This window comes from Panicum virgatum, chromosome 8K, assembly GCF_016808335.1.
Source record: "Panicum virgatum strain AP13 chromosome 8K, P.virgatum_v5, whole genome shotgun sequence".
NCBI lineage: Eukaryota > Viridiplantae > Streptophyta > Magnoliopsida > Poales > Poaceae > Panicum > Panicum virgatum.
Genome location: NC_053143.1, coordinates 47,544,954 through 47,686,594, shown reverse-complemented (window position 1 = coordinate 47,686,594; position 141,641 = coordinate 47,544,954). Strand labels below are relative to the sequence as shown.

General features: G+C 44.8%; 15 protein-coding genes, 1 long non-coding RNA gene and 8 pseudogenes across 17 annotated transcripts; 16 read left to right on the top strand and 8 right to left on the bottom strand.

Moving 5' to 3' along the window:
• Positions 1 to 864: 864 nt before the first annotated feature.
• Positions 865 to 2,040, top strand: LOC120645847 (probable F-box protein At1g65740). Its single transcript, XM_039922574.1, has one exon. The coding sequence runs from the start codon at positions 865 to 867 to the stop codon at positions 2,038 to 2,040; it is 1,176 nt and encodes a 391-aa protein (XP_039778508.1).
• A 2,114-nt stretch (positions 2,041 to 4,154) lies between these two features.
• LOC120646373 (kafirin PSKR2-like) lies at positions 4,155 to 4,976 on the bottom strand. Its single transcript, XM_039922964.1, has one exon. The coding sequence runs from the start codon at positions 4,913 to 4,915 to the stop codon at positions 4,247 to 4,249; it is 669 nt and encodes a 222-aa protein (XP_039778898.1). The 5' UTR covers positions 4,916 to 4,976; the 3' UTR covers positions 4,155 to 4,246.
• A 22,200-nt stretch (positions 4,977 to 27,176) lies between these two features.
• Positions 27,177 to 30,187, bottom strand: LOC120644936. Its single transcript, XM_039921680.1, has 2 exons — positions 29,050 to 30,187; positions 27,177 to 28,938 (listed from the first exon to the last, which is right to left on the bottom strand). The coding sequence occupies exons 1-2, from the start codon at positions 30,144 to 30,146 to the stop codon at positions 27,336 to 27,338; spliced, it is 2,700 nt and encodes an 899-aa protein (XP_039777614.1). The 5' UTR covers positions 30,147 to 30,187; the 3' UTR covers positions 27,177 to 27,335.
• Positions 30,188 to 35,375: 5,188 nt separating this feature from the next.
• LOC120644947 lies at positions 35,376 to 35,975 on the bottom strand (annotated as a pseudogene).
• A 918-nt stretch (positions 35,976 to 36,893) lies between these two features.
• Positions 36,894 to 37,517, top strand: LOC120645846. Its single transcript, XM_039922573.1, has one exon. The coding sequence runs from the start codon at positions 36,894 to 36,896 to the stop codon at positions 37,515 to 37,517; it is 624 nt and encodes a 207-aa protein (XP_039778507.1).
• A 753-nt stretch (positions 37,518 to 38,270) lies between these two features.
• LOC120645844 (prostatic spermine-binding protein-like) lies at positions 38,271 to 39,427 on the bottom strand. Its single transcript, XM_039922572.1, has 3 exons — positions 39,314 to 39,427; positions 38,919 to 39,254; positions 38,271 to 38,297 (listed from the first exon to the last, which is right to left on the bottom strand). The coding sequence occupies exons 1-3, from the start codon at positions 39,425 to 39,427 to the stop codon at positions 38,271 to 38,273; spliced, it is 477 nt and encodes a 158-aa protein (XP_039778506.1).
• Positions 39,428 to 42,626: 3,199 nt separating this feature from the next.
• On the top strand, positions 42,627 to 43,215 carry LOC120645843 (annotated as a pseudogene).
• A 5,153-nt stretch (positions 43,216 to 48,368) lies between these two features.
• On the top strand, positions 48,369 to 48,970 carry LOC120644941 (annotated as a pseudogene).
• Positions 48,971 to 53,077: 4,107 nt separating this feature from the next.
• Positions 53,078 to 53,425, top strand: LOC120645842 (kafirin PSKR2-like). Its single transcript, XM_039922571.1, has one exon. The coding sequence runs from the start codon at positions 53,078 to 53,080 to the stop codon at positions 53,423 to 53,425; it is 348 nt and encodes a 115-aa protein (XP_039778505.1).
• Positions 53,426 to 55,834: 2,409 nt separating this feature from the next.
• LOC120644939 (kafirin PSKR2-like) lies at positions 55,835 to 56,681 on the bottom strand. The gene has a single exon (XM_039921684.1). The coding sequence runs from the start codon at positions 56,620 to 56,622 to the stop codon at positions 55,942 to 55,944; it is 681 nt and encodes a 226-aa protein (XP_039777618.1). The 5' UTR covers positions 56,623 to 56,681; the 3' UTR covers positions 55,835 to 55,941.
• A 6,857-nt stretch (positions 56,682 to 63,538) lies between these two features.
• Positions 63,539 to 64,141, top strand: LOC120645841 (annotated as a pseudogene).
• A 1,719-nt stretch (positions 64,142 to 65,860) lies between these two features.
• On the top strand, positions 65,861 to 68,774 carry LOC120644938 (annotated as a pseudogene).
• A 7,988-nt stretch (positions 68,775 to 76,762) lies between these two features.
• On the bottom strand, positions 76,763 to 77,580 carry LOC120644940 (22 kDa alpha-zein 8-like). The gene has a single exon (XM_039921685.1). The coding sequence runs from the start codon at positions 77,527 to 77,529 to the stop codon at positions 76,870 to 76,872; it is 660 nt and encodes a 219-aa protein (XP_039777619.1). The 5' UTR covers positions 77,530 to 77,580; the 3' UTR covers positions 76,763 to 76,869.
• Positions 77,581 to 84,683: 7,103 nt separating this feature from the next.
• On the top strand, positions 84,684 to 85,433 carry LOC120644942 (zein-alpha PMS1-like). The gene has a single exon (XM_039921686.1). It carries the CDS (start codon positions 84,722 to 84,724, stop codon positions 85,322 to 85,324), a length of 603 nt encoding a protein of 200 aa, XP_039777620.1. The 5' UTR covers positions 84,684 to 84,721; the 3' UTR covers positions 85,325 to 85,433.
• Positions 85,434 to 87,010: 1,577 nt separating this feature from the next.
• On the top strand, positions 87,011 to 87,739 carry LOC120644944 (zein-alpha PMS1-like). Its single transcript, XM_039921689.1, has one exon. It carries the CDS (start codon positions 87,046 to 87,048, stop codon positions 87,646 to 87,648), a length of 603 nt encoding a protein of 200 aa, XP_039777623.1. The 5' UTR covers positions 87,011 to 87,045; the 3' UTR covers positions 87,649 to 87,739.
• A 1,653-nt stretch (positions 87,740 to 89,392) lies between these two features.
• LOC120644945 lies at positions 89,393 to 90,032 on the top strand (annotated as a pseudogene).
• Positions 90,033 to 91,750: 1,718 nt separating this feature from the next.
• On the top strand, positions 91,751 to 94,775 carry LOC120645840 (annotated as a pseudogene).
• Positions 94,776 to 96,391: 1,616 nt separating this feature from the next.
• LOC120644946 (zein-alpha PMS1-like) lies at positions 96,392 to 97,082 on the top strand. The gene has a single exon (XM_039921690.1). The coding sequence runs from the start codon at positions 96,392 to 96,394 to the stop codon at positions 96,992 to 96,994; it is 603 nt and encodes a 200-aa protein (XP_039777624.1). The 3' UTR covers positions 96,995 to 97,082.
• Positions 97,083 to 97,464: 382 nt separating this feature from the next.
• Positions 97,465 to 99,041, top strand: LOC120644948. The gene is made up of 2 exons (XR_005663995.1): positions 97,465 to 98,680; positions 98,763 to 99,041. It is a non-coding gene; the product is annotated as an uncharacterized LOC120644948 (long non-coding RNA).
• A 2,281-nt stretch (positions 99,042 to 101,322) lies between these two features.
• Positions 101,323 to 102,068, top strand: LOC120644943 (zein-alpha PMS1-like). The gene has a single exon (XM_039921688.1). The coding sequence runs from the start codon at positions 101,371 to 101,373 to the stop codon at positions 101,971 to 101,973; it is 603 nt and encodes a 200-aa protein (XP_039777622.1). The 5' UTR covers positions 101,323 to 101,370; the 3' UTR covers positions 101,974 to 102,068.
• Positions 102,069 to 103,675: 1,607 nt separating this feature from the next.
• On the top strand, positions 103,676 to 104,327 carry LOC120645839 (annotated as a pseudogene).
• Positions 104,328 to 106,036: 1,709 nt separating this feature from the next.
• Positions 106,037 to 109,962, bottom strand: LOC120644937 (serine--tRNA ligase, chloroplastic/mitochondrial-like). Of its 2 annotated transcripts, XM_039921681.1 has the most exons (10): positions 109,702 to 109,962; positions 109,447 to 109,631; positions 108,584 to 108,677; positions 108,354 to 108,502; positions 108,182 to 108,274; positions 107,779 to 107,958; positions 107,208 to 107,374; positions 106,846 to 106,980; positions 106,647 to 106,740; positions 106,037 to 106,545 (listed from the first exon to the last, which is right to left on the bottom strand). In XM_039921681.1, the coding sequence occupies exons 1-10, from the start codon at positions 109,862 to 109,864 to the stop codon at positions 106,264 to 106,266; spliced, it is 1,542 nt and encodes a 513-aa protein (XP_039777615.1). In that variant the 5' UTR covers positions 109,865 to 109,962; the 3' UTR covers positions 106,037 to 106,263. The 2 variants fall into 2 exon arrangements, with proteins under 2 accessions (XP_039777615.1, XP_039777616.1); XM_039921682.1 differs by lacking the exon at positions 109,702 to 109,962 and having other exon boundaries at positions 108,584 to 108,684; positions 109,447 to 109,576.
• A 1,017-nt stretch (positions 109,963 to 110,979) lies between these two features.
• LOC120644935 (SEC12-like protein 2) lies at positions 110,980 to 114,913 on the top strand. Its single transcript, XM_039921679.1, has 10 exons — positions 110,980 to 111,243; positions 111,344 to 111,438; positions 112,162 to 112,312; positions 113,270 to 113,361; positions 113,451 to 113,550; positions 113,656 to 113,731; positions 113,822 to 113,942; positions 114,052 to 114,168; positions 114,254 to 114,321; positions 114,418 to 114,913. Exons 1-10 carry the CDS (start codon positions 110,995 to 110,997, stop codon positions 114,516 to 114,518), a joined length of 1,170 nt encoding a protein of 389 aa, XP_039777613.1. The 5' UTR covers positions 110,980 to 110,994; the 3' UTR covers positions 114,519 to 114,913.
• A 1,793-nt stretch (positions 114,914 to 116,706) lies between these two features.
• On the bottom strand, positions 116,707 to 118,360 carry LOC120644934 (E3 ubiquitin-protein ligase RING1-like). Its single transcript, XM_039921678.1, has one exon. The coding sequence runs from the start codon at positions 118,187 to 118,189 to the stop codon at positions 117,029 to 117,031; it is 1,161 nt and encodes a 386-aa protein (XP_039777612.1). The 5' UTR covers positions 118,190 to 118,360; the 3' UTR covers positions 116,707 to 117,028.
• Positions 118,361 to 141,641: the final 23,281 nt, after the last annotated feature.

Here is a 141,641-nt window from a genome sequence, read left to right as displayed (position 1 = left end):
AGGCTGCGGCGAGCTGGGCCGAGTGGCGGCGAGCACGGAGGTCTATGGCGCGCGCGGCAGTCTGCCATGCACGCGGCGGGCGACGGCGCGCACGGACACAGATGCGGGCCGCGCACGCGAGCGGCAGGCACGGCAGGCACACAGATCTACGGCGGGCGACGCCGAGCACGACGGGCACGGAGTTCTACGGCGCGCAGGCGGTGGCGCGCGCAGATGCGGACACAGGCTGCAGCGCGCGCGGTAGGCACGACGGTCACGGAGGTCTACGGCGTGCGCGGCGGTCTGCAGCGCGCGGCGGCGGGCACGCGGTCAGCGACGAACACTGAGGGGTGGCGTTGCGCGCGGACACGGGTGTGGTGCGAGTGGCGGTGCGCGGCGGGCGGCGTGCAGTCATACCCCTCCATGCATGTATACTGCACGTGGAGCCAACTTTTTTTCTGTTCGAACTATCACTGCCGGTTCTAAATCCGCCAGTGATACCCCTCCATCACCATCGAGTTAAATCGAATATCATAAAACCGGTAGTGATAGCCGTTTTAAACTAGCGGTGATGGGACGCAGGAGCAGTGACTGCTGGTTCAAACCGACAGACTAGCACGATAATATTTGGCATCTTATTAGTATTCTCTCTGGTGTTGCCTCATGCATGTATACTGAATTTCTTATACTTCCCGTGGAGCATACGAAAAAGAAACAAACACGGTCTGCAATGATCGAACGCAAAAGCAGTTACACGATCCGAGTTCTTTTTACCTACAATAGACCTAGCATACCCGTGGAAATTAGCTAGAGATATCGCGTGGTGCATACTAGCTAATTGCACGTGTGCAGCTGCAGGATCGATCGAAGTCGGATCGGAGCACCATGGGCGCCTGGCTTTGCAAGGCTTCGCCGGCAAGCTCGCCGCTGGGATGGTCGTCCCTACCGCCGGAGCTCGCCGATCTCGTGCTGCGCCGCCTGCCCTCCCTCGCCGACCGCGTGCGCTTCGCCTCTGCGTGCCGCCACTGGCGCCACGCCATGAAGCAATACTCTCTGCCCAGCCTGCCTCGGCCGCTCCCGTGGCTCAACTTCAGCGACGGCCGCTTCCGGAGCCTCCCCGACGGCGAGCTGCACTCCTTCCAATTCAGGAAGCCCACGGACACGCTCTGTGTCGGCTGCTTCGACAACTGGCTGCTGTTCGACGAATTAAGCTGCATTAGACCCAGCCTCCGTCACTACCTGAAGAACCCGCTCCGCCGAGCCACCAGGCGGCTCCCAGGCTACTGCAGGGAGCCTGTTCATCTCAACCCAGATGGCTCACACGGCAGGCGTTCCAGCTCAAGGTCCACCGACTTCCGCATCCGCAAGGTCATCATCTGCTCGAGGGACCTCGTCGTCGCCAAGGTGAACTACCAACACGGCCCGTGCGCGGTCGTGTGCTGCCGGCCGGGCACGTCGTCGTCGTGGTCGACGGGACTGTGCAACGGCCTTTGGTACCAAGACATGGCCTTCTACGGGGGGAAGATCTACACCGTCACCATTGAAGGCGACCTGTTTGCGCACGAGGTTTCCAACGGCACGGCGGACACTGAAGAAGGACCCGCGGTTTCTCGGGTGGAACGAGTGATTCAGGTGGCGGCGGCGACGACGACGACTCCTGCGAACTGCGCAACAAGATGCTACCTTGTTATCTCATGCACCGGCAAGCTGCTGATGGTATGGTGGATCGTCGTCCCTGAAAAATCCACGACGACATTCAAGGTGTTCGAGGCAGATTTCAGGATGTCTCGGTGGCTAGAGGTGGAAAGTTTGGGGGATGAGGTGCTATTCGTCAGTTCAAGCTGCTCCAGGGCTGTTGCCGCATCAAGCCATGGCGACTACCTGCAAGGAAACCGGATTTACTTCCTCGACGACAGTATTGCATCCTGGTTCTTTGGGACACCTAGCAATCAACCTGCATGTGGCGTTTACGATGTGAGTAGCAGCACCATCCATCCTATTCCACTGGGTCAACAATGGCACCTTAGTAGCCAATCGAAGGCATCATGGTTCTTTCCATGATCTGTGGCTGTGCATAGCTATAGACAATGTGTACTGATGAAGCTAGCTACAAATTACTGTTGGACTTATAGCTAACAGCGCTCTATTATTTGGATAGAATTGCATCTCTGTGCTACTGGTATATGATGCTCACTCCATTTTTAAATCTATAACGTGTTTAGGACTGGGCGAACAAATTGGTTTATTTTTTAAATTAACTCTAGCTTATCCATTAGTAGTACATTAAATGTAAGTGTTTCATAATAGAGCAAGAGAACGAAATTTGAACTCTAAGAACTGAATCCCTTCTTGTTAATGAAATATAAACATGTAGCTCATGTGTATAACTGTATCACTAAAAAAGACGACCACAGTTGCTTGTATTTTGGCTACACTTAGAGCATCTTCAGCAGTATTCCAAATAAGGTGGTTTCGTTTGGTTCGTGAACTGGCCGTAATGTAAACGCAAAGGGAATTAGATCACTGCGTATCTAATTACGCATATTGTTTGGTTGTCATATACACTACTACATAAAAAGTTTTTAAAGGCGGATAAAAATATTTTTTTAGGGGCGGGTGCGGTATCCGCCCTTAGTTCTCGCAGCTAAAAATATTATTTTTAGGGATGGGTAACATGCCCGTCTCTAAAAATAGGGGCGGGTCATGGCGTGACCCGCCGCTAGAAATCGAGGGCAAAAAAAAAGAAAAAAAATATTCCAGCACACCAGCCACCACCACTAGCCCTATAGTGTCCACCTATAACTTTTTTTTATGAAATATGCACACTCATCTAGGATTCGAACCGCCTACCTCAAGCCTCATATGTATCTTTCTTACCACCACACTACACAATCACTTGTGACTTAATAGGGCATGCTATTCTTTTATATTAACTCTGAAATTGATTTGTAGGGGCGGGTAATGCTCGTTTCTAGGAGTGGGTGTACCACCAGCCCCTAGAAATATTTTTCTATTTTATCCGAAAATTTATTTAAATCTTTACATATAGCAAAACAAATTAAAAAAAAGTGAAACTTCTACACTATGGTTATTGTGAACTATAGAAACAAAAAATATGCCAAGTATATTTCAGTGTATATAAAGGTTAAGATTATGGAAACCTCAAAGTATGACTTGAGTTATATGAGATACTATATAGTTATAGCTATCAAAGAACTTATAATAAGTTCTTGGACCACTAAATAAAAAAGTTATCAACTACAAAATTTTAGATCTCGTCATTCTATAATTTTGATACAAAGTTTGACTTCATCCGAGATTATATGAAAAGTTACGATTTTTTTGCATAGGACCATTTGTAGGGGCGGGTCATATAATCACCCGTTTCTAAAAATATATTTTTAGAGGCGGGAGACCATTTTTTGCCCTCTACCGTGCCGCCGGCAGTGCAAGCAAATTCCTTTTTCTAAAGAAAATTCAGATTGGAAAAGTATACAAATCCTGATAGGACAAGTCTCATATGGTTTTCATTCGATTATATCTCCTCGTTCCTGTTTTAAGAGGTGGTTACGTGCACAAGTATAGGTAAGTGTCCCCAATTATTGATGGTGGTGACAGTCTTCAAGTCCTCGCATTACAATTCAGATGTAGATGTAGAGCCATATAAGCTCAATGCTTAGAATTTATCGTAACAGTTCTCCATTTTTTTTTCAACTTTTCATGTTTTGTTCTATTAAACGACCAAATCAGTCTAAACTTATTGAATATGCTAGATCCATTAAAACCATGTTTAATATTCTTTCAATATAGCATTTTCTTGAAATTGAAAACAAAGTGGTGACTTCTTTTAAACAGAAATTACCTTAATGAAAATCAGCACCATTCCACAATATTTAATATGATTCATTTTCTTACAATGTTTTTAGTATAATAATTAATAATTTCTATGGCAATGCTTAAAACATATATACTTCCATGTATACTCACTATTAAAATTAGTGTTGTTAACCTATTTCTCTATCTTACTATACATTATGCACCTACGGCCTGGATGCAAGGTCTAGTCAAGTATAAACGTTCGGAGCTACCTCATGATGTATGTATGTGTGGTCATAATTTTGGTATTAGAGTCTTATGGCGCAAACAATATCAAACTCAATTGGATGCATATATGACATGATAATCTCAGTTAATACTTATATTATTTTCGAAAAGTTACACATGTCAGCATGTAAACTTTATTGTTGAAGTACAATTCATAGGTAATCTAGAATAGGGAACCGGCAACGATAGGCTGCTGCCAGTATGCGGCGGGGTTTGTCGCAGCCAGTTGGTTCAATTGCAGCAGTTGTTGTTGCTGCTGTTGCAAGAAGGCGGTGGGATTTACCGCAACCAGTGGGTTCAATGTTAGCAGTTGCTGCTGCAAGATGGCAGCAGGGTTTGCAATAGCCAGTTGGTTGAATGATGACATATGTTGCTGCGAGTAGGCAACAATGTTAGCTACAGCCAGTTGGTTGAGTGCTTGGAAAAGCTGCTGTTGTTGCAAGTAGGCAGCAGTGTTAGCTACAGCCAGTTGGTTGAGTGCTTGGAAAAGCTGCTGTTGTTGCAAGTAGGCAGCGGGGTTTGCGATGGCTAGTTGATTGAATGCCGGTGAAAGCTGGTGCAGTTGTTGTTGTGCCACAATGCTTTGTACTGTCAAATGGGCTGAGGATTGCTGCTGCCATAAGGCTGATGCTATGATGCTTGACGTGAGCGCCTGTTGTAGCCTGTAAGATTGAAAAATTGGATTTTCAAATCCCACGGCCGTTACTTGTGGGATGTACTGTGGAATAGTTGCAGCGGTAGAAGCTAGTGAGCATTGTGGGACAAAGACCGCTGTGGCCGCGCTCACTGAGACAGCAAGGAGCGCAAGGAGGGCAAGTATCTTGGTTGCCATTGCTCCTATGAGGTTGCTAGTGTGTTTCACTTCTACGTTGCTAAGTGGTCTTGAATATGTAGGTGATGGATTAACTTCTGATTTGAGGCCTATTTATAAGCAATGATCTCTCATGTAGGTCTAGCAATATTTTACCTTTTGCTGGATAAGCTAGAGATGACAAGGTATTATGTCAATTTCGACATTTAGCGGTCAGTTTTCTTGGCTTGTATGACATGTGATTGTGCTGGCAAAACAATTTGTACTAATTAGCAGCAAAAGGTGACACTTTTCTTGTTTGCTTTCTTAATACATATGTGACAATGGTGTTTGGTTCACCTCATATATGTTGCTCTATATTAAAGTGTGTGTAAAGTGGCAATTTGAGATAAGCTAGAGATGACATGGTATCTAGTCAATTTTGACATTTAGTGACCAACCTTCTTCGATAATACGGTATGCGTTGGCAAAATAATGTGCACTCAATATATAGCAATAAAAAGCTAGGTGATTTTTTTCTCCCATTTGGATTTTCTTGACACATGAGTGACATTGACATGATTGGTTCACCCATACACATGTAGAAGCCCTAGCCAAATTATTCATGTTTATTTTTATTAAATTAAATGTGTAAATTTGTTTGGATCTACATATTTTTTTAATTGAATTTGTGTAGACAACTTGAAATAAAAGATTGCGTCCTTTTGAGATTGTGTCAACATCCAGAACTCATCTAACAAGTGACTAGAGTGAGATGTCATAAGGATGATAAAAACTAAAACTCTTACCTTAGGCATAACTATTTTACTCTGCATAATATTGGAGATTTCGTAGTATAAATTTACAAACATTCTATGTTTACCTTAACTAGCATAGACACACGTGCGACAAGCATGTAATTCAAGAAACCTAATTAGATTTTAATTCAAAGTATATTGAATTAAGTATTAATTAAATTAATATCCAAAATAAATTTCAAAACCATGTATCATAATAAACGTCACTACTATCTCGTAGCTTAGGTTGACACAAATCTAATGCAACAGAAATGAACTACAACGGATAATTGAGAACAAAAGTATATGCAACAAAACTATATGCATTCTTTCTCCCCACAGAATCATATTATCCAAACATAAAAAAAAGAAATGATCTCACCTCCATTCTCCATCTTAGAAAAGAGAAAAAAGGGATCAAGATCAAACTTAAGTCTGTGCGTAGACACATGTAGTGCTGAATAAAACTTAGTAACCTATCTCAAAACATTTTGAAGCTATCTAGTGGTAATAAATTAAACATGAAGCATACTCATGTACTTGAAAGAAATCATTATGGTAAATAATAGGAGGATTAACCACATTTCCCAAGAGAAAATAATTCGCAATCATCTAGTATATATAGAAACATCTACAGCCATCTTAAGCACACCTAGTGTTGATTCGGACCTTAGCCTTTGTCTAAGGAGAGTTCATCGATGGCAGTCATCGCCATTCGCCGGCCGGGGCATTCGTCGCTGCAAGAGTCTGTGTGTTCGTGTGTGTGTGTGTGTGTCCACTTCCAGAGCTAGCTTCTCTCTCGCGTGTGTGCGTCCGCGTGAGTTCTTGCCGGAGTCCGTGTGCTTGTGCTAGCTGTTGGTCTTGGGCAGCTCCAACATTTGGTATCAGAGCCGGTGCATGCACTATGGCGGTTCTATCAGTCCACCACGAGAGCCGACGATGAAGAAGCACGTGATCCCACGCAGAGCACCGGCGGCGATGGCGATGCCCGGTGGTGGTGAGAAGGGTGATGCCAGCAGCTCGCCATGCACGGTCGTGGTGGAGCGCAGCACCGCCGTCACAGGAGAAATCCTGAAGTTGACGAAGGCGAACTACCACGAGTGGGCGCTCGAGGTACAAGTCAACTTGGAGGGCATGGAGCTCTAGGATGCCATGGAGAGCGGCACCACCAAGCGTAGCAAGGATCGACAAGCGCTAGCTGTTATCCTGCATGGTGTGCCGCCGGAGATGAAGTCCGGGCTCGCCGCGAAGAAGACGGTCAAGGAGGCTTGGGCGGCGATCAAGTCACTGCGGATGGGAGACGTGCGTGTGCAAGAAGCCAAGGCACAACATCTCCTCAAGCAATTCGAGAACATGGCGTTCAAGGACGGTGAGTCGATGGAAGACTTTGCTGTGAGGATTGGCTCCTTCGCTGCAGAGTTGCGCGAGTTGGGGGAGGCAATGCAGGATGAGCGCGTCGTGAAGAAGATGTTGCGGGTTGTGCCGGCAAGGCTCAACCAGATCGCGTGCTCGGAACATGTTCGCCAATTCAATGTATTTATTTGTTTATATTAGATGTTGCCTATTGTCAGGTGCTCAAAAAAGAAAAAAAAAAGAAAACAAGAACATCAGCTCGTAGAATAGTAGAGGGGTTCTCTCCACAAGTTTTTTCCAGCTTCAAGTAGTGCTGAAGCCAGGCAAGATCAGGGCCAGAAATATGTTGTAGAAGTCGACACCAATGAAGGTGCTACAGTAGAACAAAATTTAGATGTTGAAGTTGATGCCAATGATCATACTAAGGCTCCAGGAGGTGACACTTTACATCCTTCAGATGATACTGAAACTGCAAATATTGAGGAACAAGACAATTCAACTTTGACAATAGCAGAACAGATACCTTAATTGAGAAAGGACCTGTTAGAGAAATGGATCTGCAATTCCCTAGTATCCCAGTGGCAGACATTTTTCTTATGCTTACTACTCCAGGAAATTATCTAATGGTGAGTTTGTTGATAGAAAGTGGTTGATTTATTCTAAACTTGTCGATAAGGTTTATTGTTTTTGCTGCAAGTTGTTCAAATCAAATCAGGACAAAGTCATTGTTAGTGTCGGAGGGAGTAAGGGATAGGAAGCATCTCAGTGAGAAACTCAAAACACATGAGAACAGTGTGGAGCATTTGACAAACATGAATACATGGAATGAGCTTCAGCTTAGATTAAGCAAAAATCAAACAATTGATTATGAAATGAAACAGGAAATTGCAAAGGAAAAGGAGTGCCGGAGACAGGTCTTGGTAAGAATAGTTTCTGCTATTAAGTTTCTTGCTAAACAAAATCTAGCGTTCCGAGGATCAAATGAGAAACTTCATCATCGTAACAATGGTAATTTTCTAGCCATAGTTGAAATGATTACTGAATTTGATCCTGCGATGCAAGAACATATTAGGCGTATTCAAAGTAATGAAATCCATCATCATTATCTTGGCCATTATATTTAGAATGAGTTAATTGCTATTCTTGCTGATGCTCACTACTGGAAATCACTTTTTTCCTGTGTGTCAGGCATCTTTTCTGACGGTACCACAAATCCTCACAGGGAAATTGCAATTAACCTGTGGGTTCATGGCACTCACAGGGAAATATTAATAACTCTGTCGGTTTTCATAGAACACACAGTAATATTAGGATTTATCTGCAGATTTAAGTGCAGCACACAGGAAAATGAGCCTACTGTGTGGCAGCGCGCCAACATTTTGCTAGTGCTGCCACCTTTTCCGTGCAACAATTCGGTACAACAACAACATAGTCTTTTGTCCCAAGCGAGTTGGGGTAGGCTAGAGATGAAACCCAAAAAACCCCAAAAGATCACGTTCAAGCACGTTGATAGCTAGTCTCCAAGCCCTCCTATCCAAAACTACATCTCTAGAGATATTCCAATCCTTAAGATCTCTATTAACCGACTCGTCCCAAGTCAGTTTAGGTCTACCTCTACCCCTCTTTATCTTATCGACACACTTTAGAACCCCACTACGTACCGGCGCCTCAGGAGGCCTCCATTGGACATGTCCAAACCATCTCAACCGATGTTGGGTAAGTTTCTTCTCAATTGGTGCCACCCCTACTCTTTCCCAAATAACTTCGTTTCGGACTCTATCCCTTCTTGTGCACCCGCAAGACCACCGCAACAACCGCATCTCTGCTACATTCAGTTGCTGAACATGTCGCCTTTTGTAGGCCAACATTCAGCACTGTATAACATCGCTGGACGAATCACTTTCCTATAGAACTTACATTTTAGTTTTTGTGGCACCCTCCTGTCACAGAGGACGCCAGAAGCTTGACGCCACTTCAACCAGCCAACTGAGATTCTATGTCTAACATCTTTATCAATGTCGCCATCCGTTTGTAGCATCGATCCTAAATACCAAAAAGTATCCTTCTGGACCACCACTTGCCCATCGAGACTAACGTCACCACCCTCATGCCTAGTCGCGCTGAAATCGCACATCATGTACTCGGTCTTGGTCCTACTAAGTCTGAACCCTTTCGACTCTAACGTGCGTCTCCACAACTCTAACTTTCTATTAACCCCTGCCCTACTCTCGTCAACTAGTACCACATCATCAGTAAAGAGTATACACCAAGTGATATCATATTGTATGTCCCTTGTGACCTCATCCAAATAAATAAGGGATCAATGCTGCCCCTGATGTAGGCCTATATTAATAGGAAAGTCAGTAGTGTCGCCATCACATGTCCGGACAGACGTCATCGCATCCTTGTACATATCCTTGATGAGGGTAATGTACTTAGTTGGGACTTTGTGCTTCTCCAAGGCCCACCACATGATATTTCTTGGTACTTTGTCTTACGCTTTCTCTAGGTCAATAAAGGCCATATGCAAATCCTTACTTACCCGTTAGGGGCCCTACGTTCCAGCTAACTATACGAATCCTAGTTGGCTCAGCTAGCTTCCTTACCCTTCGCACCCATCGAATACGAATCCTAGTTGGCTCAGTTAGCTTCCTTACCCTTCGCACCCGTCGACGGAAGTGCGAAGACCCTTACTCATTTTTCACTACACCCAGGCGTAGATGTAGCACGGCACTCAGGCTGTGACAACCCGACCCTTGCTCATTTATCATCGTACCCAAGTCGCGATACGACGCGCCCTTGGGGTGACGACCCGGCCCTTGCCCATTTAACACCACACCCGGATTCTAATGTAGCGCGTCGCTTAGAGGCTTACGCTCCAACAAGTTTCTTATGGGTTTCATATCTATTAGAGTGGCTTTTTTTTCCGCTGGTTTGTCAAAAACTACCGCAACTCTCCTCTTTTATTCGGACTTGGGACCGGCTATGTTGAAACGATTAAAAAAAACTTCCAGTCAACACAGGCGGTAGCAGTGTAAATTAAAAAAACAGAGAAATACCACACCAAGTTTGGCGCCATGGCAGGCCAAAACACTCCCCAGACTTCAACGCTAAAACAAAAAGGTCAACTGACCCTCTCTCTTCTCCTCATCCCAACTGACCCTCTCTCTCTTCTCCCCATCCCAAACCCCTCCGTCCTTCCCTGGCTTCCTCCATCCTCTCTTCTGCGTCCGCACCAAAGCCGCCGCGTGCACCCCCACCCCCCCTCCCTCTGCATTTTGCTAGCAACACCCGACGCACCCATCTAGGGTTTTGTGGGCCCACACCGCCGGGCGCCACTCCGCAGCGAGGGTCAGCCAAACCCCGACGCCCCCAGGTACGGCGCTACTCCCAGGTGCCGGCGCTGCCTCCAGGTCTATCCAGCGCTCCTAATCTGAGGATTTTTATTATGGTCTTGATCTATTTTGTCTCACGTTACCACTATATACCATGATTTTGCAAGTGCAGTTAAGGCCTCTGGAACCCAACCTGTAAAGGCAATTTGTTGGATCTGCACATCACCAGACCAAAGATTCCAGATTTGCAATCCTTTAGGTATTGATGTTGATTTTGCAATCCTTAAGGTGCTTCATAATTGTGTCCTCAATGTTGATGAAATCTGAATTAATATTTTTTTGGATAATATGTCTGCTGCACTTAAAGTATTGTTAGGATAGTCACCGCTTGTCATTGCTTTTTTGTCGGCTTTTTACATGAATGAGAATGCAGGTAGACAAGTAGTTCCTAATGGTGTTTCGCGTTGGACCTTTATTAAGATGCCATGCCTCAATTCCTAATGCCTTAATTTCTTTGTTACCATGGTATTTTCTGTTGAATCTATTGATAGATGAAGCTCCTTTGATTATTGTTTGTGCTTTGTTAGTTGGCCACTTGGCCATTTACCAGTTGCAGAATAAATAACCATGATTCTTTGATATGTCTTTAAATGAGAACCATATAGTTTATTTAGGTGTATGTGAGGGTGCCAGTTTACTATTTTGCACACTGACTTGTGTTGCACTACTGTAACACATGAAATTGCTAAGCTTCTTAAAGCAACTCAGATTTAGGCAATAAAGAAAATACTATCAGGTTCTGGTTTTGTATAGCTGAGCATCATTGCAACTGATAGTGAATTATTTGTGTGGTACATGTTTAATTGCTCATGTACTGAGGATTTGTGTTGCAGTCAATTAGCTGATTACACACAAGGAAGAGGCTTGAATTATCCTTGTGGTTGAAGGTAAAATTTCTTTGTGGTATATTTCTGAATGTGTTGTACCTACTAAATATTCATATATTTTTATTATTGTTCTCATTTTGTTTTGCTGTAGTAATGGGTTGTCTGCATATAGCTTTTTTGAATCCCTATATATGTTCATCTTTGCATTGATTATAAACCATCTGTTCAGATTTGTTATCTTGGTATGCATATGTGTCTTCTGTTCTGGAATGATAGGACAAGCTTTGGCTTTATGTTTGAAAGATGTGTTGAGATAGCTTAATAAGATGCATTTTTCTGATTTCGAACACAGAGATACTCGAAATGCCACGAACATGATACCATCTAACGAATGGATTTATCAAACAACTGAATTCTTGAATTTTGCATTCTCTTTACCGGGTGTGGCTGAAAATGATACCATTAAGTGTCCTTGTGCCCTGTGTCGGAACTACTTTAGACCCAAAAGGCAAACTATAGAGATTCACTTGTGTAAATATGGTTTTAGAGAAGGTTATGAAATATGGACAGAGCATGGTGAGAATGTCTTTAGTCATGATGAATGTAGCCCTGTAGCTAATGATGAGGGTCTGAATGAAGTTGATCATATGGACCATATGCTATCTGATCTGGTTGGAGAATGTCCACCAGCACTAGATGAAGAGCCATCATCCTCTACCCAAGCCTTTTATAGAATGGTTGCTAGTGCGGATGAAAAGGTGCATGAGAAAACAGATCATTCATCTCTTTCTGCAGTAGCTCGCTTGCTTGCGGTGAAGTCAATGTACAATATGTCAATTGCCCATTATGATGATGTCTTAGACATAATCCATGAACTCCTTCCTTCAGATTCTAAGTTGCCACGAAATTTCTACCGGTCAAAGAAAATGTTAGACATCTTCATATGCCATATGTCAAAATCGATGTGTGCTACAACAACTGCATGCTTTTCTACAAAGATAATGAGAACAAAGAAATATGTGACTTTTGTCATGCTAATCGCTATAAGGAAGGTCAGAAGAAAGTTGCACGCAAAATTTTGCGGTACCTCCCTATTACAGATAGACTCCAAAGGTTGTATGGACATGTGGAAACTTCCAAGCTAATGCAGTCGCACAATAGATTCACATCTGGTATAATGAAGCACCCTTGTGATGGAGAGGCTTGGCAGCAATTTGATATTGACTTTCCAGACTTCGGAAATGATTTAAGAAATGTGAGGCTTGCTGTTGCCACTGATGGTTTCACACCATTCAGTTTGACTGCTGCCACATACTCTTGTTGGCCGGTATTTGTAACTCCATTAAATCTTCCCCCAGGTGTGCTCCTAAGACCTGAGTATATTTTCCTTGCCCTTGTTGTCCCTGGTCCTAAGCATCCTGGTACAAAACTTAATATTCTAATGCAGCCATTAGTTGATGAACTTCATCAACTGTGGAGAGGGCTCAATACATGGGATGCTTTAGTGAAGCATAACTTTCCAATGAGGGCAATTTTTCTTTGGTCAGTGCATGATTTCCTTGCTTATGGGGACTTTGCTGGATGGAGCACCCATGGAAGATTGGCATGTCCATGTGGATATGGTTGCATAGGATTTACACTCCGTCATGGTCGTAAGGCTTGCTGGTTTGATTGTCATAGACGCTTCCTTCCTAAAAATCACCCATTTAGAAAACAAGCAAATGCATTTCGTAAGAACACACGGGTGCTTGAGGAACAGCCTAGGCGCTTAACAGGGGAGGAAATGCATGCTCAAGTGCACAATCTTGTAGCTGATACAAATAGTTTTGGTAAACTGCACAATTGGACTTTTGTGAGCTGCTTTCGAACACTTCCATACTTTCCAAAGTTAATGCTCTCACACAACATTGACTTGATGCACAGTGAAAAAAAATTTGGGTGAAGCTGTATGGAACACATGCTTTGGCATACCAAACAAGACCAAAGATAATGTAAAAGCTAGGCTAGATCAAGCTGAGATTTGTAGCCGGCCTTCTTTGAAATTGGTAAGAAAGAGCAATGGGAAGTGGGATAAGCCAAGAGCTCCATTCTGCATTGAGGACAAAAGTGACAAGATTACCATCCTTCAATGGTTTCAAGATTTGAAGTTCCCTGATGCATATGCGGCAAACATCAGACGTGGTGTTAACCTATTGCAAAGGAAGATTCTAGGCCTAAAAAGTCATGACTATCACATCTTTACAACAACAACAACAACAACAACAACAACATAGCCTTTTTCCCAAGCAAGTTGGGGTAGGCTAGAGATGAAACCCGAAAGAAATAAGTTCAAGGTTCAGGCACATTGATAGCTAGTCTTCAAGCGCTCCTATCTAAAACTATCTATTTAGAGATATTCCAATCCTTAAGGTCTCTCTTAACCGACTCATCCCACGTCAGTTTAGGTCTACCTCTACCCCTCTTTACATTATCGACCCGCTCAAGAACCCCATTACGCACTGGCGCCTCAGGAGGCATTCGTTGGATATGTCCAAACCATCTCAGCCGATGCTGGGTAAGTTTCTCCTCAATTGGTGCCACCCCGACCCTATCCCGAATAACTTCGTTCCGGACTCTATCCCTCCTTGTGTGCCCGCAAAACCACCGCAACATTCGCATCTCTGCTACACTCAGTTGCTGGACATGTCGCCTTTTTGTAGGCCAACATTCAACACCGTATAACATCGCCGGACGAATTGCTGTCCTATAGAATTTGTCTTTTAGCTTTTGTGGCACCCTCTTGTCACAAAGGATGCCAGAAGCTTGCCGCCATTTCAACCAGCCAGCTGAAATTCTATGCCTAACATCTTCATCAATGTCGCCATCTTTTTGTAGCACTGATCCTAAATACCGAAAAGTATTCTTCTGGACCACCACTTGCCCATCTAGACTAACGTCTCCCCCCTCATGCCTAGTCGCGCTGAAATCGCACATCATATACTCGGTCTTGGTCCTACTAAGTCTGAACCCTTTCGACTCTAACTTGTGTCTCCACAGCTCTAACTTCCTATTAACCCCTGCCTTGCTCTCGTCAACTAACACCACATCATCAGCAAAGAGCATACACCAAATGATCTCACCTTGTATATCCATTGTGACCTCATCCATCACTAAAGCAAATAAATAAGGGCTCAATGCTGACCCCTGGTGTAGGCCTATGTTAATAGGAAAGTCAGTGGTGTTGCCATCACATGTCCGGACAAACGTCGTCGCATCCTTGTATATATCCTTAATGAGGGTAATGTACTTAGTTGGGACTTTGTGCCCCTATTTTAAAAAACATTTTAAAAATACGTTTAATCTTGATTAAACTCTAATCTTTGGCCTAGCGTTGCGTTTAATCACAGTGTCGTTTAATCACAAAAGACGTTTAATCTATGTTTAATCACAAAAAACTCTAAACCATAGGCTAGCGTTCACCTAGCGTCTAGCGTTTTTTAAAACCTTGCTTTGTGCTTCTCCAAAGCCCACCACATGACATTTCTCGGTACTTTGTCATATGCCTTCTCAAGGTCAATGGAGACCATGTGCAAGTCCTTCTTCTGCTCCCTATATCTCTTCATCAATTGTCGTATTAAGAAAATCGCCTCCATGGTTGACCTTCCAAGCATGAACCCAAATTGGTTTTGGGTCACACTTGTCACTCTTCTTAGGCGATGCTCGATAACCCTCTCCCAAAGCTTCATCGTATGGCTCATTAGCTTAATCCCACGGTAGTTAGTACAACTTTGAACATCGCCCTTGTTTTTGAAGATAGGTACTAATATACTTCTCCTCCATTCTTCCGGCATCTTGTTTGACCGAAAAATGTGATTAAAAAGCTTAGTTAACCATACTATTGCTCTATCTCCTAGGCATCTCTACACCTCAATGGGGATACCATCAGGGCTCATCGCTTTACCTCCCTTCATCCTCTTCAAAGCCTCCCCGATCTCTACCTCATGAATTCTCTTCACAAAACGTCTGTTGGTATCGTCAAAAGAGTCATCTAACTCAAGGGTAGGGCCCTCACTCTCCCCATTAAACAACTTGTCGAAGTACTCTCTCCATCTATCCATGATCTCCTCATCCTCCACTAGCAGTCGATCTGTCCCATCCTTAATGCATTTGATTTGGTTGATGTCTCTTGTCTTCCGCTCGCGGATCCTAGCCATCCTATAAATGCCCTTCTCCCCTTTTTTCGTGCCTAGCCGCTGATACAGGTCATCATATGCCTTACCCTTTGCTACACTCACAGCTCGCTTTGCAACCCCCTTCGCTAATTTATAGCCCTCGATGTTGGCTGCACTCTTGTCAAGCTGTAGGCACTTGAAACACTCCTTCTCCTTAATAGCCCTTTGCACCTCGTCATTCCACCACCAGGTGTCTTTCCCCTCATGTTTGCCTCCCCTACTCACGCCAAACACCTCTGAGGCCACCTTCCGAACACATGTTGCCATCTTTAGCCACATGTTATCTGCGTCTTCTCCTTCCCAAGGCTCCTCACCTAGCATCCTTTCCTTAAGGTATCACCTTACAATCTAAGCAATCACGTCTATCCTCCCTCCTAGCAAGGATAAAGTCGATCTGGCTCGAGTGTTGTCCACTACGAAACGCCACAAGATGGGATTCCCTCTTCTCAAACACGATATTCGCTATCAACAAGTCGTAGGCTAACGCGAAGTTCAACGCATCCTCCTCCTCTTGACTCCTGCTACCATACCCAAAACCCCCGTGCACTCGCTCGAACCCTATATTAGACGCACCCACATGGCCGTTGAGATCTCCTATGAAGAGTTTCTCGCTGGTAGGCACAGTACTAACCATGCTATCTAGATCTTCCCAGAACTGCATCTTGGTGCTCTCACTAAGGCCTACCTGAGGGGCATAGGCACTGATCACATTCAAAACCGAATCTCAACTACCAACCGGATTAGGATAATCCGGTCGCCTTGCCTTCTAACCTCTACGACTCCATCCTTAAGGCTCCTATCAATCAAGATGCCTACACCATTCCTACCCGGAGTTGCTCCTGTGTACCCAAGCTTGAAGCCAGTATCCTCAACCTCCTTCGCCTTCTGGCCCTTCCATTTAGTCTCCTGAACGCATAGAATATTTACACGCCTCCTAATTGCTGCATCAACTAGTTCTCGCAACTTACCCGTTAGGGACCCTACGTTCTAGCTACCTATACGAATCTTAGTTGGCTCGGCTAGCTTCCTTACCCTTCGCACCCGTCGAGGGAAGTGCGAAGACTCTTGCTCATTTTTCACTACACCCGGGCGTAAATGTAGCGCGCTATTCAGGTGACGACCCGACCCTTGCTCACTTATCATCGTACCCAGGTCACGATCCGACGCGCCCTTGGGGGGATGGCGACCCGGCCCTTGCCCATTTATCACCACACCCGGGTTCCGATGTAGCGCGTCGCTAAGAGGGTTACGCCCCAACGAGTTTTTTGTGGGTTTCAAATCCATTAGAGTGGCTATTTTTTATGCTGGTTTGCCAAAACCTAACACAACCCTCCTCCTTTACCCGGGCTTGGGACCGGCTATGCTGAGACGACTCAGGAGAGAGAGAGAGTCTTCCAGTCAGCATAGGCGGAGTTATGACTATCACATCTTTGTTGAACATTTACTCCCTGTTGCATTCCGTGGATTTCTCTCGGAGCATATATGGCATTCTTTGGCTGAGCTCAGTTTTTTCTATCGGCAATTGTGTTCTAAAGAGCTTAGTAAAGATGTTGTTCGCTCCCTAGAATGTAATGTTCCGGTGCTTCTTTGCAAACTAGAGAAGATCTTTCCTCCTGGTTTTTTCAATCCTATGCAACATTTAATCATCCATTTACCCTATGAGGCACGATTAGGAGGTCCCTTCCAAGCCCGTTGGATGTATCCATATGAGAGGTAAATCTGAAAATCAGTACTATAGCAGTAAAAATTCTGTGTACATAATCCAGTTATGTGTGATATATTTTTCTCAATGCGTAGGTTTATCTACAAACTTAAGAAGAAAGTAAGAAATAAGGCACGTGTTGAGGGTTGCATTGTTGAGGCTTCTCTAGTTGAAGAGGCTACAAATCATCTATCCTTATGTTTTAAAGCTAGCGCTCGGTCAATTAAAAACAAGATGCCTCGTTATGATGATGGTGCCTCCGCATTTGAAACTGTATGTGACCTTGAAGTTTTTCAGTACCCGGGTCGATGTATTAGCCCAAGAGGTACCCGTGAGCTCTCAAGCGAAGAGTACAAGGCTGCTCTCTTGTACATATTCACTAACATATCTGAGATGGATGATTTTTTTGAGTATGTTCTTCTAATATTGTGTTATAGGCAGCAAACATGGGATAACTTAATACATTGATATTTTAACACTTTAATTCCCTAGTGCAGATGGTGAGTAGCTTTCGACACAGCAATGTTCAGTCAAAAAGGAACACTTCCCATACGAACTCATGTGATGGTGCCTCCCAAAGGACAACAGCTGCTGGTAATCCCTCCCAAAGGATTAAAGATTCAGGACCTATGAGTTCTATACATGGAGATAAGCAAAGAGGGAGGAAGCAGGGGTGCCTAACAAAGTTAAAAATGCCAGTCCGTGGCCGAAAGGTGCTCCTCGAACCACTTGGTGACATGTGAGTACAAAATTGTGTTAACAATAATGCAGCATATTTATTTACATGTGAGTCATTTAATAATAACTACTGACCTATATTATGCACTGCTGTATAGGCAATTTGAATATCTCGATCGTCGTGGGTCGAGCTACAAGTACACTTCTCAACTTGTGGTCATTATCAAGAGAGAATACCCGGGCTTGGTGCAGGACAAGAATGAGCATGGTGTAGTCCTTAGGACCCGTCCGGCACTAGAGTGGGCTGATTACTTCCTATCGAGAAAGGATGATTTGGGACAAACAGCAGGCGACCGTGTGCTTTCTGAATTTTGGGTAAGTAACATGTATTTTGGCAGGCTACTCGAAAAGTGTTGCTGTCATTGTTCACTAAGATACCTTGATTTAATTTATATATTTTATACTCTTGGCACATGATAATCATTCTCAATAAAAATCTGTAACAGCTAATTAGTTAGGATTATTTGATACATAAGACCTCAAATTTTATAATTGTAGTACATATCTGTTTAATTCAAGTTTGTTTGCACTTGACATTTGACATGTTTTTCCACATGTAGCGTTTATTTGAGGTCAATATAGGAAAAGAGGAAGAAGCTGACCGTGTTCTTGACACCTATCTAAAGAAAAGGGTGAAGGACATGATGTACCAGGCTCGAGTTGATGCTGTCAAGGTGTACTACATGAAGAAGTTGAACCAGAAAATAGATGACAAGCTGGCACGGCCAATAGAGCTTAATTATGAAGAATATTTGGATGGCAAACAGAAATGGTGTAGTAATGCTGTATGGCCTAAGCTTTGTCGTTATTGGTGCTCAGAAAATTTCCTCAAAAAACGAAAGAGAGGCCAGGAATCTCGCTTTTCTTCAGATGATATTGCTCAAAATCAATCATGGAGGATCCAGACCATTTGGGGAGACAAGGCAAATTCTGGTATGTGGTCTTTTTTTTTCTTTTGTCTATGGGATTTTGAAGAAAATTGATACTTCCAATGCTCACTCAATTACTTATGTTGTAGGGTGAAAAATTTGGCCCTGAGTTTACATTAAAAATATGGATCAAATGGCCGAACTGCTCCAATGGTTAGCCGCAAAGCACAAAAGATTGTGGTATGGTACAACTTCAATTGTTGCTATTGTTCCAAACTGTTCAGTACCAATTATTTGAATGTGTTTCCAGTTCTCAAGCATGTTACAACTTCAATTGTTGCTACTATTCCAAACTTGTTCAGATGCATGCAACTTTTCATTAAGGATATCTTTTGCTTTATATATAGGATGACTATGCTGCAAAGTCTACAGAAAATTCTGGACAGCAAGAGTTGGATGGAAAAGTATTGTATAAAATTTCTGGTGGAATGCGCCATGGACGCGTAGCCATTGCAAATGGTGCTGTTAAAAAGGCTGATGTTCTGTCTGCTGCTAAGGAAAAATCTGTTGCATCATCAAATTCAGCATCTTATCGAAGCATGGCTGAAGAAAATCGACAATTGCAGCAAGCAAATAGGGGCTTACATGAGCGTGTTGACCAGTTAGGCGAACTAACCAATGACTTGATATTGGTACAAATCTAATTTCAATTTTGACCTCCAATGCATTAGGACAGGAAGCTCCTAATTAGTCTTCTTAACAATGATATTTTCTTTCCTGCAGAATCTTTACAGTGATTTAGGAAAGGAAGTTCCAGCAGGCCTAAAGAGTCGCCTTGCAGCATTAACAGCAAATGCAAGTATGATAGTGACTTGATACTTGTACATATTAATCCACAGTGAATTATTGTGAAGGAGGTCCAGCTGTTTTCTTACAGGTAATTGAACTCGACAACTGATACGTTTTGATGTAAGAATGAGAACACGAAGTGCAGCAGTGAGGAACAGCTATAGAAGTTTGAAAAAATATTTGGTTTCTTATTTATCTCGGTAAATCTGAAGTCCTTGGATGATAATAATCTACGAAAGTGTTGCACTAGTTTTGTGTAGTCTTTTTCTCAAGATAACATGGCTGATGTTGATTTGGATGATTTTTTTCTCTGAATTAAAAGTATTGCAAGCATCTTTGCTAGAAGAATTGATGTCATCAACTGAGATTCTTCAGTTTGTTAAAATTGCAGATTGCTATCCAAATGTCTCCATGGCTTATCGGATTCTCTTAACTATTCCAGTGACAGTAGCATAAGCCGGAAGAAGTTTATCCAAATTGAAACTGTTGAGAAATTGTTTAAGATCAACTATGTTACAAGAAAGATTGAATGGCTTGGCTATGTGTAGCATTGAAAAGGATATTTTGGATGACACTTAATCTGGATACAGTTCTTGTAGATTTTGCATCAAGAAATGTCCGAAGTCAGTTTTTTACAAGGAACTGAAGTATTATATTTTTATTTGAGGTAATCATAATAGTTATTATTAGTTTTTTGTTACACTATTGTTATATTTTATGAGCTATACATAATTGCAAAGTAATTTTTATTATTCATACTACATATTGTAATTTTGACACTAAAAATTAGTTTAACGGATCCTTATCTTTTTGCTTGCCCGGAGACCCTTAAAATTATAGACCCAGCCCTGCTCGAACGCCCAACTGACCCATGCCCATCCTTACTAACTTGGGCGATTGAGGTGGGCGCTAGGATTACGTGTCGAAATCCGAAATTTTCCAATCATATACCGAGCATGGGCATCCCTGCTTTAATTTGCTCCCTGTTCTGAACGATTACTGGGCTACCACCATATCCTGATCCAGAAAGCACCTTGCGGGGTGTTGTTGATTATTGGAAACCGACGATCACAATCACATGGTGGGCAAGTATAGTTTATCAGTGTTCACATGTACAGTTCCGGATTGACATGCAATGCCTCGTCAGGGCCTACATTAAATAGAGTGTCTCGAGGTGAAGCCCAATAACGCCTTGCGCCGCCGGTTGGTGGCCGCGCGGGGTCAAGTCGTCGTGCAAAAACCATCCCAAACTAGCGTCACGTTAGCACTCCCTCAGTTTCAAATAAAGTCTCGTTTAACTTTTTTGACACCAAATTTGACCACTCGTTTTATTTAGAAAATTTGTTCAAATATTGTTAAACTAGCAAGGTGGCCCGCGCTAATAGCGCGAGTAGCTAGTTTTTTATAATTTTTCTTGACGGAATGATATTGAATTTTCATTTTTTTTCTATATCCCTTTGGCATATTCTCATATACCTTTTAATGTCTCAATTTGGAGATTGATTTTAATATTGGATCGCCTTGAACATTGGTGCATTTTTTAGCATGTAAGTCCGATGGTTAATTGTAAGATGTGGTCACCTTGAATACATTTTCTTCTTTTACAAAGTTTTTTATATGTAGTTATTAAATATATATTTATATAAATGTGGTAGTGATGTTGCAGAAGGCTACAACTTTTAACTTGCTTTAATTTATGCCTTATAATATTTTGAATCTTTATTTAGCCTTTCTTTGCAAAATCTTTTATATATATGGTATATTAATATATAAATGTTTCTTTAAGAAGTTTAGATGGATAAAGTTTTTTATTTGGGCCAGCCCTGGTTTTTTTTCACTTTGATTTTTGTTTTATTTTTCTTGGCTCATCTCATCACATAAATTAGCCCACTTTAGAGTTGTGTCATATCAGCAATGGATATTTCCAGGTGTGTTTTGCAGGTGTCTCTAATATTTTTCTTGGACTTCTAATTTCTCCAGCTATTTCTGCTGATTTTTCCCTCTCACATTTTCTTTATCCATACATTTGAAATCGGTTAGCATTTTCCGCATCAGATGCCCTTCATGGAGAAATTCACTGTGTAGCTCGACTGCCCGAGTCCTCCCAGGGTTATCCTGTCGGCTGCAGGCTCATGTTTTTTGTTGGCGTGTGATTGGAGCAGCTGCTCCGGTCATGTCGTGCGGCGTTTGCCCACAAGGCTGCGGCAACAGCACGGCGGCTCCGGCTAGGACACGCCACGGCTCCGGCTGGGATGCGCAGCGAGCGACTTGAATTCTTGGGAAGTGGAGTATCGGCCGAGAAAGAAATCAAAACAACCTGGCGCAGGAACGCAAGCGATCAAGATGTGCAAAATGCCTCATAGGTTATGTTGTTGTTTGAAATATGCTAGTTGGTCATCTATTTATTTACTTGGCTGGAATCTTTTTCTTATCCGAGTCCTATAATTTTATTTATTGATCGGTACCTTTTCAAGTACACATATATATATATATATATATGCTATAGAATATGAAATATTTTAATAATTGTGTTAAGCCAAGCCAGGTTATGTTGTCATGGGTGAACTCCATATACCTTTATTTTATTTATTGACTGGTCTCTTTCCAAGTACACATAGGTAAATAATATGTTATGGTATATGAAATATTTTAATAATTGTAGTTATTTTTCATCACGTAAGTGTGTTAGTTATCCTTTTACTGGTTTATAAGTAAACTTAACCGTCCTCTATCACATAAGCGTGGTAGTTATCCCCTATCAAACGATCGATCTAGGCCAAACCCGAGGAATCCGATTTGACAGGGTAGCTAAACCGGTCTGCGCAGCCTCACGGTGATTCGGTCTGTTCGCGACCCGCACGATCTAGCGCATTCGATGTGTTGACCGGATTTCACGTCAACCATAAGAAAAAATGGAGAGATTGAGGAGGGAGGAGCTTAGGCCCCTCCATTGTTTTGCTGCATCCGCCATACTGGGACTGCCTACTGCTGTGCTGCGGCTGCATGAACTCTTGTTGCCCGTGTGTGCGGCCCGTCCGTGTGTGTCTCGGGCTCTCGGCAATCAATCCAATCCCGCTCACTGCCGCAGCTGGGCTTGTTCTTCAGGGCGGCAAGCGTGCAGATGCACACATGAATGCATGATGCACACATGCCGCGTGCATCCTCCCGTTCCCGTCTGCCTTATTAGCTCGCCGCTGCAACACCGTTGTCCTCTCGTGTGGTTTTGTGGCACCAGTATGAAACAGTGTGATTGTAATATCCCGGATTTTTCCGGAATGTTATAAAGTCGAAAAATGTGGATTTCAATTTTTTTTGTGTTGGTGCTGTAAATAATTCATCTAAGTAGGAATTATACCTCTCTAAATTCCTAGTAAATTAAAACTTTGATTTGAATTAAGGAATTATTTTTGCTAGTGTGAAAATATTTGGAGTTACTTGAATTTTATTGGCTCTACCTTGTTTACTCGAATTCGATTTGGGTTTGTTTTTCTTGCTTGAAAATTGCGTGGAATTTAAATTGAGGTGTGCCCCTCAATTTAAATTCAAATGCTAATCATGTTGTGTGGGATTTAATTTGAAATGATCCATTCAAATTAAATCCGTGACCCAGACCGCGAGACCAAACCCGACCCAGTTCGGTCTAGCCCAACCCACCTAGACCTAGCGTCGACCCAAAACCCGGTTCAGCCCAAAGGCCATAAGAGGCCTGCACACAACTTGACCCAGTTGCCCTTTTGGCCTGCCTCGCAGCCCACTCTGCACGGCCCAAGAACCTACCCCGCGGCCCAACACAACCAGCCCAACAGACCCCCACGCCACCTCTCCTCCTTGTATCGCTTACAGGCGGACCCCACCTGGCAGCCGCCCTCCTCTGTTCCTCTTCCTCCTCTGTCTCGCCTTTTCCCCGACTCCGCCAGCGCGGCACCGCGCGCGCGCCCTCCCCACTCCACGCCAAATCGGTGGAGGCGCCACCCAGCTAGCACCTGCCCGCCTGAATCGCCTCTTTTTGCTTTTCCCCTGCTCCCTTGACCGCCTGCTCGCCCAGCGCCAAGCCCAATCCCCCGCGCCGCAGCTAGATGCGAGCCACGCGTCCCGGGTGTCCGCGCCGAGCTGCCCCAGCCGTCCATCGGCGTCCGTGCCCTAGCCAGTCGCCTAAAAGACCCGCTGCAGCCGCCCTCGGAACCCTAGGCCCCGAGTTCCTCTTCCCCCAAGCCGCTGCCGCTTCTTGGAACAGAGAGGAAAAGAGGGTCGTGAGGGGGAAAAGAAGAAGCAGGGGAGAAGGAGGAGGACGCGCTGGACCACATCGCCGCCATCGTCGTCAAGCCAAGGAGGAGGAGCCGCCGCCCGGCGACGCCGACACCCAGGGACGCCGCTGCTGCGCCCAGGGCCGGGCGTGACGAGGACGTCGCCACCGGAGCCCCTTCACCATGCCTGCGCCCCGCACGCCGTCGTCAACGCAGCAGCTCGGCACGGCACGGCTGCGACCTCGCCCGGCCTCACCTCGTCACTGCGTCGTTCTCGTCGTCCCCAACCCGAATCGGTAGGTCGCCTTTCCTAGCCTCCGTTCCAGTCCCTGTGTGTTGCCGGCGACATGCCGATGAACCGTCTGTAGAAAGCCATAGCACCCTGTCCTATCTTTTCCACTTGCAGGGACCCAACGCGCCACGTTCCACCCTGCAGACCGCCGTCGTTTGTCCTCGTGGCGTTGCACCACCGCCGTGGCCACGCCATGGCCTTGCCATGGCCATGCCCGACGCGCAAGCTCATGGAAACCGCCCAAGGTCGCCCTTTTTCCAACACCACAACACGCACACGCACAGCCATAGAGAAACTGAGCCTTGCCACGACCTCCTGGACATGAACACAGCCGCATCGTCGCAAGGCCAGCTCTTTTGGGCATTTCATCGAACACCTTGCAGGCAGCCACCAGTCCAAGCCCACGCACACCTAGCGCGACGCATATGGCGTGCTTGCTGCACCACCATCGCGTTCCAACTCCGCCTCGACAACCCAGCCCTGCTATGGTCCTCACCGCGTCGCGGTGGACCGGGAACGCCCGCGATAGCAGCTGAGGTGCAGGGAGAGGGAGTTTCCGCACCGACCTAGGGTTGAGACAGTTGTAGTGGAAGATAGGAGACCGGGAGTCTGGGTTGCCGGGGCTGCCCGTGTTGAAAGGTGATTTGGATGACTTATACATATATTGCTTGCATAAGAAACCACAGCCTATCCTTGGCATTACTCTTATACCGTTTGCATCCACATAAAGTTTGCATACGGATGGTGACGTGAACCTATCCCGTCATTGGGGATAGCCTGATAGATGCAGGATCCGAGTGAAGGAGTCGACAGGACGATGAAGAAAAAAAGATGTGAAGGATGGCCCAAGCTACACTCCGAGCTGCCTGTGGAGAGAATTCGTGAAGATGAAGTTGCCCAGAAGACTAGACACCGTTTCCGCTTTCTGTTTGTTTTCTTTTAGCCCAAGGGGCTTGTACTCTGAAAATCGTAGTACAATCCTTTGGATTATGTAATAATTAAATCCATGTGATGTTGTAAACGTGAGTTATATCTGTAATATTCGATTGAAATGAGTTCTGTATGTGATAGCTACCGATCCAGGGACTATCACGACGATACAGAGAGTCGGGTTCTCCTCTCGGGAACTCGGTCTGTTTCAGTGATGCACACATGCCTCCCACCAGATCAAGCGAGCCGTCCTGCGAAGCACTGAAGCAACCTCCCGGCCACCTGGAAACACATCCCCGCACGTAGAAGACAGCTCTCGCTGCATCTTTATTGAATTAACATGGATTTTTATGATTACTTTGAACCGTTAGATCTTCATAAAATCCGACGGTGCAAATCCTTCTCTTTTTAGTTTAACGTGTGAATTTCTAGACCCCTAAATTTAATATGGACTCTTCTAATTAATTTAGACCGTTAGATTTTAATAGAATCCGATGGTGCAAATCCTTCTCTTTTTTAGATTAACATGGGAATTTCTACACCTCTAAATTTAATATGGACTCTTTTAATTAATTTAGACCATTAGATCTTCATAAAATCCGACGGTGCAAATTCTTCTCTTTTTCAGATTAACGTGGGAATTTCTAGACCCTCTCGGCGAACGTGGTGGCTTTTTTTAACACTCCTTTATTAATATAATAGATTAATTTGGATCGTTAGATCTTCATAAAATCCGACGGTGCAAATTCTTCTCTTTTTCAGATTACATTGGGAATTTCTAGACCCTCTCGGCGAACGTGGTGGCTTCTTTTAACACTCCCTTATTAATATAATAGATTTATATTATTTTTGAAGAACTTGTATCGATAAGGAGTTACAACAAAAAATGATATTTTGCATAAATTTTTAAATAAAATAAATGATCAAATTTGTAGTAGAAAAAAATAAATAACTTATAATTTGGAACGGAGTACGTCTGAACGCACGTTCCGCGGTCCCATTGCCAATTCAGTATTTATTATTAAGGGTGGAAACGGATCGGATACGTATAGAAATGAATTCGGATATCTCGGATATCCGTTTTCCTGTTCCCTTCCGGTTCCCATCCCTTAGGATGGAAACGGATCGGATACGTATGGAAACGGATCCGGATATCTCGGATATCCATTTTTCAATTTTCTTACCGTTTCCATCCCTATTTATTATTTAAGAACTGCTGCAGGCAGCCGCATCCGAGGCGAGGTAGGCCGGCAAGTGCCATTCATTGTCTGACGTCAGGGTAGCCAGTCATGCAGCTGACGCCTGAAGTTGGAATGTGGCGTGCGTTCAGGTGGCTGCTGGTGTAGCTATTCTTGGTGAAGGTTGGCACTGGGATTACAATAATAGGAAAAGAAAAGGATAACTATGGGCTGGTAGGATGGTGTTTGTTGCATCCTATTGTCGTACTATATATCCAACATGACGTTGCTTGAGCGTGATGTTGCTCGGGATTCAAAGAAAATGACAACTTGGAATATAGGGAGGCTCAAGTTTTTCCTAAAGTGGGATTTAACAAGTGATAATGCTGTGAGGGGAGAAAGTAGCAGAGAACAAAGGCAAAAACAGACTAGGAATCTTGCAAAGATCTGCGAGTTCCATTCTTGTGCTGCAGTTTGATTTTTATTATCCACTCCGTCTCTCAGAATTGGAAGTGGTTGGTGCTTTATGGTTGATATACTGTGTTTTATGCTAGTAGCATATGCAATGAATCTCTGCTGTCGCAGGTCGAAAAAAAACCCTTATATACTTCTTTTTTCGTTTTGTTTTAAACAACGACAGGGACAGTCTATCACTAGAGATATATAGACGATCGAGAGCATACAGCGATTTCTTTTAAAAAATACGAGAGATCATTTTCTCAAAGTTAGGAACCCTGGTCTGGCCAGTTGAGTTGAGATTAGTCAAATGTTTTAAAAAAAATACTGTACTGGAGTACTTGTGCAGATTAGTGTTGATATATAATAATGACATTTGTTATCTCGCATCCGCTGGAATCAGATTCAGGTTTGTTTAGAGGGTAAAATGCAGCTGCTGCAGCAGGGAAAAAGAGATCAATGTGCTCATGACGATACTCATCACAATTCACCACTACATCTCATAGAACTACAAACCTGACAAGAGGGAGAAAAAGGATAATACTAGAAAACAAGACACAAACAACACGCAAACCTACAAAAATGGCACCGAAAGAAAACTGTGCAAACACCCAGCTTGCTTCAGTTAGTTCGAGCGGGCTGAACGGCCTGTCCATTCTTCTGCTGCTGCTGCTGCTGGTGCTGGGTGGAGTCGCCGCCGTCGCCGGAGCTGTCTCGTTGTTTACCTCTCCCCCTCCTGACGAAGCGCGACACCGCCACGTGGACCACGAAATAGGCCAGCACGGCGATGACGAGGGCCGACACGTATCCGGCGGTCTTCCACGACCGGCTGGAGCCGGCGGCGTAGGCGATGAGGAGGCCGAGCAGGTCCAACACGATCGTCGTGTTCATCACCCCGAGCCACCACGCCGCCCACTTGTCGTCCTTGTGCAGGGACTGCGGCAGCAGCAGGACGATGACGACGATGGACGCCACGAACGAAGTGGAGTTGCTGTAGTAGAAGGCCAGGTAGCGGTGCCTCCGGTTGTCGTGCATCACCGGGTCGCCGGCGGCGTGCCCGCCGCCGTCGGACTGCCAAGACCCTCCCGGCGGCGCCAGGCCGGCCTGGTAGGTCACGCTCGCCACCAGGATTCCCAGCAGCATCAGGTACTTGCGCTTTGCATGCCGCCTCTTCTCCTTCTCATCCTCCTCTGCTTTCTTCCCCGCGTCGTCGTTCTTGCCCTTCTCCAAGTCCTCATTGGTACTGGATTTCTCTGCTCTGCCTTGGGAGGAGGAGGAGGACGATCCATCTGCTGGCTTGCCTTTGTCATCATCACGGAAAACCCAGAACACAACAGCCACTATGACCACGAAGAGGACGAACCCCGCCAGCGCGAAGATGTAGATGGATGTCTTGAGGTGCTGCGTGCAGCCGGCGGCGTAGGCGCCCATGATGCCGCTCATGCCCGCCGCCGTGCAGACGGACAGCGCGTTGCTCCGGATGGCCGGCCGGTACAGGTTGGGGTTGACGAGGAGGATGATGAGCGCGATGGACAGCATGAAGCTCACCGAGTTGCAATAGAAGAAGGCCGTGTACCGGCGCGGGTAGTTGTTGAGCAGGACGGGGTCGCCGGCGCGGCGCCCGGTCGCCGGATCGTCGCCGGCCAGGAAGCCGCTCGGCGGCGTCAGCCCGGCCTGGTAGGTGATGGTGGCCGCCAGGATCGCGAAGAGGAGCAGCCGCTTGCGCCTCTTCTCCACCGGGTCCTCTTTCTCCTTGCCGCTGACCACCGGAGCAGCAGCTTCGTTGTGGTCCAGCGTGAAGAGGACGACATGGATCACCACATAGACCAAGACGGCGCCGGCCAGGGCCATGGCGTAGATGGAGGTGGTCACGTCCCGGCAGCTCCCGGCGGCGTAGGCGCCGATGAGCCCCAGCAGGTCCAGTATCATGGCGGCCTCCAGGGCGTTGTGGTGGTGCAGGGTCTTCATCCGGACCAGGACGATGGCGAGCAGGGACGCCACGAAGGCGGTCGAGTTGCTGTAGTAGAAGGCCTTGTACCTCCTGGGGTTGGTGGTCAGCAGCACCGGGTCGCCGGCCTTGTAGCCGCCGCCGGCGTCGTCGCCCTGCCAGAGGCCGCCCGGCGGGTTCAGGCCTGCTTGGTAGGTGATGGCCGCCGCCAGAGTGGCCAGCAGCAGAACCAGGGAGCGAGCCCTCTCCAGCACTTGTCTTTGCTGCTTCTCAACGCTGGATGATGAATCAAATGAATCAAAATTCAAAATTAAATTACTGAGAAATTTGAATTGAATCCCAAATTTGACTGCAATTAAGGACGAAGAGAGCTCTGTCAATACTAACCTGGCATCCCCATTGCCACTCAGACATCCGGACACCTTCCCAGGGATGCCTTCTAGCAGCTTCCACAAGCAGCTCTCCTTGATGGTTTCTTTGCAGAACTTGACGATGGCGGCTTGAGCGAGAATGAAGACGATCACAGCACCGACCAGAGAATTGACATAGACGGTGGTGTCGACCTGGCGGCAGCTGCCGGCGGAGTAGGCCCCGACGAGGCCGACGATCGCGACGGTGATGAACCCGTAGAGCTCGAACGAGCGCAGGTTTGGGCTGAAGGAGAGCTTCTTGTCCAGGAGGATGATGATGATGAGCAGGGACGCGACGAAGGCGGTGGTGTTGAGGACGAAGAAGGCCTTGAGGCGCGCGTCGTGCGGCCCGCCCCTGAGGATCGCGACGCCCGGCTTGTGGCCGCCGGCGTCGTCGGCCCAGAAGCCACCCGGCGCGCTGAGCCCGGACACGTAGGTGACGCTCATCGCGAACGTGGCCAGCAGCATCAGCACCTTGCGGAGCTTGGCCATCTTCTTCTCGGCCTCCTCCTTCTCGGCCGCGCTGCTGCCGTTGCCGTCCTTCTCCTCCTCGTCCGGCGGTGCCGGTGCAGCCGGGCAGGAGGCCAGCACCGTGTGGACCAGGAGGTAGATGACGACGCCGGCGAGCAGGACCGAGGAGTAGGTCGCCGTGAGCCTGTCCCGGAACGTGCCAGCGGCGTAGGCCCCCATGAGGCTGAGGAGATCGAGCACCATGACGACGCGGAGGATGCGCAGCGGCGCCAGGCTGCGCGGCCTGTCCGTGCCCGCCGCCTGCTCGTGAGCCTCGTGCAGCACGGAGAGGATGAGGACGAGGACGATGACGACGAGCGAGGAGGCGAAGGCCGTGGCGTTGCTGTAGAAGAAGGCCAGGTAGCGGCGGTAGCTGGTCTCCCGGATGATGGGGTCGCCGGCGAGGCGCTCGATGGCGGGGTCGGCGCCCTGCCACACGCCCCCCGGCGGGTTGAACGCCGCGCCGTACGTCACGGTGGCCACCAGCGTGGCCAGCAGCAGCAGGTACTTGCGCAGCTTGTACTCCCACGGGTCGCCGCCGCCGCCGCCGCCGGAATCCGCCATTGCGCGCGCTCCTAGTCAAATGCGGCCGCCACGAGCTCGCTCGCCACTCTGAGCAGAAGGCGCCTGCCTTGAGCTTACTACTTAAATGCGGCGGCGTGCAGAGGCGCGAGAGTCTTAGTATTTGTTTTTGACGAGGACTTGACCTCGCCGCGCGCGTCGCTCGCTCGAAGTGAAGCTGCCTCGGCTCTGCCACGAAGCTTCACGCTCCGGCCGCAGGCGCCGCGCAACCGTGTTGGTGTTGGGGGCGTTGACTTGACCATGAGGCCAGGTCAGCCATGTCTGATGTCTCCCCCCGTCAAGCGGCATCTGGTGGCTCAGCAGTGGGCTCCGCGGGCGCCTATGGGAGGGAATCAGTTCCTCTGCAGTCGACTACAAAGTGCCACTGTCACTGCATGTGGGTCCGGGCGTCCATCAGGCCTACTCGTCGGTCACTGCAGTCGACTGCAGAGGATCTCAATCCCTATGGGAGAGGGGTTTTTTTTTGGTGACTGGCGCCTATGGGAGTTGGGACCGCGTTTGCTAACACAAATTTATAAATTTATAATCGTATCGTATATGAATCCAAGTGGGAGCTGATGAGGATATATGTATACATTCTATTCTATTTCACCAAATTGTTGGGATATACTACCAACAAAACTATAATAAAATATGGTAATGACTTCATACCGGCCGGCTGTTTTTTCGTCTGCTCGTACGGCCGGTTCAATCCACCGTCCAGTCGCCATCCAACGATCACGCGTCGTGCGTGCCGCACGCGCCCTGACAGGCTGGCCCCACCTTATACAACCCGGCGAGGAATTTTATTCAAAACATTGGGTCTCGCGCCGGTCATTTCGTCTTCTCATTCTCTCTCTAGGGTTCCTCTCTATTTCCTCTATCCTCTCGAACAACCCGCTCGATTCACCCATCCACCGCAGAGCAAGTTCGGATCCCCAACGGGGAATCAACAGGATTCTCAAGTGAAGACTAATTTCAGGTCAATTCATCCACCGCAGAGCAAGTTCGGATCCCCAACGGGGAATCAACAGGATTCTCAAGTGAAGACTAATTTCAGGTCAATTCCATCCTGTTACTCAGCTATCGTCGCATCATTTTCGATTTACGACGAGGCGAGGGATTGCGTGGTTGTTTTTGGTGGAGATTATCAAGCCAAGCAAATGGGAGTCCGCAGGGGGAGGGAGACTGATTAGAATAGGGGGGGGGGAGCATCTCTCCTTAGCGACTTTTCGCATCTCTGATCTGTAGCATTTTTACCACATTTTTCTTCATTTTTTTTGCCCTTTGTTCTTCGAAGCTATCGAGCCTGAGCCGGCGGGGGATCTGGGGGATCCAGGGGGACACGCCATCGATTTTCGAATCGGCAAGGAGGAGGCAACGCATGTGAGTATCCCATCCATTGTCTCCCAGCCCCGCGTTCTCATTTTTCTCTCCACTGCTGCTGCTGCAAATCCCCATCCACCACCCAGCATCTCACCATGACCAAAATCGACCTCCATCAGCACACCACACCACCCAGACCTTCGCCAAATCCTCATTCAGCCCCTAGTATAGGTTATAGATTTCACCAAAACTGTTGCGCGATATACTACCAACAAAACTATAATAAAATATTCTTCTCTTTCCATACATTCCTTTTTCATTCTTTCTTTTTTCTCTCCCCGTCCCCATCCCTTATCTTTCTAATACAGCAGTCCCCCACGGCACGCATATTCAACGGTAAAGTGTAGCACGCATATATTTTTAAAACACTAACATCATTATCTATCCACCATAACATAATATTGTATTGGATTCTGACACAGTCTAAATAGAATAGATGCGTGCCACGCGTACTTTTGAAAAAACAAGTAAAAAGTATTTTATATTCATATGAAAAATTTTAAACGAAAATATCATATTTATGGCAAAAGATGTATTTTTAGAAAAAATAATAATGTAGAGTCAATATATTACTAATTGAAAAGAAAATCTATAATCATTTGACTCCCTCCGCCACCGCCGCCCGAGTCCTCCGAATCCCCGATTCCCCATCTCCCCGAGATACCGAGACGATGAGAGTCGCGAGACCCCAACTCGACCCTCGCCGTCAACCCGTTACCGCATCGCCTGTCAGCCGTCCCTGGCCACCACCGCGCCGCCGCCTACCCGCATGCGGCCTCCGCCCCTCCAGCCAGGCAAACGGGCGGCGCAGCCTGCGCTGCGGCCCTCGCTCAGGCGTCCGGTCTTGCAGCCGTGCCGGTCGCCCCTGCGCGCCGTGTGGCCGTGCGGCCCCTCATCCCTCCCCAAGATCTGATCGGCTCTGTGCGCATGTAGTCCTGCTGCATGCGGACCTTCTCCCTCGCGAGGTAGAGCTCAAAGACCTGGCCCAGCCGCTGCGGTGGATGGAGTCGGGGTCCCTCAGCGCCGGGTGCTCCGGCCCAGCGCCTCCATCAGCAAGCTCTCCTCTACGCTCACGATATAGTCTAGGTACCTCAACCCCATGTTCGCCGCAGGCATCGCAACTCTGCCCGCGCCATGGATGGTGGCTGCTAGCATTTTTTTGAGCTGGCTCACGACCTAAACGAGCCAGCTCTAGCTAGGAAACGAGCTAAACGTGTTGTGATGATGTTGATGGAGGGCGCATGGTGTCATCACGAAGCTAGCGTCGAGGTGAAGTAAAGTCGTGAAGATGTCGTGTTCGTCCAATGCTTCGAGAAATATTTGGACAGTTTTACCTCTAAGGGGTATTTGGATTGTGTATTTCATGTAAGTGCCGTTTAATTTTTTTGACCAGCGTTTATATATGTTGAGGGCTGTTGTGGGCAGCCACCTCTTGCATATCTCTTTTGAGAGAGATTTCTACGGTTTGAGAGAGTAATAGAGTAGTGGATCTTTGATTTGTTTTTTTACCACCTTAGTTTTGTATGTGCTCAAGAGTGCATTGTAACCGGACATCGTGAAGTAATCCAAACATCAAAATTGTGTGCTTTTGTTTCATCACGAGCGTTTTTCTTTTTCGTGATTTTTCGGGTGCTTTTTTCGAGTGATTTTCGACTAGCAAGATTTACTCGATTTTTTTTGTAAATTTCTTTATGAATATGTTAGATCTCACAGCCATAAATCTACGGTTCAAATTTTATATGAAATTTTGAGAGAGTAATTTGAAATTGAAGCATCGGTTTTGTTGCTGCTCTCCCCTCTTTTCTTGCTTCTGTTCGCGAGCAGGTTCATTCGAGCGGAGGCGCGGAGACACGCCGCAGCTGCAGCAGCGCAAGCGGCGGCACGTCGGGGGCTCGCGTGCAGCACACAGGCACCCGCAGCTGCAGCGGCGGCCAGGTGGGCCCGCGGCCTAAGGTGCGCGCAGGCCGGCAGCCAGCTCGGGCAGGCGACCCAAGAGCAGGTGAGGACGAGCTTGGCAGCCCATGTGAGCGCGGCCCACCGTGGGGACAGGCCAGCAGCTGGGATGAAAACGGTCGGAAACGGTCAGCGAAAGACTCTACTACTTTTACTTTCACATTTTTTTTATCAGAAACGAAAGCGGTACGGTATTTTCGGAAACGAAAACGGCGCCGGTATTCCGGTAATTTTGAAAACGGAAATATACGGTCGAGAACACATCGATAACGGTCGAAACCCATCAAAACGGTATTTAAAAAATGATAAACATATGAAACAATAGAGCATAACATTAACAATATGACTTAAGACATCTCATATGCAAATAGTGAAGATTCGATTAAGATTTAATCCAGATATCGAATTAATACGTGATAACTGACACATAGTAGCATGCACGATAGTATGGCACAAAGTTGCACACAGTATACGTGACATAGTCATACATGATCATTAACCAAATTCAAATAGAGACTTAAACATATACTGGCATGCCATTAAAAATAGTACTAGTGCAGGGCCGCAGGCTGCCTATGCCTACAGCAGAACCTCAGGCATGTCATCATCATCACATGCCACGTAATCATCATTGACTTCTGAAAATATATCCTAAAAATATAAAAATATATTAGTACTCATATTATCATACCAAAGTACAAAACCAATAGCCAATAATGGAATGAGAAGAACCAACCTCACGGGAGTCACTGCCTCACTGGGTCAGGGAGTGGGGAGCGGGGGGATTTTGAGGCTAGGGTTAACCTGAAAGGCCGGGCCAGCAGAGAAGCCCGCGAGCTATTGGACTGAGAAAATATGTGTTGGGCTGGACTTCAAATACGGTAAGATCCCTAAAATACGGTAATACCGGCGGTAAATTACCGCATAAATACGGTAATTTTCGAAAACGGTCGGTAGAGGCTGAAATCATTTTCGCTTTCAGTTTCGGATAAAAATATCATTTTTTATTCTGTATTTTCGGTAGCCGTTTTCATTTTCATTTACTCCAGAATCTCGGTAAAATCTCAAAAACGGTTCCCGGTAATCGAAAATTTTCATTTTTGTTTTCAACCCTACCAGCAGGTTGCAAATAATTCGATTTATGTTGATTAGTTCTCACAGTTAGCCGTTGCGTGCTTAGTTAAGAGTACTCTTTCATTGTGATTAGCTCTACTGTTTTTGGTGAGACTCTTGATCGGCTCTTTGGTTAAGCTCTGCTTCCGCTTGTTTTTAAGCTCTGCTAATCATTGATGGATCCTCGCATGCTTGGCTAAGTGAAGCTTTCATGACAGTGTTGCTCGAGTAGATTGTTTCGAGAGTTTGCTTCCGCTTTGTGTCGAGTTCTCAGTGTTGCTTAATCATATCTTTGCTTTCACTATGCGTCCGGCTTTCCGCGTTGGTTAATCTACGCTTTCGCTTTGGGTCCAGCTTTTCCTAACCATTCCTAAGGTAAGGTGAGTTCGTTACGAGTTGGCTTGTGTCGCCTTGGAAAGAAAAGAGACGTTTCGTGTTGAATCGGAATACAGGCCTTGTTCTAGAAATTTTTTGAAGACTTCCATTGACTCCCGCTCTCTGGTCGTCCCAGTCCATCAGGCTGCCGCCGACGAGCAGCGGCTGGCCACGCACACAGCAACGCCCTGGCGAGCCGTGCTGAGGAGGCTTGAGCTGAAGCGCGGATCTCCATGTCATCGTGGTGACACCAGGAGCCATGCTGGCCTGGTCGGTGAAGATGTGAGAGATGCGTTGGCGTGCTCGTCTTTCTGGAAATAATATTAGTCAATACTAATATTATTTCCAGAAAGTTACACACGTCGGCATGTAAACTTTATTGTTGAAGTACAACTCATAAGTAATCTAGAAAATGGAACCGGTAACGATGGGTTGCTGCCAGTATGCGGCAGGGTTTGTCGTAGCCAGTTGGTTCAATTGCAGCAGCAGCTGTTGTTGCAAGAAGGCGGTGGAATTTACCGTAGTTAGTGGGTTCAGTGTTAGTAGTTGCTGCTGCAAGATGGCGGCAGGGTTTGCAACAGCCAGTTGGTTGAATGAAGACATCTGTTGCTGCAAGTAGGAAGCAGTGTTAGCTACAGCCAGTTGGTTGAGTGCTTGGAAAAGCTGCTGTTGTTGCAAGAAGGTAGTAGGGTTTGCGATGGCTAGTTGATTGAATGCTGGCGAAAGCTGTTGCAGTTGTTGCTGTGCGACGACGCTTTGTACTGCCAAATGGGCTGAGGATTATTGCTGCCATAAGGCTGATGGTATGATGCTTGATGCGAGCGCTTGCTGTAGCCTGTAGGATTGCACAATTGGGTTTTCAAACCCCACACTTGTTACTGATGGGATGTATTGTGGAATAGTTGCAGCGGTAGAAGCTAGTGACCATTGTGGGATAAAGACTGCTGTGGACGCGCTCACTAAAAGAGCAAGGACTGCAAGGAGGGCAAATGTCTTTGTTGCCATTGCTGCTATGAGGTTGCTAGTGTGTTTCACTTTGTATGTTGCTAAGTTGTCTTGAAGATGTAGGTGATGGATTAACTTCTGATTTGAGGCCTATTTATAGGCATGATCTCTCATGTAAGTCTAGCAATATTTTATATTACCTTTTGCTGGATAAGCTAGAGATGACAAGGTATCTTGTCAATTTCAACATTTAGCGGTCAGTTTTGTTGGCTTGTATGACATGTGATTGTGTTGGCAAAACAAATTAGAAGAAAAAAGGTGACACTTTTCTTGTTTGCTTTCTTAATACTTGAGTGACAATGACGTTTGGTCCACTTTTATGCGTTTGGTTCACATCATATATGTTGCTCTATGTTAAAGTGTGTGTAAAGTGGTAATTTGAGATAAGCTAGAGATGACATGGTATCTAGTCAATTTTGAAATTTAGTGGTAAACTTTCTTGGATAATACGTATGTGTTGGCTAAACAATATGCACATGAGAATAATAATCCGACGGTGAATTATTCCGCGAGGAACTTCGGCGTGTACACCTCCGGCCGGTCGGGGTTGCTCATCATCATCCGGTTGAACGTGCTCAAAGCATGGATGGAGTTAAAATTGAATTCTCATCATGTCAGTCGCTGATTTGGGTTTCAGAGCAATTTCCTGAATGTTGATGCTCGCATGCAGAGAATCGTTTAACAAAAAAAAGGAAAGTTCCATGAAGTGTTGGCTGTTGCCATATAACTAACATACCACGCCTGCACGAGCTTCCAATTGCATGTATTCAGAGTCCTCGCCTGAAACGACCAAAGAAGTAATATAATTCACGTTGTCGAAATATAAAAAGTGAACCTGCGTTCCAACCCGTGGACCAACTCGATCATCACGATCCATCTGCTCGGGATCGATCGAGCTCCTCGACCCTTGGGCCTGCCATGTCGTCGTCGTCGTTGCCGGCGACGCTGCGGATGCTCCACGCCGCGTGGCGGGGCGCGCGGGAGGCGCTCTCCTTCTCCTCCACCCGCCTGCGGCAGCACACCGGCGCGCACCTGCACAGGATCGACCGCTACTCCGCTGTCGAAGCGGCGGCGCTCGCCGGGCAGCGCATCGAGACGGCGCCGTTCCGCGTCGGCGGCCACGAGTGGCGGCTGCACTTCTACCCCAGGGGCGTCCTCGCCGCTTCCGACGACGACGCTGGCCGCGTCTCCGTCGACCTCATTCTCTGGTCCCGCCGCGACCCCTGGTGGAGGCTGCTCCCGGCCATGCCATCGGACGTGACCGCCGCGTACAGGGTGAGCATCGCCCTCGACGGCGACGGTGGGAACCGGGCGTTCTGCACGGCCGTGGGGCCGCACCGCTTCCGCGGCAGCTTGTCCAGCTCCGGCGCCATGGACGTGGCCACGGTGGAGGAGCTGAGGGCGGCGCTGCGGCGCTGGGAGGGCGCCGGCGACGGGATCGTCGTCCGGTGCGACGTCACCGTGACGAGCCTCGAGGAGTCCCGGATCATGTGGTGCATTCGTCAGCTAGTTAGCAAAATAAATTTGGATTCAATTCGATGAAATCTCCACTACTTGTAATTGCAATAGTTGAAATCTCTATCTATTTTTGATGTTATTATTGAAAGTGTCAAGACACAGTTCCATATGTCAATCTTGATGAGCTAAGTGCCAAGAAGACACAGTTCCATAGTTGAAATCTCTCATTTTTAAACAGATACAGACCTTATTAGCTAATTGCCAAGAAGCTATCAAGAAGAAACTCGGTATTATCAAATGACTGACGCGTGGGGGCGGGTTTTAGTGTCGGCCGGGCCCGCCTGCCAGACTGAGAACAATATCCGAGTGAACAGTAGCCTGATCCATGTCTGAACAAAATAAGCTCTCTCTGTTGTGTTTAGAGATGAACAGTAGCCTGATGGCCTGATCCCGGTCTCTAGAAGTTGCAAAAACAAAGACAAAAAAGCAATGTTAATCTGCTTACTACTAGATAGATCGTTCACATCAATGTTTAGAGATGAGAAGACCGCACCCACACAATCTAATGCATTATTTTCGTCATCTTTATCACACAACTCAACACAACCTATCACACCTGAATATCCTATCGAATTGGTTCCAAAACCTAATAGGTTCACAGGCTAACCAAAAAAAAAGTTTACAGGTGACAACAGTGTGATGAACTAAATGTAGAGAGGAATTGGATCAATTTTGATTTGTATTATTAGTCTCTTGAGTTGTATCTATACATGTACAACGAGTCTTGTAAGGCTAACTCAACTAGGGCGTCCCAAGGTCCTCTTCATCTTTGTATTCCTAAGGGTAGAACTCCGATGATTTGGCCTGTTATAGGGATAAGGGAGTTGAGAATTGAGTTGAGTTGCAGATGAGAATGGAGGAGACAACGACTGGTTCGGTGACAGACTCTGCTGGGACTAAACCATCGGCGACTCCGAGCGATCTCCGAGCTGACTCGTTAGAGATGAGTCCGAGGGTATCACCAAAGGTGAACCATCCTATAACTATTTGCTCAATATCCTTTCCTAGTGTCACCTGTGTTACCAAACTAGTTAAAAAGCCAGTTTGGTTTACTCAGTCCGTCACCATGTTTGTGATGAAGAACCAATATGTTCACATTGTAAGATGGGCTCAGAGCTTATCGATATTTGGCAGGTCCTATATATGTGTGTCTAGACTAAGATGTTTCCCACGCAGGCAGCTTCGTTCATCAAAGTTTACTCACATTGTGCTTATATACACAGTAACATAGAGTAATACCATGCCACGAACTTATGTGATCCTACGGCAGGAAATTGGAATATGAAAAGACCGAGTTAAAAGCATGATTTATCGATCCATGCATTCCACACAACTTGGAAAACAAGACGAGCAAAGCCGAATTGCAGTAGCTACTACAAAACAGAAGTTAAACCTAGTGGATACTGCGCGTGACATGGCAGTCACCATATTAAAGCCAAACATTGCACAATCACCAAGGATCAGAAAACAATCCTCCTCCTCATCATCTGACGTGGAGTAAATACTGTCCTCATCATCAGCCCAGTGGTCGCCGACGTTGTCGTAATCGTCTTCCTCCTCATCTGACGAGTAGTCGCTGCTGCCATCATCATCGTCGTTGTCGTCGTCTTCCTCTTCATCCGATGAGTACTCACTGTCGTCACCATCGTCTTCCTCATCCGAAGAGTAGTCGCTGTATCTGATTTCGTCAGAATCTTCCTCTTCATCCGACGTGTAGTCGCTGCCATCGTCGTTGGACGAAGACGAAGACTCGGTCTCCGGCTGGAGTATGCCTCGCACAGTTCCTTCCAGATTTGTTCAATGGCAGCCTGTGGGCCTGCCTTGCGCCTGATCCGTTCGTCATCTATCTCGACATAGCTTTTCGCCTTCATCTCCTCGCTCGCCTGCTCCTGTAACTTCAGGTAGCCTGCCTTGCCCTCTTGCTCCGCCACCATTGTCCGGCCGGGCTAAAGTGTACGATGGTCTCGTCTGTGTTAGCACTTAGCACTGCAGATCGTAGAACATCGGAGAGTCTGGATTGAACTCGACTCCTCGAACTGGATTGGTATTAGAGCACGGATTTGGGTGCGTACATGGTTTGCAGGTTACGTAATCTACAAACTAATTTATTCCTTTCAGAACTGGTTACGACTTATGAGTGCAATGAGTTGCTAGTACGGTCCAACATAGCAGCTAATCTCTATCTATATACTATAAATTTTTATCTATCTATAATCTATCTATAAATCTATTTTTTAGAGTATCTATAAATCTATCTATAAAAGTAAAAACAATTGAAATTCTTTCTCATCATGATTAGGCCTACCTTATCCCTCACGGAGGCCCCACTTGTTAGGCCAAAATGTTTGACGAAAGGGAGGGAGAGATTGGTTTTGTCAATATTTTCCACCAGTAATTTTCTACTCCCACATCTTATACCAGCATATTACTTTCCTTTGACACACACTTTACTTTCCTTTGCACCTACATCCACCCATAATTTGTATCATTATTAGTTTTGAAAGGATAATAATTGACATCATTATTTATGCAAGAAAAAGAAAGACGCGTATTATTAAACGACATCATTGCTTGATGGACAGGAAATTAAATATGTGTCTGTGACACGTACATATCCACTAGTATATCTATATAAAAATGGAACAATTGAAACCTTTCTCAACAAGATTGACCCACCTTGCCCCTCACATAGGCCCCTACTTGTCATGCCAAAAGGTTTGACGAAAGGGAGGGGGAGATTGGTTTTGTCAATGTTTTTCACCAAAATCCTAATACCTTTTACACTAGCAAATTCTTATACCCACCTCTGGTACCCGTGTATTACTTTCCTTTGGAACACATGTTAGTTTCCCTTTCACATGCATTCACTCATAATTCAAGTCATTATTTATTTTGGAAGAATAATAATTGACATTATTATTTATGGAAGAAAAAGAAAGATGTATATTATTTTTGGAAGGAAAATTAAATACATGCCAAGCCTGTGGCATGGGGAGATTGGTTTCGTCCAACAAACATTACCACAAACCACTGAAATCTCCACTAGTATATCTATATAAAAATGGAACAATTGAAACCCTTTCTCAACAAAATTAGACCCACGCACCCTGCCCCTCATAGTGGCCCCCACTTGTCAGGCCAAAAGGTTTGACGAAAGGGAGGGAAAAATTGGTTTCGTCAATGTTTTCCACCAAAATCCTAATACTTTTTGCACCAGCAAATTCTTATACCCATCTCTGGTAACTGTGTATTACTTTCCTTTGGGACACACTTTACTTTCCCTTTTACATTCATTCACTCATAATTAAGTCATTGTTTATTTTGGAAGGATAATAATTAATATTACAGAAGAAAAAGAAAGACGTGTATTATTTTTGGAAGAAAATTTAAATACATGCCAAGCCTATGGCATGGGGAGATTGGTTTCGTCCAACAAACTATTACCACAAACCACTAAAATCTGAAACTGTTTTCACCAAAACCTTCTACATAACATACCCACCTGGTGTACATGCCCTATTTTTCCTTTGAGAGTCGAAGGCTTCCAAATATTATTTGCACATTCTGTATTTTCCGCCGCCTCCGCCCGACGTTCCCTCCGAAAAAAAAATCTGCCGCCGCCTCGGCCCTACGTCCCTCCGCCCACCTGACCTGCGATCGGACCCCGAGCCCACGACACTCCCTGCGCTGAGCAACTGCATCATATTCCGGCCAGGGATGACGTGACCGCTGCATCAACCGATCAAGGTGAGTGGCAGCGAGTCCACCTAGCCTCACCCCATCGTTCCTGACCTGGTGCTGCATATGCGGCTCATGAAACACGTGGTGACGCCGTCCATTAGAAACTGATTTGATTTAGTATTAGATGTTGCAGGTTAGCCATGAGGTGTTGTTCGGGGCATTGAAATCATGTCTTAGATCACCGGCGTCCCACATCGTCCGTGTTACCCTGGCCGCCGGCGTTCCCCCATTCTCCCTGCCCCTCCTAACGTTGCACATTGCGGTGGTCGGCACCAGCATCCAGTTATTTCACTAATCAAATTTGACCCTACTTTTTTTAGATAATATGCTTCCATATTTAATCAAGGGTTGTCTTACATATAGATATTAATTATTGCTTCTCTTTTAGATTTTTAGATAGCAAATATAATTGGTTATTCTATCACGCAACAAATTAGATTTTTTAGTACAGTTGGATGCAATCCAATTATTTTTAAATAATTTAACTTTAAACATGTGCTTATGGCACATACATCTCTACTAGTAATTTTAAAAGCAAACAAATATTTGGTGATCCTCGTCCGTATGCTCCGTACAACGTTCCCATGTAGCTGCCTCGCTACATCTTAGGCCCGCGGAATGCGTGCTAGGGATGTGATCATGGGTGGCTGGGTGCACTACCCCAAGAGTTTGATGTAATTAGGACCTTGGCTCTTTTGCAACACCGCAATGGCGGAATCTCGCTCGCCATCACTTCACAAACCCTGGACACTTGCTAGTAGGGATGCCAATGGTTCGGTTTTAGATCAGATATATATCCGCGAGTTTTAGGTCTAGCAGATTCGGTTTTGGGGATAAGCTCTCACCCACAGTTTTCGGGTTCGGGGTCCCGAAACTTATCGGTTTAGTTTTTATTACCTATGGATACTCAATGGATAACAATTTAGAGTAAAAATCATATTTTATAGTATACTTAGTAACAAGTTTGTTTACTTAGACTATTAAATTTATTCTAAGTTGATCACCATTACATGGAACTCATATTTTGACCCCAAGGTGTTTGACATGCTTAAAGGTGAATCAACCATGCTGTTGTTAGACTTATATCAACATAATGCCAAAATGATAAAAAGTTGCTTTTTTACTTGTATTAAGTGCAAGCTGTCTTGCCAACACATACCATCAATCCAAGGGGATTTATCACTAAATTCCAAATTTGACTAGATACCATGTCATCACTAGCTTATAAGGATAAAAAAATTTGGAGACACAAGCAACAAATCATGAGAAAGCTACATGGAGTCTCTTGTGTATAAATAGATCCCATATGCGCAGGTAATCCACCACCCATATCACTGATAGAATCTAGCAATAACTTAGAAATTGAAACCCATATAGTACCTCTTAGCAAGCATGGCAACTAAGATATTTGCCCTCCTTGCACTCCTTGCTCTCTCTATGAGCGCTACCACCGCGGTCATTATGCCCCAGTGCTCACTGGCCGCCTCCGCTGCTACTATTCCACAATACTTCTCACCTATCGCAGCAGTCGGATATGAGAACCCGATTGTGCAGTCCAACAAGCTTCAGCATGCACTTGCAGCTAGCGTCCTACAATCACAGGCAATAGTCTGCCTTACTGCAGCAGCAATCTTTGGCCCATCTGACAGTACAGAGCACTGTGGCACAGCAACAACGCGTTCTTTCACCATTTAGCCAGCTAGCCCCGCAGAACCCCGCCGCCTACTTGCAGCAACAGACGTTCCTCCCATTCAACTAGCTAGCCACCGTGAACTTCGCTGCCTACTCGTAGCAGCAACTGCTTCCATTCAACCAACTTGCTGTTGCGAACTCCGCCGCCTTCTCGCAGTAGCTGTTCAACTCACTTGCTGTGGCTCACCCCGTTACCTTCTGGCAGCAACAGCAGCTAGTCAACCAACTGGCTTTGACGCGTCATGCAGCCTTCTTGCAGCAACCCATCAGTGGTTCTACCATCTTCTAAATTCCATATGAGTTGTACTTCTATAATAACATTTTCATGCCGACGTGTGTAACTCCTCGGAAATAAGAAAAGTAATGATTAAGACTCTAAAGTCCTATTCATGTATAAATGTGTTCTGTAATTGTTTGTGCCATACATTCCACAGACACCGTACATACTATGTATCATACATTTGGATCCATACTTGTAGTAAATATATACTACAACATACATACTTCCTGAGGCAGTCTGGAAGTGAAAGTTTGGATTTCACTGGATGGGACAATGGAGCCATTCCACTAGGGGCATTCAAGGATTGAAGGTAACATTTCTGTTGGTTGAAATGTGGATAGATGGAGAGAGGGGCAACATCACGAACTATTATAGTCACATTATTTTTCGACTGTATAAATATGTTTCGATCGCTACCACAAAAATCCTTCGAACGCTAGAGTTCTAACAAATAAGGTTATTGTTGAATCCAAAAATTTTATGTAAAAGATGTTACCCCTTGTTCCGTACTTATGTATATGTATATGCATTTTTACTAATGTATTTTATCTCGCTAATAAAATGTGCATGCTTCCATAAGCTATTGACATTATTGGTTTAGGCAGGAATAAATCTTGGGAACACCAGAATGTGGCATTGTCAAGAAAAATAATCTTTGGCTCTACCAATAAGACCCATGAAGTCGCTCACAAAAATGTACCAGACTCCTTGACCAAAAAGTTCATTTTAGCCTATGACAAGAATAAATTAACAATATATGTAACACGATGATCTATACTGCTAGCATGATGTTGAATATTACATGCTCATACACCAAATATCACTATAAATTACTTTTGTTACATATTTGACTGGCATGTTACCATGATACGGGAATAATGGATATAGAAAAAAATTATGTTTCGTATTAATTGTGCCAACTCATCAAAAGCTATAATTCAAACACTTAAAGTAATTGATCTAACATTTTAATTGCCTTATTCTTTTAATAGGCTTAGTGCATAGGGCCGGAATTCTCATCGTCTCTACGGCCACATGTTGTACCCAACAATTGAATGGAAATATGATAATATTTTTTTGGAGCACCAACATCACATGTTATAGTTGTGTAGTGATGAAGTTGGTTAATCCCTAAATGAGGGAAACAAGATAATTTAAGCAAGCTTGGTTTTAATGCACGGTAAATTAGTGAGCTAGAAGATCTGATTCATATCACATCCCGAGAACATGATTACTTCGCCTGAAACTAGTCTGTTAAGCAAATCCTACCCGAGGTGGATAACAAACTGAGCACAGACAGATTTGGATCCACATCAGCATATCGCAACTTTACTGGCTCCCCATTAAGTGGAACACATATTTTGATCCCAAGGTGTTTGAAGCGTCCCCTCATAAGAGAAGACTTAAATGTGATACAAACATCAGTTCCAGGAGGCTGATGACACATTTATTACATCAGATGGTTCATCACCGTACAACTCTACGCGGTAGTGAGCAGAGAAGTGCCACTATCGCGAGGATTACAACCCACACCCACACAACGATATTAAATGTAAAAAGGGGGTCATCAGAGTCTTCGCTATGCGGTATCTCCTGCGGGTGACCCTAATCCACAGGCAAGGCTGGGTGCAGGACGATACCCCTACTCAGCGTCGTCAGGAACAAAGTCCGGATCTTCTTCTGTAAAAATAAAGAATGGGGTGAGTACAAACGTACTCAGTAAGTCCAATCACACCCACGGAGGGGAATAAACAGAGTATAATGCACAGGGTAAATCAAGGGTAAGGCTAGGGTTTAAATTGCGGAAAGCAATATTTTATGCAGTGGTTCATTTGAAAGAAAGGATTTCCAAAGCCAATTTCTTGTACCAAGTAACACGTAGTGTTGATCCACACAGGATCCAAGTTTTAAGCTGCTACCGGACTCCTCATCCGCCGTAGCACACGGCACAACTGCCGGACACATTTCCAAAACCACTCACGCCAACCCATCCCCAAAATAAACACTAGTTATGTGACCACACCGTAACTCACCCAGTACCGTGGGCATGGCTATTCGAATAGATTTTATCTTTGCAGAGGTGTGCAGCTTTACCAACAAGCGGGGTACCGCAACTCGATCACCTTAGTGTCGGTGCAGATCCCAACAAAGCCATTACCCACCTTAGCTAGACCTGACTAGCCATCACGGGATGCACCAAGGGGTCATTGACCTATCACAGAGGTTGTAACCGGGGCATAAGTTACACAGAGCTAATCCCTTCTCCTTGATCACCCGTTGCTCTCAGCTCTCCTGATGGCTATCAGACTAACTTGTGGGGTTTATGCTAAGCCGTTGCCCATTCAACGGTCGAGTGGTTTGCACGATAGTGGAGTTAGGTGAGATGACACACCAACTCGGTCCTTAGGGTGACAAGATGGATATCTCCCTTCCTTGCTCTGCCACAAAGGCACGAGCACACCAATCGGCAAATCACACAGAAATGCCATCCATCCCGTCTAAATTCATCTTTCGAAATTCCACTTTTATCCCTTCCCACACACGCACACCTTTTCTTTATAAAACAAGTTGTATTGTGTATAAGATCCTAAGCGTTCTAGCAGCGACTAATGTCCAAACAACACACATTCAGACATTAATCTAGGTGGTCAAGGAATGGTTATAACAAATCAAGGGGTGGCTATCCAACCGTGTTTTCAGCAGGCAAAATATATGCAATTTTATAAAACAGGCCAATAGGTTGTGTGTATAAAAACTAGGACAAAAGCATGCATCAAAGGATGGGATTGAACTTGCCGTCTTCAAAGCCTTCGGGGGGGGGTCCTGGTCAAAGCACTGTCCTTCGGGTTCGGGGTCGCGAAACTAGTCCTCGTTCGCCTGCTCATAGTACTGCTCGTCGATGGGTTCTCCCTCGTTGACACCGTGATCTACGACGCATACAAACATGCACACAATCAAGAAACAGAAATAAAAGTTTTATCGTTGAGCTCGAATCAGAAATAGTTAAGATATGGAGTTCGGAGTAATGTTTTTGGGTGGTTTCCTAATGGCATGGACAAAACTATGCCATGAGTGGCGTGGTAAAGTTTTAGGTAGATCCGAGGTCATTTGGCGCATGAAATGATAGGTTATATAAAGGTTTAGGGGTTAAATAAGGGTTCAGGGCTCATTTGTAAATAGTTTTGGAATAGAAAAGGACTTAGTTGTAAATTCTAGAAATGTTCAGGGCATCCTAAAAGATGTAGGGGCTTATTTAGTATTAGGTTTATAGGGTGGAAGGGTTTAGTTGTGAGTATAATGAAGGTTAGGGATTTCTTTGCAAAAGAGTCAAAGGTGGAAGGTCTCTTTAATAAATAAAAGAGAGGGGAGGGGGTTCTGGGCTAATATGCCCCCCTCTCTTCTTCCTCCCGACCGCAGAACAGGGGAGGGGGCCGTGCGGCGCCGGCAGCGGCCAATCCGGCCGTCCAGGGCCATGGTGGTGGCCGGGAGCGAGGGGGAAAGGAGGAGGGAGTCGCGGTGGTCGAATCCCGGCCGCGGCTTGGCCAGAGGCGGCCCGAGGTGGCCTAGCCACGACGGCCGGCGGCAGCGGGCAGCGGGTGGCGCGGGGCCAGTGCTCCATAGGAGTGGTGGTGGTCAAAGGGATGGGGGAAACCACGAGGGAGCCTCGGGGAGTTGGTCCCCCGCTCACCTTGGGTGATGGCGGCCTGTGGGAGGCTCTCCACGGCGGCGGCGGTAGCGGACAGGGAGGCTCGCGGCGGCGGCGTTACTGAGCTAGGAAGGGAGGGGCTGGAGATGGTGGAGGTGGTCGTGAGGGTGCCGAGCGACAGGATGGGCCTATTTAAAGGCGTGGCGAGGCGGTGGAGCGGGCGGGGCGGGTCGGCGCTGGCCGGCGAGCATCGCGGGGTGCCATTAATGGCGTTCCGGTGTCGTGACGCGGCGTGCGGCGGCGAGGACGAGGCGCAGGACGATTGGACACCTCAGGCAGGCGGCGAGCGGCGCGGGCGGCGCTGTGCAAGCACAGGGGCGTCGCACGTGGCAGCAGTGGCCGGGCAGGGCGCCAGCGGCGGGCGGCGCGGCGTGGCTCTGCTCGCGGAGCGGCGAACGACGCGGCGGTGATGGCGGGCCTGTGGCGTGCGCGTGGGCGGTGCGCGGGCAGAGCGTGCACGCGGGGCAGGCGGCTGGGCTAGGCGTCGCGGCGTCGCGGCTCGGCGCGCCGAGCGCCGCGTGTGCATGTGTCACGCGGAGGGGAGCGCGGCGCGCGGGGCAGTCGAGTAGGGGCAGGCCGGGAGCGGGGCGGAGCGGCGGTGCAGCGAGCGGCTTGCGCGCGGGAGGTGAAGGGGAGTCGGGCTAGGCCGGGTGTGCGGAGTAGGGGCAGGGCGGGCTGAGCTGCGTTCGGGGAAGGAGAGAGGGAGGGAAGGAAGGAGAGGGAATGAAAAGAGAAAGAGAGAAAAGAAAAGAAAAAAAAGTAAAAAGGAGAAAAGAAAAGGAAAAAGGGGAAAAGAAATGGATAAAAAGAGAAGAAAAATAGGGAAAAAAGAGGGAAAAGGGAAAAGGGGGAGCGAGCGCGCGCCGGCGGCGATCGCGGCTCCGGTCGGCCACGTGCGGCGTCGGTCACGCGTGCGCGGTTGGGCGCGACGTGCGGGACGAGGGCGAACAGACGGATGTGACCGCGGGGTTCAGATGTCAGGATCGGGTCCTTCGAAAGATCGGGAGATCGGGCGGGAAAATGGTTCGAGCTCAACGACAAAAAACTTTTGAAAGAAATTTTAGCACATGATTTATTTTGGTGGATTTTGGGATGTTACAGTGTTTGACATGCTTAAAGGTGAATCAACCATGCTGTTGTCATACTTATATCAACACAATGCCAAAAGGAAAAAAAGTTGCTTTTTACTTGTGTTAAGTGCAAGCTGTCTTGCCAACACATACATGCAATCAGAGGAGATTTATCACTAAATTCCAAATTTGACTAGATACCATGTCATCACTAGCTTATAAGGATAAAAAATTTTGGAGACACAAGCAACAAATCATGAGAAAGCTACATGGAGTCTCTTTTGTATAAATAGATCCCATATGCGCAGGTAATCCACCACCCATATCACTGATAGAATCTAGCAACAACTTAGAAATTGAAACCCAAATAATACCTCTTAGCAATCATGGCAACCAAGATATTTGCTCTCCTTGCACTCCTTGCTCTCTCTGTGAGCGCTACCACCGCGGTCATTATTCCCCAGTGCTCACTGGCCGCCTCCACTGCTACTATTCCACAGTACTTCTCACCTATCGCAGCAGTCGGATATGAGAACCCGATTGTGCAGTCCAACAGGCTTCAGCATGCACTTGCAGCTAGCGTCCTACAATCACAGGCAATTGTCCTACAGCAACAGTCTGCCTTACTGCAGCAGCATTCTTTGGCCCATCTGCAGTATAGAGCACCGTGGCACAGCAACAACGCGTTCTTTCACCGTTTAGCCAGCTAGCACTGCAGAACCCCGCCGCCTACTTGCAGCAACAGATGTTCCTCCCATTCAACCAGCTAGCCGACGTGAACTCTGCTTCCTACTCGCAGCAGCAACTGCTTCCATTCAACCAACTTGCTGTTGCGAACTCCGCCGCATTCTCGCAGCAGCTGTTCAACCCACTTGCTGTGGCTCGCCCCGTCACCATCTGGCAGCAACATCAGCTAGTCAACCAACTGGCTTTGACGAGTCATGCAGCCTTCTTGCAGCAACACATCGTTGGTTCTACCATCTTCTAAATTCCATATGAGTTGTACTTCTATAATAACATTTTCATGCCGACGTGTGTAACTCCTCGGAAATAAGAAATGTAATGATTGAGACTCTAAAGTCCTATTCGTGTCCAAATGTGTTCTGTAATTGTTTGTGCCATACATTCCACAGCCACCGTACATACTATGTATCGTACCTTTGGATCCATACTTATAGTAAATTGTAATATCCCAATTATTCATATTTTTTTAAAAAAAATTCAAGTTGAGGGAGACTACGGAGTTGACCAAAATTTGACTTTTTGAATCGTTGGTCGTGTGAATGATCTTAGACCGTGGCTGCGTAGGGCTCGTCAAAACGAATCCGTTTTACTACTCACATGCTAGGTTTGGATAACGGGTGAATTACTGGTGAGCCGGTGAATCTAGGCCATTGGATACACATTAGGTTTCTGTTTCTTAATCCCTCGAGACACCTGTTCCACCCGACTTCTGTTTTCGTGCGCCGCGCCTCCCTATTCCCCGATACCAGCAGCAGCTCTGCCGCCCCTTCCATCTCGCCGCCACCTCCCAGCGCCACCACCCTCTTCTGCTGCACGCCCCTTGCCTCTGCTGCCTACTAACTACTCAATCCAAGGTGGGGGAGGATCCAAGGAAGAAGCAAGGAAGAAAAGCAGCACACGGTAGGCTGGTTTATTAGATGAATTTCTGGCATTAATTGATGCGGAATTTGATCCTGCTCTAACAACGAAAATTGTAGGTTTCATCGATATCTTTCCAATGGCGCTGGTTTCATTCAATTCCGATTAGCGGTTTAGGAGATATCATCAAAACTGTGTCGCTGTTCCCTTTAGAAAAAAAGTGCGCAGAAACTGTTTATTTATTTTCGACTTATTTAGAAGCCGAATTTCAACTGGGCGCTGTAACGAAAGTTGAAGGAAATTTTCTGTAGATGTTCAAGATGTATTTTTTTACTGCATTTGGTTAAGATAATCAAAAGTTATGGGCAAAACAGCGAGTAACTCAGAGAATTGGTCAAATTTTCAGAACTTGTGAGAGTTAACGTTTTAGGCCTTTAGCTCCGGATTTCTTCGAGTATATTGGCGTGTGGTCGATATGAACTAGTTTCTGAGAGTGGTTTATTCCACAGGTTCGATAAATTCTAGCGGCGAGCGTGTGGCATCGGGTTCTCAACAAGGTTAAGGCAAGTGCACGACGAACTTGTTTGTTGGCAAGTTACTTGCCATTTCTTTTCCTATGTTATCCGATTGCCTTCTCATGTGTTTATGATATTCAAAACCATGATCTGTTCATGTTTCCCATTTCCTGATTCCAGTTTCAAGATATTCTTTTAAATTCCATTCATGTTCCGGTGTATCCAGATGTGCAATTTGCTGGCCCCACTTGCTCGGCTTTACCGATAAATGCTAAGGATGTTTCAAATTGTGTCCGTTTCAGACGGAGACTACTATTTGACTGGGGTTCATTCATTCAAGTTTCATGGATCGTTGTTGCTATGTTCTTTCCAGTTCTAGTTGTGCTTGTTGAGTATTCTTACTCACCCTTGTGTTTAATTGGTTTTTAGGTACCAAATGATTGCGGCATGCATGGGAAGTGGGAGTAGCACTTTCTGCAAGAGATTACACACACTTTTACACATGTTTAGTTGATATTGTCAATTCCTAGAGTATAAATGGTTAAACTTGACTGTCTTATTCTTTCTATGGTTGAGGCGAACTTGGTTGGTCGGGGTCAACTTATTTCTTTTGGTGATGGGATGGGCTATGATGCTTATTCATCATTCATATCCTATTTCGATAACTCTTCATATAAACCGCTTGTCCAGTACGACCTATTTACAGGGGAGACTCTGTCGAATTTCTATTTAATCTTTATACTTGTGTTTTAATTATGTTTTTGGTAGCCTCCGGGTTTGAAATAAATCTGGGGTGTTACATCATACTTCTTGAGGCAGTCCGGAAGTGAATGTTTGGATTTCACTGGATGGGACAATGGAGCCATTCCACAAGGGGCATACAAGGATTGAAGGTAACATTTCAGTTGGTTGAAATGTGGATAGATGGCGAGAGGGGCAACATCACGAACTATTATAGTCACATTATTTTGCAACTGTATAAATATGTTTCGATCGGTACCACCAAAATCCTTCGAACACCAGAGTTCTAACAAATAAGGTTATTGTTTAATCCAAAAATTTTATATAAAAGATGTTACCCCTTGTTCCGTACATATGTGTATGTATATGTATTTTTACTAATGTATTTGATCTCGCTAATAAAATGTGCATGCTTCCTTAAGCTGTTGACATTATTGGTTTACGCAGGAATAAATCTTGGGAACACCAGAATGTGGCCTTGTCAAGAAAAATAATCTTTGGGTCTGCCAATAAGACCCATGAAGTCGCTCGCAAAAATGTACCGCACTCTTTGGCCAAAAAGTTCATTTTAGCCTATTACAGGAATAAATTAACAATATATGTAACAAAATGATCTATACTGCTAGCACGTTGGGGAATATTACATACTCTTACTTGTAGTAAATATATACTACAACATACATACTTCCTGAGGCAGTTCGGTAGCTGTGAAAGTTTGGATATCACTGGATGGGACAATGGAGCCATTCCACTAAGGGCATAGTAGGATTAAAGGTAATATTATAGTTGCTTGAAATGTGCATAGATGGAGAGAGGGGCAACATCATGAACTATTATACACACATTATTTTGCAACTGTATAAATATGTTTCGACTGCTGCCACCAAAATCTTTCGAACATTAGAGTTCTAACGAATAAGGTTAATGTTGAATCCAAAATATTTTTACAAAAGATATTACCACTTGTTTTGTACATATGTATATGTATATGTATATGTATATGTATATGTATATGTATTTTTACTAGTGTATTTTATCTCGTTAATAAAATGTGCTTGCTTCCATAAGCAGTTGACATTATTGGTTTCGGTAGGAATAAATCTTGGGAACACCAGAATGTGGCCTTGTCAAGAAAAATAATTCTTGATTCCGCCAATAAGACCCATGAAGTCGCTCACAAAAATGTACCAGACTCTTTGGCCAAAAAGTTCATTTTAGCCTATCACAGGAATCAATTAACAATATATTTAACAAAACAATCTATACTGCTGGCAAGATGGAGAATATTACATGCTCATACACCAAATTAAATATCACTATAAATTTTTTGTTACATATTTGACTGGGATGTTACCATGATATGGGAATAATGAATTTAGAAAAAAGAATTGTGTTCCTGTTATTTTGTGCCAACTCATCAAAAGCTATAATACAAACACTTCAAGTAAATGATCCAACATTTTAATTGCCTTATTATCTCAATAGGCTTAGTGCGTAGGGCCGGAATTCTATCATCTCTACAGCCACATGTTGTACCCAACAATTGAATAAAAATATGATAATAATTTTTTTGAAGCATCAACATCACATGTTATAGTTGTGCAGTGATGAAATTGGCTAATCCAGAAATGAGTAAAAGAAGATAGTTTAAGCAAGCTTGGTTTTAATGCACAGTAAATTAGTGAGCTAGAAGATCTGAATCATATCACATCCTGAGAACATAATAACTTCGCCTGGAACTAGTAGTCTGTTAACCCATTCATCTAGAGGAATGGTTATTGGAGCAAATCCAATCCAAGGTGGATGACAAATTAAGCTCAAAATGATTTGGATCCACATCAGCAGATCGCAACTTTACTAGCTCACCATTACGTGGAATGCATATATTGATCCCAAGGTGTTTGACATGCTTAAAGGTGAACCAACCGTGCTGTTGTCACACTTATATCAACACAACGCCAAAAGGAATTTTTTTTTGCTTTTTTACTTGTATTAAGTGCAAGCTGTCTTGCCAGCACATACCATCAATCCAAGGGGATTTATCACTAAATTCCAAAATTGACTAGATATTATCTCATCACTAGCTTATCTCATCACAAGCAACAAATCTTGAGAAAGCTACATGGAGTCTCTTTGTGTATAAATAGGTCCCATATGCGCAGGTAATCCACCACCCATATCACTGATAGAATCTAGCAATTTAGAAATTAAACCCCGTTGAGTACCTCTTAGCAAGCATGGCTGCCAAGATATTTGCCCTCCTTGCACTCCTTGCTCTCTCGGAGAGCGCTACCACCGCGTTCATTATTCTGCAGTGCTCACTAGCCGCCTCCACTGCCACTATTCTACAGTACCTCTCACCTATCGCCGCCATCGGATATGAGCACCCAATTGTGCAGTCCAACAAGCTTCAGCAGGCACTTGCAGCTAGCATCCTACAATCACATGCAGTTATCCTACAGCAACAGTCTGCCTTATTGCAGCAGCAATCTTTGGCCCATCTGATAGTACAGAGCATCGTGGCACAGCAACAACACATTCTTTCGCCGTTCAGCCAGCTAACCCTGGAGAACCCCGCCGCCTAGTTGCAACAACAGATGTTGCTCCCACTCAACCATCTAGCAGCCGTGAACTCCATTGCATATTCGCAGCAGCAACTGCTTCCATTCAACCAACTAGCAGTTGCAAACTCCGCCACCTTCTCGCAGCAACTATTCAACCCACTTGCTGTGGCTCACCCCGCCGCCTTCTGGCAGCAACAGCAGCTAGTCAACCAACTGGTTTTGATGAGTCCTGCAGCCTTCTTGCAGCAACCCATCGTTGGTTCTACCATGTTCTAAATTTCATATGAATTGTACTTCTATAATAACATTTTCATGCCCATGTGTGTAACTCCACGGAAATAAGAAAAGTAATGAATGAGACTCTAAAGCCCTATCTGTGTCCAAATGTGTTCTGTTATAGTTTGTGTCATACATTTCACAGCCACCGTACATACTTTTTATCGTTCCTTCGGATCCATACTTGTAGTAAATATAAATTACAACATACATTCTTCCTGAGGCAGTTCGGTAGCTATGAAAGTTTGGATTTCACTGGATGGGACAATGGATCCATTCCACTAGGGGAATAGTAGGATTGATGGTAATATTATAGGTGCTTGAAATGTGCATTGATGGAGAGAGGACCCACATCACGAACTATTATACACACATTATTTTGCAACTGTATAAATATGTTTCGACCGCGGCCACCAAAATCCTTCAAACATTAGAGTACTAACATGTAAGGCTAATGTTGAATCCAAAAGATTTTTATAATAGATGTTACCTCTTGTTCTGTACATTTGTATATGTATATGTATTTTTATTAGTGTATTTTGTCTCGCCAATAAAATGTGCATGCTTCCGTAAGCAGTTGACATTATTGGTTTAGGTAGGAACAAATCTTGGGAACACCAGAACATGGCCTTGTCAAGAAAAATAATGCTTGAGTCCGCCAATAAGACCCGTGAAGTCGCTTAGAAAAATGTACCGGACTCTTTGGCCAAAAAGTTCATTTTAGGCTATCACAGGAATAAATTAACAATATATTTAACACAACAATCTATATTGCTAGCATGATGGGGAATATTACATGCTCATACACCAAATTAAATATCACCGTAAATTTTTTCATTACATATTTGACTAGCATGTGACCATGATACGGGAATACTGAATTTAGAAAAAGAATTGTGTTTCCTGTTATTTTGTGCTTACTCATCAAAATCTATAATTTAAACACTTCAAGTAAATGACCCAACATTTTAATTGCCTTATTATCTTAATAGGCTTAGTGCATAGGGCCGGAATTCTATCGTCTCTACAACCATTAGAACCCTTAATAGGCAGAGGCTATTAAGGTGGAAACACCACTAAGTGGCAGATGATCCATACAACAAACAAAACAAACAAGAACAACAAGATCCGCTGCGGGAGCCCGCTGCCGCCGCCGTCGCCGTGGGGCGCTACGGGCCGTCACCGCAGCCGCAGCCAGCCGCCACCGCCGTGGGGTGCGCGGGCCGCTACTGCTGTAGATTTGCTCGGGACCTGCCATGGGGCTTAGGAGTGTGGGCAGCCAGCCGCCACTGCCGCCGCTGCGGGTGCCGACTGTGGGGCACAGGTGCACGGGAAGCTGGCCGCCGCCACGGAGCGCGGGGGGAGTGCGCGTGCCGCCGCCGCAGCCATGGGTGCCGTGGGTGATTTTTTCTTCTTTTTTTCATACTTTTCTGAAATAGAGATGCATGTGGGATTGTATGGATTGTATCTATCTTGTGAACGATTCTTTGAATGATTTGTGGGATCTATGAGTATTTTATATCTCGATTCAGTATTTTGTGGTTGCTTCTTTCGAATGAATCTTTTGTACTGCTAGTGGAGGATGCGAGGGGAATGGGAGAGGATGCGAGGGAACGGAAGAGGATGCGACGGAACAGCGTAGGGGCCCTTGGTACCGGTTGGAATTGGTATTCCAACCGGTAGCAAAGGAAGTCTTAGGCACCGGGTGATTTACACGGTTGCAAAGACATATACATTTGATCTCACTTTGCTAGCACCTGTTGGAGAACCGGGACTGAAGTCAGTTTTCAACCGATATATATTGAATCTGTTAGATCCAGTAAAATCATGTTTAATATTTTTCAATATAGAATTTTCTTGGCATTGAAAGCATAGTGGTGACTTCTTTTAAATAGAAATTACGTTAATGAAAATTGGTAGTGTTCCACAATATTTAATATGATTCATTTCCTTATAATTTTTTTCAGTATAATAATTAATAATATCTATGGCAATGCTTTAAACATATATCATTATGCACCTACAACGTGGCTACAAGATCTAGTGAAGTATATATGTTCGGGGCTACCTACCAACTTCATGATATATGTATGTGTGGTCATAATTTAGTATTAGTATCCCCAACTCTGCAGCACAAACATTCATCAAGCTCAATTGGATGCATATATGATATGGTAATCTCAGTCAATACTTATATTATTTCCGGAAGTTACAGATGTCCGCATGTAAACTTTATTGTTGAAGTAGAACTCATAAGCAATCTAGAAAATAGTATTGGCAATGATGGGTTGCTGCCAGTATGTGGCAGGGTTTGTCGCAGCCAGTTGGTTCAATTGCAGCAGTTGCTGTTGTTGCAACAAGGCCACAACTAGTTGGTTCAATTGCTGCAGCTGCAGTTGTTGTTGTTGTTGTTGTTGTTGTTGTTGTTGTTGTTGCAAGAAGGCGGTGGGATTTACTGCAGTCAGTGGGTTCAATGTTTGCAATTGCAGCTGCAAGATGGCGGCAGGGTTTGCAACAAGTAGTTGGTTGAATGAAGACACCTGTTGCTGCGAGTAGGCAGCAGTGTTAGCAACAGCCAGTTGGTTGAGTGCTTGGAAAAGCTGCTGTTGTTGCAAGTTGGCAGCGGGATTTGTGATGGCTAGTTGATTAAATGCTGGTGAAAGCTGTTGCAGTTGTTGCTGTGCCACAATGCTTTGTACTGCCAAATGGGCTGAGGATTGCTGCTGCCATAAGACTGATGATATGATGCTTGATGCGAACGCTTGCTGTAGCCTGTAGGATTGCGCAATTGGATTTTCAAACCCCGCAGCTGTTACTGATGGGATGTACTGTGGAATAGTTGCAGCGGTAGAAGCTAGTGACCATTGTGGGATAAAGACCGCTTTGGCTGCGCTCACTGAAAGAGCAAGGACTGCAAAGAGGGCAAGTATCTTGGTTGCCATTGCTGCTATGAGGTTGCTAGTGTGTTTCACTTTGTATGTTGTTATGTTGTCTTTGAGATGTAGGTGATGGATTGACTTCTGATTTGAGGCCTATTTATAGGCATGATCTCTCATGTAGGTCTAGCAATATTCTACCTTCTGCTGGATAAGCTAGAGATGACAAGATATCATGTCAATTTCAACATTGAGCGGTCAGTTTTATTGGCTTGTGTGACATGTGATTGTGTTGGCAAAACAAATTAGAAGAAAAAAGTGCCACTTTTCTGGTTTGCTTTCTTAATACATGAGTGACAATGACGTTTGGTCCACTTTTATGCGTTTGGTTCACATTATATATGTTGCTCTATGTTAAAGTGTGTGTAAAGTGGTAATTTGAGATAAGCTCGAGATGACATGGTATCTAGTCAATTTTGTCATTTAGTGGCAAACTTTATTAGATAATTCGTATGTGTTGGCTAGACAATATGCACACTCAATATACAGTAATAAAAAGCTAGGTGATTTTCCCTGCTTGCATTTTCTTGAAACATGAGAATAAGGATCCCGGCGTTTACAATGATAGATTTTGTAGTAGTGATGCATGTTGCTCACCATTGAGAATAATAATTATGTGCGAATATGCAAACATCTAAGCTTATTAGCTGTGCTCAGATGGGTTCTACCACAAGGAGCCGAATTAACAGTGAACATTAGTGCTTAATAACTGGCAGCAAATATGTAACAGTGATAGACCAAATAGGTACATCACGTGACAGCCTACTAAAATATCATCTCAGTTGGATTCAATTTTGATCCAGATCTATCACTACCAGGAAACGAGAAATTCCTGACGGCTAAAAACCGTCAAGATTAACTCAAATACCGACAAATTATATTGTTGTCGGCCAACCATAAGGATTCATGTGCGTAGGCAACCCCCCTCCGTCCCACTGGTTCTCCAAATAATCCTCCTCGCTCGTCGTTGAACTTGTAGATGAACCCCGGCACCCGCATGGCGTCGTGGAGCTTCTTGTCGCGCTCGCAGTAGCTGATCGCGTGATCAAGGTAGGCGTCGTCGACCTTGACACAACCCTTGGTCTGGAGCTCCTGTCTCACCAACCGCTGAAACCTCTCCAACCACCGGTCGCTGGCGCGCTCGAATAGGGCGGTCGTGTTCCGCATGAGGTGCCTCTCCTCGGCGAGGAGCTCCGGCGTGTACACCTCCAGCCGGTCGGTGTCGCTCATCATCCGGTTGTAGTACTCGTCAGGGTCCTCCTGCACGAAGACCTGCTTCCGGTATAGGGATCCAGTCAACAATTTCCTTAGTTAGCGCGTGTGCGCTGCTAGCATGTCGCGGCGAATAGTTCCCAATAGATCTAGTTTTCTAATTGTACGTCACGTGACTCTGTAAACAGATTAACTACTTCGAGTGACTCCTCACATCATCTCTTTCTTGCCTATTTTTTCACCCTTTTTTCTTAGTTTTAGTGTTGTGTGTATAATTTTTTTTAGAAACACAATATAGATGCAGACTTACATGTATGTATAGTTGTATACTCGTCCAATAAATACGTGCACACAACCTTACCTCTATAAGCACATCCGAGAGATTGAGCCAGCAGATCCCAAGACCGACGAAGTCACTACAGACATCTCATTGTCAATGGGTGCATCGCATACCACTGAAAGGAAGCATCAGTATTCCTAAAATAAATATAGAAAAATACGAGCACATATGCTAAGTTGAGGACTCGAATTTTGGATGGATACATTCCACCACAAACAACCTTACAAGCTGAGCTACACTCAATTCATGTGCATATAGGATTATGGCGGGCTCAAAATTCTTTTATATACTTTCAATCAAAGTTTTTTTTATATATTATTGAAAGTTTTAGGGTTCCTTCTTGAATGTTTTCAACATACATGTCTAAAGATTTATCCAATATATGTTGTCTGGTTCTTTTAAGTGTTGGCTTAAAGTTATAGAATTCATGTTTGAAAGTTTTCAACATATGGTGTCAAAGATTTATCTGATATTGGTATTCCTACACTTTTTGTTATGTAGCATTAAAAGTCAAAGTTTCTCCATTTCAATTACAAAGTCTCCTACATATATCATGAAAGTAGGAAATACTTTATTTTAATTAGCACATTTCAAATATTTTATCCATAAATAGGAAGGTTTGAAATATGTAACATGAAAGTTAGGGGTATAAAGTATTTGGTATGTGGTTTGAAAGTTTCACAAAATCATGTGTAAAGTTTTGAATATGTCATTCCAAAGTTAATAAAATTCACATTCAACAATACCTTTTGGTCACTGAGTTTTTTTAGTTGTTAGATTTTAGTTGTAATTATATTATCTAGGCCTATAGAGCTCTTGGATTTCAGAATTTAAAGGCAAATTTGGTTGAGACATACGAAAGTTTTTTACATTCTTAGGGTGAAACTAGCCTATATGGATCAACAATTTCAAAAGAAAGTTTTTATTATTTGTAGTGTAAAGTTTGAAATTATAAAGTTTTTGTATATTCATAATACAATGTTTGAAATGTAAGTTCTTGAATTTTGGAGTGCAAAGTTTTGAGTTAGCATTTTTAACAAGTTTTTGACTAATGGCTTCGAAGTTCATAAATTTAAGGGTCAGTTGGATCCATGCCACTCCAATTTCTTGAAATTGGATCTCATGTTGAAAATCTTGCCATTGAGTGGTATGATTTTCAACATGACACCCAATTTCACGGAGTTGTGGTGGCATGAATCGAATTTTCCCTAAATTTAAAGTATGAAGTTCATAAATTTGGAACACAATGTTTTTAACATGTGTAAATTTTATAATTGGAGATGTAGAAAGTTTTTCTTCTCCAGTTACAAAGATTTTAGAATATTGCTTAAAAGTTGATATGTATAAAGTTTTGGTTAGTGTTCGACAAAGTGCTATTCTAGGCTCATCTAGGTGCATTTAGCAACCTTAGTTTTTGATATATGATTTCAAATTTTTTGAACTATGGGTACAAAGTTTTCGACATGTGATTTGAAAGTTGGAGACGTAAGAACTTTTAATGCTAGAGATATATGAAGTTTGAAATATATTTTGAAAGATTTTTACTTCCAATTGCAAATACTTTAAAATGTTACTTGAAAATTTGATATATACAAACATTTGAACATATTATTTGAAAGTTTTTTTATTATGCGTGCACTGGTTGACATGGGACTTGAAAGTTGGATATGTAGCACATTGAAAGCTAGGGATGTAGAAAGTTTTGGATATATAGTATAAAACTCTTTCACTTCCAATTACAAAGATTTTACAGTGTTACTTGAAAGTTTGATTTGCACCAAGGTCTTTGACATGTGACTTTGAAAAATCGGGATGTAGAAAGGTTTTGAATACCTCACCCATATGTATTTGAACTGTTTTGTCAATTTAAAGCGGTTATATATTTGAATGTGAAAATATTATAATACATATCGTATAGAGTTTTACATTTTTATTAAAACTCATGAAGCTAATTTTAATGTTTCTTTTTATCTTGTTCGTTGCCGATTATTCTTCTTCAAATAGTTAAAATGATATATGAAAATATTTTTTAAGTTCTACATCCATATAGGTGTGAAAGCAATCCCGCGCCCATATTATCTCCCACACACCCACTGTCCCGAATGGGAAGGGAAAGGGAAAAGGAAAAAAAATCTGCCGAAGTGCTACAGAAGCTAGATAAGAGAAACAATAATAATCAATGCTAGACAGGGGAAATGAGAACATCATCTGTTGCCTGTGCACACGCTCCGATTGATTTATATGCACCGGTAGCTAATTGTTGGGTTCGTGCGCTAGTAGTAGATTGCAGCACGCGTTCGCCGCGGACTCATCATAGCACGCGATCGCACACTAGGTGTCCCCTCCAGTCGATGGTTTCCTGAACTTGATGATGATGGCCAATGGTGCTGCCTGACCCGGCACTAACACTATTCGGCATGACACTATTTGGTAAAACGACACTACTCAGCACTAAGCTTTAGTCGTGCCGTGTGGTGCTGGCTCCTTGGCCCAGGCACAACACGGCTAGGGGTTAGTCGTGCCGTGCCGGCTTGCTGCCCAACGACCTCCACTGCCACTACGTCACCATCACTGAAGGTCAAGGGGGCGACGGGCACAGGGAGGCTGCGACTCCGGCGGCCAAGGCAAGGGGCTGGGAGGCCACGACGGCGGCTGGCAGTAGGAGAGGGTGGAGAGAGACTATGGTTTGAATGAGGTGGGAGGTATATATATGAGTGGTTGTGGACTGGACCTGTGCCAGTACCGTGCCGGCCGTTAGTTGTGTCATGCTCGTGCCAGCACTGCGTGCCAGGATTTTAGTCCATGCACTATACTACGGTCGTGCCGTGCTGGCACTGGAACTAAGCCCACCATGTCGGATCATCGTGTTTTTAATGTCGGATCATCTACGGCCGCCTCCGCCCGACGTTCCCTCTGAAAAAAGAAAAAATCTGCCGCCGCCTCTGCCCTACGTCCCTCCGCCCGCCTGACCTGCGATCGGACCCCGAGCCCACGACACTCCCTACGCTGAGCAACTGCTTCATATTCCGGCCAGGGATGACGATCACCGCTGCATCAACCGATCAAGGTGAGTGGCCGCGAGTCCACCTAGCCTCACCCCATCGTTCCTGACCTGGTGCTGCATATGCGGCTCATGAAACACGTGGTGACGCCGTCCATTAGAAACTGATTTGATTTAGTATTAGATGTTGCAGGTTAGCCATGAGGTGTTGTTCGGGGTATTGAAATCATGTCTTAGATCACCGGCGTCCCACATCGTCCGTGTTACCCTGGCCGCCGGCGTTCCCCCATTCTCCCTGCCCCTTCTAACGTTGCACATTGCGGTGGTCGGCACCAGCATCCAGTTATTTTACTAATCAAATTTGACCCTACTTTTTTTAGATAATATGCTTCCATATTTAATCAAGGGTTGTCTTACATATAGATATTAATTATTGCTTCACTTTTAGATTTTTAGATAGCAAATATAATTGGTTATTCTATCAAGCAACAAATTAGATTTTTTTAGTACAGTTGGATGCAATCCAATTATTTTTAAATATTTTAACTTTAAACATGTGCTTGTGGCACATACATCTCTACTAGTAAAATTAGAAGCAAACAAATATTTGGTGATCCTCGTCCGTATGCTCTGTACAACGTTCCCATGTAGCTGCCTCGCTACATCTTAGGCCCGCGGAATGCGTGCCAGGCAGTGGCGGAGCCAAGAATTTGCGGCTGGGTATGCCAAGTTTCAAAGCAAATAGACAATATAATGGACGATAAGTTATAATGATCATAACAAATCCATAATAGTAACCAAAATTTAAGTTCTAAACATGAATAATTAAACAATATTACAGAACAGTGGTCCGAGAGGCCACCGGTCAGAGGAGGGCCTTGGACGTCGTTGTCTTGGCCGCCGGTGCCCGGTGGGCTGGTGGTAGGCACCTTCTATTCTTCGCAACTCGCTCTAGCAGGAGAGGACGCAAGCCATGGCCCATGTGGGCGAGGACATGAGGTCGCGAGGCCGTCAGGTCTCCGGTTGCCGATCACCAGAGTGGGGGAGCATCCGAGCGGAGAGCCACCGTCCCGTCGAGCACTGAGCACCGACTGGACGCGACTCGCATAGCAGGACACGAGCGGTACTCCACAGCATTGAGATCACATGAGGGACGTAAGTTTCTGCATTTCTAGGCTTGGTTCGTGAGCTTTGGTGTATTGAGCCAATGAACCATATTTGACAGTATAAGAGGAAATCCAAGAGACTCTCTATATCTTTCCTCTCATTGCTAGGAATACAGATTTTGATGGAAAAATACCCTACAATAGTTTCACTAAGTGGTTATCCAAATATAGCCATCCCCTGTTCTGTATTTCTTGCTAACTAAAGATAGATAACGAAAATGGCTTTCTAGAGTGTACACAAGATATATAAAAGCTGTTGGAGAGTGAAAACATATAGAAAACATCTTTGATGTAGAAGGCTCTTCAAATGATAATTTAGATAGTGTGTTTTAGAAAGACTCTTGGAGATGCATCTATATATCTTTACTAGTATTTCCTTCCAAATCTTGGGTATGCCAAGGAATACAGGGGCATACCCCTAGCTCCGCCCATGGTGCCAGGGATGTGATCATGGGTGGCTGGGTGCACTACCCCAAGAGTTTGATGTAATTAGGACCTTGGCTCTTTTGCAACACCGCAATGGTGGAATCTCGCTCGCCATCACTTCACAAACCCTGGACATTTGCTAGTAGGGATGCCAATGGTTCGGTTTTAGATCAGATATATATCCGCGAGTTTTAGGTCTAGCAGATTCGGTTTTGGGGATAAGCTCTCACCCACAGTTTTGGGGTTCGGGGTCCCGAAACTTATCGGTTTAGTTTTTATTACCTATGGATACTCAATGGATAACAATTTAGAGTAAAAATTATATTTTATAGTATACTTAGTAATAAGTTTGTTTACTTAGACTATTAAATTTATTCTAAGTTGATCACCATTACATGGAACACATATTTTGATCCCAAGGTGTTTGACATGCTTAAAGGTGAATCAACCATGCTGTTGTTAGACTTATATCAACATAATGCCAAAAGGAAAAACAAGTTGCATTTTACTTGTATTAAGTGCAAGCTGTCTTGCCAACACATACCATCAATCCAAGGGGATTTATCACTAAATTCCAAATTTGACTAGATACCATGTCATCACTAGCATATAAGGATAAAAAATTTTGGAGACACAAGCAACAAATCATGAGAAAGCTACATGGAGTCTCTTGTGTATAAATAGATCCCATATGTGCAGGTAATCCACCACCCATATCACTGATAGAATCTAGCAACAACTTAGAAATTGAAACCCATATAGTACCTCTTAGCAAGCATGGCAACCAAGACATTTGCCCTCCTTGCACTCCATGCTCCCTCAATGAGCGCTACCACCGCGGTCACTATTCCCCAGTGCTCACTGGCCGCCTCCGCTGCTACTATTCCACATTACTTCTCACCTATCGTAGCAGTCGGATATGAGAACCCGATTGTGCAGTCCAACAGGCTTCAGCATGCACTTGCAGCTAGCGTCCTACAATCACAGGCAATTGTCCTACAGCAATAGTCTGCCTTACTGCAGCAGCAATCTTCGGCCCATTTGACAGTACAGAGCACCGTGGCACAGCAACAACGCGTTCTTTCACCGTTTAGCCAGCTAGCCCTGCAGAACCCCACCGCCTACTTGCAGCAACAGACGTTCCTCCCATTCAACTAGCTAGCCACCGTGAACTCCGCTGCCTACTCGCAGCAGCAACTGCTTCCATTCAACCAACTTGCTGTTGCGAACTCCGCCGCCTTCTCGCAGCAGCTGTTCAACCCACTTGCTGTGGCTCACCCCATCACCTTCTGGCAGCAACAGCAGCTAGTCAACCAACTGGCTTTGATGAGTCCTGCAGCCTTCTTGCAGCAACCCATCGTTGGTTCTACTATCTTCTAAATTCCATATGAGTTGTACTTCTATAATAACATTTTCATGCCGACGTGTGTAACTCCTCGGAAATAAGAAAAGTAATGATTGAGACTCTAAAGTCCTATTCGTGTCCAAATGTGTTCCGTAATTGTTTGTGCCATACATTCCACAGCCACCGTACATACTATGTATCGTACCTTTGGATCCATACTTGTAGTAAATATATACTACAACATACATACTTCCTGAGGCAGTCCGGAAGTGAAAGTTTGGATTTCACTGGATGGGACAATTGAGCCATTCCACTAGGGGCATAGAAGGATTGAAGGAAACTTTTCAGTTGGTTGAAATGTGGATAGATGGAGAGAGGGGCAACATCACGAACTATTATAGTCACATTATTTTTCAACTGTATAAATATGTTTCGAGCGCTACCACAAAAATCCTTCGAACACTAGAGTTCTAACGAATAAGGTTATTGTTGAATCCAAAAATTTTATATAAAAGATGTTACCCCTTGTTCCATACATATGCATATGTATATGCATTTTTACTAATGTATTTTATCTCGCTAATAAAATGTGCATGCTTCCATAAGCTGTTGACATTATTGGTTTAGGCAGGAATAAATTTTGGGAACACCAGAATGTGGCCTTGTCAAGAAAAATAATCTTTGGGTCTACCAATAAGACCCATGAAGTCGCTCACAAAAATGTACCGGACTCATTGACCAAAAAGTTAATTTTAGCCTATAACAGCAATAAATTAACAATATATGTAACATTTGATCTATACTGCTAGCATGATGGGGAATATTACATGCTCATACACCAAATATCACTATAAATTACTTTTGTTACATATTTGACTGGCATGTTACCATGATACGGGAATAATGGATATAGAAAAAAATTATGTTTCCTATTATTTGTGCCAACTCATCAAAAGCTATAATTCATACACTTAACGTAAATGATCCAACATTTTAATTGCCTTATTATTTTAATAGGCTTTGTGCATAGGGACGGAATTCTCATCGTCTCTACGGCCACATGTTGTACCCAGCAATTGAATGGAAATACGATAATATTTTTTTTGGGGCACCAACATCACAAGTTATAGTTGTGTGGTGATGAAATTGGTTAATCCCTAAATGAGGGAAAGAAGATAATTTAAGCAAGCTTGGTTTTAATGCACGGTAAATTAGTGAGCTAGAAGATCTGATTCATATCACATCCCGAGAACATGAGTACTTCGCCTGAAACTAGTCTGTTAAGCAAATCCTACCCGAGGTGGATGACAAACTGAGCTCAGACAGATTTGGATCCACATCAGCATATCACAACTTTACTGGCTCACCATTAAGTGGAACACATATTTTGATCCAAAGGTGTTTGACATGCTTAAAGGTGAATCAACCATGCTGTTGTCATACTTATATCAACACAATGCCAAAAGGAAAAAAAAGCTGCTTTTTACTTGTGTTAAGTGCAAGCTATCTTGCCAACACATACATGCAATCAGAGGAGATTTATCACTAAATTCCAAATTTGACTAGATACCATGTCATCACTAGCTTATCAGGATAAAAATTTGGGAGGCACAAGCAACAAATCATGAGAAAGCTACATGGAGTCTCTTGTGTATAAATAGATCTCATATGCGCAGGTAATCCACCACCCATATCACTGATAGAATCTAGCAACAACTTAGAAATTGAAACCCAAATAGCACCTCTTAGCAAGCATGGCAACCAAGATATTTGCCCTCCTTGCACTCCTTGCTCTCTCTGTGTGCACTACCACCGCGGTCATTACTCCGCCGTGATCAGTGGCCGCCTCCGCTGCCACTATTCCACAGTACCTCTTACCTATCGCAGCAGTCGGATATAAGAACCCGATTGTGCAGTCCAACAGGCTTCAGCATGCACTTGCAGCTAGCATCCTACAGTCACAGGCAATTGTCATACAGCAACAATCTGCCTTACTGCAGAAGCAATCTTTGGCCCATCTAACAGTACAGAGCATCATGGCACAGCAACAACGCGTTCTTTCGCCGTTCAGCCAGCTAGCCCTGCAGAACCCCGCCGCCTACTTGCAGCAACAGATGTTCCTCCCATTCAACCAGCTAGCCGCCGTGAACTCTGCTGCCTACTTGCAGCAGCAACTGCTTCCATTCAACCAACTAGCTGTTGCAAACTCCGCCGCCTTCTCGCAGCAGCTATTCAACCCACTTGCTGTGGCTTACCCCGCCGCATTCTGGCAACAACAGCAGCTAGTCAACCAACTGGCTTTGACAAGTCATGCAGCCTTCTTGCAGCAACCCATCGTTGGTTCTACCATCTTCTAAATTCCATATGAGTTGTACTTCTATAAAAACATTTTCATGCTGACGTGTGTAACTCCTCGGAAATAAGAAAAGTAATGATTGAGACTCTAAAGTCCTATTCGTGTCCAAATGTGTTCTGTAATTCTTTGTGCCATACATTCCACAGCCACCGTACATACTATGTATCGTACCTTTGGATCCATACTTGTAGTAAATATATACTACAACATAAATACTTCCTGAAGTGAAAGTTTGGATTTCACTGGATGGGTCAATGGAGCCATTCCACTAGGGGCATACAAGGATTGTCGATAACATTTCAGTTGGTTGAAATGTGGATAGATGGAGAGAGGGGCAACATCACGAACTATTATAGTCACATTATTTTTCAATTGTATAAATATGTTTCGATCGCTACCATCAAAATCCTTCGAACACTAGAGTTCTAACGAATAAGGTTATTGTTGAATCCAAAAATTTTATATAAAAGATGTTACCCCTTGTTCCATACATATGCATATGTATATGCATTTTTACTAATGTATTTTATCTCGCTAATAAAATGTGCATGCTTCCATAAGCTGTTGACATTATTGGTTTAGGCAGGAATAAATTTTGGGAACACCAGAATGTGGCCTTGTCAAGAAAAATAATCTTTGGGTCTACCAATAAGACCCATGAAGTCGCTCACAAAAATGTACCGGACTCATTGACCAAAAAGTTAATTTTAGCCTATAACAGCAATAAATTAACAATATATGTAACATTTGATCTATACTGCTAGCATGATGGGGAATATTACATGCTCATACACCAAATATCACTATAAATTACTTTTGTTACATATTTGACTGGCATGTTACCATGATACGGGAATAATGGATATAGAAAAAAATTATGTTTCCTATTATTTGTGCCAACTCATCAAAAGCTATAATTCATACACTTAACGTAAATGATCCAACATTTTAATTGCCTTATTATTTTAATAGGCTTTGTGCATAGGGACGGAATTCTCATCGTCTCTACGGCCACATGTTGTACCCAGCAATTGAATGGAAATACGATAATATTTTTTTTGGGGCACCAACATCACAAGTTATAGTTGTGTGGTGATGAAATTGGTTAATCCCTAAATGAGGGAAAGAAGATAATTTAAGCAAGCTTGGTTTTAATGCACGGTAAATTAGTGAGCTAGAAGATCTGATTCATATCACATCCCGAGAACATGAGTACTTCGCCTGAAACTAGTCTGTTAAGCAAATCCTACCCGAGGTGGATGACAAACTGAGCTCAGACAGATTTGGATCCACATCAGCATATCACAACTTTACTGGCTCACCATTAAGTGGAACACATATTTTGATCCAAAGGTGTTTGACATGCTTAAAGGTGAATCAACCATGCTGTTGTCATACTTATATCAACACAATGCCAAAAGGAAAAAAAAGCTGCTTTTTACTTGTGTTAAGTGCAAGCTATCTTGCCAACACATACATGCAATCAGAGGAGATTTATCACTAAATTCCAAATTTGACTAGATACCATGTCATCACTAGCTTATCAGGATAAAAATTTGGGAGGCACAAGCAACAAATCATGAGAAAGCTACATGGAGTCTCTTGTGTATAAATAGATCTCATATGCGCAGGTAATCCACCACCCATATCACTGATAGAATCTAGCAACAACTTAGAAATTGAAACCCAAATAGCACCTCTTAGCAAGCATGGCAACCAAGATATTTGCCCTCCTTGCACTCCTTGCTCTCTCTGTGTGCACTACCACCGCGGTCATTACTCCGCCGTGATCAGTGGCCGCCTCCGCTGCCACTATTCCACAGTACCTCTTACCTATCGCAGCAGTCGGATATAAGAACCCGATTGTGCAGTCCAACAGGCTTCAGCATGCACTTGCAGCTAGCATCCTACAGTCACAGGCAATTGTCATACAGCAACAATCTGCCTTACTGCAGAAGCAATCTTTGGCCCATCTAACAGTACAGAGCATCATGGCACAGCAACAACGCGTTCTTTCGCCGTTCAGCCAGCTAGCCCTGCAGAACCCCGCCGCCTACTTGCAGCAACAGATGTTCCTCCCATTCAACCAGCTAGCCGCCGTGAACTCTGCTGCCTACTTGCAGCAGCAACTGCTTCCATTCAACCAACTAGCTGTTGCAAACTCCGCCGCCTTCTCGCAGCAGCTATTCAACCCACTTGCTGTGGCTTACCCCGCCGTCTTCTGGCAGCAATAGCAGCTATTCAACCAGCTAGCTTTGACGAGTCCTGCAGCCTTCTTGCAGCAACCCATCGTTGGTTCTACCATCTTCTAAATTCCATATGAGTTGTACTTCTATAATAACATTTTCATGCCGACGTGTGTAACTCCGCGGAAATAAAAAAAGTAATGATTGAGACTCTAAAGTCCTATCCATGCCCAAATGTGTTCTGTTATTGTTTGTGCCATACATTTCACAGCCACCGTACATACTATGTATCGTACCTTTGGATCCATACTTGTAGTAAATTGTAATATCCCAATTATTCATATTTTTTTTCAAAATTTTCAAGTTGAGGGAGACTACGGAGTTGACCAAAATTTGACTTTTTGAATCGTTGGTCGTATGAATGATCTTAGACCGTGGCTGCGTAGGGCTCGTCAAAACGAATCCGTTTTACTACTCACATGCTAGGTTTAGATAACGGGCGAATTACTGGCGAGCCGGTGAATCTAGGCCATTGGATACACATTAGGTTTCTGTTTCTTAATCCCTCGAGACATCTGTTCCACCCGACTTCTGTTTTCGTGCGCCGCCCCTCCCTATTCCCCGATCCCACCAGCAGCGCCGCCGCCCCTTCCATCTCGCCGCCACCTCCCAGCGCCACCACCCTCTTCTGCTGCACGCCCCTTGCCTCTGCTGCCTGCTAACTACTCAATCCAACGTGGGGGAGGATCCAAGGAAGAAGCAAGGAAGAAAAGCAGCACACGGTAGGGAACAGAGGAGAGGGATCCTGCGGGAGGGGAACCAAGAGGAAGGTTAGGATTTCTTTAATTGGTTCTAAGCTCTTGACAATTGGTGAGTTATACCACGGTGCTGATCTTATTAGTCATGGCCGCAAGTTTTTGGTAGAGATTCAATCGGACGATTGGTTTTTAGTTATGTTAACTCAATTAGGCTGGTTTATTAGATGAATTTCTGGCATTAATTGATGCGGAATTTGATCCTGCTCTAACAACGAAAGTTGTAGGTTTCATCGATATCTTTCCAATGGCGCTGGTTTCATTCAATTCCGATTAGCGGTTAAGGAGATATCATCAAAACTGTGTCGCTGTTCCCTTTAGAAAAAAAGTGCGCAGAAACTGTTTATTTATTTTCGACTTATTTAGAAGCCGAATTTCAACTGGGCGCTGTAACGAAAGTTGAAGGAAATTTTCTGTAGATGTTCAAGATGTATTTTTTTTACTGCATTTGGTTAAGATAATCAAAAGTTATGGGCCAAACAACGAGTAACTCAGAGAATTGGTCGAATTTTCAGAACTTGTGAGAGTTAACGTTTTAGGTCTTTAGCTCCGGATTTCTTCGAGTATATTGGCTTTTGGTCGATATGAACTAGTTTCTGAGAGTGGTTTATTCCACAGGTTCGATAAATTCTAGCGGCGAGCGTGTGGCATCGGGTTCTCAACAAGGTTAAGGCAAGTGCACGACGACCTTGTTTGTTGGCAAGTTGCTTGCCATTTCTTTTCCTATGTTATCCGATTGCCTTATCATGTGTTTATGTTATTCAAAACCATGATCTGTTCATGTTTCCCATTTCCTGATTCCAGTTTCAAGATATTCTTTTAAATTCCATTCATGTTCCGGTGTATCCGGATGTGCAATTTGGTTCTTTTATTCATGTTCCTGTGATTAAGTGCTGGCCCCACTTGCTCGGCTTTACCGGTAAATGCTAAGGATGTTTCAAATTGTGTCCGTTTCAGACGGAGACTACTATTTGACTGGTGTTCATTCATTCAAGTTTCATGGATCGTTGTTGCTATGTTCTTTTCAGTTCTAGTTGTGCTTGCTGAGTATTCTTACTTACCCTTGTGTTTAATTGGTTTTTAGGTACCAAATGATTGCGGCATGCATGGGAAGTGGGAGTAGTACTTTCTGCAAGAGATTACACACACTTCTACACATGTTTAGTTGATATTGTCAATTCCTAGAGTATAAATGGTTAAACTTGGCTGTCTTATTCTTTCTATGGTTGAGGCGAACTTGGTTGGTCGGGGTCAACTTATTTCTTTTGGTGATGGGATGGGTTGTGATGCTTATTCATCATTCATATCCTATTTCAATAACTCTTCATATAAACCGCTTGTCCAGTACGAGTACGCCCTATTTACAGGGGGAGACTCTGTCGAATTTCTATTTAATCTTTATACTTGTGTTTTAATTATGTTTTTGTAGCCTCCGGGTTTGAAATAAATCTAGGGTGTTACATCATACTTCCTGAGGCAGTCCGGAAGTGAAAGTTTGGATTTCACTGGACGGGATAATGGAGCCATTCCACTAGGGGCATACAAGGATTGAAGGTGCATGCTTCCATAAGCTGTTGACATTATTGGTTTACGCAGGAATAAATCTTGGGAACACCAGAATGTGGCCTTGTCAAGAAAAATAATCTTTGGGTCTGCCAATAAGACCCATGAAGTCGCTCCCAAAAATGTACCGCACTCTTTGGCCAAAAAGTTCATTTTAGCCTATCACATGAATAAATTAACAATATATGTAACAAAATGATCTATACTGCTAGCACGTTGGGGAATATTACATGCTCATACTTGTAGTAAATATATACTACAACATACATACTTCCTGAGGCAGTTCGGTAGCTGTGAAAGTTTGGATTTCACTGGATGGGACAATGGAGCCATTCCACTAAGGACATAGTAGGATTAAAGGTAATATTATAGTTGCTTGAAATGTGCATAGGTGGAGAGAGGGGCAACATCACGAACTATTATACACACATTATTTTGCAACTGTATAAATATGTTTCGACTGCTGCCACCAAAATCCTTCGAACATTGGAGTTCTAACGAATAAGGTTAATGTTGAATCCAAAATATTTTTACAAAAGATGTTACCACTTGTTCCGTACATATGTATATGTTTATGTATATGTATTTTTACTAGTGTATTTTATCTTGTTAATAAAATGTGCTTGCTTCCATAAGCAGTTGACATTATTGGTTTCGGTAGGAATAAATCTTGGGAACACCAGAACGTGGCCTTGTCAAGAAAAATAATTCTTGAGTCCGCCAATAAGACCCATGAAGTCGCTCCGAAAAATGTACCAGACTCTTTGGCCAAACGGTTCATTTTAGCCTATCACAGGAATCAATTAACAATATATTTAACAAAACGATCTATACTGCTGGCAAGATGGGGAATATTACATGCTCATACACCAAATTAAATATCACTATAAATTTTTTGTTACATATTATAGTTGTGCAGTGATGAAATTGGCTAATCCAGAAATGAGGAAAAGAAGATAGTTTAAGCAAGCTTGGTTTTAATGCACAGTAAATTAGTGAGCTAGAAGATCTGAATCATATCACATCCCGAGAACATGATAACTTCGCCTGGAACTAGTAGTCTGTTAACCCATTCATCTAGAGGAATGGTTATTGGTGCAAATCCCATCCAAGGTGGATGACAAATTAAGCTCAAAATGATTTGGATCCACATCAGCAGATCACAACTTTACTAGCTCACCATTACGTTGAATGCATATATTGATCCCAAGATGTTTGACATGCTGTTGTCACACTTATTTCAACACAATGCCAAAAGGATTTTTTTTGCTTTTTTACTTGTATTAAGTGCAAGCTGTCTTGCCAGCACATACCATCAATCCAAGGGGATTTATCACTAAATTCCAAAATTGACTAGATACTATCTCATCACTAGCTTATCTGGATAAAAATTTTGGAGGCACAAGCAACAAATCTTGAGAAAGCTACATGGAGTCTCTTGTGAATAAATAGGTCCCGTATGCGTAGGTAATCCACCACCCATATCACTGATAGAATCTAGCAATTTAGAAATTAAACCCCGTTGAGTACCTCTTAGCAAGCATGGCTGCCAAGATATTTGCCCTCCTTGCACTCCTTGCTCTCTCGGAGAGCGCTACCACCGCGTTCATTATTCCCCAGTGCTCCCTAGCCGCCTCCACTGCCACTATTCCACAGTACCTCTCACATATCGCCGCCATCGGATATGAGCACCCAATTGTGCAGTCCAACAGGTTTTAGCAGGCACTTGCAGCTAGCATCCTACAATCACAGGCAGTTATCCTACAGCAACAGGCTACCTTACTGCAGCAGCAATCTTTTGCCCATCTGATAGTACAAAGCATCGTGGCACAACAACAATGCATTCTTTCGCCGTTCAGCCAGCTAGCCCTGCAGAACCCCGCCGCCTAGTTGCAACAACAGATGTTGCTCCCACTCAACCAGCTAGCAGCCGTGAACTCCATTGCATATTCGCAGCAGCAACTGCTTCCATTCAACTAACTAGCAGTTGCGAACTCCGCCGCCTTCTCGCAGCAACTATTCAACCCACTTGCTGTGGCTCACCCCACCGCCTTCTGGCAGCAACAGCAGCTAGTCAACCAACTGGATTTGACGAGTCCTGCAGCCTTCGTGCAGAAACCCATCGTTGGTTCTACCATGTTCTAAATTCCATATAAATTGTACTTCTATAATAACATTGTCATGCCCACGTGTGTAACTCCACGGAAATAAGAAAAGTAATGAATGAGATTCTAAAGCCCTATCGGTTTCCAAATGTGTTCTGTTATAGTTTGTGTCATACATTTCACAGCCACCGTACATACTTTGTATCGTTTCTTTGGATCCCTACTTGTAGTAAATATAAACTACAGTATACATTCTTCCTGAGGCAGTTCGGTAGCTATGAAAGTTTGGATTTCACTGGATGGGACAATGGATCCATTCCACTAGGGGAATAGTAGGATTGATGGTAATATTATAGGTGCTTGAAATGTGCATTGATGGAGAGAGGGGCAACATCATGAACTATTATACTCACATTATTTTGCAACTGTATAAATATTATTCGACCGCTGCAACCAAAATCCTTCAAACATTAGAGTACTAACCAATAAGGCTAATGTTGAATCCAAAAGATTTCTATAAAAGATGTTACCTCTTGTTCTGTACATTTGTATATGTATATGTATTTTTATTAGTGTATTTTGTCTCACTAATAAAATGTGCATGCTTCCTTAAGCAGTTGACATTATTGGTTTAGGTAGGAACAAATCTTGGGAACACCAGAACATGGCCTTGTCAAGAAAAAAAATCCTTGAGTCTGCCAATAAGACCCATGAAGTCGCTCACAAAAATGTACCGGACTCTTTGGCCAAAAAGTTCATTTTAGCCTATCAGAGGAATAAATTAACAATATATTTAACACAACATTCTATACTGCTAGCAAGATGGGGAATATTACATGCTCATACACCAAATTAAATATCACCATAAATTTTTTCGTTACATATTTGACTAGGATGTGACAATGATATGGGAATAATGAATTTAGAAAAAAAGAATTGTGCTTCCTATTATTTTGTGCCAACTCATCAAAAGCTATAATTCAAACACTTCAAGTAAGTGATCCAACATTTTAATTTCCTTATTATCTTAATAGGCTTAGTGCATAGGGCCGGAGTTCTATCGTCTCTACAGCCACATGTTGTACCCAACAATTGAATGGAAATATGATAATATTTTTTTTGGAGCATCAACATCACATGTTATAGTTGTGGAGTGATGAAGTTGGCTAATCCATAAAAGAGGAAAAGAAGATAGTTTAAGCAAGCTTGGTTTTAAATTAGTGAGCTAGAAGATCTGATTCATATTGCATCCCGAGAACATGATAACTTCGCCTGGAACTAGTAGTCTGTTAACCCATTCAACTAGAGGAATGGTTATTGGTGCAAATCATATCCAAGGTGGATGACAAATTAAGCTTAAAATGATTTGGATCCACATCAGCACATCGCAACTTTACTGGCTCACCCTTACGTGGAATGCATACATTGATCCCAAGGTGTTTGACATACTTAAAGGTGAACCAACCGTGCTGTTGTCACACTTATATCAACCCAATGCCAAAAGGAAAAAAAAAGTTTCTTTTTTACTTGTATTAAGTGCAAGCTGTCTTGCCAGCACATACCATCAATCCAAGGGGATTTATCACTAAATTCCAAAATTGATTAGATACTATGTCATCACTAGCTTATCTGGATAAACATTTTAGAGGCACAAGCAACAAATCTTGAGACAGCTACATGGAGTCTCTTGTGTATAAATAGGTCCCGTATGCGCAGGTAAACCACCACCCATATCACTGATAGAATCTAGCAACAACTTAGAAATTGAAACCCATATAGTACCTCTTAGCAATCATGGCAACATCATGAACTATTATACTCACATTATTTTGCAACTGTATAAATATTATTCGACCGCTGCAACCAAAATCCTTCAAACATTAGAGTGACACTTATATCAACAGAACGCCAAAAGGAAAAAAAAAACTGCTTTTTTACTTGTATTAAGTGCAAGCTGTCTTGCCTGCACATACCATCAATCCAAGGGGATTTATCACTAAATTCCAAAATTGACTAGATACTATCTCATCACTAGCTTATCTGGATTAAAATTTTGGAGGCACAAGCAACAAATCTTGAGAAAGCAACATGGAGTCTCTTATGTATATATGCGTAGGTAATCCACCACCCATATCACTGATAGAATCTAACAATTTAGAAATTAAAACCCGTTGAGTACCTCTTAGCAAGCATGGCTGCCAAGATATTTGCCCTCCTTGCACTCCTTGCTCCCTCGGTGAGCGCTACCACCGCATTCATTATTCCGCAGTGCTCACAAGCCGCCTCCGCTGCCACTATTCCACAGTACCTCTCACCTATCGCCGCTGTTGGATATGAGCACCCGATTGTGCAGTCCAACAGGCTTCAGCAGGCACTTGCAGCTAGCATCCTAAAAGAATTGTGTTTCCTGTTATTTTGTGCTAACTCATCAAAATCTATAATTCAAACACTTCAAGTAAATGATCCAACATTTTAATTGCCTTATTATCTTAATAGGCTTAGTGCATAGGGCCGGAATTCTATCGTCTCTACAACCATTAGAACCCTTAATAGGCAGAGGCTATTAAGGTGGAAACACCACTAAGTGGAAGATGACCCATACAACAAACAAAACAAACAAGAACAACAAGAACCGCTGCGGGAGCCCGCTGCCGCCGCCGTCGCCATGGGGGTGCTACGGGCTGTCACTGCAGCCGCAGCCAGCCGCCACCGCCGTGGGGAGCACGGGCCGCTACTGCTGCAGATTTGCTCGGGACAGGCCATGGGGCTTAGGAGCGTGGGCGGCCAGCCGCCTCTGCCGCCGCCGCGGGTGCCGACTATGGGGCGCAGGTGCACGGGAAGCTGGCCGCCGCCACGGTGCGCGAGGGGAGTGCGCGGGCTGCCGCCGCCGCCATGGGAGCCGTGGGTGATTTTTTTCTTTTTTCATACTTTTCTGAAATAGAGATGCATGTGGGATTGTATGGATTGTATCTATCTTGTGAACGGTTCTTTGAATGATTTGTGGGATCTATGAGTATTTTATATCTCGATTCAGTATTTTGTGGTTGCTTCTTTCGAATGAATCTTTTGTACTGCTAGTGGAGGATGCGAGGGGAACGGGAGAGGATGCAACGGAACAGCGTAGGGGCCCTTGGTACCGGTTGGTATTCCAACCGGTAGCAAAGGAAGTCTTAGTCACCGGGTGATTTACACGGTGGCAAAGACATATACTTTTGGTCTCACTTTGCTAGCACCTATTGGAGAACCGGGACTGAAGTCAGTTTTCAACCGATATATATCGAATCTGTTAGATCCATTAAAATCATGTTTAATATTTTTCAATATAGAATTTTCTTGGCATTGGAAGCATAGTGGTGACTTCTTTTAAATAGAAATTATGTTAATGAAAATTGGTAGTGTTCCACAATATTTAATATGATTCATTTTCTTATAATGTTTTTTCAGTATAATAATTAATAATATCTATGGCAATGCTTTAAACATATATCATTATGCACCTACAATGTGGCTACAAGATCTAGTGAAGTATATATGTTCGGGGCTACCTACCAACTTCATGATATATGTATGTGTGGTCATAATTTAGTATTAGTATCCCCAACTGTGCAGCACAAACATTCATCAAGCTCAATTGGATGCATATATGATATGATAATCTCAGTCAATACTTATATTATTTCCGGAAGTTACAGATGTCCGCATGTAAACTTTATTGTTGAAGTAGAACTCATAAGCAACCTAGAAAATAGAATTGGCAACGATGGGTTGCTGCCAGTATGTGGCAGTGTTTGCCGCAGCCAGTTGGTTCAATTGCAGCAGTTGCTGTTGTTGCAACAAGGCCACAACTAGTTGGTTCAATTGCTGCAGCTGTTGTTGTTGTTGTTGTTGTTGCAAGAAGGCGGTGGGATTTACTGCAGTCAGTGGGTTCAATGTTTGCAATTGCCGCTTCAAGATGGCGGCAGGGTTTGCAACAGCTAGTTGGTTGACTGAAGACACCTGTTGCTGCGAGTAGGCAGCAGTGTTAGCAACAGCCAGTTGGTTGAGTGCTTGGAAACGCTGCTGTTGTTGCAAGTTGGCTGCGGGATTTGTGATGGCTAGTTGATTAAATGCTGGTGAAAGCTGTTGCAGTTGTTGCTGTGCCACAATGCTTTGTACTGCCAAATGGGCTGAGGATTGCTGCTGCCATAAGGCTGATAATATGATGCTTGATGCGAACGCTTGCTGTAGCCTGTAGGATTGCGCAATTGGATTTTCAAACCCCGCAGCTGTTACTGATGGGATGTACTGTGGAATAGTTGCAGCGGTAGAAGCTAGTGACCATTGTGGGATAAAGACCGCTTTGGCTGCGCTCACTGAAAGAGCAAGGACTGCAAAGAGGGCAAGTATCTTGGTTGCCATTGCTGCTATGAGGTTGCTAGTGTGTTTCACTTTGTATGTTGCTATGTTGTCTTTGAGATGTAGGTGGTGGATTAACTTCTGATTTGAGGCCTATTTATAGGCATGATCTCTCATGTAGGTCTAGCAATATTCTACCTTCTGCTGGATAAGCTAGAGATGACAAGATATCTTGTCAATTTCAACATTTAGCGGTCAGTTTTATTGGCTTGTGTGACATGTGATTGTGTTGGCAAAACAAATTAGAAGAAAAAAGTGCCACTTTTCTTGTTTGCTTTCTTAATACATGAGTGACAATGACTTTTGGTCCACTTTTATGCGTTTGGTTCACATTATATATGTTGCTCTATGTTAAAGTGTGTGTAAAGTGGTAATTTGAGATAAGCTCGAGATGACATGGTATCTAGTCAATTTCGTCATTTAGTGGCAAACTTTATTAGATAATTCGTATGTATTGGCTAGACAATATGCACATTCAATATACAGTAATAAAAAGCTAGGTGATTTTCCCTGCTTGCATTTTCTTGACACATGAGAATAAGGATCCGGGCATTTGCAATGATAGATTTTGTAGTAGTGATGCATGTTGCTCACCATTGAGAATAATAATTATGTGCGAATATGCAAACATCTAAGCTTATTAGCTGTGCTCAGATGGGTTCTACCACAAGGAGCCGAATTAACCGTGAACATTAGCGCTTAATAACTGGCAGCAAATATGTAACAGTGATAGACCAAATAGGTACATCACGTGACAGCCTACTAAAATATCATCTCAGATGGATTCAATTTTGATCCGGATCTCTCACTACTAGGAAACGAGAAATTCCGGACGGCTAAAAACCATCAGGTTAACTCAAATACCGACAAATTATATTGTTGTCAGCCAACCATCAGGATTCATGTGCGTAGGCAACCCCCCTCCGTCCCCCTGGTTCTCCAAATAATCCTCCTCGCTCGTCGTTGAACTTGTAGATGAACCCCGGCACCCGCATGGCGTCGTGGAGCTTCTTGTCGCGCTCGCGGTAGCTGATCGCGTGATCAAGGTAGGCGTCGTTGACCTTGACGCAACCCTTGGTCTGGAGCTCCTGTCTCACCCACCGCTGAAACCTCTCCAGCCACCAGTCGCCGGCGCGCTCGAATAGGGCGGCCGTGTTCCGCATGAGGTGCCTCTCCTCGACGAGGAGCTCCGGCGTGTACACCTCCAGCCGGTCGGTGTCGCTCATCATCCGGTTGTAGTACTCGTCAGGGTCCTCCTGCACGAAGACCTGCTTCCGGTATAGGGATCCAATAAACAATTTCCTTAGTTAGCGCGCATGCGCTGCTAGCATGTCGCGGCGAATAGTTCCCAATAGATCTAGTTTTCTAATTCTACATCACATGACTCTGTAAACAGATTAACTACTTCGAGTGACTCCTCACATCATCTCTTTATTGCCTATTTTTTCACCCTTTTTTCTTAGTTTTAGTGTTGTGTGTATAATTTTTTTTAGAAACACAATATAGATGCAGACTTACATGTATGTATAGTTGTATACTCGTCCAATAAATACATGCACACAACCTTACCTCTATAAGCACATCCGAGAGATTGAGCCAGCAGATCCCAAGACCGACGAAGTCACTACAGACATCTCATTGTCAATGGGTGCATCGCCTACCACTGAAAGGAAGCATCAGTATTCCTAAAATAAATATAGAAAAATACGAGCACATATGCTAAGTTGAGGACTCGAATTTTGGATGGATACATTCCACCACAAACAACCTTACAAGCTGAGCTACACTCAATTCATGTGCATATAGGATTATGGCGGGCTCAAAATTCTTTTATATACTTTCAATCAAAGTTTTTTTATATATTATTGAAAGTTTTAGGGTTCCTTCTTGAATGCTTTCAACATACATGTCTAAAGATTTATCCAATATATGTTGTCTGGTTCTTTTAGGTGTTGGCTTAAAGTTATAGAATTCATGTTTGAAAATTTGCAACATATGGGGTCAAAGTTTTATCTGATATTGGTATTCCTACACTTTTTGTTATGTAGCATTAAAAGTCAAAGTTTCTCCATTTCAATTACAAAGTCTCCTACATATATCTTTAAAGTAGGAAATACTTTATTTTAATTAGCACATTTCAAATATTTTATCCATAAATAGGAAGGTTTGAAATATGTAACATGAATGTTCGGGGTATAAAGTATTTGGTATGTGGTTTGAAAGTTTCACAAAATCATGTGTAAAGTTTTGAATATGTCATTCCAAAGTTAATAAAATTCACATTCAACAATACCTTTTGGTCACTGAGTTTTTTTTAGTTGTTAGATTTTAGTTGTAATTATATTATCTAGGCCTATAGAGCTCTTGGATTTCAGAATTTAAAGGAAAATTTGGTTGAGGCATATGAAAGTTTTTTACATTCTTAGGGTGAAACTAGCCTATATGGATCTACAATTTCAAAAGAAAGTTTTTATTATTTGTAGTGTAAAGTTTGAAATTATAAAGTTTTTGTATATTCATAATACAATGTTTGAAATGTAAGTTCTTGAATTTTGGAGTGCAAAGTTTTGAGTTAGCATTTTTAACAAGTTTTTGACTAATGGCTTCGAAGTTCCTAAATTTAAAGTATGAAGTTCATAAATTTGGAACACAATGTTTTTAACATGTGCAAATTTTATAATTGGAGATGTAGAAAGTTTTTCTTGTCCAGTTACAAAGATTTTAGAATATTGCTTAAAAGTTGATATGTATAAAGTTTTGGTTAGTGTTCGACAAAGTGCTATTCTAGGCTCATCTAGGTGCATTTAGCAACCTTAGTTTTTGATATATGATTTCAAATTTTTTGAACTATGGGTACAAAGTTTTCGACATGTGATTTGAAAGTTGGAGACGTAAGAACTTTCAATGCTAGAGATATATGAAGTTTGAAATATATTTTGAAAGATTTTTACTTAAAATTGCAAATACTTTAAAATGTTACTTGAAAATTTGATATATACAAACATTTGAACATATTATTTGAAAGTTTTTTTTATTATGCGTGCACTGGTTAACATGGGACTTGAAAGTTGGATATGTATCACATTGAAAGCTAGGGATGTAGAAAGTTTTGGATATATAGTATAAAACTCTTTCACTTCCAATTACAAAGATTTTACAGTGTTACTTGAAAGTTTGATATGCACCAAGGTCTTGACATGTGACTTTGAAAAATCGGGATGTAGAAAGTTTTTGAATACCTCACCCATATGTATTTGAACTGTTTTGTCAATTTAAAGCGGTTATATATTTGAATGTGAAAATATTATAATGCATATCGTATAGAGTTTTATATTTTTATTAAAACTCATGAAGCTAATTTTAATGTTTTTATCTTGTTCGTTGCCGATTATTCTTCTTCAAATAGTTAAAATGATATATGAAAACATTTTTTAAGTTCTACATCCATATAGGTGTGAAAGCAATCCCCCGCCCATATTATCTCCCACAAACCCACTGTCCCGAATGGGAAGGGAAAGGGAAAAGGAAAAAAAATCTGCTGAAGTGCTACAGAAGCTAGATAAGAGAAGCAATAATAATCAATGCTAGACAGGGGAAATGAGAACATCATCTGTTGCCTGTGCACACGCTCCAATTGATTTATATGCACCAGTAGCTAATTGTTGGGTTCGTGCGCTAGTAGTAGATTGTAGCACGGGTTCGCCGCGGATTCATCATAGCACGCGATCGCACACTAGGTGTCCCCTCCAGTCGATGGTTTCCTGCACTTGATGATGATGGCCAAACGTGCAGCCTGACCCGGCACTAACACTATTCGGCACGACACTATTTGGTAAAACGACACTGCTCAGCACTAAGCTTTAGTCGTGCCGTGCGGTGCCGGCTCCTTGGCCAGGCACAACACGGCTAGGGGGTTAGTCGTGCCGTGCCGGCCCGCTGCCCGACGACCTCCACTGCCACTACGTCACCATCACTAAAGGTCAAGGGGGCGACGGGTGCAGGGAGGCTGTGACTCCGGCGGCCAAGGCAAGGGGCTGGGAGGCCACGACGGCGGCTGGCAGTAGGAGAGGGTGGAGAGAGACTATGGTTTGAATGAGGTGGGAGGTATATATATGAGTGGTTGTGGACTAGACCTGTGCTAGTACCGTGCCGGCCGTTAGTTGTGTCATGCTCGTGCTAGCACTGCGTGCTAGAATTTTAGTCCATGCACTATACTATGGTCGTGCCCACTGGAACTAAGCCCACCGTGTCGGATCATCGTGTTTTTAGTGTCGTTTTCTGTGTAGCCCATCTGACATGGCCCATTTGACCGTCTATAGATGATTAGAACAAACAACCTCATCATCATGTTACAACTTTGCTACCGAAACACATGCCACGTCATCATGAGCTTAGATACGTGCGCAAAATAGATCAACGTAGCACATGCTTAAAGCACGGATGGAGTTAAAATTAAATTCTCATCATGTCAGTCGGTGATTTGGGTCTCAGAGCAATTTCCTGAATGTGTGAATGTTGATGTTCGCATGCAGGTAAATCTTTTCATCAGTTAACAAAAAAAAAGGAAAGTTCCATTGCCATATGAACATCCTACTGCGGGAGCTTCCAATTGCCTGTACGCAGAGTCCTCGCCTCAAACGGCACGTTGTTTCGAAATATAAAAAGTGTACCCGCGGGCCAACTCATCAAGATCCATCTGCTCGGGATCGAGCTCCTCCTCCCTTCGGCCTGCCTGCCATGGCGTCGTCGTCGTCGTTGCCGGCGACGCTGCGGATGCTCCGCGCCGCGTGGCGGGGCGCCCAGGAGGCGGTCTCCTTCTCCTCCACCCGCCTGCGGCAGCACACTGGCACGCACCAGCACCGGATCGACCGCTACTCCGCGGCCGACGCGGCGGCGCTCGCCGGGCAGCGCATCGAGACGGCGCCGTTCCGCGTCGGCGGCCACGAGTGGCCGCTCCACTTCTACCCCAGGGGCGTCCTCGCTGCTTCCGACGACAACGCCGGCCGCGTCTCCGTCGACCTTATTGTCTGGTCCCGCCGCGACCCCTGGTGGAGTTTGATCCCCGCCACGCCGTCGGACGTGACCGCCGCGTACAGGGTGAGCATCGCCCTCGACGGCGACGGCGGGAACCGGGCGTTCTGCACGGCCGTGGGGCCGCACCGCTTCCGCGGCAGCTTGTCCAGCTCCGGCGCCATGGACGTGGCCACGGTGGGGGAGCTGAGGGCGGCGCTGCGGCGCGGGGAGGGCGCCGGCGACGGGATCGTCGTCCGGTGCGACGTCACCGTGACGAGCCTCGAGAAGGAGTCCCGGATCATGTGGTGCATTCGTCAGCTAGTTAGCAAAATAAATTTGGATTCAATTCGATGAAATCTCCACTACTTGTAATTGCAATAGTTGAAATCTCTATCTATTTTTGAAGTTATTATTGAAAGTGTCAAGACACAGTTCCATATGTCAATCTTGATGAGCTAAGTGCCAAGAATACACAGTTCCAGAGTTGAAATCTCTCATTTTTAAACAGATACAGACCTCATTAGCTAATTGCCAAGAAGCTATCAAGAAGAAACTCGTTATTATCAAATGACTGACGCGTGGGGGCGGGTTTTAGTGTCTGCCGGGCCCGCCTGCCAGACTGAGAACAATATCCGAGTGAACAGTAGCCTGATCCGTGTCTGAACAAAATAAGCTCTCTCTGTTGTGTTTCACACACAACAGGGGAAAACGCCACAATATCCTGATGGCCTGATCCCGGTCTCAAGAAGTTGCAAAAACAAAGACAAAAAAGCAATGTTAATCTGGTTACTACTAGATAGATCGTTCACATCAATGTTTAGAGATGAGAAGACCGCACCCACACAATCTCGGTGATGTAATGCATTATTTTCGTCATCTTTATCACACAACTCAACACAACCTATCACACCTGAATATCCTATCGAATTGGTTCCAAAACCTAATAGGTTCACAGGCTAACCAAAAAAAAAGTTTACAGGTGACAACAGTGTGATGAACTAAATGTAGAGAGGAATTGGATCAATTTTGATTTGTATTATTAGTCTCTTGAGTTGTATCTATACATGTACAACGAGTCTTGTAAGGCTAACTAACTCAGCTAGGGCGTCCCCGGGTCCTCTTCATCTTTGTATTCCTAAGGGTAGAACTCCGATGATTTGGCCTGTTATAGGGATCAGGGAGTTGAGAATTGAGTTGAGTTGCATATGAGAATGGAGGAGACAACGACTGGTTCGGTGACAGACTCTGCTGGGACTAAACCATCGGCGACTCCGAGCTGACTCGTTAGAGATGAGTCCGAGGGTATCACCAAAGGTGAACCATCCTATAACTATTTGCTCAATATCCTTTCCTCTCAAAAGAGTGTGAGACGTGACTGACTGAACTGTAATCAGAAGCGACCGAAAAGAAATGAACGAAGACTCTCTAGTGTCACCTATGTTACCAAACTAGTTAAAAAGCCAGTTTGGTTTACTCAGTCCGTCACCATGTTTGTGATGAAGAACCAATATGTTCACATTGTAAGATGGGCTCAGAGGTTATCGATATTTGGCAGGTCCTATATATATGTGTCTAGACTAAGATGTTTCCCACGCAGGCAGCTTCGTTCATCAAAGTTTACTCACATTGTTCTTATATACACAGTAACATAGAGAAATACCATGCCACGAACTTATGTGATCCTACGGCAGGAAATTGGAATATGAAAAGACCGAGTTAAAAGCATGATTTATTCTAGTATACTTAGTAATAAGATTGTTTACTTAGACTATTAAATTTATTCTAAGTTGATCACCATTACATGGAACACATATTTTGATCCCAAGGTGTTTGACATGCTTAAAGGTGAATCAACCATGCTGTTGTTAGACTTATATCAACATAATGCCAAAATGATAAATGTTGCTTTTTTACTTGTATTAAGTGCAAGCTGACTTGCCAACACATACCATCAATCCAAGGGGATTTATCACTAAATTCCAAATTTGACTAGATACCATGTCATCACTAGCTTATAAGGATAAAAAATTTTGGAGACACAAGCAACAAATCATGAGAAAGCTACATGGAGTCTCTTGTGTATAAATAGATCCCATATGCGCAGGTAATCCACCACCCATATCACTGATAGAATCTAGCAATAACTTAGAAATTGAAACCCATATAGTACCTCTTAGCAAGCATGGCAACCAAGATATTTGCCCTCCTTGCACTCCTTGCTCTCTCTATGAGCGCTACCACTGCGGTCATTATTCCCCAGTGCTCACTGGCTGCCTCCGCTGCTACTATTCCACAGTACTTCTCACCTATCGCAGCAGTCGGATATGAGAACCCGATTGTGCAATCAAACAGGCTTCAGCATGCACTTGCAGCCAGCGTCCTACAATCACAGGCAATTGTCCTACAGCAACAGTCTGCCTTACTGCAGCAGCAATCTTTGGCCCATCTGACAGTACAGAGCACCGTGGCACAGCAACAACGCGTTCTTTCACCATTTAGCCAGCTAGCCCTACAGAACCCGACTGCCTACTTGCAGCAACAGATGTTCCTCCCATTCAACCTGCTAGCCGCCGTGAACTCCGCTGCCTACTCGCAGCAGCAACTGCTTCCATTCAACCAACTTGCTGTTGCGAACTCCGCCGCCTTCTCGCAGCAGCTGTTCAACCCACTTGCTGTGGCTCACTCCGTCGCATTCTGGCGGCAACAACAACTAGTCAACCAACTAGCTTTGACAAGTCATGCAGCCTTCTTGCAGCAACCCAACGTTGGTTCTACCATCTTCTAAATTCCATATGAGTTGTACTTCTATAATAACATTTTCATGCCGACGTGTGCAACTCCTCGGAAATAAGAAAAGTAATGATTGAGACTCTAAAGTCCTATTCGTGTCCAAATGTGTTCAGTAATTGTTTGTGTCATACATTCCACAGCCACCGTACATACTATGTATCGTACCTTTGGATCCATACTTGTAGTAAATATATACTACAACATACATACTTCCTGAGGCAGTCCGGAAGTGAAAGTTTGGATTTCACTGGATGGGACAATGGAGCCATTCCACTAGGGGCATACAAGGATTGAAGGTAACATTTCAGTTGGTAGAAATGTGGATAGATGGAGAGAGGGGCAACATCACGAACTATTATAGTCACATTATTTTTCAATTGTATAAATATGTTTCGATCGCTACCATCAAAATCCTTCGAACACTAGAGTTCTAACGAATAAGGTTATTGTTGAATCCAAAAATTTTATATAAAAGATGTTACCCCTTGTTCCGTACATATGTATATGTATATGCATTTTTACTAATGTATTTTATCTCGCTAATAAAATGTGCATGCTTCCATAAGCTGTTGACATTATTGGTTTTGGCAGGAATAAATCTTGGGAACACCTGAATGTGGCCTTGTCAAGAAAAATAATCTTTGGGTCTACCAATAAGACCCATGAAGTCGCTCACAAAAATGTACCGGACTCTTTGACCAAAAAGTTCATTTTAGCCTATTGCAGGAATAAATTAACAATATATGTAATATAACGATCTATAATGCTAGCATGATGGGGAATATTACATGCTCATACGCCAAATATCACTATAAATTACTTTTGTTACTGATTTGACTGGAATGTTACCATGATACGGGAATAATGGATATAGAAAAAAAATTATGTTTCCTATTATTTGTGCCAACTCATCAAAAGCTATAATTCAAACACTTAAAGTAAATGATCCAACATTTTAATTACCTTATTATTATAATAGGCTTAGTGCATAGGGCTGGAATTCTCATCGTCTCTACGGCCACATGTTGTACCCAACAATTGAATGGAAATACGATAATTTTTTTTTGGAGCACCAACATCACATGTTATAGTTGGCAGTGATGAAATTGGTTAATCCCTAAATGTGGGAAAGAAGATAATTTAAGCAAGCTTGGTTTTAATGCACGGTAAATTAGTGAGCTAGAAGATCTGATTCATATCACATCCCGAGAACATGATTACTTCGCCTGAAACTAGTCTGTTAAGCAAATCCTACCCGAGGTGGATGACAAACTGAGCTCAGACAGATTTGGATCCACATCAGCATATCGCAACTTTACTGGCTCACCATTAAGTAGAACACATATTTTGATCCCAAGGTGTTTGACATGCTTAAAGGTGAATCAACCATGCTGTTGTCATACTTATATCAACACAATGCCAAAAGGAAAAAAAAGTTGCTTTTTACCTGTGTTAAGTGCAAGCTGTCTTGCCAACACATACATGCTATCAGAGGAGATTTATCACTAAATTCCAAATTTGACTAGATACCATGTCATCACTAGCTTATAAGGATAAAACATTTTGGAGACACAAGCAACAAATCATGAGAAAGCTACATGGAGTCTCTTGTGTATAAATAGATCCCATATGCGCAGGTAATCCGCCACCCATATCACTGATAGAATCTAGCAACAACTTTTGAAATTGAAACCCATATAGTACCTCTTAGCAATCATGGCAACCAAGATATTTGCCCTCCTTGCACTCCTTGCTCTCTCTGTGAGCGCTACCACCGCGGTCATTATTCCTCAGTGCTCACTGGCCGCCTCCGCTTCTACTATTCCACAGTACTTCTCACCTATCGCAGCAGTCGGATATGAGAACCCGATTATGAAGTCCAACAGGCTTCAGCATGCATTTGCAGCTAGCGTCCTACAATCACAGGCAATTGTCCTGCAGCAACAGTCTGCCTTACTGCAGCAGCAATCTTTGGCCCATCTGACAATACAGAGCACCGTGGCACAGCAACAACGCGTTCTTTCACCGTTTAGCCAGCTAGCCCTGCAGAACCCCGCCGCCTACTTGCAGCAACAGATGTTCCTCCCTTTCAACCAGCTAGCAGCCGTGAACTCTGCTGCCTACTCGCAGCAGCAACTGCTTCCATTCAACCAACTTGCTGTTGCGAACTCCGCCGCCTTCTCGCAGCAGCTATTCAACCCACTTGCTGTGGCTCACCCCGTCGCCTTCTGGCAGCAACAGCAGCTAGTCAACCAACTGGCTTTGACAAGTCATGCAGCCTTCTTGCAGCAACCCATCATTGGTTCTACCATCTTCTGAATTCCATATGAGTTGTACTTCTATAATAACATTTTCATGCCGACGTGTGTAACTCCTCGGAAATAAGAAAAGTAATGATTGAGACTCTAAAGTCCTATTCGTGTCCAAATGTGTTCAGTAATTGTTTGTGTCATACATTCCACAGCCACCGTACATACTATGTATCGTACCTTTGGATCCACACTTGTAGTAAATATATACAACAACATACATATTTCCTGAGGCAGTCCGGAAGTGAAAGTTTGGATTTCACTGGATGGGACAATGGAGCCATTCCACTAGGGGCATACAAGGATTGAAGGTAACATTTCAGTTGGTTGAAATGTGGATAGATGGAGAGAGGGGCAACATCACGAACTATTATAAGGTAACATTTCAGTTGGTTGTAATGTGGATAGATGGAGAGAGGGGAAACATCACAAACTATTATAGTCACATTATTTTTAAATTGTATAAATATGTTTCGATCGCTACCATCAAAATCCTTCGAACACTAGAGTTCTAACGAATAAGGTTATTGTTGAATCCAAAAATTTTATATAAAAGATGTTATCCCTTGTTCCATACATATGTATATGTATATGCATTTTTACTAATGTATTTTATCTCGCTAATAAAATGTGCATGCTTCCATAAGCTGTTGACATTATTGGTTTAGGCAGGAATAAATCTTGGGAACACCAGAATGTGGCCTTGTCAAGAAAAATAATCTTTGGGTCTACCAATAAGACCCATGAAGTTGCTCACAAAAATGTACCGGACTGTTTGACCAAAAAGTTTGTTTTAGCCTATCGCAGGAATAAATTAACAATATATGTAACACAATGATCTATACTTCTAGCATGATGGGGAATATTACATGCTCATACACCAAATATCACTATAAATTACTTTTGTTACATATTTGACTGGCATGTTACCATGATACGGGAATAATGGATATAGAAAAAAATTATGTTTCCTATTATTTGTGCCAACTCATCAAAAGCTATAATTCAAACACTTAAAGTAAATGATCCAACATTTTAATTGCCTTATTATTTTAATAGGCTTAGTGCATAGGGCCGGAATTCTCATCGTCTCTACGGCCACATGTTGTACCCAACAATTGAATGGAAATACGATAATTTTTTTTGGAGCACCAACATCACATGTTATAGTTGTGCAGTGATGAAATTGGTTAATCCCTAAATGAGGGAAAGAAGATAATTTAAGCAAGCTTGGTTTTAATGCACGGTAAATTAGTGAGCTAGAAGATCTGATTCATATCACGTCCCGAGAACATGATTACTTCACCTGAAACTAGTCTATTAAGCAAATCCTACCCGAGGTGGCTGACAAACTAAGCTCAGACAGATCTGGATCCATATCAGCATATCGCAACTTTACTGGCTCACCATTAAGTGGAACACATATTTTGATCCCAAGGTGTTTGACATGCTTAAAGGTGAATCAACCATGCTGTTGTCATTCTTATATCAACACAATGCCAAAATGAAAAAAAAGTTGCTTTTTACTTGTGTTAAGTGCAAGCTGTCTTGCCAACACATACACGCAATCAAAGGAGATTTATCACTAAATTCCAAAATTGACTAGATACCATGTCATCACTAGCTTATCAGGATAAAAATTTGGGAGGCACGAGCAACAAATCTTGAGAAAGCTACATGGAGTCTCTTGTGTATAAATAGATCCGATATGCGCAGGTATTCCACCACCCATATCATTGATAGAATCTAACAACTTAGAAATTGAAACCCATATAGCACCTCTTAGCAAGCATGGCAGCCAAGATATTTGCCCTCCTTGCACTCCTTGCTCTCTCTGTGAGCACTACCACCGCGGTCATTACTCCGCAGTGCTCAGTGGCCGCCTCCCCTGCCACTATTCCACAGTACCTCTCACCTATCGCAGCAGTCGGATATGAGAACCCGATTGTGCAGTCCAACAGGCTTCAGCAAGCACTTGCAGCTAGCATCCTACAGTCACAGGCAATTTTCCTACAGCAACAATCTGCCTTACTGCAGCAGCAATCTTTGGCCCATCTGACAGTACAGAGCATCATGGCACAGCAACAACGCGTTCTTTCGCCGTTCATCCAGCTAGCCCTGCAGAACCCCGCCGCCTACTTGCAGCAACAGATGTTCTTCCCATTCAACCAGCTAGCCACTGTGAACTCTGCTGCCTACTCGCAACAGCAACTGCTTCCATTCAACCAACTAGCGGTTGCAAACTCCGCCGCCTTCTCGCTGTAGCTATACAACCCACTTGCTATGGCTCACCCCGCCGCCTTCTGGCAGCAACAGCAGCTAGTCAACCAGCTGGCTTTGACGAGTCCTGCAGCCTTCTTGCAGCAACCCATCGTTGGTTCTACCATTTTCTAAATTCCATATGAGTTGTACTTCTATAATAACATTTTCATGCCGACATGTGTAACTCCTCGGAAATAAGAAAAGTTATGATTGAGACTCTAAAGTCCTATTCGTGTCCAAATGTGTTCAGTAATTGTTTGTGCCATACATTCCACAGCCACCGTACATACTATGTATCGTACCTTTGGATCCATACTTGTAGTAAATATATTCTACAACATACATACTTCCTGAGGCAGTCCGGAAGTGAAAGTTTGGATTTCACTGGATGGGACAATGGAGCCATTCCACTAGGGGCATACAAGGATTGAAGGTAACATTTCAGTTGGTTGAAATGTGGATAGATGGAGAGAGGGGCAACATCACGAACTATTATAGTCACATTATTTTTCAATTGTATAAATATGTTTCGATCGCTACCATCAAAATCCTTCGAACACTAGAGTTCTAACGAATAAGGTTATTGTTGAATACAAAAATTTTATATAAAAGATGTTATCCCTTGTTCCATACATATGTATATGTATATGCATTTTTACTAATGTATTTTATCTCGCTAATAAAATGTGTATGCTTCCATAAGCTGTTGACATTATTGGTTTAGGCAGGATTAAATCTTGGGAACACCAGAATGTGGCCTTGTCAAGAAAAATAATCTTTGTGTCTACCAATAAGACCCATGAAGTCGCTCACAAAAATGTACCGGACTCTTTGACCAAAAAGTTCATTTTAGCCTATCACAGGAATAAATTAACAATATATGTAACACGATGATCAATACAGCTAGCATGCTGTTGAATATTACATGCTCATACACCAAATATCACTATAAATTACTTTTGTTACATATTTGACTGGCATGTTACCATGATACGGGAATAATGGATATAGAAAAAAATTATGTTTCCTATTATTTGTGCCAACTCATCAAAAGCTATAATTCAAACACTTAAACTAAATGATCCAACATTTTAATTGCCTTATTATTTTAATAGGCTTAGTGCATAGGGCCGGAATTCTCATCGTCTCTACGGCCACATGTTGTACCCAACAATTGAATAGAAATATGATAATATTTTTTTGGAGCACCAACATCACATGTTATAGTTGTGCAGTGATGAAATTGGTTAATCCCTAAATGAGGGAAACAAGAAAATTTAAGCAAGCTTGGTTTTAATGCACGGTAAATTAGTGAGCTAGAAGATCTGATTCAAATCACATCCCGAGAACATGATTACTTCGCCTGAAACTAGTCTGTTAAGCAAATCCTACCCGAGGTGGATAACAAACTGAGCACAGACAGATTTGGCTCCACATCAGCATATCGCAACTTTACTGGCTCACCATTAAGTGGAACACATTTTTTGATCCAAAGGTGTTTGACATGCTTAAAGGTGAATCAATCATGCTGTAGTCACACTTATATCAACACAATGCCAAAATGAAAAAAAAAAGTTGCGTTTTACTTGTGTTAAGTGCAAGCTGTCTTGCCAACACATACACGCAATCAAAGGAGATTTATCACTAAATTCCAAAATTGACTAGATACTATGTCATCACTAGCTTATCAGGATAAAAATTTGGGAGGCACGAGCAACAAATCTTGAGAAAGCTACATGGAGTCTCTTGTGTATAAATAGATCCGATATGCGCAGGTATTCCACCACCCATATCATTGATAGAATCTAACAACTTAGAAATTGAAACCCATATAGCACCTCTTAGCAAGCATGGCAGCCAAGATATTTGCCCTCCTTGCACTCCTTGCTCTCCCTGTGAGCACTACCACCGCGGTCATTACTCCGCAGTGCTCAGTGGCCGCCTCCCCTACCACTATTCCACAGTACCTCTCACCTATCGCAGCAGTCGAATATGAGAACCCGATTGTGCAGTCCAACAGGCTTCAGCAAGCACTTGCAGCTAGCATCCTACAGTCACAGGAAATTGTCCTACAGCAACAATCTGCCTTACTGCAGCAGCAATCTTTGGCCCATCTGACAGTACAGAGCATCATGGCACAGCAACAACGCGTTCTTTCGCCGTTCATCCAGCTAGCCCTGCAGAACCCCGCCGCCTACTTGCAGCAACAGATGTTCTTCCCATTCAACCAGCTAGCCACCGTGAACTCTGCTGCCTACTCGCAGCAGCAACTGCTTCCATTCAACCAACTAGCCGTTGCAAACTCCGCCGCTTTCTCGCAGCAGCTATTCAACCCACTTGCTGTGGCTCACCCCGCCGCCTTCTGGCAGCAACAGCAGCTAGTCCACCAGCTGGCTTTGACGAGTCCTGCAGCCTTCTTGCAGCAACCCATCGTTGGTTCTACCATTTTCTAAATTCCATATGAGTTGTACTTCTATAATAACATTTTCATGCCGACGTGTGTAACTCCTCGGAAATAAGAAAAGTTATGATTGAGACTCTAAAGTCCTATTCGTGTCCAAATGTGTTCAGTAATTGTTTGTGCCATACATTCCACAGCCACCGTTCATACTATGTATCGTACCTTTGGATCCATACTTGTAGTAAATATATTGTACAACATACATACTTCCTGAGGCAGTCCGGAAGTGAAAGTTTGGATTTCACTGGATGGGACAATGGAGCCATTCCACTAGGGGCATACAAGGATTGAAGGTAACATTTCAGTTGGTTGAAATGTGGATAGATGGAGAGAGGGGCAACATCACGAACTATTATAGTCACATTATTTTTCAATTGTATAAATATGTTTCGATCGCTACCATCAAAATCCTTCGAACACTAGAGTTCTAACGAATAAGGTTATTGTTGAATACGTAAATTTTATATAAAAGATGTTACCCCTTGTTCCATACATATGTATAAGTATATGCATTTTTACTAATGTATTTTATCTCGCTAATAAAATGTGCATGCTTCCATAAGCTGTTGACATTATTGGTTTTGGCAGGAATAAATCTTGGGAACACCAGAATGTGGCCTTGTCAAGAAAAATAATCTTTGGGTCTACCAATAAGACCCATGAAGTCGCTCACAAAAATTTACCGGACTCTTTGACCAAAAAGTTCATTTTAGCCTATCACAGGAATAAATTAACAATATATGTAACACGATGATCAAGACTGCTAGCATGTTGTTGCATATTACATGCTCAGACACCAAATATCACTATAAATTACTTTTGTTACATATTTGACTGGCATGTTACCATGATACGGGAATAATGGATATAGAAAAAAATTATGTTTCCTATTATTTGTGCCAACTCATCAAAAGCTATAATTCAAACACTTAAAGTAAATGATCCAACATTTTAATTGCCTTATTATTTTAATAGGCTTAGTGCATAGGGCCGGAATTCTCATCATCTCTACGGCCACATGTTGTACCCAACAATTGAATGGAAATATGATAATATTTTTTTGGAGCACCAACATCACATGTTATAGTTGTGCAGTGATGAAATTGGTTAATCCCTAAATGAGGGAAACAAGAAAATTTAAGCAAGCTTGGTTTTAATGCACGGTAAATTAGTGAGCTAGAAGATCTGATTCAAATCACATCCCGAGAACATGATTACTTCGCCTGAAACTAGTCTGTTAAGCAAATCCTACCCGAGGTGGATAACAAACTGAGCACAGACAGATTTGGCTCCACATCAGCATATCGCAACTTTACTGGTTCACCATTAAGTGGAACACATTTTTTGATCCAAAGGTGTTTGACATGCTTAAAGGTGAATCAAGCATGCTGTAGTCACACTTATATCAACACAATGCCAAAATGAAAAAAAAAGTTGCTTTTTACTTGTGTTAAGTGCAAGCTGTCTTGCCAACACATACACGCAATCAAAGGAGATTTATCACTAAATTCCAAAATTGACTAGATACCATGTCATCACTAGCTTATCAGGATAAAAATTTGGGAGGCACGAGCAACAAATCTTGAGAAAGCTACATGGAGTCTCTTGTGTATAAATAGATCCGATATGCGCAGGTATTCCACCACCCATATCATTGATAGAATCTAACAACTTAGAAATTGAAACCCATATAGCACCTCTTAGCAAGCATGGCAGCCAAGATATTTGCCCTCCTTGCACTCCTTGCTCTCTCTGTGAGCACTACCACCGCGGTCATTACTCCGCAGTGCTCAGTGGCCGCCTCCCCTGCCACTATTCCACAGTACCTCTCACCTATCGCAGCAGTCGGATATGAGAACCCGATTGTGCAGTCCAACAGGCTTCAGCAAGCACTTGCAGCTAGCATCCTACAGTCACAGGAAATTGTCCTACAGCAACAATCTGCCTTACTGCAGCAGCAATCTTTGGCCCATCTGACAGTACAGAGCATCATGGCACAGCAACAACGCGTTCTTTTGCCGTTCATCCAGCTAGCCCTGCAGAACCCCGCCGCCTACTTGCAGCAACAGATGTTCTTCCCATTCAACCAGCTAGCCACCGTGAACTCTGCTGCCTACTCGCAGCAGCAACTGCTTCCATTCAACCAACTAGCCGTTGCAAACTCCGCCGCTTTCTCGCAGCAGCTATTCAACCCACTTGCTGTGGCTCACCCTGCCGCCTTCTGGCAGCAACAGCAGCTAGTCCACCAGCTGGCTTTGACGAGTCCTGCAGCCTTCTTGCAGCAACCCATCGTTGGTTCTACCATTTTCTAAATTCCATATGAGTTGTACTTCTATAATAACATTTTCATGCCGACGTGTGTAACTCCTCGGAAATAAGAAAAGTTATGATTGAGACTCTAAAGTCCTATTCGTGTCCAAATGTGTTCAGTAATTGTTTGTGCCATACATTCCACAGCCACCGTTCATACTATGTATCGTACCTTTGGATCCATACTTGTAGTAAATATATTGTACAACATACATACTTCCTGAGGCAGTCCGGAAGTGAAAGTTTGGATTTCACTGGATGGGACAATGGAGCCATTCCACTAGGGGCATACAAGGATTGAAGGTAACATTTCAGTTGGTTGAAATGTGGATAGATGGAGAGAGGGGCAACATCATGAACTATTATAGTCACATTATTTTTCAATTGTATAAATATGTTTCGATCGCTACCATCAAAATCCTTCGAACACTAGAGTTCTAACGAATAAGGTTATTGTTGAATACATAAATTTTATATAAAAGATGTTACCCCTTGTTCCATACATATGTATATGTATATGCATTTTTACTAATGTATTTTATCTCGCTAATAAAATGTGCATGCTTCCATAAGCTGTTGACATTATTGGTTTTGGCAGGAATAAATCTTGGGAACACCAGAATGTGGCCTTGTCAAGAAAAATAATCTTTGGGTCTACCAATAAGACCCATGAAGTCGCTCACAAAAATTTACCGGACTCTTTGACCAAAAAGTTCATTTTAGCCTATCACAGGAATAAATTAACAATATATGTAACACGATGATCAATACTGCTAGCATGTTGTTGCATATTACATGCTCAGACACCAAATATCACTATAAATTACTTTTGTTACATATTTGACTGGCATGTTACCATGATACGGGAATAATGGATATAGAAAAAAGTTATGTTTCCTATTATTTGTGCCAACTCATCAAAAGCTATAATTCAAACACTTAAAGTAAATGATCCAACATTTTAATTGCCTTATTATTTTAATAGGCTTAGTGCATAGGGCCGGAATTCTCATCGTCTCTACGGCCACATGTTGTACCCAACAATTGAATAGAAATATGATAATATTTTTTTGGAGCACCAACATCACATGTTATAGTTGTGCAGTGATGAAATTGGTTAATCCCTAAATGAGGGAAACAAGAAAATTTAAGCAAGCTTGGTTTTAATGCACGGTAAATTAGTGAGCTAGAAGATCTGATTCAAATCACATCCCGAGAACATGATTACTTCGCCTGAAACTAGTCTGTTAAGCAAATCCTACCCGAGGTGGATAACAAACTGAGCACAGACAGATTTGGCTCCACATCAGCATATCGCAACTTTACTGGCTCACCATTAAGTGGAACACATTTTTTGATCCAAAGGTGTTTGACATGCTTAAAGGTGAATCAAGCATGCTGTAGTCACACTTATATCAACACAATGCCAAAATGAAAAAAAAAAGTTGCGTTTTACTTGTGTTAAGTGCAAGCTGTCTTGCCAACACATACACGCAATCAAAGGAGATTTATCACTAAATTCCAAAATTGACTAGATACTATGTCATCACTAGCTTATCAGGATAAAAATTTGGGAGGCACGAGCAACAAATCTTGAGAAAGCTACATGGAGTCTCTTGTGTATAAATAGATCCGATATGCGCAGGTATTCCACCACCCATATCATTGATAGAATCTAACAACTTAGAAATTGAAACCCATATAGCACCTCTTAGCAAGCATGGCAGCCAAGATATTTGCCCTCCTTGCACTCCTTGCTCTCCCTGTGAGCACTACCACCGCGGTCATTACTCCGCAGTGCTCAGTGGCCGCCTCCCCTACCACTATTCCACAGTACCTCTCACCTATCGCAGCAGTCGAATATGAGAACCCGATTGTGCAGTCCAACAGGCTTCAGCAAGCACTTGCAGCTAGCATCCTACAGTCACAGGAAATTGTCCTACAGCTACAATCTGCCTTACTGCAGCAGCAATCTTTGGCCCATCTGACAGTACGGAGCATCATGGCACAGCAACAACGCGTTCTTTCGCCGTTCATCCAGCTAGCCCTGCAGAACCCCGCCGCCTACTTGCAGCAACAGATGTTCTTCCCATTCAACCAGCTAGCCACCGTGAACTCTGCTGCCTACTCGCAGCAGCAACTGCTTCCATTCAACCAACTAGCCGTTGCAAACTCCGCCGCTTTCTCGCAGCAGCTATTCAACCCACTTGCTGTGGCTCACCCCGCCGCCTTCTGGCAGCAACAGCAGCTAGTCCACCAGCTGGCTTTGACGAGTCCTGCAGCCTTCTTGCAGCAACCCATCGTTGGTTCTACCATTTTCTAAATTCCATATGAGTTGTACTTCTATAATAACATTTTCATGCCGACGTGTGTAACTCCTCGGAAATAAGAAAAGTAATGATTGAGACTCTAAAGTCCTATCCATGTCCAAATGTGTTCTGTTATTGTTTGTGCCATACATTTCACAGTCACCGTACATACTATGTATCGTACCTTTGGACCCATACTTGTAGTAAATTGTAATATCCCAATTATTCATATGTTTTAAAAAAATTCAAGTTGAGGGAGACTTCGGAGTTGACCAAAATTTGACTTTTTGAATTGTTGGTCGTATGAATGATCTTAGACCGCGGCTGTGTAGGGCTCGTCAAAACGAATCCGTTTTACTACTCACATGCTAGGTTTGGATAACGGGAGAATTACTGGCGAGCCGGTGAATCTAGGCCATTGGATACACATTAGGTTTCTGTTTCCTAATACCTCAGACATCTGTTCCACCCGACTTCTGTTTTCGTGCGCCGCCCCTCCCTATTCCCCGATCCCAGCAGCAGCACCGCCGCCCCTTCCATCTCGCCGCCACCTCCCAGCGCCACCACCCTCTTCTGCTGCACGCCCCTTGCCTCTGCTGCCTGCTAACTACTCAATCCAACGTGGGGGAGGATCCAAGGAAGAAGCAAGGAAGAAAAGCAGCACACGGTAGGGAACAGAGGAGAGGGATCCTGCGGGAGGGGAACCAAGAGGAAGGTTAGGATTTCTTTAATTGGTTCTAAGCTCTTGCCGATTGGTGAGTTATACCACGGTGCTGATCTGATTAGTCATGGCCGCAAGTTTTTGGTAGAGATTCAATCGGACGATTGGTTTTTAGTTATGTTAACTCAATTAGGCTGGTTTATTAGATGAATTTCTGGCATTAATTGATGCGGAATTTGATCCTGCTCTAACAACGAAAGTTGTATGTTTCATCGATATCTTTCCAATGGCACTGGTTTCATTCAATTCCGATTAGCGGTTTAGGAGATATCATCAAAACTGTGTCGCTGTTCCCTTTAGAAAAAAAGTGCGCAGAAACTGTTTATTTATTGTCGACTTATTTAGAAGCCGAATTTCAACTGGGCGCTGTGACAAAAGTTGAAGGAAAATTTTTGTAGATGTTCAAGATGTATTTTTTTACTGCATTTGGTTAAGATAATCAAAAGTTATGGGCCAAACAGCGAGTAACTCAGAGAATTGGTCGAATTTTCAGAACTTGTGAGAGTTAACGTTTTAGGCCTTTAGCTCCGGATTTCTTCGAGTATATTGGCTTTTGGTCGATATGAACTAGTTTCAGAGAGTGGTTTATTCCACAGGTTCGATAAATTCTAGCGGCGAGCGTGTGGCATCGGGTTCTCAACAAGGTTAAGTCAAGTACACGTCGAACTTGTTTGTTGGCAATGTGCTTGCCATTTCTTTTCCTATGTTATCCGATTGCCTTATCATGTGTTTATGATATTCAAAACCATGATCTGTTCATGTTTCCCATTTCCTAATTCCAGTTTCAAGATATTTTTTAAATTCCATTCATGTTCCGGTGTATCCGGATGTGCAATTTGGTTCTTTTATTCATGTTCCTGTGAGTAAGTGCTGGCCCCACTTGCTCGGCTTTACCGGTAAATGCTAAGGATGTATCAAATTGTGTCTGTTTTAGACGGAGACTACTATTTGACTGGTGTTCATTCATTCAAGTTTCATGGTTCGTTGTTGCTATGTTCTTTCCAGTTCTAGTTGTGCTTGCTGAGTATTCTTACTCACCCTTGTGTTTAATTGGTTTTTAGGTACCAAATGATTGCGGCATGCATGGGAAGTGGGAGTAGCACTTTATGCAAGAGATTACACACACTTCTACACATGTTTAGTTGATATTGTCAATTCCTAGAGTATAAATGGTTAAACTTGGCTGTCTTATTCTTTCTATGGTTGAGGGGAACTTGGTTGGTCGGGGTCAACTTATTTCTTTTGGTGATGGGATGTGCTGTGATACTTGTTCATCATTCATATCCTATTTCGATAACTCTTCATATAAACTGCTTGTCCAGTACGACCTATTTACTGGGGAGACTCTGTCGAATTTCTTTTTAATCTTTATACTTGTGTTTTAATTATGTTTTTGGTAGCCTCCGGGTTTGAAATAAATCTGGGGTGTTACATCATACTTCCTGAGGCAGTCCGGAAGTGAAAGTTTGGATTTCACTGGATGGGACAATGGAGCCATTCCACTAGGGGCATACAAGGATTGAAGCTAACATTTCAGTTGGTTGAAATGTGGATAGATGGAGAGAGGGGCAACATCACGAACTATTATAGTCACATTATTTTGCAACTGTATAAATATGTTTCGATCGGTACCACCAAAATTCTTCGAACACCAGAGTTCTAACGAATAAGGTTATTGTTGAATCCAAAAATTTTATATAAAAGATGTTACCCCTTGTTCCGTACATATGTATATGTATATGTATTTTATCTCGCTAATAAAATGTGCATGCTTCCATAAGCTGTTGACATTATTGGTTTACGCAAGAATAAATCTTGGGAACACCAGAATGTGGCCTTGTCAAGAAAAATAATCTTTGGGTCTGCCAATAAGACCCATGAAGTCGCTCACAAAAATGTACCACACTCTTTGGCCAAAAAGTTCATTTTAGCCTATCACAGGAATAAATTAACAATATATGTAACAAAATGATCTATACTGCTAGCACGTTGGGGAATATTACATGCTCATACTTGTAGTAAATATATACTACAACATACATACTTCCTGAGGCAGTTCGGTAGCTGTGAAAGTTTAGATTTCACTGGATGGGACAATGGAGCCATTCCACTAGGGGCATACAAGGATTGAAGGTAACATTTCAGTTGGTTGAAATGTGGATAGATGGAGAGAGGGGCAACATCACGAACTATTATAGTCACATTATTTTTCAATTGTATAAATATGTTTCGATCGCTACCATCAAAATCCTTCGAACACTAGAGTTCTAACGAATAAGGTTAATGTTAAATCCAAAATATTTTTACAAAAGATGTTACCACTTGTTCCGTACATATGTATATGTATATGTATATGTATATGTATATGTATATGTATATGTATATGTATATGTATATGTATATGTATATGTATATGTATATGTATATGTATATGTATTTTTACTAGTGTAGTTTATCTCGTTAATAAAATGTGCTTGCTTACATAAGCAGTTGACATTATTGGTTTCGGTAGGAATAAATCTTGGGAACACCAGAACGTGGCCTTGTCAAGAAAAATAATTCTTGAGTCCGCCAATAAGACCCATGAAGTCGCTCACAAAAATGTACCAGACTCTTTGGCCAAAAAGTTCATTTTAGCCTATCACAGGAATCAATTAACAATATATTTAACAAAACGATCTATACTGCTGGCAATATGGGGAATATTACATGCTCATACACCAAATTAAATATCACTACAAATTTTTTGTTACATATTTGACTGGGATGTTACCATGATATGGGAATAATGAATTTAGAAAAAAGAATTGTGTTCTTGTTATTTTCTGCCAACTCATCAAAAGCTATAATACAAACACTTCAAGTAAATGATCCAACATTTTAATTGCCTTATTATCTCAATAGGCTTAGTGCGTAGGGCCGGAATTCTATAACCTCTACAGCCACATGTTGTACCCAACAATTGAATAAAAATATGATAATAATTTTTTTGAAGCATCAACATCACATGTTATAGTTGTGCAGTGATGAAATTGGATAAACCAGAAATGAGGAAAAGAAGATAGTTTAAACAAGCTTGGTTTTAATGCACAGTAAATTAGTGAGCTAGAAGATCTGAATCATATCACATCCCGAGAACATGATAACTTCGCCTGGAACTAGTAGTCTGTTAACCCATTCATCTAGAGGAATGGTTATTGGAGCAAATCCTATCCAAGGTGGATGACAAATTAAGCTCAAAATGATTTGGATCCACATCAGCAGATCGCAACTTTACTAGCTCACCACTACGTGGAATGCATATATTGATCCCAAGGTGTTTGACATGCTTAAAGGTGAACCAACCGTGCTGTTGTCACACTTATATCAACACAACGCCAAAAGGAAAAAAAATTGTTTTTTTACTTGTATTAAGTGCAAGCTGTCTTGCCAGCACATACCATCAATCCAAGGGGATTTATCACTAAATTCCAAAATTGACTAGACATTATCTCATCACTAGCTTATCTGGATAAAAATTTTGGAGGCACAAGCAACAAATCTTGAGAAAGCTACATGGAGTCACTTGTGTATAAATAGGTCCCGTATGCGTAGCTAATCCACCACCCATATCACTGATAGAATCTAGCAATTTAGAAATTAAAACCCGTTGAGTACCTCTTAGCAAGCATGGCTGCCAAGATATTTGCCCTCCTTGCACTCCTTGCTCTCTCGGTGAGCGCTACCACCGCGTTCATTATTCCACAGTGCTCACTAGCCGCCTCCGCTGCCACTATTCCACAGTACCTCTCACCTATCGCCACCGTCGGATATGAGCACCCGATTGTGCAGTCCAACAGGCTTCAGCAGGCACTTGAAGCTAGCATCCTACAATCACAGGCAGTTGTCCTACAGCAACAGTCTGCCTTACTGCAGCAGCAATCTTTGGCCCATCTGATAGTACAGAGCATCGTGGCACAGCAACAACGCGTTCTTTCGCCGTTCAGCCAGCTAGCCCTGCAGAACCCCGCCGCCTACTTGCAACAACAAATGTTGCTCCAATTCAACCAGCTAGCGGCCATGAACTCCGCTGCCTACTCGCAGCAGCAACTGCTTCCATTCAACCAACTAGCAGTTGCGAACTCCGCCGCTTTATCGCAGCAGCTGTTCAACTCACTTGCTGTGGCTCACCCCGCCGCCTTCTGGCAGCAACAGCAGCTAGTCAACCGAGTGGCTTTGACGAGTCTTACAGCCTTCTTGAAGCAACCCATCGTTGGTTCTACCATCTTCTAAATTCCATATGAATTGTACTTCTATAATAATATTTTCATGTCGACGTGTGTAACTCCTCGGAAATAAGAAAAGTAATGATTGAGACTCTAAAGTCCTATCTGTGTCCAAATGTGTTCTGTTATAGTTTGTGCCATACATTTCACAGCCACCGTACATACTATGTATCGTTCCTTTAGATCCATACTTGTAGTAAATATATACTACAACATACATTCTTCTCGAGGAAGTTCGGTATCGGTGAAAATTTGGATTTTCACTGGATGGGACAATGGAGCCATTCCACTAGGGGCATAGTAGGACTGAAGGTAATATTATAGTTGCTTGAAATGTGCATTGATGGAGAGAGGGGCAACATCACGAACTATTATACACACATTATTTTGCAACTGTATAAATATGTTTCGATCGCTGCCACCAAAATCCTTCGAACATTAGAGTTCTAACCAGTAAGGCTAATGTTGAATCCAAAATATTTTTATAAAAGATGTTACCTCTTGTTCCGTAAATTTGTATATGTATATGTATTTTTACTAGTGTATTTTATCTCGCCAATAAAATGTGCATGCTTCCATAAGCAGTTGACATTATTGGTTTAGGTAGGAACAAATCTTGAGAACACCAGAACATGGCCTTGTCAAGAAAAAAAATCCTTGAGTCCGCCAATAAGACCCATGAAGTCGCTCACAAAAATGTACCGGACTCTTTGGCCAAAAAGTTCATTTTAGCCTATCAGAGGAATAAATTAACAATATACTTAACACAACATTCTATACTGCTAGCAAGATGGAGAATATTACATGCTCATACAGCAAATTAAATATCACCATAAATTTTTTCGTTACATATTTGACTAGGATGTGACAATGATACGGGAATAATGAATTTAGAAAAAAGAATTGTGCTTCCTATTATTTTGTGCCAACTCATCAAAAGCTATAATTCAAACACTTCAAGTAAGTGATCCAACATTTTAATTGCCTTATTATCTTAATAGGCTTAGTGCATAGGGCCGGAGTTCTATCGTCTCTACAGCCACATGTTGTACCCAACAATTGAATGGAAATATGATAATATTTTTTTTGGAGCATCAACATCACATGTTATAGTTGTGGAGTGATGAAGTTGGCTAATCCATAAATGAGGAAAAGAAGATAGTTTAAGCAAGCTTGGTTTTAAATTAGTGAGTTAGAAGATCTGATTCATATCGCATCCCGAGAACATGATAACTTTGCCTGGAACTAGTAGTCTGTTAACCCATTCATCTAGAGGAATGGTTATTGGCGCAAATCCTATCCAAGGTGGATGACAAATTAAGCTTAAAATGATTTGGATCCACATCAGCACATCGCAACTTTACTGGCTCACCATTACGTGGAATGCATACATTGATCCCAAGGTGTTTGACATACTTAAAGGTGAACCAACTGTGCTGTTGTCACACTTATATCAACACAATGCCAAAAGGAAAAAAAAAGTTTCTTTTTTACTTGTATTAAGTGTAAGCTGTCTTGCCAGCACATACCATCAATCCAAGGGGATTTATCACTAAATTCCAAAATTGATTAGATACTATGTCATCACTAGCTTATCTGGATAAAAATTTTAGAGGCACAAGCAACAAATATTGAGAAAGCTACATGGAGTCTCTTGTGTATAAATAGGTCCCGTATGCGTAGGTAATCCACCACCCATATCACTGATAGAATCTAGCAATTTAGAAATTAAAACCCGTTGAGTACCTCTTAGCAAGCATGGCTGCCAAGATATTTGCCCTCCTTGCACTCCTTGCTCTCTCGGTGAGCGCTACCACCGCGTTCATTATTCCACAGTGCTCACTAGCCGCCTCCGCTGCCACTATTCCACAGTACCTCTCACCTATCGCCGCTGTCGGATATGAGCACCCGATTGTGCAGTCCAACAGGCTTCAGCAGGCACTTGCAGCTAGCATCCTACAATCACAGGCAGTTGTCCTACAGCAATAGTCTGTCTTACTGCAGCAGCAATCTTTGGCCCATCTGATAGTACAGAGCATCGTGGCACAGCAACAACGCGTTCTTTCGCCGTTCAGCCAAGTAGCCCTGCAGAACCCCGCCGCCTACTTGCAACAACAGATGTTGCTCCAATTCAACCAGCTAGCGGCCATGAACTCCGCTGTCTACTCGCAGCAGCAACTGCTTCCATTCAACCAACTAGCAGTTGCGAACTCCGCCGCTTTATCGCAGCAGCTGTTCAACCCACTTGCTGTGGCTCACCCCGCCGCCTTCTGGCAGCAACAGTAGCTAGTCAACCGAGTGGATTTGACGAGTCTTACAGCCTTCTTGAAGCAACCCATCGTTGGTTCTACCATCTTCTAAATTCCATATGAATTGTACTTCTATAATAATATTTTCATGCCGATGTGTGTAACTCCTCGGAAATAAGAAAAGTAATGATTGAGACTCTAAAGTCCTATCTGTGTCCAAATGTGTTCTGTTATAGTTTGTGCCATACATTTCACAGCCACCGTACATACTATGTATCGTTCCTTTAGATCCATACTTGTAGTAAATATATACTACAACATACATTCTTCTCGAGGAAGTTCGGTAGCTGTGAAAGTTTGGATTTTCACTAGATGGGACAATGGAGCCATTCCACTAGGGGCATAGTAGGATTGAAGGTAATATTATAGTTACTTGAAATGTGCATTGATGGAGAGAGGGGCAACATCACGAACTATTATACACACATTATTTTGCAACTGTATAAATATGTTTCGATCGCTGCCACCAAAATCCTTCGAACATTAGAGTTCTAACCAGTAAGGCTAATGTTGAATCCAAAATATTTTTATAAAAGATGTTACCTCTTGTTCCGTAAATTTGTATATATGTACCCTATGCTTAAAAGATGTTATCACAGAAATAAATTAACAATATTTGATTCATTTGTTCGCGATATGTACTTTTCATTATGTACACTATGCTGTCAAATATTCGCCCTGTTTAATGTATTTGTTCGTCGTATATTATTATTTATTCGCGATGTTTAACTTTTTGTTTGTAAAAATAACTATTTGTTCATTATGTTCAATTTTTTGGTCATCAGAATAATTATTTGTTCGCATTGTTGAAATATTTAATCCCAGTCGCTGAAACTAACTATTTAGTATTAAAAACATAACTTTTTTAAGAAATATCATGCAAACATAATCAAGAGTGGTCTTTTTTTTTACAATCTTATCATAAGAAAGATAATGGTGCAATCAGAATTTATTTTGGATGCACGGTTTAAGATTTAAAATTTTTTTAGTAGAATCTCTCCTTACATGCAGATGATGTCATCAATTTGTCTTTATCTGCATGTATGTTTTTGTTATTTTATTTCCTTTTCGTGAGAGTATCGTGTGTAGTTTGGTTTACTGGGCTAATGTTTGGCGTAGTTTACTGGGCTAACGTTTGGTGGCCCATTTAGTGTGCGTAGATTCTTAAGGTGATGGTTCGCCGAACATCACCTCAAGCGATAGTTAATCACGCCCACCATCAACTTGATTTGTCCGCTAAATATAAATCAGCAAACAACAATGAGACATGCATTTTCCACTTTCCTGGTGAATAAAGATCTATGAGAGTTTCAGAAGTATTCCTTTTTCTTTTTTCTTTTTTTTGATTTTCTTTCCTTTGTCTTTTCCTTTGAACACCCTTTTACCTTTACTCAGCTATTAAAAGAACTACACACAGAGATGCCTAGTTCAAGGAGATCTAGAAGGTAAGCTGATCCACGAATCAAAAGACGGTTCCCATTTTCATCCTTTCACCCCCAAAGTGAAGGGATAATACTTTTTTTTAGATTACACAGTACAACTAAAACACTCACAACGTACACACACTCACACCCCTATGAACAAACATACACAAACCCTACCCCTATGAGCATCTTCGAAGACTGAGCCAGCAAATTCTCAAGATTGACGAAATCACCACAACCTCACTGTCGACGGGAACGTCGCCTACCGCTGAATGCATGACGCCGTTAAATCCCAGAATATTCGCTCCCATGAGGAGTCGAACCCAGGATCTCGGACGCTAAGTGAAGGCATAATCTTAGTAATGCTATGCAGAGTACCTGATCGATACAGTGTGTGCTACATTACATAATTAAAAAAAAGATTATTTTTAAGAGGCGTTATGAAACACGAGCCCAAATCACGAAACTCAATATTGTAATGACCCTCGTGTCACTTGTACGTGACACATACAGCTCAATTTTTCACTGATACCGTAAGCTTAACTACTGTGGGTGACTTTACGGTCACTTGGATTTTGGGGAGAGCACCTCGAGTCCACCCATGAAGGGTCTTAGAGGCTCAGGAATCACAATCGACCCATCGTCCTGTTGAAAATTCTCAAGAATGCATACTATCAGACGAGGCACTGCAACAGCCGTTGCGTTTAGTGTATGGACAAATTGAGTAGGCCCGCCAGCTGCCTTCCCTTTCTTGGCATTCGCTGGTGGAGGCTCTGAGGGTGTTGGACGGTAACGGATGCCAAGTCGCCTACTTTGATAGTCTGTGCAGTTAGATGCACTGGAGATCTGCAAGTTTTGATCAGGAACCATCAGCACGATTGCACACGAAATGGGATAGAGGACGAAATTATCAGGAGATGTAGAAGCCTGGAATACTTGTTTCTTACCTCACCATATCGCTCGAGGCCTGGCATCCATGCCTCAATGTCAAATTTCCGGTAAGCTGGTGCACCCAAATCTCCAGTTGCCATGTCCAAAGTTCTATTAAAAAGGGGGAATATTGGCATTGGTTTTAGTACACTAGTGTCAATGAAATTTCATCTACAAAACAGATGTGGCACAAAAATTATAACGAATAGGACATACTTGAAATGAAGTCCAAGTGAAGCATAAAGATCCTCTTCAATCGTAATAAGTTCTTCATGCCATTTGTCACTTTCCTCTGGCCGACAGAATATGAACATCTCAACTTTGCTAAATTGATGTACTCGATAGAGGCCCCTGTTCAGGATAAAAATGACACACTAAGCAATTTTACAAAAGCACAGCACAGTAAAATAAATCTCAATGCGGAGCAAGTGGAATGTCTTCATATCAATTACTTTTTTATGCCTTCAAAAAGAACTACATAATCTCACTACATCTACATTTTCATACTATGGTGAAATTTCATAAATCAATAACCCAGTCAATCAAAATCTTTTAAGGAAAAAGGAAAACAGACTAACCTAGTGGCAGCACCTGCTGCACCAGCTTCCGTGCGAAAACAGTGTGAATAGGCTACATATTTTAAAGGCAAAGCAGAATCGAGAAGTATTGAATCCATGTGGATGCCTCCAACAGGAATTTCAGCAGTTCCTATGAGACACTGATCGCTGTTCTCTATTGAGTAGACCTACACAGCAATGTGCAAACAACCATATTACCACCACTGAAACAATAACTTCAAATGTATCTCTTCTGAGGAGGAGAAAATGTAGTACTGAAACCAGGAGGGTGAACAAATACTCCTCATCAGGAAAAGGTGAAACTTTAGGACACGTGTGGTCAACTTTTCTAACATTTGTAGTGGCTAATCTTATGTTTTGGAGACTCAGTGGATGCTCAAAACAAAAATTCTGTTTTGATCACAGGGGCTACTCCACAATACCAAACAGTTGCTAATGCAAACATATGACAATGAAAAAAGAACTAGTCATTAGACCAAAGTTGTGCTAGAGTGGCTATCCTCATGTCAATTACAATATAAATAATTAATAGTGAATACTATGTTAAACAGGGGAGACCAGGAGATCATACCTGAGTGTTTTGGGCCCTTGGCTGGAAGCCGCATTTCTCAACAACAGATGACCGCACAATCTCTGGAGTTATGAGTGGTGTGAAACCCTTTTTCGAGACCTCTGAAATAGCCCAATTTATAAGGGCCATCTCCAACAAAACAGCTTCATTCTTTAAGTAGTAGAACTTTGAACCACTGACCTGTGCAACACAGTATGGACCTTGTGTAAAAAAGAAAGACCAAACAATACATCCACTTATACAGTAACTTCATAATATAAGACAAATTAACTAGATCGTTTTTCAGATAAAATTTCAAAACTATTTACTTAATGTCATTCAGTTGGACTTTAGGTGTCCTGATAAATCTCTTAGGGAACAACTAACCACAATGTCTTTGGAAGTAAAGTTGTCATAGTTATACCTCGGCTGCTGCATCAAAATCAAATAAATCAAGTTCCTTTCCAAGCTGAAGGTGATCTTTGATTGTGAAATTGAAGCTCCTCTGACTTCCTACCTGCACAGTTCAAACTAAAGAAATTATTGAATGTACAAAAGTGCAAAGGCAGCAAGAAATTTATACAACAACACGCTACCTCCTTCCGGACAACAGAGCTTTCTTCACTGCCTACAGGAACATCTGGATGTGTAGCGTTAGGAATACTTTGTGCTTCAAGTTGAAGCTTATCAGTCAGCTCAACAAGATCCTCTTCAAGTCCAATAAGCGTCTTTTTCAGGTTCTTGCCTGCAGAAACTCAAAATGGGTAAAAACAGATATAGGTGATCCTTAGCTTCCTGCTTGAATTTTAAAATATGCTCATTCTACCTTCTTCAACAAGGGCTTGGCGCACTGATGGATCTAGTTTCCCTTTCATCTTGTTAGCAACTGCATTTCTTTCAGCTCGGAGCCGTTCAACCTCCTGCCATCTGTAATAATTAGGAATTTGTTGCTATGGTTCTGTTACCACCATATTACAGTCTGGAACTGAATAACTAACTGTATTCAGCAAGTGCGTGCATTGACACATGTCTAACTATTGCACATGTCTTTAGCTGAAGATAAAACTTTAAGGAACTGCTTAAAAGGAACTAGCAGATGTGCATCATAAAAATAGTACATGAACAAGGATCAAGAACCTGAGGATCTTAGAGATCAGCAACTTAGCTTTGACTATCACGAATGACAAATTGATAGGAGAATCTTAAATAAGCTAATTGCCAACCAATGCGACAAGATGAATTTCAATAATAATATGTAAATGTTTGCTATTATTTAATGTTGACACGTAATGCATAATAAGGCATGTCTGGAGGAGCTCCATAATAAGCACAGAGATTTTATGAGTTCCTGCATTCACGTAAATATTACAAACAGGCAACCACGATTATTGGGTCCATTTTCTAACATTTTTCACCTAGAAAAAGTAGCCTTTACTGAATGAGTAACTGCGCAAGTTCATGAATCCAATCATTGGACAGTTAAAACAACAGTTCAATGATAAGTTCAGATGAAAATTCTAGCAACCATCTGCACACCATTCTAAGGCCTCATAATCCATACTCTAGAAAATGAACTTATTACGGTGCAGGCTTCTCTATTGCACAATCTAGCACGGCACAATCGGACAGGAGACAGCTTGAACAATTGGAACAGAGAGTTACGACTACGGCATTGTGAAAGCTCCTGACCTTCTGCAGCGCGAGGTACTGGTCGTACAGCTCGAGGACGAGGTCGAGGTTGGCGGCAGAGTTCCTGCTCCGGATATTGTCAGCGACGGCGTCCCGGTTGTCCCGGATCCACTTGAAGTCAATCGCCGCCTTCCACTGCGGCCTCACCGCGCCACCACCTCCTCCACCCGCGCCGCCGCCGCCGCCTGCAGCCAAAAATCGAAGCTTGTATGTCTGGCTACGAATGAATCAACGAATCAAGGCTCAAGCTCTTACCTTTGGTGTCGGGCTCAACGGCGGTCGTGGCGGCGGCGGAGGCGGAGGAGAGGAGGCGGGGGTGGGGCCGGCGGAGGAGGGAGCGGGTGAGGGTCCGGAGCGGGGAGAAGGAGGCGGTGGTTGTGGCCGCGGAGGAGGAGAGGAAGCGGCCGCAGGTCAGCATCTCGCCGGCGAGGTGGAGGTGGCCGGCGGGCGGCGCGCCGGCGGATAGGTGACGGGGATAAGAGAAGGGTGGGGTTTGGGGGGCGCACGGGGCAGAGGCTTGGCAATGGCAAAGGTGAGTTTCGACCGTTCGATCAGACGGACGGGTGGATGGATCGTTGCGCAAACATTTTCCATTTGGACTCAAATTGAGTACTACTCCCTCGCTCAAAAAAACAATCACTCTAGAATTCAAACTTTATCTCAAAAATTAAATCATCTTATCTTATTTAAAAAATATATATGAATAAAAAAATAAATTAATATTAAATATGAATAATAAATAGGAGCAAACATAGTCATTTTATCTTTTTATTAATTTATTCTAAAATTTAGACTACACTACAAATTTACTAAAACGTGAATCTACAAAATATACTATAATCTTCCTCAAATGGCTGGAAAGAATTATATTTTATATCCAACAAAAGAATCGAGTCTAGTGTTAAGTCAAACAAGTGACAGAAAGAAACAACTGGACCCCCACAGTTCATAGATATCAGTTAAAATTCATGAAATTCGTAAAAATAGGATAAAATCTTATTTTTCCAACAACATTATCATAAAAACAATTGGTATTTTTACCTTTATTTTATTTACTTTTTGATGTACTATGACCTTGTTTAGTTGCTCCCGTAAAATTTTTAAAATGTATTTTTTTCATATTTAAAATATTAAATATAGACTAATCACAAAATAAATTAGAGAATTCGTCTGTAAACTACTAGACGAATCTAACGAGTCTAATTAATCCGCGCATAGTTGCTTATTAGATTCGTCTCGTAATTTATAAGCAAACTATGCAATTAATTTTTTATTTCATCTAGATTTAACACTTAATGCATGTAAGATTCCTGTTCGATAGGATAAATTTGAAATTTTGAATTTTACAACTAAAACCTATAATAATGTCAACATTTGACCAAGATCCTCGTTGGCATGCAAAACACCATCTCGGTTCTGCAGGGAAAGGTCCAGTGGTCAACCGAAACGCATCCTCTGCGCAATCGCGTCACCTCCCACCCGCCAGCCGCGTGCACCTCCGGCGACCACCGCCCCCGACCCGCCCGTCTCCCCCGCCGGCCGGCGGCGATGGCGCCCCGCGGCGGCCAGTCCTACGGGTTCCCGATCTACTGCGCGGCCTGGTTGCCCCTCGCCCACATCCTCAAACCCGACCCGCCCGCCGCCGACGCGGACGCGGACGCCTCCCCCTCCTCTCCACCGCCCCCGATGGCAGCGCTCGGCGGCGGCGGCGGGGAGGGCCGGAGCGGCGTGCCCAACAAGCTCGTCGTGGCCGCGCTGGGCCCGGCGGGGGAAGAGGCGGCCCTCTCCCCCGAGGCGGTGAGCGATCCCGTCCTCCCCCAGATCCCGCGCCGGTCCTGCGTGGCGCTGAGTATCCCGTGCTGATTTGCTGTTTCGTGGTGGTGGTGGTGGTGGGCAGGTGGTCGAGGTGAAGACCAAGGAGGAGGTGCCGTACAGGATGGCCGTCCACCCGCGCGGCGACGGCGTGCTCTGCGCCTTCCCCAACGGATGCAGGTAGCTGCCCCTCCTCGCCTCGGGTCACATCCTTGGAGTTGCTCACTCGGTGCGCTGCGTCTGCTGTTGCCTGATATTTGTGTTCTGATCTGTGCTGGTGATCAAACATTTGTACCCTTCCATGTATTGCTTCGGTAATGTGGGTAATTAGTTAGCTTGCTGCTTCTGCGTTGCTTACGGCCGGAACAATTCATTGGGAGTATTTTGTGAAATTCTACCGGATTGTCAAATAAGTCGCGACTAGTGAATTAGTGATAAGATAATTTTTTTTTTTTTGTTCCAGCCTCCAGGGAATGCATTATAGTGTAGACTGGGCCGATTCCTTTCGAGAAGGTATCTTCTTATGTTGATTCTTGCTAGTAACAAGTTACATGGCCTGAAGAGGATTGTGGTATTTGTGAATTGTCTTGTTATGTAGCCTAGGCCGTTCCATCCATGGTTCTTGCTTTAACAGCATTTGGGGAATTATGGATTAGTTTCTGTTTCTGTAGCTAATTTAATGTGTCATCATTTGTTAACTTTGTGGACAATTTTGAATCTTGAGGCATAGTTTGGGCCTGCACCTTGCTTGGTTGTTAGTATAGATGATTGGTGGCTGAGAAAGATCAGCTGCAAATATACCTCATATGCTTTGCCAGCCATCTCTTATTCTGCAAAACAAAACTTTAAAGTTTGTTGAAAATTTTGGCTTTTGTAGTTTTAACTATGGAAACACTCATGTAGGTTGTATCGATGGGAATCACAGGAAGGAGATGAACCACGTAAGCTAGCTTTGGAGCCTGACCAGGAAGCATTAACAGATCTAAAAGATGCTGGTTTGCAATTGGCCGTATCATTCAGTGGAGAAGGTTCAATACTTGTGACCGGTGGTGAGGTAAGTTAATAATGTTCGTATTTTACTGTTTAGTAGTTCTTGTTGATATTTTAGTATTTTAGGTTCTTATTATTTCCTTTCCTATTGTGAATAACTCTAGGAGTCTAGGTACATCAAGTACCTAGTTTGGAATATATTCTATTTTCAACTTTATTTAATAAGCTAAGCAAGATATGTCTAATCGTTTTTGTTCTGCTGAGTCTGACATATAAATGTCAAACAAAGTCTTATGAAGATCTACTAGCTCTAATTGTTTGTGGGTGTGATATTCTTCATGGCTTCATGCAGTTACCAATGTGAACTACAGGCTGTGATCATCTTGAGCAACAGTTTTGCGTACAGACTAATGTAGCCAAATAATTAACTCATCTTAGCAACTTAACAAACATTTGACAAAACTGACAACAATAGTTGTGGGGGATTCTAATAGTTGGTTGACGTAACTGGAGAATTAGGTGTATAATGTTTATGTTAACCAAGGGATTCTTCTTGTTTCCTGGTCTATGTGGTACAGAAATCTTTGGCAAGAATGTGAAGCCAGGTCATTTTTAATAAGTGAATGAAATTGTAGGACTTTTAACATATGGACAGACAAACCAACATTTGAGTATGTGCTTTTTTTCGATTTCTTTGTTTTCTCCATGGTTGCTTCATCACCTTAATTTGTAGGTCAAATACATGCTTATCAGTTTCAGTAGGTTTAACCATTGTTGACTGGTTTTAATAATCATTTTTTTGCTAGCAAATTGTTTTTGAGCACTAACATTTAGCGTTGCTTTTACATTATGGTAATGCAAATCTAGTTTGCCTCCATTTAAATAGATAGCTTTTTAAAGCATAATCTTGCATTTATGCTTTGCGGTGTTAATGGTTTCTTGTTTCTGGGTGCTTCTGTTATAGCAGTGAAAACTTATGATTATTGACATGCGTTCGTTTCTTTCTATTATTCTTTTGTAGGATGGACATTTAAGGGTCTTCAAATGGCCTGCCATGGAGTCTGTTCTTACAGAAGCTGATACTAAAACATCAATTAAGGATCTTAGTTTCAGGTAAAAAAGGGTTTATTAAAATTTTTGTTCCCTTTTGAATTTGTTTGCAAGATACTGATGGAATTCTTGTGCCTGGAACCTGCTTTCAGTTCCGATGAGAAGTTTCTTGCTGTGAATAGGAGCAGTGGCCCATGTAGAGTGTGGGATTTGCTGTCATCTGAAGTTGTAGCTAATTTGCCAAGAGAAGCAGTGTGTATCATTTTTGGACAAAATGCATTAGTTTAATGATTCGACATCATTAACTCAATGATTCTGTGTCTTGTATAAGTGAGTTTCTCATATGTACATTTTCAGGGAGAAATATTCGGATTCTGCAGATTCTCTAATAAGATTGACAGCAGTAACATCTTATTTATAACAGCAATGCAAGGTAACATTAAGATTTAAGTTGACCCTATCACGAATTGTTTTTGTTGATGAGCTTGATGCAAGACAGTAACAGAGTAATGCTGCTTTTCAGGTGATTATGGGAAAATAATATCTTGGAATACTACCTCATGGACAAGAGTTGGATCAAAGAAAATAACTCGTGAGGCTATTTCAGCTTTCGCTGTGTCGCCTGATGGTGCTCTTCTTGCAATGTGAGCATGGAAACATATTGTTGGCATCCTATTTTATTTAGTACTCAGCTTTAGGAGATAACATGGCTGCATTTCCTTGGAAATCTTATTTTTTGCCCATGATATCCAGTGGAACAATTGAAGGAACCATTATTGTACTAGCGTCAAAAGATATGCGAACACTCATTACAGTTAAAAAGGCTCATCTTGGCATTGTAACTACGCTCGCCTTCTCCCAGGATTCCAGGTTAGGATCTTCATTCTACTTAGAGCTGACGAGTCCTGAAAACAAACATGCAATTTCTCAATGCAGTTGGTTTACATCATTTCAGAACATTGCTGTCGACTTCCTTTGACTCAACTGCAAGGGTGACATCAGTTGGGTCCCCAAAGAGTAATGGTATGCCACATCTGTAGTTCTTAGATTTATGATTTATTTCTCCCAGTTATTCTTTGCATGCCCTATGCTAAAAAATTGATGCTCGTGTTTTGACAGGTACAGGTGTGTGGCCCATGCTACTAGTTATCATTCTAGCAATTTTGGTATACTACTGTATGCAGCACAAGGAAGAGCTTTTGGCAATGTTGCAGCGTTGAGATAAATTTTTGTTCAGGCGCACTGCTGATATCACATTTACCTGCCTTTGTGATTACCTGATCCTCTGCATGAGATATGTGCGGTATTCTTTAGAGATTGAGCAAATTTGGTCTTAGGTCAACTGCCATTATTTTATCTAGGACAGCGGAACAGCAAAAGGTGTTTACGCCTTTACCTTGTCATGCTTGTATAAAAAGGGGCATGTACTCATGTCCTCTAAAGTTTTGTAAGTTGATGTCCTCGAGTGATAGTCGTCTGTAGTTATGTTTCTTCTTGCTTGATTCACATACGAGTTATGAGGAGATTGTCCCAAGGGTCCAATATAGAGTTCAAAAACAGTTTACTATGTATGCTCTTATTAAAAAAAAATTCAAAGAGCCTCTTAGTGTGCCTATGGATGTGATGGTCAATTTTGGATGACGAAAAAGGGTTGTTACGCTATGCTCTGCATCTCTCTGTTCGGATGAATGAACACTGGTTTCTCCATGCCTATGATATGTATGTTTGCTGAAGTACATTTTTCACACGTCCATATATTAGTCTTTTTTTAAAAATAAAACCATATATTATAGTCAATGTTATGCTACTTTGTTCACTATCCCTGCTACGTACACGTACTGCCAATGTTTCCCAGCAGTGACGTGCAGTCATGCACTACAGACGGATAAAACTTCTGGACGAACACAAAATGACTAGGGATGTGTTCACTCCCCAACTCCAAACTTTCCAAATTTTCCATCACATCGAAATCACATCGAAACATTAAATATAGCAAATGACTCATGCATGGAGTATTAAATATAGATAAATAAAAAAACTAATTACATAGTTTTGATGTATGTTGCGAGACGAATCTTTTGAGCTTAGTTAGCCTATAATAGGACAATATTTACCACAAACAAATAAAAAGTGCTACAGTATGCTACATAGTCCGATGTGATTTTTTCTACCAGTTTTTCGCGTATCTAAACACACCCTAGCTTGAAGAACAGACATCCCAAAAGTGTCAGCATGTGCACTGTGCATGACCTTATCCTAAACCTAAATGAATTGTGAGAGGTGCACCAAATTTCCTTTTAGGAAAAAGAAAAGAAAAAGAAAACCTGAAGCTAATTGGTTGGATGCTTCTCACTCCGTCCCAGAGAAGCTTCACCCACAGCCAACAGCACAGACTACAACTTCCACATCTCACTTGATGACCCACAACGACCTGCAACAACCGTCCGGTCCGAACAACGGAACAATTGATGCACACTGCCTTCAGATCAGAGGTGACAGGGCTACGCCTACCCTGCCTACTTTAACCACACACCATTAGCGTTGCAAACGGAAGCTTCGCTTTAATGAGGTGTTAGAGTCCTGACAGGGACTTGGCCTGTCTGGGTAGTTGTGGTGGCTTGTCAGCTAGAGCTGAGCAGGCAAATCCAACAAGGCTTCTCCGGCTGCAATCACAATGCTTGGGTCTCGTCTCCTTTTGGTGAACAGGGCGATAGCATCCAATTCATTCAGGATTGGAATTTGGAGCAGAACCAATTCCCCGCTGGCATGATCCACAAGTAATTCATCTGCTTTCATGTTGTACACTTTGGGTGTGTTTAGTTCATTTTGTAAAATTTTGTAAAAATGTAAACATGACATTTGAAGTATTAAATGAAGTCTATTTGCAAAACTTTTTTGCATAGATGGGTTGTAAATCGCGAGACGAATCTAATGATGCTAATTAATCCATGTTTAATCAATAATTAGCGAATGGTTACTGTAGCATCACTGTTGCAAATCATGGATTAAGTAGGCTCATTAGAATCGTCTCGCGATTTACAGCCCATCCATGCAAAAAGTTTTGTAAATAGACTTCATTTAGTATTTCAAATTAGTAAGATACCATTTCACTTTAATGCGTTTACGACTTTTTTGTGTTTACATGTAAAAAACTAAACAGGGCCTTTATCTTGATGTGGTGCCTGCATCTGAATCTTAAGAAATGTGAGACTCATGTTTGAAAAGAGCGAATGCTCCCACAAGTGAATGAGAAACTATGGTCCCAATTCCTCCAGCAGATGAACATCATGAACATACCCAATGGCCATATAAGCCAGAGTCTTGAGAACTAGAACTCTAGAAGTCATGCTCTCATGGTGGGTCATGAATCATGATAGATTCACAGAAACAAGAGATCAGTGGGCAAAATTGTGCAGAATGTGTCTTCATCTCATTCATATCATTCAGACATTCAACAACAACAAACACAAGTGATCTCGCACATACAAAACCTCTTTCTGTCAGGAATTCTTATGTACAATTTCTGACGATCCGCAGCTTATGCACAAACTCTGTTTATTTACTTTCTACTGCATACTGATCGAGTGATCATACCGGGAACTAGGAGAAGGTGACATTTTTACCTTCCCCTGTGGGCACCCAAAATTTCGCAAACCAACACCACCATCCCCCCCTCCGAGCTCCAAAGCTGCAACTCTTCTCCGATCACTTCTCGTCGGTGTCAACCGGTTCACTGCGGCATCTCGCCGGAGCTGACGCCGGCGGCCGAGGGCCCGGACCTCGTCGGCAAGCGCTGACAGCTCCCGGCGCCGAACGACGCCGACCTCCCTGCCCCGACGCCGGCCATCTCCAGCGAGTCTGCGAGCTTCAGAAGCCTCATGATCTTCCCGAGCCCCGTCAAGTCCTCCTCCCGCCCGCTGCTCGATGCCGGCGCCCGGAACGAGACGTCCGGCCACGCCCGCCGCGGCAGCGCCACCATGGACGCGGCCCGCCTGACAGCGCGGTCCGGCACACCGCCGCGCTCGGCGTCCTCTGCCCGCCGAGGGACACCGGCGGCGCCAGGATCTGGGTCCGGCTCGCCGCCTGGCGTGGCCGTGGCCGCGCCCGGCGCGGCGGCGGCGGCGGAGGCGACCTGGACGGGCGCGCGGCATAGCGGGCAGTTGACGTGGGCGCGGAGCCAGGTGTCGATGCACCCGCGGTGGAACGCGTGGCCGCACCGCGGCAGCAGGCGCAGCGTCTCGCCGTCGCGGAACTCGGCGAGGCACACCGCGCAGCTGCCGCCGTCGACCGCGCCGGCGCCGCCGCGCTTCTTGGCGTCGTAGACCACCGCGGCGATCGCCGCGATGGCGCGCTCGTCGAGCCCCTTGGTCCGGATGTACCACACGTGGTGCACCCCGTCGCCGTCGGCCGCCTCCTCCTCCTCCTCCTCCTCCCCGTCGCCCGCCACCGCGCCAGCCAGCACCTGGCCGCCCTCCTCGTCACCCTGGGCCAGTGCCGCCTCGCGCGCCCGCCGCCGCCTCCGCCGCCGCCGCACGAGGCGGTGGACAAGGAGCGCGAGGAGGAGCACCGCGGAGACGGCGAGCAGGGACGCCGAGAGCGCGATGAGCGGCGTCGGCAGCCGGCCCGACCTGAGGTGCACGGTGGCGGCATGGGACGCCGGCGGCGGGCAGAGGCGGTAGAAGGCGCACGCGTCGGAGCAGTTGTTGACGCAGGCGAAAGGGTCCGGCGGGAACAGGAGGCCGCCGGAGGGGGTCGCGTCCCGCTGCGGCAGCGGCAGCGGCCCCGGCGGCTTCGGCCGCGGCTCCGGCCCCGTCTTGGGCTTGGGCGGCTTCGGCTTCGGCTTCGGCCGCGGCAGCGGCTTCTGCTCCTCCTGCTCCGGCGGCGGCGGCATGGCTGCTTTGCCTTGACGCGCCTCGACCGTGGGAGACGACGCGGTGTCGCGGACTCGCGGTTGGGTCCAAGTCGCGTGTGAATGTGTGGGATTTTAGCGTGGTGATGTGGGGGAAGGGTGACCGGGGAGAAGTGGCAGTGGTTCGTGTGCAGCATTTTTTCATGAATTCTATAGAAACTTGTATTTAAAAAAAACAATTTGATGGTGATTGTGATGTTACTGAACTATGGCACTATGCATCATGGGTCTCTCTCTCTCTCTCTCTCTCTCTCTGCGTGTGTGGTAGTGAGTAGTTTAAAAGCAAAGGGTTGGAAAAAGATCTCTCGCGAATATCTTGCTTTGGACTCCAAATTGACAGAGTAGTCATTGTTTAACAAACCCGATTTCTTTCGTGTTATTTATCTCAGAGGAATGCTAACGTTTTTCTAGATTAAAAGAGCAATGCTAAAGTGTGGACGGATTAATCAATAAAGTAAGACTTTGGGAGGTTTATTTCAACTTCAGCTTCACCTGTTTCTGGAAAAATCAAAACGCTGTAGCATAACTTGTTTCGTAAACCCGAGGTTCATGGAAATCGAACATGAAGCAGTTTTTAACTTCACCAGCAGCCTTGACACGTCGGAACGAAGAAACAACCCTCCCAAACAACCTTCAAGATGAAAATAAATTATGGAACTACGTTTGACAGCTGTGACCAAAGTTTTTTGCAGATCAATTTTGTGAGGAAGAAAAAAAGGAAATATTTTTTGCACGGCTACAAAAATGGGAATACTCTAACCGTCACGTGTGAAGCTTGGAGCCGTGCGTTGGAATGAACCGGTTGACAAGGGGCGATCACCACCAATTCTCTTGTTTACAAGGCACCGGAAGCTTCTCAGATTGGTTCGACTAGCAGCCCCAAACAAATCAAAGGTTTGATCAGTCAGGTGCGAATGGGAATGCACTCAAGCGAGACCTTAAATATCTGTTTTCCCGCCTCGCTAGAACACTTAGTTCGCTTCTTGGTCAACTGCTGTAAGATCAACATTGACTTTCATTCTTACTGCCGCTAATCTGGGAACATATATATTTAGATGTGAGTGTGTCTACGTTGTGAGTGTCGGAGTTGGAATGTGCAATAGCTGGGGGGAAATCCAGCAACATTGGGTACAAAAAAGATAGGTTTGATGATGGGATTGATTGTGGCTGTAGCAGATAGTCAGGTCGGTGGAGGGTTTAATTTCACACACACATCATCATTATCATGATCGTGATGATGCGAGACATACATGGACAGGCGTGGGAGTTGGACGGAAGCAGCAGCAGCTGCAGTCAGTAGATGCGGTTCGGTGTTGGGTGGCTGTTGGACGACACGATAGCTCCTCCCAGTCCCGGTCCCAGCTTATTTTTCACCCAGCCCCCTCCCATGCCGACGGTATCGCACCCGTGGGCTCCTCGACGACGCCGGCTGCACACGTGTGGCTGCCTGGCTGTTCGCACGTACGGTCTCCTCGACCTGGGCTTTGTACGCAGCTACGTACGGTCGCATACGCAAGTAGGAGGAGGCTAGCTGCTGCGTGGAGTGTACAGTGTGCACTTTCTTTGGCCTGTTTGGTCTCTGTGCCAGAGATACTAGAAAGCTTTGACAATTAATTACGATATTAAATTAAATCAATTTATAAAATTAATTCTAGAACCTTACGCTAGGAATCCTAAAAAATCTAATAAAACATTTGACGCGTGATTAAATGATGGTTACTGCAGCACCACTGTAGTCAATTATCAATTAATTACCGTCATTAGATTCGTCGTGAAAAGTTATACTCATCTCTAAAATTTTTTTGTAAATAGACTTTATTTAGCACTCTATACATGCGAAATTCTTTTCTCGGCTTGTGTGCGCTAGGAAAACCAAACAAAGCCTTTCTTTCATGATTTCATCACGTCTCGAGGGGCTTGCTGAAAATGGAGGACGCTGCAGCAGCCGAGCGGCGTGGCGTCGTCTCCGGCGGGCGGGGCGGGGCCTGTGGGGGCGTGGCGGGCACGGGGCCCACACGCGTCGGGCTGCGGGGCCGCTTGCTCTGCCCGCACGCCACGCTAGACCGCGACGCGCCTACGCCCGCGTGGCGCCAGAGGAGATAGGGGTGGGCAAAATATAACCGAAACCGATTAACCGAACCGAACCGGTCCACTTTAACCGCAAAAATCGGTTAATTCGGTTAACGGTTAATTTTGCGGTTAAATTTTTTGAGATATTCTTTAACCGCATATTATTTCGGTTTTGATGTGCCACTAACCGATTTAACCGAATTAACCGATTTAGCAAGTTGAGTGTAATATGTATTTATCTTATGTCTTAAATATATGTATAATCATGTGAGATATCAAGAATTCTTGGTTTTCATAATTAAGATATCTAAGTGAGGCTACATTAATTGTTTTTCTAGCTTTCTAAGCTTATTTTAGTGGCCAATAGCTTGTAGTTGATGTCATAATTTCATTCTAATTTGCTTGTTATTTATGTATTGTATACATTACGGTTAACCGCAAAACCGAACCGATTTAACCGCAACCGAATTTACGCGGTTAAAAAATTTCTAGCTACAATTTCGATTAAGAGTTTGTCATAACCGAAATATTTCAAAATCATATTAACCGAACCGATTTAACCGCACTAACCGAATGCCCAGCCCTAAGAGGAGAGCTGATGAAATGATAATGCGACGGGGGTTGGCAGTTGGGGGCGCCGTCGTGGTCACTGCACGGTGGGGCCACGAATGTTGACTATACTGCAGCACACATCAAACATAAGGAGTACGATCCGACAAGAGACAAAAAAAAAAAAGCGAAAATTGACTCTCCGTTGAAAGCAAGCATCCCCATGTACTGACGCCCTCTACGCGTTGAGCAAGCCCAGCCACGGGAGTTGTACGTGTTGTGTACTTGTGTTACAAAATTCGTGTGCCTACCATGAGGACCCGGGTTGGGTCGACAACGTGTTTTTTTATAGAAACACAGTACAGACGTAAACATTCATAAACACGCATGCACACTTATGAATACATGCACACAATTCTACCTCTGAATACCTCCGAGAAACACCTCCGAGGGTCGACAACGTGTTTCCACGGTGCGGTGCCGGCGGGTGGGGTCGGATAGGGCTGGAAACGAGCCAAGCCGAGCCCGGCTCGGCTAGGCTCGGTGCATGAGCGAGCCGAGCCTGGCTTGGCTCGACAATTTGGCGAGCTCACCGAGGAGGCTCGGCTCGAAGCCGGCTCACGAGCCTGACACAAAATATATATTATGCAGTTAGTATATGACTAGTGCATATATATATATATATATATATATATATATATATATATATATATATATATATATATATATATATATATATATATATAAAGCGTATACATATGTTGAAAGTAATCAATAAACAATAATCATGTTAAGCATAGATATAGATTAATATTGATTGTCGGTATCCCGACCGGGGGTCCGGATCCTAACTAGTAAATGCTGCGTGTTTTCTCGTCCCAGATGTTGATGCAGGAGGCAACACAGTAACATACGGGTTTATCCTGGTTCCGGCCGCGGGGCCGTACGTCCAGCAAAGGTGGTGTGCGAGGGCACTGTATTATCTTGCACTCGGAGTGCTTGTAGTAGGGGGTACAAGCAAGGCGAGAGAGGGAGGGAGGCTCCCAAGTCTCTGCTAAAAGAGGAGTCGGTTGAGGTGAGTGCTCAGTGGAGCTGAGAGTGTGGGGATGATCGATAACGTAGGTGATCGCGGTTGCTGATGTCCAGAACGTCCTGAACGTCCCCTTTTAAAGGAAGCACGCCTCCTCCTTTTATAGTCGCAAGGAGGGGCGGTGTATATGAGCAGGGGAACGTGGAAGTCGTCGTCGTCCCCCGAATTGCGGGGGTGCAGTGGTCGAACACTGTAGGAAGTACACTGGGAGGCATGGCGTCGGGCGTGGCAGTCGTCCTTGGTCCTGCGGAGATCGCGCCGGCATCCTGCCAGTTCTAGCAGGCGGCGTGGTCGTCGCTGTAGGACGCTCAGTCCTCCGGACGTGGCGTTCCGTGGGCCCTGCAGGTCGGGGTCCTGTGTGTTCCAGCGGTGGCAGGGCACGTGGCGGTCCCGGACCCCCTTGGATAAAGTGCTGGTGCGCGCAGGGTTGCGCCTTAGGGTTGCGCGGAGATCCCGGACCCCTCGAGGGGGGAGGTCCGGGACTCCGGCTGCGTGCGCTGTGCGCCTCTCATGGAGGGGCACGTGGCGTCGCTGGACCCCTTCCCAAGAAGGAGGTGGGTCCGGGGCCATACGTGTGATGAGGTGGAGTCTGGACGGCCGGAGTTGGCAGAATAGTAACGGGAGCAGTGCCGAGCGTGCTCCGTCCCGCGTCGCAGGTCCCACAGTGCGCCACAGCGCCCGGGATGGCGGAGCAGTGACCGGAGTTGGCGGATGGGACTCCGGTCACAGCCACTGTGGGGAATGGCGGCCTGACGCCGTCTGTCCTGAGCATTGTGGAGGAGTTATTGGCGTTCAGTGCCTTCGTACGACGGGCGGTTGAGCGGCGGGGCCGTTTGTCCCTTATGCCGACCGGTGGCCTCGAGCGAGGCGGAGACGAGTTGCCCGCTTGAGGGTAGTTCGCTGCCCTCGAGTGAGGCGGAGACGATTTGCCCGCTCGAGGGTAGATTCGCTACCCTCCAGCGAGGCGGAGACGATTTGCCCGCTCGAGGGTAGATTCGCTACCCTCGAGCGAGGCGGAGGTGCGGGGTGCAATCGAGGGTCCCGATGGGAGCCCTAGAGAAAGGCGGAGATCGTTCTGCAGGCCCGAAAGGAGTGCGAATGGGTCGCACGCTGGGCTTCTTTGAGTCCTTTGCTTTCTTCCAGATCGGAAGGAGGCCGTGGACCTTTGTGGGCCCAGTTGCCTAAACACGTGTTTGCGCCTTTTAGAGTGATCTTAGTACCCCGATTAGGGTATCCCTAATCGTGGTACCCGACAGTAGCCCCCGAGGCTTTGGTCGAGTCAAGGGATTCGGCCAAAGGGTAACTCGGCAATTTCCCCCTTTGACGTGATCGGTCTGTGCTGTGCACCCGCCAGGCGCGTCTGGGCGCCAGCCCAGCGGATGTGACAACTCGTCGGTTGGGGCAGTGTGCCTGCGGAGAGAGTACTTCGAGGCGCGCGCCTTTTTTGCTTTGTTTGTTCTGGGGACAAGGCGTGTCCGTGCGCTGAGAAGGGCCAGGGCGACGATGGCGCCTGTTGCTTGGCAGCTGGCGCTTTCGTCGTGCTGTCCCGCGCTCAGGGCTTTGGCCCCGCTTTCCCTGGTTGCCTTGCGTCGCGCCGTTCGAGGGCGGTCGGCCTGAGCCGATGCTGTGCCGCTCAGCGTCCAGGGGTTCCGCTTCGCTTTATTTCGTTCGGTCGTGTCTCGGCACGGTAACCGAGGGCGTCCTTTGCTCGTGGAGTGCCGCGCCATCATGGGTGGTCCAAGCCTTCGTCCTTCGACAAGCTTGAAGCTTGGCGCCTGACGCAGCTATAAATAGGGGTCGTGGGGTTCCCTTTCTTCTCCAACTTCCCTGCTCTTTCTTCCAGCATTGCCTAAGTCTTGTAATGTTTTCTTTTGCTTTTCGTGACCGGCCCCCAGATGGGGTGGCCAGGCTTATTTAGGCTTTGGTGCTAGAAGAATGCTTGCGAGCGGCGGGAGAAGACCGGAGAGGGCGTGCGCACCATCCCTCAGCTTCAGTGGGATCAGCAGAAGAGCATTGGGCCCGAGGGGTCCTGCTCCTGCGATGTCCCTTAGCCTGAAGGGGGATGGAGTTGCCTGACCATGTGTTATTGCCATAAATTAACAGAATTAATTTATGGGCCGAAAGCAAGATGGGCTTAAAGAAGAAGATTGAAGAAGACTTGTAAATCGGCTCCTGCGTGAGCATCTGGGCCACATGGGCCATGTATCCTTAGATTTAGTTTAAGGTTAGAGATAGAGTCCAATCGGGACAAGATTAGTTTAGATTGTTTCCCAAGTCTCCGGACTATAAATATGTACCCTTTGTTATTCGTAAAGGGAGAGCATCATCACGTCTCGCAAACAACAACTCTCGGCGCATCGCCACCCCTAATCCTAGGGTTTCATCCAAGTAAGCGCCATGCTGCCCTGATCGCTTCTCGCGATCAGGGCAGCGTTGTTCTTGCTTTTACCTTGGTATTACTCGTACTGAAGCGTTTTTGATGGCAAGTAATACTAGTTATCTTGATATTCGTAGCATGGCTTCTAGTAGATCCGTTGTGTTTCGTTGCTTATCATCTACGAATATCAAGTTGTCTCTGTGCAGTCACGTTTCAATCTCATGCTAGTTCTTGTTGCATAGAATTAGTTGCACAGAGATAACACCCTGCTTCCTTTATGTTTAGTAGATCTGATCTGTTATGGTTTGCTCTTGTTCTTAAGAGTTGGCGTAATATCTGCTAGGTTAGGCCTTGCAAACGGATTGGACGATCCGGTGGCGTCTTAGATGCTTTGCTTTAGTCTTAACAGGGAATTGATCCGGGAATCGGCTTTTGCTAGTTCTTAGGCCTCTGTTTTGGTTATGGTTTAGTTATCTGCTACGTTTATTAGGCCTAGTCACGTGTAGGATGTTCCGATCTAGCAGTGAAGCCTTTACCGTTGTGGATTAGATCAACTAGATTTAATTGAAGCAGTTTTACAGTTATTTGCTTTAATCATCAATATTTGGATGTAACAGATCCCATCTGACACCGGGACTCGATCGGCTCTTTAAAGCCGATGCAAGAGTTGTCCCGGGGAGCCGACCACGGCTCGGACTTACGTTTCCACGTGTTTGTGTGTGCAGGTCAATCATCGCAAGCACGTCTGCACCTTCCTGATCGGGTATAGGTCAGGTGGCATGTCCTGCGTCTTCACAAGCCGCGGCGCGTTGCTGGAATTGCGGGCCGTCGACGAGGGAGCAGTGCCTGCCAGCGCCCCGGCGACCTCCCGGCTCTTCGTGTTGCCCGTCGCTGCTCGCCGGTGGGTTTCGACCGACAACACATTCTGGCACACCCGGTGGGACCACTCTCGGCAACAACGTCCACTGCAACAATGACTAGAGCTCAAGATCAAGAACCCGCTCCCAAGCCCATCACGTATGAAGAGCTCTCTCCTGAACACAAGAGGAAGTATGATGAGATCAAAGCTCTGTTGGAAGCCGATCTCATCGGCTCTTTTGAGAGGACCCGCAACCATGGCATCAGGTGGAAGGGGTTCTCACCAGAAGGCACTCTCGACAATGTAGATCTGTCTGTGCCATCAGAAGAGCGCACCAGAGCCCTGCGTTAGGAGATGAACTACATGGTGGCCCATGCGCTTCATCGGCACTCTCAGAGCCTGATGAACGAACTCGAGCGCATGGCGCATCGCGTCATCCAGGAGATAATCAAGAACCAGTACTCTCCATCGGGCCCAACCTTGGGGAGTCACACAGAGGAAGCTGCACTGCATTCTAGGCCGCAATTGCCATTCTCATTTGCGGCTCCAAAACCACAGAGCGCGCCGATCTACGTCATCCACAAGATCGGCGGTGATCCTGGAAAAGGCCAGTTCCTCAGCGAGCCACCCAAGGAGATCCCGCATGGCTACACGTGCGCCTACATCCCTGACAATGTCAACCCAACACGCTCGGTGCAGATGGTAAACCCGAGAGCTTCTGGAGCAGACGCGGAGAAACAAGCGTGGCTGGCAAAGTACGCTACTGGGCCGAGTGCTGAGCCATCGCACCCAGGAGTTCTCAGTGTGGAGCAGGTCAGCGCAATACTGAGAGACCAGTTCGGCATCCTGCCCAAGAGGAAAGCGATTGGCTATTCCAAGCCGTATCCAAGTGACTATGACTTGATCCCACTGCCACCCAAGTATCGGCTTCCTGAGTTCACCAAGTTCAACGGGTCAGAAGGAGCCAGCTCCATCGAGCACATGAGCCGATACTTAACGCAGCTTGGGATGATCTCAGTGTCGGATCCGTTAAGGGTCCGGTTCTTCGGCCCATCCCTTACAGGCCCAGCTTTTGAATGGTATGCATCACTGGCTCCGGATTCGGTTCGGACTTGGAGGCAGCTTGAAGATCAATTCCATACCCAGTACCACTCGGAGTCTGCTGAAGCTGGAATTGCCGACCTCGCCCAAGTCAGGCAGAAGCGAGGAGAGACTGTGTCAGAATACATACAGCGCTTCAGGGAGGTCAAGAACCGATGCTACTTGTCGTGCATCACAGAGAAGGAGGCAGTCGACCTGGCTATCCTGGGACTCGCTAAGCCGATCAAGGATGCGGCTTTTCAGTTGGAGTTCACATCTCTAGCGCACCTGGTGCAGAAGCTTACAGCATACGAACATTACCATCTTGAGCTGTACCAGGACAAGTTCAAGCACCATGTAAACATGGCCCAGGCGGAAGAATCTGACGACTTTGGCGAGGAGCAAGAAGTAGCCGTGGCAGAGTGGACTCGGGGGGCAAACCCCGTCCCGTGCAAATGGATCAAGCAGTAAGGGCTTGTGAAAGGCTTCGACTTCGACGTGACCAAAGCAGAGCAGATATTTGATCTGCTCCTCAAAGAAAAACAGCTGAAGCTCCCAGAAAATCACAAGCTATCAACACCATAAGAGTTGCAGGGAAGACTGTACTGTAAATGGTACCACTCGTTTACTCATGCCACGGGTGAATGTAAGGAGCTGCATCATCAGATCCAATCGGCTATCGAGCAAGGCCGATTAATTTTGGCTCAACATATGATGAAGGTCGACACGAAGCCCTTCCCACAAGCCAATGTGGTAGAGTAGTCGGACTTCACTCCTACGGGCCAGAATTTTTCATTCCAGATCAACATGGTGGGACCCATGCGCCGCCATGACAAGCAGAGGAGAGAGGCTGCTTCTGGCAAACGGCCACAGGATGAACGTGAGCTGGAACAGCGGCATGTGACTAAAGAGCAGGTGCGTCACATCCGCAATCAGCTTCCAGCTTCTAATCGGCTTCTGGAAAAGTACCAGTACCAGTACAAGTTGCGCTGCCGATACGAATCGGAAGAAGACGAGTACGAGCACCGCTCAGGAAGGACATTGGCGAGACGCCAGGCTGTACGCGACCACTGGCATTGCCCGTTCTTCAGATACTGTTGGAACTCCGGCATGAGCCGATTGCCTACCATAGATGATTGCTTGGAGTGCAGGCCTCGAGGACACCAGCAGGATGATACGTCAGTGTTCCGGCGCTTAGGGCCCGGGACACGTCATGATGACCGTGTGAGGAGGCCAACCAGGGGTGATTCCAAGCAAGAAGAAGAAGAAGAAGACAGGTACCATCGTCCATGGTGGTGTCCTGACGGGCTTAATCGGTCGCAGAAGCGCAGAGTACAGCGCTTGCGCAATCTCGAAGAGGCAGAAGCAAAGTACCTTGACGTGTTGAGAAAAGCGCATCCAGATCTCGCGGAACAGGTCAAGCAACCGCGAAGGGAAGAGAGGCGCCCTCCCAGAAAAGAGTGGCGCCCCAAGCAGACAAAAGCCGTTGAGAAGCCATCGGCTGATGTGAACATGGTATTCGTGCTCCCATCGGAGTTTCGGGCACCCCAACTGGAAGAATCGGCTATCGCACAACTGGGTCTGGGCCCACAGCCGATCATCTTCGAGAAGCCCAAGGAGAAGAGCTACAAGTACCTGAAGGGATTGTATCTCAAGGGCTTCATCAATGGCAAGCCTGTGAACAGGATGTTGGTCGACACTAGTGCCGCGATCAACCTGATGCCATACTCTGTGCTGCGTCGATTGGGTCGTTCTTCTGCCGATCTGATCAAGACCAATGTGATGCTTAATGACTTCAATGAACAGCCATCAGAGGCGATGGGGGTCCTGAATGTGGAGCTGAAAGTGGGTCGCAAGACTGTACCAACATCGTTCTTCATCGTCAACAGCAAGAGTACGTACATAGTACTGCTTGGGAGAGACTGGATTCATGCCAAATGCTGTATCCCTTCCACAATGCATCAGTATCTGGTCCAATGGGATGGCGATGAAGTAGAAGTGGTCCCTGCAGACGATTCCAGCGAAGTCTCACTCGCAGATATGAATGCCTGGGACGCAGATGGACAAGAGCCGATCTCAGGGATTGCCCTGGAAGACTGTGATCGGATCGAGGCGACAAAAAACGGACTGAGGCTGGTCTTATCCACTGGCCTCACAGAGTAGACGCATCCTGGCATGCTACGGGATGTGATAGAAATAGAGAGGCCGGTCCCAGCTATCGGCCCCAAAAAATAGAAAAATCTTGTTTCGGTTCGGAATTGTTACATAATGTACACACGATGGCCTGCTCTGGCAGTTGGCCACTCATCGATTATTGGGTTTCGAATGATAATGGAAGTGTAGGAGCGGCCAGCCCACGCGGTTGGCCAAATAATTTTTCTTGTCATCTCCTTGTGTTTGCCGCTGATCTTACGGATAACGAAGACTCGCTTGCGTTCGCAGCTGGTTTTTCAGACGACGACAAACTAGGATACGGGTTCACGTCAGCTGACGATTTGGAAGAGGTTGACATCGGTCCTGGGGATAAGCCACGGCCGACATTTATCAGCAAGAAATTGGATCCGGCCTTGCGAGAGGAGATGATTGCACTACTAAAAGAGTACCGGGACTGTTTTGCATGGGACTACACCGAGATGCCCGGTCTGGATAGAAGCATCGTCGAGCATCGGCTCCCACTTAAGAAAGGGTTTCAGCCGTTTCAGCAACGAGCATGTCAGATGAAGGCCGAAGTCCTAGAAGAAGCCAAGAAAGAGGTGGAGAAGATGCTGGATGCTGGGTTCATCAGGCCTTGCCGTTATGCAGAATGGATCTCCAATGTGGCACCGGTGCAAAAGAAGGATGGCCGATGGCGTGTCTGCGTCGATTTTATAGATCTCAACAGAGCAACGCCGAAGGACGAATACCCGATGCCTGTTGCAGAAACATTGATCAACGCAGCTGCTGGCCACAAAAAAATGAGTTTCATGGACGGCAATGCCGGTTACAACCAGATCTTCATGGCCCCAGAAGATGTGAACAAGACCGCGTTCAGAGTACCAGGCGCGGTCGGCTTGTTTGAATATTTGGTGATGACCTTTGGACTGAAAAATGCCGGTGCAACATATCAACGTGCAATGAATTACATTTTTCATGATCTCATCGGCAAACTGGTAGAGATCTATATTGATGATGTCGTGGTCAAGTCCAAATCAGCTGGGGGGCATCTAGAAGATCTGTGTCAAGTTCTGGAGCGGACTCGAAGGTTTGGGCTTAAAATGAACCCAAAGAAGTGTGCCTTTGGAGTATCGACCGGTCAATTTTTGGGATTCCTGGTGCATGAACGGGGAATTGAGATCGGCCTGAAGAGTCAAGAAGCTGTGAAAACGATGAAGCCACCTACTACAAAGAAAGAGTTACAGAAGCTCATCGGTAAAATTAGCTTTGTCAGACGGTTTATTTCTAATCTGTCTGGGCACATTGAACCGTTCATGGGTTTAATAAAGATCAAATCCGATGATGAGTTTCGCTGGGGGGCAGAATAGCAGCAAGCTTTCGATGAAATGAAAGAGTATTTGTCAAAGCCTCCAGTGTTGGTTCCTCCTCAACAAGATAGGCCGTTCTACGTGTACCTATCCGTGGGTGACACTTCTATTGCTTCGGTGTTAGTCCAGAAGCACGACGGCCAAGAGAGGGTGGTTTTCTACCTCAGTAGGCACATGTTAGACGCCGAGACCAGGCCGACTAGGAAAATGGATGTTTGCATTGTCAGAGTTCGATATTCGGTATCAGCCTGCGAAAGCAGTCAAAGGACAAGCACTGGCAGATCTTGTTGCAGACAGGATCAGCACGGATATTGCTGCACTATTTATTCGTGCTTGGGCTATGTTTTTCGACGGATCGGCTTGTGATGATGGATGCGGTGTGGGAATTCTGTTGGTGTCGCCTCGAGGGGCGACTTACTCCTTTTCCATCAAGATGACTGCCCCGTGCACCAATAATTTGGTGGAATATGAAGCCGTTCGCAAAGGGATGGAACTACTCCTCGAAGCTGGAGCAGAAGCGGTGGAAATTTTTGGAGATTCAAAGCTAGTGATTTCTCAGCTCACGGAAGAATACAGATGTGAGAGCGAGGCTCTATTTCCGATATGGATGCAGTGCCGTGAGTTGATGTCACAATTCAAGTACATCAATTTCCACTGGATACGTAGGACTCTGAACAATGAAGCTAATGATTTGGCACAGATGGCTTCTGGCTACAAGGAGACAGCCGATGGAGTTGACGTGGAGGTTCAGTTTCTAGAACCCGGAGACTGGAGAGCCGATATCTTCAATTACTTGACGGATTCAGCTCGGGGGCACCTAGAAGGATAAGACTCAAGGCCATGAAGTATGTTCTGATAGGGGATGACATGTTCTACAGGACCTTGGAAGGACTACTACTTAGATGTCTGGGACCTTCAGAGTCAAATCGGCTCTTGCATGAGGTTCATGAAGGAGCCTGCGGTACTCATCAATCGGCTCATAAGATGAAGTGGCTGATTAGGCGATCGGGATATTACTGGCCTACCATGCTTGAAGATTGTTTCAAATATTACAAAGGATGTCAGGCATGTCAGAGATTTGGCAAAATTCAGATAGTGCCAGCATCAGTAATGAATCCTATCATCAAGCCGTGGCCATTCAGAGGTTGGGCCATGGACATGATTGGACAGATCAACCCGTCGTCTAGCAAGGGTCACCAATGGGTCTTAGCTGCTACAGATTATTTCACAAAGTGGGTAGAGGCAGTGCCCATGAGATCAGTAGCGTCAAGAGATGTGATCAGCTTTGTCAAAGAGCACATCATCCACAGATTTGGAATTCCTCAGACCATTACGACCGATGGAGGATCGGTCTTCATATCCGAGGAGTTCAGAAAGTTTGCCGATGACATGGGAATTAAGCTGATCAGATCATCTCCATATTATGCCCAAGCTAATGGACAGGCTGAAGCATCCAACCAGAGCCTCATCAAGCTCATAAAGAGAAAAATCGATGAATATCCTAGGCGCTGGCATGAGGTGTTATCAGAAGCTTTGTGGGCATATCGTATTTCATGTCATGGGTCCACCAAGATGTCGCCGTACCATCTAGTCTACGGCCAAGACACTGTGCTACCTTGGGAGATCACGACTGGATCAAGGCATGTTGAATTTCAGAATGATTTATCTGCTGAACAGTATGCAGCCTTGATGAATGATAACGTGGAGAACCTGACAGAGCTAAGGGTTTGGTCGCTGGAGAAGATCAAAGAAAATAAGGCTAAAGTTTCTCGTGCATACAACAAGAAGGTTAAGCCTAAGGAGTTCCAGGTTGGAGACTTGGTTTGGGGGGCAGTATTGCCATTGGGGACTAAAGACAAAAAGTTTGGTAAATGGTCTCCAACTTGGCATGGGCCGTACAAGGTTGATCAGGTCTTGCCTGGGAACGCATACATGCTCGAGGAATTGGACGGTGTCAAGTTTCCCGTTGCTGTCAATGGCCAACATCTCAAGAAGTATTTCCCGAGCATATGGGAAGGCAAGTAACGAAAAGCTGATGAGATCCATCTGGCTGCAGTATAATTGGCCAACACGTTGAGTTGGCCGCAAAAAAAATCATGACAGGCCAACACGTTGAGTTGGCCAGTAAAAAAAAATCATGACAGGCCAACACGTCGAGTTGGCCAGTAAAAAAAATCATGACAGGCCAACACGTTGAGTTGGCCAGTAAAAAAAATCATGACAGGCCAACACTTTGAGTTGGCCAGTAAAAAAAAAGAAAAAAGAAAAGAAAAGAGATAGGCCAACACGTTGAGTTGGCCAGTAAAAAAATATAATATAGTAAAATACGTATGGGGAACGAAACAGCCGATGTGTAACCATCGACTTAAGATGTTTTTAAACAAGTACAAGTTTCAGGTTAACAGGCAATACTAATTGTCTCTTGAGCCTATCTACTGGTTCAGGAATTCTTCTATGGCGTGGATGGCTTCTGTGCGGACGGCGTCTGCTCGTGCTATGATTGCTTCATCATCCTTGTCATCCCCTGTTACTATCTGCCGACTCAAGGTGCTTATCTCTGCAAACTCTGCTTGTATCTGCTCGGTTATTTCCTGGGTCTCTTGTTCGGAGTTTGCAATGGAAGTTTCTTCGGCCTGGATGAGCTTCTTGGTGGTACGAACCTTTTCTTCAAGTTCTGTCAGTTCTTTCTTCAGGAGGTCGAGTCGCTTCTTGTTGGCAGACACGTCAGCTTGGGTATCTAGAGTTGTCTTCTTCTAGTTGAGGGCTTTGCACTTTTGAGCAATGTCAGCTTTCAGAGAAGCTTGAGAGCGACGTGCTTCTATTCTTTGTTGTGCTTTGTTCACTTCTACCCGGAAGAATGGAAGATTGCTAGCTGGCCAAAGCTTGATTTGCAGTGGCTCCGAGAGTTGGGATTCTATTTGCTCGAAGATGTTCTTTATTTCACTAGAATCGCCAACTAGAGCAGTGAGTGGAGCAGATATCAGGTCCTTGATGAGATGAAGCTGATGGGCCAAATTAGTCGATTGCTGCAAAGATGGTGTTTCTACTCCGGGGGCAGTCAGACCCATTGATGCTGGTTCAAAGGAAAGCAAACCTGAAATGTCAAAGCCCTATGGACATATTTGGAGTTAGAGCAATGTGCATTTATAAAGCTATCGGCTGATTCATAATTGGTTTTGTAATGTTACCTGTTCTGAAGAAGTGTTGGGCGATTCAGGAGCAATCGTCCTGTTAGAGCTTGTGTTGGCATCGAGAACATCAACTGTATCGTCCTCGTTTGCCTCCATCAGAGCGTCAGGAGTTGCAGCTATCTCATGTTGATCTAGGCTTTCTGCATTGGGGATTTTTTCAGCTGCGTCCTGAAAATGGAATTACAGTCAGCCAGAGTGCACATGTATGAAATAAAGAAGAAGTTTCAGAAAAATGAGTTACCTGGTTGGTATTGGACTCTGATGGATTTGGGGAAGCTGGTGTTGGTTTCTTGATCACTCGCCTCGTGATCATTTTCCTTTTCTTAGTCAAGACTCGGGGGGCAACGCTTACAGAAGTTTGTCTTCGCTTGGAAGCCGACTGAAGTAAGTCTGGCTGAACAGACATTATCACTTTCTTCATTGGTGGTGATCCTTTGCAGAAGACTACATCAGGAGCAGTTGGAAGAAAGTGGAATGGCTTCCCGTTGCTGGTCATAGGTTCTGGACCATCTTGTTGCCGCTAACAAAGAAAGCAGGATTATCCAAGAGAAAGGAATAGAGAGTTTGGAGGGAATAAAGTGCATAAATTCAGTACCTCTTCCTCGGGGATTACGTATTCAGGATCGATTTGCTGCAGTCGATGACCTAAAGCTTTCCTGAAGACATGAGTTTTCCACATGTTCCACCAAGTATCAAAGCCGATTGATGAAGAGGCGAAGGACAGATCGGCTGGTATTGGGATGTGGAGGTCATCAAACATGCTGTAGCATCTTGAACTGGTGAGACCGTCAGGCAGATCGGCTCTGCTCTCCACCAAGTGGTGAATATGGAAATGGGGAGGGACCTGTCCTAGGCCAAATTGCCGAGCTGCTATGACTGGCTGGTAAGATTCATAATCTGGCTTGATAATTCTATTAGAAGTGCTGATGCCAACGGGGAGGAAGCCAGGTCGAATCATCAAAGAGTATAGATGCCGAGTGAAGTCGTCATCGGCAAAACTATCTAATCTGAAGGCAGTTGGATTCTCAAAGGATTCAGATTCAGTGAATGGGAAATAGAGTGGATTATCTAGTCCTTTGTAGAAGATTCTGAACCAATTTGCTGCATCTGTTGAGTTCAATTTGCTGCCAGGAAGACTAAATAAAGCTTGGCCATAGCTAGTACATCTAATTGGTTTGCCACTTTCGTCAGGAAAAGAGTTCATGGTCAGGCCTTGGAAGTTTGGGATATGGTGCTGAAAGTATAGTTGTGCCCACAACTGAATAAACCACCAAGGGCCTCCAGTTCTTAGTTTCTTTTGGTTAAGAAAGTTAGATGTCATCAAATGGAGATATCTGCAGGTTTCTCCAAGGAAAAGTTTACCTAGGCCGGTGCGATTGCCATGGGCCAGGTGATAAGCCAAGGGAAGATAATTCTTAGTTGGAGCTAAAGAAGGGCAACAGAAGATGAAGTGCTCTAGCCAAAGATTTAAGAAGGCTGTGTGTTCCTTCTCAGTCACTGGACCTTTTGTTTTCATATGCTGACTCATGTAAGTGCCCCAGTTTGTGCAGTTAACTTTGGAAGAAAGTTTGAAGGGGACTTCTGCCATTTTGTGAGCAGCAGGATTAGGAGAGCTAATGTCCAGTCCAGTGATCATGGTGACATCCAGCAGAGTAGGGGTCATGGGTCCATGACCAAAGAAAAAACAGTTCAGGGCATCAGACCAGAAATAGCCGATGGTTTTCAGAAGATTTTCATCTTTGTCAAGGGGCGACAGTGATAAACTAAGTGCATCGGCTATGTTCAAATCTTGCCATAAGGGCATGTGAGCTTTTGCTACTCTGTTGTACCATGTAATCCAGCTCTTAGGGGGATTAGGCCAGGCTCTTAAGTAGTCGGCCCAGAAGTTCAGATCGATGTTTTGACTCACAAAAGGAATCCTATTTGCTTCACAAGAGATTAAATATATAGGTTTTTCATGGGTTCGTGGGCCAAGACAGAAGGATTTTGGGTTAGAAGGATGTGGCAGAAGGATGTCTGATACCTGAAGTTCAGAAATTCAGAGATGTGCATATGGTGTCATATTTCAGAGTTCAGTATTCGGAGGCTTAGTAAGCTGAAGAAAATTAAAGGATTAGGCCGAATATTACCTTCAGGTCGCAGATTGCCGCATCATCAATTGCAGAGCTTGTCGACTGAGCTACAGAATCCACCATGGTTCAGATCCGTGACTTGGGATTTCATTGTTGTGGGTTCTGATTCGAATTCTGGGTGCTTGGAGAGTTCTTGCTCGGATTTGTAGAGCTTGGTTTTCGAATTATGCTCGGATTCAAGAGTTCGGTTCAGGGTGGAAGTGTTACTCTACTCTTGTGCGGGTTGCTTTTAGTTTGAATTCCGTCGGCTCTTGGATATTTATAGAAGCCTGATGCGTTGCCATCGGCTTTTTGGAAAGTAAATAAGAACACATGGAATTGAAGAAACTCGATTTCATTAAAGGAAAGTTCATTACAAGGAAAGACGATTTTACAAAGGAATCAATCCTTCGGCTTTGTGATCCTACCCCTACGACGCTACCTACATCTACCAGTCGTAGGTATCTGAATACCTACGGCGCTTCGGGCTTCGCGACGGTGCGTCTCCGCTGTCGTCATCATCGTTGTCGCTGCTGCCATTGCCGCTGCCATCGCCGCTGCTGCTGCTTTGTCCGCTGCTGTTGTTTCCTTCTTCGCTCCCCTCTGTGGGGGCTTGGAGGAATTGGTGGGGGTTCCCTCCTGCCGCTGTGTCGTCGCTGGGAGGGGAGCTGATCTCTTCGGAGGAGTCGGCTCCTTCCCAGGAGAAGGCGTCGTCTTCGCTGCTCTCCAGTTCCTCTTGGAACAGGGACTGGAGGTCTTCCTCTCCCTCAATTGGGGGTTCGTCCTCCTCAGAGGCGAGCCCAAAGTCGAACTCCTCTGCATCCCAGTGCAGAGGAGCCAGCGCCTCGTACGCTGCAATCGGGTCCCATTCGGGGGTTGGCTCTCGGCTCTCTGGGATAGAGTCGATGGAGGAGGCCGAGAGGGAAGAAGAGGAAGGAGGATAGGAGGAGGAAGAAGAGGAATCTCCAAAAGAGTTGGAGCCGGAGGAAGAAGGGATTGCCATTACTGGTGCTGGAGGATTGGGATTTCTGCGCTACTGGCTTTGGGAGGAAGAAGTTCGCTATGAAGAAGAGCCGATTCGGGGTCAGATTAAATAGTGAAAAGATGGAAGACGGATCGGCAGTTTCACATTCTACGAGGAGCCAGTTGCAGAGATGTTGCGTCTTCCTTGGTGGTTACAGTGTGATTAATGAGCATTAACGGGAAGAAGAAGCGACGGATTGGTTTTGGAACTATCATTGCCAAAACCAGGGGGCATGTGTTATCGCCATAAATTAACAGGATTAATTTATAGGCCGAAAGCAAGATGGGCTTAAAGAAGAAGATTGAAGAAAACTTGTAAATCGGCTCCTGCGTTAGCATCTGGGCCACATGGGCCATGTATCCTTAGATTTAGTTTAAGGTTAGAGATAGAGTCCAATCGGGACAAGATTAGTTTAGATTGTTTCCCAAGTCTCCGGACTATAAATATGTACCCTTTGTTATTCGTAAAGGGAGAGCGTCATCACGTCTCGCAAACAACAACTCTCGGCGCATCGCCACCCCTAATCCTATGGTTTCATCCAAGTAAGCACCATGCTGCCCTGATCGTTTCTCGCGATCAGGGCAGCGTTGTTCTTGCTTTTACCTTGGTATTACTTGTACTGAAGCGTTTTTGATGGAAAGTAATACTAGTTATCTTGATATTCGTAGCATGGCTTCTAGTAGATCCGTTGTGTTTCGTTGCTTATCATCTACTAATATCAAGTTGTGTCTGTGCAGTCACGTTTCAATCTCATGCTAGTTCTTGTCGCATAGAATTAGTTGCACAGAGATAACACCCTGCTTCCTTTATGTTTAGTAGATCTGATCTGTTATGGTTTGCTCTTGTTCTTAAGAGTTGGCGTAATATCTGCTAGGTTAGGCCTTGCAAACGGATTGGACGATCCGGTGGCGTCTTACATGCTTTGCTTTAGTCTTAACAGGGAATTGATCTGGGAATCAGCTTTTGCTAGTTCTTAGGCCTCTGTTTTGGTTATGGTTTAGTTATCTGCTACGTTTATTAGGCCTAGTCACGTGTAGGATGTTCCGATCTAGCAGTGAAGCCTTTACCGTTGTGGATTAGATCAACTAGATTTAATTGAAGCAGCTTTACAGTTATTTGCTTTAATCATCAATATCTGGATGTAACAGATCCCTTCTGATACCGGGACTCGATCGGCTCTTTAAAGCCGATGCAAGAGTCGTCCCGGGGAGCCGACCACGGCTGGGACTTACGTTTCCACGTGTTTGTGTGTGCAGGTCAATCATCGCAAGCACGTCTGCACCTTCCTGATCGGGTATAGGTCAGGTGGCACGCCCTGCGTCTTCACAAGCCGCGGCGCGTTGCTGGAATTGCGGGCCGTCGACGAGGGAGCAGTGCCTGCCAGCGCCCCGGCGACCTCCCGGCTCTTCGTGTTGCCCGTCGCTGCTCGCCGGTGGGTTTCGACCGACAACACCATGGCGTTAGTGCCAGGTTTGGCGGCTGTTCTTCGCATCGTCCCCCCCGACAACAAGGTCGCTCTCGAGGAGACGGTGCGGAGGGTGCTGTCCGCCAGCTCGGACCCCCCGCATAGTCTTCGGTGGAGGAGATGCAAGAAGAAAGCTTGCGAGGATAGCATCCCACTGGACCTGTGCAGTCTGGGGGCTGTTCCTCGCATCCCTAGCAGCCTGGCCGTCGCGTCAGCCAGGGGCTCGGTGCTTTTCTTCGTCGCTCGCTCCTCCCCAAGATAGGGAAAATTGCCACGTAGGTGGCAACGTGTTTGTACTTTTTGACGGCTTCACGCCGGTAACCCTTTGTAACCTTTGTTTGCATGGAGCAATAAAGTCCCTTTCTCCTTCACGGGGAGGATGACCGAGGATATGGGGATATACAGAGGGTTACGGACCTCGAATATGTGTGAAGTTTCCTCCGTGGGGGCGCGTCAGCACACCCGCGGGTGTAGCCCCCGAGGCCTTGGAGGAGTGTTGGTACTCGTCCAAGGGCTATAAATGTTGCCCTGCTGGGTTGCCCCACCGGGGTGGCCATCCAGCGTCTTTTTCAGCCGGCAATGGCACTCTTTCAGCCTCCCTCGGCATTCTCAGTGCTGGAACAGCGACCCGGTGTTCAGCTTAACCATCAGGTGGGCGCGCGTTAATAGTGGGGGATTTGGCTAGACACGCGGAACTTCACAATCGACGATCGTCGACTCATTCGAGGGTGCGACCTGAGCCGCGGTGTGCGAGGGGCCTCCGAGCCTAGGCCCATGTGAAGGCGTTCAGGGGGACCCTCATCTTTGATTATGACCCTCGTCGCCCTTCCGCAGGGAGGAGGGGTAAAGCGCACCATGCTACCCATGCCCGGGCCGCGAGCCATGGTTGCTTCAGTGAGCTGTTAGCGGGTAGTTCAAGCGGACGTCCGTGCCCCGTTTGATAAGGGTTGGCTCGTGGTCCATGGACACGTCTCATAGAGCACTCGTGAGGGTTCGCTAGGCAGGGCTTGGATCCGTTCGATAGGATCCGAGGGCTCGATGCTCTCCCTCGATGGGATCCCCTTCTAGGCACCCTCGACTGGCCTTGAACACTGCATAGGATGTCTCGAACTCTATGCTCGAGGGTAACTTGTACCTCACATCCATGCAGTCCCTGACTCTGGCGATCTAGGGTGCCTGTCGAACCCCTGGCGGGCCAGGCTTCGAACCCCTGATCAGTAAGGCCTCGGAATGCGATTCCTTCGAGGGTAAAGAGCCCTTGGGAGGAATATTCCGTCACGATTCGAGAACGGCGCGGAGTCGCGAGTCACGCACGCGGGCCTTCCGCTGATTGTGGGCGACATGGCCCGATTCGTGCGGTGCGGTGCGGGCGCGCCTTTTCAGGCGGCAGCCTCAGGCAGACGAAGCGGCATGGGCGGCGGCTGACGGATGGGACAGTACAACAGTCGCGCCGTGCCCGCCGGTTACCGTGCCGCAGTTATTGCTATGCGCGCGTGCGCGGGAGACTCTGCGGTCGTGGGGCCCAGCCGTCAACGACAGCAAAATCTTCCGCATTCAATGCGGTAGATTCGGGTTGTGGCTGAGGATCCGCCCGTCGCGGTGGATAAAAGCGAAAGGGAAGGGGTTGTTTGGGCTCACCTAGCCATTTGCCTTCGTCTCACTTCGCCTTCTCCGCCTCCCCTGCATCCTGAGCGCACAGCCAAGAGCGAAAGGAGGAAGAGGAAGGAGAGTGAGCGCGCACCTTAGCCATCTCGGAGCCTTCATTCCCACATCCCCCCTCGATTCGCAGAGATGTCGGATATCCTGGAGCCCTTGCTGTGGGGGAGGTCCTCCGCCACCGTGGCAGTTCTGGAGCAATTGGTCGCCGACCAGCTGTTGCCGGTGAACACCAATTCGAGGGCGCCGGCGTGGATCTCCCCGCTGCCAGAGGAGACCGAGCCGAAGCCTCCCTAGGGCTACGTTGTGAGCTTCGTGCGTCTTCATGAGCGAGGCTTCGGCGTCCCCGTCTGCCGGTTCATGCGGGCGTTATGCGAGTACTACGGAGCGGAGCTGCATAACTTCAGCCCCAACTCCATCTCGCAGGTGGCAGTCTTCGTCGCCGTCTGCGAGGGGTACCTCGGCATCAAAGCCCATTGGGATATCTGGATCCATCTGTTCCATGGCGAACTCTTCCTCGAGAACGCGCGGGGCCAACCGAAGCGGTTCGTGCGCGCTGGTGGCCTGACGTTCCACGTGCGTCACTCCCGGAAGAACATCTACATCCCCAACATGATGACGATGAACAACGCCGGGTGGAGCCGAGGGTGGTTCTACCTTCGGAACTACAGCGGCGCGCTCCCGGCATTTACCAACAGAGTTCTCCGGGAGTGACCACCGAAGTGGGACTGGGGGGTGTCGCCCCCAGCACAACAAGCCAAGCTCGAAGTCCTCACCGATGCGCTGGCGCATTTGGCGAAGAAGGGGTTGACGGTGGCGGCCATCATCGCAAACTTCCACCGGCAGAGGGTGATCCCTTTCGTGGAGAGGGCCCTGTCGATCTACAAGCTCACCCCCGGGAGCCAGGCTTTGGGCTCGAGGACGGCGGTCGAACTGCTTTCCCGCACCACCACCGCCCGGAGGGCGAAGTACACGGTGGCGGAGTTCCCCAACGACCCCGAGGATCTTTGGAGGATCAAGATGCGCCCCGAGCTGGGGTACATCTCTTTGGTGAGTTTCGATTCCGAATCTGCTATGTCTTGCACGGCCCCTTTACTCACTCCTGACTCTGTCTTGGTCGTATTTTGCAGGGGTTAAAGTGCCACCCCTCGAGGCCTCCGGTCCCGGAAGAACGCCAGATCAACCGCCTACACGCAGAGAAGTTGAAGAGGCGGAAGGACGCGGCGGAGGCGAAGGCTGAGAGGAAGAGGAAGCGGAAGGCAAAACACGACAAGGCATGCAAAATTGCACGTTCAGAGGGGAAGCCGCGGCCTGCCACGCCCGAGTCCACAGACGCGGAGGAGGAGGATGCCGAGGACCACCTTCTACGGAACGATGGGGTAGCGGCAGGTGCGAGTCCCCCACCGAGCTATCAGTGGGATGTCGTCGATGGGGCACCGGCGGCGCCGGAAGAAACAAGGACTGCGGCGGAGTCGTCGGCGGATCCGTCCCTCGAGGGGGCGGAGCGGGAGTCATCCCCTCCGGCGGCGGGGGAGGAGACGCCTGCGCCCCAGGTGCTGATTGGCGACGAGTCTGCTGCAGGCGCGAAGATGCCCGTGCTAACAGCCCCGAGGCCCTAGGCCGACCCGAGGGCGGTGCCCTCGGGGTAGTCTTCGAGGGGCAGCACGGTGCCGCGGGCCTGAAGAAGTGGTACGAGAAAGCGGAGCATGAGTGCTCGGTCCGGGTAAGTGGACTTGGACTTTATCTCTGTTGTCTGTTTGGTCGATTTCTCGATCCTGTTGTCCTCAGCTTTTGTTCCTTGATTTCCAGCCCCGGGGCCATCGCCAAGGACGCGGTCCAGCTTGCCCCAACTAAGGCCCTCAAGACCGGGGCATGCAGCACGAAGCATACGGCGCCGCAGCCCCTGCCTACCGTGGACCTCGTGGCGGAGGCCGCGAAGCTACGGGAGGCAATGGCTCGAGGGGCCAAGGCGGCCCAGCAAGCTTGGGCACAGGAGGAGGAGGACGACGTCGGCCAAAGCGGTGCCGAAGCAGCCGCTCAGGCTGACGATGTCGAGGAGACCGGCCGGGGCGGTGCGGACGGCGCCGCCCGGCCGGACATCGAAGTTGAGGCCGGTCAGGGCGACGCGACTAGCACTGCCCAGCCGGTTACAGGAGGAGAAACTGGTGAGGGTGCGGAGGATCGCCTCACTGACCATGTAGAGGTGGAGACCCTCGTCCTCAAGCCCCCGAGGGCTGAGGTCGAGAGCGTTGCAGAGCCGGGGGTGGAAGGAGCCCCCGTCTCGGAGCCCACCGAGGCCCGGGACGAGGGTATCGTCGTGGTGACGCCGGTGCCAACGACGCAAGGAAGCATGGTGCCGGTGGTGCAGCTGCCGGACAACAGCGAGGAGTACAGAGATTCGATGGACATCGAACCCACTGCTGCGGCAAGCGCCGCCGCGC

Coding starts and splice junctions, on each gene's coding strand:
- LOC120645847 (XM_039922574.1), top strand. CDS start 865: ATGGGCGCCTGGCTTTGCAAGGCTTCGCCGGCAAGCTCGCCGCTGGGA.
- LOC120644934 (XM_039921678.1), bottom strand. CDS start 118,189: ATGCCGCCGCCGCCGGAGCAGGAGGAGCAGAAGCCGCTGCCGCGGCCG.
- LOC120644937 (XM_039921681.1), bottom strand. CDS start 109,864: ATGCTGACCTGCGGCCGCTTCCTCTCCTCCTCCGCGGCCACAACCACC. Junction 109,632..109,701: donor CGTTGAGCCCGACACCAAAG/GTAAGAGCTTGA, acceptor TTTTGGCTGCAG/GCGGCGGCGGCGGCGCGGGT. Junction 108,503..108,583: donor CCAAGCCCTTGTTGAAGAAG/GTAGAATGAGCA, acceptor GAGTTTCTGCAG/GCAAGAACCTGAAAAAGACG.
- LOC120644939 (XM_039921684.1), bottom strand. CDS start 56,622: ATGGCAACCAAGATACTTGCCCTCTTTGCAGTCCTTGCTCTTTCAGTG.
- LOC120644936 (XM_039921680.1), bottom strand. CDS start 30,146: ATGGCGGATTCCGGCGGCGGCGGCGGCGGCGACCCGTGGGAGTACAAG. Junction 28,939..29,049: donor AGTGGCAATGGGGATGCCAG/GTTAGTATTGAC, acceptor TTCATCATCCAG/CGTTGAGAAGCAGCAAAGAC.
- LOC120645844 (XM_039922572.1), bottom strand. CDS start 39,427: ATGGTGGCGGAGCAAGAGGGCAAGGCAGGCTACCTGAAGTTACAGGAG. Junction 39,255..39,313: donor ACGAACGGATCAGGCGCAAG/GCAGGCCCACAG, acceptor GGCATACTCCAG/CCGGAGACCGAGTCTTCGTC. Junction 38,298..38,918: donor CAATGTTTGGCTTTAATATG/GTGACTGCCATG, acceptor TCCCTATAACAG/GCCAAATCATCGGAGTTCTA.
- LOC120644944 (XM_039921689.1), top strand. CDS start 87,046: ATGGCAACCAAGATATTTGCCCTCCTTGCACTCCTTGCTCTCTCTGTG.
- LOC120645846 (XM_039922573.1), top strand. CDS start 36,894: ATGTCGTCGTCGTCGTTGCCGGCGACGCTGCGGATGCTCCACGCCGCG.
- LOC120644946 (XM_039921690.1), top strand. CDS start 96,392: ATGGCAGCCAAGATATTTGCCCTCCTTGCACTCCTTGCTCTCCCTGTG.
- LOC120644935 (XM_039921679.1), top strand. CDS start 110,995: ATGGCGCCCCGCGGCGGCCAGTCCTACGGGTTCCCGATCTACTGCGCG. Junction 111,244..111,343: donor CGGCCCTCTCCCCCGAGGCG/GTGAGCGATCCC, acceptor GGTGGTGGGCAG/GTGGTCGAGGTGAAGACCAA. Junction 114,169..114,253: donor GCCTTCTCCCAGGATTCCAG/GTTAGGATCTTC, acceptor ACATCATTTCAG/AACATTGCTGTCGACTTCCT.
- LOC120644942 (XM_039921686.1), top strand. CDS start 84,722: ATGGCAACCAAGATATTTGCCCTCCTTGCACTCCTTGCTCTCTCTATG.
- LOC120645842 (XM_039922571.1), top strand. CDS start 53,078: ATGGCTGCCAAGATATTTGCCCTCCTTGCACTCCTTGCTCTCTCGGAG.
- LOC120644940 (XM_039921685.1), bottom strand. CDS start 77,529: ATGGCAACCAAGATACTTGCCCTCTTTGCAGTCCTTGCTCTTTCAGTG.
- LOC120646373 (XM_039922964.1), bottom strand. CDS start 4,915: ATGGCAACCAAGATACTTGCCCTCCTTGCGCTCCTTGCTGTCTCAGTG.
- LOC120644943 (XM_039921688.1), top strand. CDS start 101,371: ATGGCTGCCAAGATATTTGCCCTCCTTGCACTCCTTGCTCTCTCGGTG.